Source organism: Hesperophylax consimilis, chromosome 31 (assembly GCF_061612785.1).
Source record: "Hesperophylax consimilis isolate HC1 chromosome 31, BYU_Hcon_1.0, whole genome shotgun sequence".
Taxonomy (NCBI): Eukaryota; Metazoa; Arthropoda; class Insecta; order Trichoptera; family Limnephilidae; genus Hesperophylax; species Hesperophylax consimilis.
In genome coordinates, this window is record NC_142866.1 from 5,829,413 (window position 1) to 5,951,308 (window position 121,896).

At 32.7% G+C, this 121,896-nt stretch overlaps 4 protein-coding genes and 1 non-coding gene across 5 annotated transcripts; 2 read left to right on the forward strand and 3 right to left on the reverse strand.

Moving 5' to 3' along the window:
• Positions 1-225: 225 nt before the first annotated feature.
• LOC149409374 (putative serine protease K12H4.7) lies at positions 226-11,221 on the reverse strand. Its single transcript, XM_089649808.1, has 7 exons — positions 11,006-11,221; positions 6,190-6,374; positions 5,046-5,278; positions 3,578-3,716; positions 1,832-2,106; positions 1,185-1,320; positions 226-827 (listed from the first exon to the last, which is right to left on the reverse strand). The coding sequence occupies exons 1-7, from the start codon at positions 11,219-11,221 to the stop codon at positions 548-550; spliced, it is 1,464 nt and encodes a 487-aa protein (XP_089505934.1). The 3' UTR covers positions 226-547.
• A 48,667-nt stretch (positions 11,222-59,888) lies between these two features.
• On the forward strand, positions 59,889-79,966 carry LOC149409375 (uncharacterized). The gene is made up of 3 exons (XM_089649825.1): positions 59,889-60,025; positions 75,194-75,593; positions 77,566-79,966. The coding sequence occupies exons 2-3, from the start codon at positions 75,218-75,220 to the stop codon at positions 77,850-77,852; spliced, it is 663 nt and encodes a 220-aa protein (XP_089505951.1). The 5' UTR covers positions 59,889-60,025; positions 75,194-75,217; the 3' UTR covers positions 77,853-79,966.
• Positions 79,967-82,256: 2,290 nt separating this feature from the next.
• Positions 82,257-100,759, reverse strand: LOC149409376 (putative peptidoglycan muropeptide transporter SLC46). The gene is made up of 9 exons (XM_089649887.1): positions 100,509-100,759; positions 99,319-99,525; positions 96,570-96,744; positions 95,386-95,574; positions 93,285-93,575; positions 92,062-92,216; positions 90,444-90,612; positions 89,890-90,049; positions 82,257-88,838 (listed from the first exon to the last, which is right to left on the reverse strand). Exons 1-9 carry the CDS (start codon positions 100,533-100,535, stop codon positions 88,739-88,741), a joined length of 1,473 nt encoding a protein of 490 aa, XP_089506013.1. The 5' UTR covers positions 100,536-100,759; the 3' UTR covers positions 82,257-88,738.
• On the reverse strand, positions 94,734-94,806 carry TRNAS-GGA (transfer RNA serine (anticodon GGA)). Its single transcript has one exon. It is a non-coding gene; the product is annotated as a tRNA-Ser (tRNA).
• Positions 100,760-109,461: 8,702 nt separating the features above from the next.
• Positions 109,462-120,848, forward strand: wnd (Mitogen-activated protein kinase kinase kinase 13 wallenda). Its single transcript, XM_089649886.1, has 4 exons — positions 109,462-109,774; positions 111,000-111,378; positions 113,455-114,105; positions 114,285-120,848. The coding sequence occupies exons 1-4, from the start codon at positions 109,549-109,551 to the stop codon at positions 114,874-114,876; spliced, it is 1,848 nt and encodes a 615-aa protein (XP_089506012.1). The 5' UTR covers positions 109,462-109,548; the 3' UTR covers positions 114,877-120,848.
• Positions 120,849-121,896: the final 1,048 nt, after the last annotated feature.

Consider the following 121,896-nt stretch of genomic DNA (forward strand, 5'->3'; position numbering starts at 1 on the left):
GTCCTCCACAGTCAAATCTCCTTCGTATCATGATGTTAGTAAGATTTTTTCAAATATTGTCAGGTTGTTCATGCCGATTGACGACCATAAAAAAATATATGTGTATATAATACTGACACAGAACCAGATTTGCTGCCTTGCATGGTTAATCCAAAGCTGAAAAGATAGAATATAAAATTTACACTAAAACGTTCATAAATAAAATAAAAAACAGGTATTCAGGAGCATTCACAATAGCTTCATCAAGACACAACAAAACTCCACACAACGAATTTGAGCCCTTCCCAACTAGAAAATAAGTAAACAAATACTCAACATTGATGGGAAGTGAAAAATTATTATATTCGCAATTGATTTCTCGAACATGATTTCGTCCTGCTTAATTATTTATTTTCTAGTTGGAAACTTGCTAGTTTTCGGAGTGCCTGGAAGAAGCTATTTGTTAATAAATTTATTCGGCAAATTTTAAAATTGGCGGTAAGATTAACAATTTGTAAAGTAAGAAATGAACAATTTGAAAAGTAAGAAATTAGTTGGTGTCTGTTGTTTATTCTGCGATCCACTTGAGCACAGCGGCCCTAACGGCCGTCCTGGCAGCGGTGAGCCCGGGCCGGTCGAGGAATGAGGTTGACTGCAGGTCCTCGCAATGGGAAGTTCCGTTAATGAGTATGGCGGGGAAGCTGTCAGACAGGTCCTCCACGATGCCCAGCCTGTGCCACGGGTCGATGGTGCCGTGCACGGAGATCACGTTGGTGGTGTTAGGTGTCAGACCTCCGAACACTTGGTTGGTTCTCTTGGCTCCGGCGTTCACCAGATCAGCGTTGAAACTAAAATTAAAATAAAACAAAATATTTATTGAGTACAATTTAGTATTAAGTTATTTTCCAATCTTCCCCTATCCAGTTCCACTTTCACTTCATTCAACGACGTAACCCAAAATAAAAATTTCACAGGTTGACTGTCTTCTTCAGATTTTTGTGCTATATCGCATACGAATATACATACTAATTCTTCTTTACACATTTTAAAGTAATTTTTCACTTCCATTTAAGAGTCCTTCAAAGATAATCGTTTTACCCTTTTTTTAAGAATATGGATGAAGTTTAACCCTAGATAGGATTGTATGGCGTGCCATTCTGCCTAGTGGTGTAACGGGCTATGTTGAATGGTCTAGTTGTATTTACCGTTTTCCGAAAAGGTCGGGGCACATGTGATCCACGTAGTAAGACAGGGGGAAGGTGTCTCCAAAGGGCTGGTTTCGAGAGGTGGTTGTCTGGTAATACCCGTACTCGGTGCAAGTCTGGTATAGCCATGTGCGTGCTGCAAAAATAGGGTCATCAGTAAACACAAAAGCTCAAGCCGTCATTATTTTATCTAGCAATGGTTTTATAAGCAATTTTCTGAAAAATAGTGCAAATCTGAAAGAGGGTATTTTTGAAGATTTCGATAGTAAATACATTACTCGTATGCACTGTGATAATATACAATACTATTTGAAAAAAAAAAACAACTAAAATGTTTTATTGGGAAAGCATTCTTTTGGATTTTGAAACTACGGCTACATTTTGAAGTAGCATTGTGGACACTAAACAAATTACCAAACAGTTTTTATCAAAAATCTTCTGTGTGGTGCTAGAGAATGGAGTTTCTTTTGCAAAAGATGACAAAATTTTTCCTAAGCTTCCCAGCAACTCATTTTTTGGATCTAATTATACATCGATGCCTTTGCTAGGAAGTTGCTTGCAATCTCTACCATTGTCGTTTGTTAGACTTATTAAATTTAACGGAGAGATTAACAACAACAAAATATTATCTGCGTAATTTTACTAACTTGTGGCGATATCTTCATTTTCGAAAGAAGTGTCCTTGTAGTATTCCGTGGTCTCGTTATATGAGGAGGAGAAGCAATACGGCCAGGCCTGACTCTTAATGTACTCGCTGAGGCGCTCCAAGGGAGTGCCAAGGTTGTCGTTCACCAGCGGGGCGCACACGGACGCGATCTGGCCGGGCCGCGCGTACTGCACCAAGCCGGAGAACACGTCGGAGATGATGGAGAAAAAGGTCTGCACGTCGAGGGCGTTGGAGGTGTCGACTGTTTCGCACAATCTAAACAAATCACACTTTGTCATTTCTTCAAACCGTCACATTTGGTCAATTCTTAAAATAGTTTGTTTGAATTCCCGTCACATTTATTTATTTATCATGATCTCAATAAGACGGCTATTCACAATAACGAAAAGAAAGATATGAATCGTACAAAATATACAATAATTAAAAGCACTAATTTGTTGATACATAATTGGAAAAAGTTGATAGGAAACCAAACTTTTGCTTTACAGCTATTTTGTGACATTATGAAAAAAAAATTATGTCAAAATATTTTCGATAAACTGTCTGTGTTTAAGTAACAATATGTCAACGGCCAACTTAGAACCTTTAAACATTCATTGATATTGCCTTAAAATCAGCTTTTTGTCATTTTAAGATTGTTTGTTTGAATTCCCGTTACTTTACATACGGTGAAGTATAATGATCATCAAAGTCATTTAACCCCGATCGTTTATCAAACAGAGATCCATGTCAAAATGACCTACTCGTAGTTTACTATTATATTTTGAGTCGGCGTGCGGCTTAAAGGGGAATCAAAGCTTGTTTGGGTTAGTCCAAACTAAATCACATATGATTGTTTATTTACCTGCTCATTTATATAACATTTGATATATATACGGTTATTCTTATTTTTTAAGAGATTTTCGACCGGAATTAAGTCAACCAGTGATCAAAATCTATCGAACTTGTCTTGTCGAGACAGATTTAAATCGAACTTCTATACAATTTCAATGCCTGATTCAGACACAATGAAGACAGACTGTTAGACACTGTCGTTTTCATCTTCATCTTCAGATGTAGATTTAGGTTTAGATTTCTTGTACAAAACAATCCCGGTATAGTGATGTCATAGGACTAAATATATACTGTTTGTTATTCAGGCTTCAATAAATGTTTTCTTCTAAAAAACAGCATAATAAATATAGCCTACCCCAAAATCTTTACAATTCGTAGCCCAAGATCTCAAAAACATTGTACAATAAACGACATGTTAGCAATAAAACTAATATTTGACAGTTGAATCAAGATCGATAAACCAATAAATATCACGTAATTCCGGGAGTAAGACAAATGCAGCACCGGGACCACGGTGCTGGCAAAGGTCCGGGATTCCCGGGATATCGAATTTCAATATCTCGGGATAGAAACATCTAATATCGGAAAACGTTAGAAAATTATTTCGGTTTGGTTCATCACAGACTTAAAAAATATGGAAGTATTTCAAAATAATAAAAGTTTAATTGATAATGTGGACCGCCTAATATGTACAGATATTTTCGCTACCCCGAAATACCCCAAAAATATTATTGTAAGAAGGAAAACACGATTCCATCAGATACACCAATGCTAAGCGAATAAGGGCTCTAGAGAGCTCATTATTATATATTTGTTTAGAGCTCATTTTGTCATATAATGCGACGAGACAGTAAATCATCGTGTTCGGTGAGGAAATAATGTTCATTATTACCCAAAAAGTTCAGAGACTTCGATTGTTCCGTTTTGGGTGAGCAATAATTCTTGTGCCTTGATAACACCTTCCCTGATGGTATCCACACACTTCTGTCCTCCCTCTGTCAGGATTGCGTCGTTGACATTCTCCAAGTACTCTAAAAATAGGAGGATATTATGAAAAAACATTTCAAATACATTTACTTATATGTACATTGTACAATCAAAATTTTACAATCAAAAACACAAATAAATATAGTAGCAGTATAATAAATTTGACGGCCGGCATAGTCCAGTGGTAACGCATTGGACTGCCATTCCGAAGGTCGCGGGTTCGAACCCGGCGTGCGCAAATAAATTTTATTTGATTGATTTGTGTTATTTCACAATTAATTAATTAAAATAATATATAGTATATTTGCGGCACGTTCCAGAGTGGAAGATACTACCAGTATCGCCCTGGTGTAAGACCACCATTCAGAATTGAAACGTTGCTCCAAATGGCTTTAGCCGTGTTTAGTGACTAGATCTGAATAGCCAGGTACTTCCCCACCTTCCTCTTTCCCTTCGCCACTTACCTTCAGCCTCACAACATCCCCCAATTGGGGATGCCATAGTCTCACTGGCTCCAGACGGGAGCAGTTGGGACTCTTGTGAGGTATTCACTATAAAAAAAAAAGCACATATCCGCAATATTGATTAAAAATTAAATTTTCACTTTACGTATTTTAGTATACGTTTTCAATTTAAATTTTATTTCCGTTGCCTTTAAACTATCTTATCACCCTTCATTTTATTGTATACTAGCGCAGGCCTAAGAAAAATTAAGGGATGTTATAGTTTGTAGAATTTGTGATGCTTTTTTATATGCATATCGTACAAGAGTCCCAACTGCTCCTAACCGTCTGGGGCCAGAATCAGCATCAAATCAGAATCGGCATCCAAAATTGGAGTATGATGTAAGGCTGAAGGTTGTAGGGAGGGGAATGAGATGAAGAAGAGGATGGTGTGGGAGTATCCAGCTATTCAGATCTAGTCTATAAGTACGGCTAAAGCTATGTCAAGCCACGTTTCAATTCTGAATGGTGGTCTTACACCAGGGCGATACTAAAAGTATATTTCACTCTGGAACGTGCCGCAAGTATTCTATATTTTATTTTGAACCCGCGACCTTTGGCTTGCTAGTCGAGAGCTTTACCCCTCTACCACGAAAGAGCTTTATAATATATTTTCCTCAGGTTCAATAAAATAATTAGACATGATTAGGTTCTGTCGAAGATTTAGATTAAATATATTTTTTTCATAAAAAAATATATTTATTTATTATTTCTTTCAAAATTAAAATAAAAATAAGCATTTCAAACGTATTATAAAATCATTTTTATACCCAGGAATATATATTTATATTATTTATACACAGGAATACGGAGGAATACTTCCACATCACGCGTGCTGGAATTAGTTTGTTTAATTCTCATCAAACCTACCGTAGAAATCAACCTTGGCCAGCACGGGTCCGCTGGAGGCTACTGCGGCATCGATGACGTCGGGATGCTGCAGCCTGATCCACGTAGCCATGTTCCCGGCGTATGAACCTCCGAACACGATCACCTTGCTGTTGGCGTACCTGTCCTGCTGCTTCAGATCCTTGACGAGCTCGGCAACATCGGACAACGCCTGGTCGACGATCAGGAACTTCAGGTTGTCTGCGCTGGTATCACTGAAAGAAAAAAATAGTCGATTTTTACCGCTGACATCGCACAAAGATAAATAATAAAGTATATTAGGATTCTTTAAAATACATTTTTTTTCACATTAATTTATTTTTATTTATTATAAAAATAAATTATATTTTTATAATAAATAAATTTCAAGAACAACACGTCTAATCACCTCAAAATGGGAAAATAATTCACCGACTCCAGATATTTTCATATCAGAGGGTTCGGCTCGGTAGAACTTCTAATTGAACCTATAAATCCTACTGATCCCTCAATATAAATATTTAAATAATCTTTCGTAATCCTACATGTAAAATGATTGATTTTTATTTTATTTTTGATACGACAAAATTTTGAATGAGAGAGCTAGGTATAATGCCAGTAGCCGAAATAACAAATGGTAATTTTTTTATACTCTGATAATGCCAAATTCTTTTAATCTCATTTCCTAAATCTGTGTATTTTCTTATTTTTTTAGAAACAGATTTTTTAAATAAATATTAATAACAAGTTCTTAATTATCATTATTACTCGTTACAGCAGTTTCGCATTCCGAAGGCGTCATCAAACGGAAAACTGAGTGATAATGCCTTTTTTTAATATAATAAATTATGACGAAAATTGAATGACCTGACGCTCGCGATTATTTATCGTTTTCTTATATTCTCTTTCAATTGAGTTTTTATTATGTAAAAAAATATGTGAATCCATGAAAACATCGATAGAAAAGCAACCTTCACAATTGTGATTAAAAATGGAAAATAGTATTCCTTTTTTATACCCACACAAAAGTGATCGAATAAAACAGAACGCGATCAAGGAATAATGTAGGTTAAATTGGTTTGGTTAGTTAGCTAAGGTTAGGTTAGGTTATGTTTGGTTAGGATATGTTAGGTTAGGTCAGGCTTACTTGGCGGGCCTTGACTGTCCGTAGAAGCGGTGCTCGGTGTAGATGAGCAGCGCACCAATGTCCCTAGCGATCTCGTACATGTGACCACCGGTCACAAAGCCCGTGTCGATGGTCCACTCGCCGCCAACCATCAGCAAGATCGGGGAGTTGTCGATCCGGAAGAACTGGTCGTTGGTGATGTAGCGCTGAAAGAGAATATCACATATCGATATCATTCACTACCTTTATACTGTGTACCGGTATATATGTTACGCTTCTGGGTTCATAGTCTCCACCCAAATTCCATCAAATTATGTTCTCTTTAACTTGTGATATTGCTAAGCAAAAAATACAGTCCATACATAAAAAAATTCGCTAAAAGCATATGTGTATATATATAAAGACAATGCCACAAATGAGGCATTGAGGAAAATAATTTCCCTCAGAGCCTCGTCATCTTTGGGAATGCCGCTTGGTGGTCTTTTTAAGGAAATAAAGGAGAGGAGAGGGTGGGTAAGTATCTAGAGAGCAGTGTGTCCAAGAGTGACGGATCTATGAATAAATCCCTCCTACAGCGTTCAAGTAAGCTTATTAATATTTTATGATTTTGTAATATTTTATCTTCATTATTATTAATATATATATTCATGTGAATATAAATACAAATATTTTAAGATAGGCAAGTATTTCCGGGTTAATAATAACTCGACCTCATTTGAAAATCTCCTACTAACATTAAGCGGAAAATGTTGCTTGCATAGTTCGTGATAGGGAATTTAAACAGCCGATGAATTGAACCCACGACATCTAAGTGGGACCCAATTCAGCCACTGAAGAGTATATTATTATATCTTTACAAGAGTAAAAGCAATATTTTATATAACAGTAGGTTATTATGGCAGATAAAAATGAAATAAATTTCGTTTTCAAAGATCTGAAAAATGTATTAAACTTCCATTATTAAAATATAGTAGTTTTTACCGTTTAAAAAAAATTATAAATATAAAACAAATATTGTTAAAATATATCAGATAAGCACTTTTATTTAAATTTTAATAGATACCAATGTGAACCTTGTACATAGTAGCAGTTATGATGCTAGATGAAAATTGAAGAAATCAAATTGTATAAAATAATAAAATTTCTAAAAAAATTTTTTAAAATAAATTCGCACACCACTGTATTAATGTTCGTATTATGTGATTATATCGTAAAATGGCCCTGAACTAGGACCCAGAGACGAACTTTTTATCATAATTAAGTTTTATCTAAGCTGGGTTAGACATCTTTGATTAATATTTAAAAAAAAACCCACAATTAAATACGTAATCATTTTCAAATAATTAAATAGGTAATGTTTGGTAATAGCCTGATTTATCAGTCAGATATAACTGATCAATTCTGATAATACAACAATGATCACGAAACTCAAATAATATCTTGTGGTTTATTTTTTCGTGCGGTTTTCATCTTATGCTCTTATCACACTTATTTACTTCTTCCTCTCAACCATAAAACAGGAGACTGCAGACTGAAAAAGAATGATATTTCTTTTCTGAAGATATACTATTAAATTTATTTATTACCAACATCCATAGATGTGCGATTAAATCAGATAAACTTCAAGTGACTAAGTAAAGGAATAATATCTAAGTTGATGAATTTTGTTTATCATCTGAAATCATTATATAAATACGATTATCAAATTCCGCTAATTGATTATGCCAATTAGATAAGATTTCTAAAAGCAAACATGTTATATTTTATGACGCAAGGTACATGTTATATAAATATACTTATTTTTTTCAAATACATAATACTCTTCAACAGAAGGGTAGGAAAATAATATTTAAAAAACTTCACACATAAATGAAAATCACCTAGAAAAAATTAAGCTAAATCACTCAATATTCTATTCCGTAACGCATATTACTTGCATAAGGTCAAATTTAATGTTTTCAATTTTTCTACGAATGGATACATTAGTGATAATGATATAAAATCGCCATAATTATAACGTGTGCACTATATAGGTTCAAATATAATAATAATAAAAAATAAAAATAAACAAAAATAATAATGTTTATTCCAGAAAGTGGGGAGGTAAGTGCAATCCCACACATTCCACATAGAGTATAGTTATAACATAGTTATAAATATGAACAAAATCAAAAACAAGAATAATACAACGAAATAAAGAGAAAAAAAAATGAAAAGAGGATGAGAATAAATATTGTAAATTAAATATGTGTATTTTTGTTTTGAATTAATGACATGATGTGCTATTATTACGATATTTATGATTCAGTTTTTACAAAGACACAAATAGCAAGGACGTAAGGTTGAGGTATTCATTTCGTTTGAAATGAATATTCATAAGTCAATCATAATTTTTTTTAAATCATTATTAATATTAAAAATAACATTTTCGTTAGTGATGGCAAATATAATGAGGGCGACGGTTAAGACAGGTAAATATAATATAAAATGATTATAACTAATTTATTGTTATCCTGAAAAGTTAATTGCAATCCATTTCCAAATTAAATATTAGTCTATTCATGTCGGAACATGTGTTCATGCAGGTATCCTTTTCCTAATAACTATAATAACAAAATTTAACAATGTTAATTTTTTTTAGGAACGTGTGTTCCAACATCCTAATAACATTTACGTGTTTTACCGACAGTTTACAAGGAAACCTGTGAATACATCCTTTAAGGCGATGCCATACGTAGTAATGCAAAATCATGTGTTTTTGGTTTGAACATTTGGTCGCCTAGAAATGTTGCAGATGCTTTAAATAAATTCCGCGAGTATAATACATTTTGGCCTTTAAAATAATCGAGTATTTTTTACATAAGTCTTTTTATAAGCCCAGAAAAAAATAATTTATAAGGCCTATGAAAACTGTTCTAAATATTAAAATTTCCTACTTACAAACCCATTTTCGGTTAAGGTTTTATTGTATAATATGGCAAATTAAGTTATTTATAAAATGATCGGAAAACATTTAAATATTTGTGCCTGAATATCCACAAAATAAAATAAAAGGCACTTTTTGACCATGTTTTTTTCTTGCCTAAATCAAAACAGCTGGATGGTGTTAGCGATAATTTAAGGGGATTCAAAATATTACACGACGTATGGCATCGCCTTAAAGGCGTTCAATCCCGTTTTAAACAAGAATGCATAATATATAATTTTACGAAGTTTTTAATAAATGAGCTATATATCGATAAGATTTAATGCAGTCTCGAAAGCCATTACTTATTCGCTTGATCTTTAAAATATGAATATAACATATTTTGAGACATAAAATGACTTCAACGTATTGATGTTTTATCTACCTACATAAAAAAATATATATTTTTATGTGAGTTATCACATTCCATTTGCTATCGACATAATTACATCTGACTGATGTTGATATTATCTGTTCTTTGTTATAGACACTGTCTGTTTTTTATTAACATGTTTTGAACGGTTCCATGATAACTCAACACACTGAAAATTCAACACACTTTTAAAAAGTGATATAAAGTCATTAGAAACGATGAAAAAAATAAAATTTTAACCTAACCTAACCTAACTTACTTAACCCAGTTAATAAAGTTTTTGTTTCATCACTTTCCATGACTTTATATAAATTTTTAAAGTTGTGATGAATTATCAATGTGATGATTTATCCGGTCACTGTTTTGAACACATATATGGAATAATTGATATTTGATGATAAATTTAAAGCACAGATTGTATTCCAACATAATAAAGTACAAGAGTTTCAACTGCCCATAGCCAGTAAAGGCAAGTAGCAGTGAACTACGGCATCCCCATTTTATACAGGGGAAATAGGGGAGAAGAATAATGGACGTTTTAATTTTTAAGTATCTGGCTATTTAGATCGGATCACAAAACATCGCGATAGTAATTTTAAGTAACATTTTAATTTTCAATGGCATTTACAATACTGTTTGTTCTGTTTGTGCTCGCAAAACTCTAAAAGTAGTCGACTGAGATCGCTGGAAATTTCAAAGTTTGTTGTTATTAGTGCCAGGAGTGTTTAGAAGAAGTCGGGGACACCTGAGGAATACTTAACGCAATATCTCTTCAATAACAACCCTTACGTAGATGGCGATAAGGTTTAAATTCCCGCTTAACACCATCCGCCTGTTTTGATTTATACAAGAAAAAAACATGGCCAAAAAGTGCCTTTTATTTTATTTTGTGGATGTTCAGGCATAAATATTTAATTTTTTTCGATCATTTTATAAATAACTTAATTTTCCACATTATACAATAAAATTATAACCGAAAATGGGTTCGTAAGTAGGAGATTTTGATCTTTAGAACAGTTTTCATAGGCTTTATAAATTATTTTTTTCTGGGCTTATAAAAAGACTTATATAAAAAATACTCGATTATTTCAAAGGACAAGATGTATTCTACTCGCATTATTTAATTAAGGCATCTGAAACATTTCTAGGCGACCAAATTTTCAAACCAAAAACACATGATTTTGCATTACTACGTATGGCATCGCCTTAAGTAGATACAGAATCGAATTAAAGTCGAGGTAATGTAGTTTTTTAACAGTGGTATACAGTAGTGAATGGTGGAAGATTTCGGAGGCTTCCGAAAAAGACATTGTGGGGTATCCACTAGTTTATTATGAAGACGCACATACAAACATTACATAAGCCCTTGCGATGAATTTTACACCAAAAGGACGCTGTACAAAAAATCCAATTATTAATATTATGTTTGAACAAAATATTATACAATAAACAAATAAATCAAAATAAAAAGTAAAAATGAACATGATAGGTTTGTTTACCATCTGATAGGTCGCATTAGTGGAGCCCTGGTGATCCAGCGGCTGCGTGGTCCAGAAGGTGGTCAGGGCTCGCGCGTCGGCCTCAACCGCGCGCTCAGGGGGCGGAGGCCCGCGCCTGTTCCAGAAGCGCGGTAGCCTGTATGGCCCGCTTTTCTCCGCGCCGATCGCGCATGCTACCAGCACCAGGCACAGGGACAGGATCGTAAAGGCGCGCATCCTGCGGGCACAAATATGTATTTTTCTAATATATTAAAAATCTTTTCAAATTAATCGTAAGCCTGTACGAGCGTAATATATGAATAGTTTTAACATAATTTCATAAAATTGCAAAATGGGGGCCTCCCCACCACCCAGTGAGGGTCGACCAAATAATATTAAAAAAAAAAAAAAAATTAACAAAAATGTTAAACTGTTAGTAAAAAAATAATGTATTAACACGACGTCGTAACACGTGTTCATAAAAATAATTATATTTTCCCATTTCGTCATTATATATTAACTGGGGCAAACGCAAGTGCATGGACACGTATTCCGATATATTCGAAATGTTCTAACCTTTTATCAGGAAATGGCGTGCTGTCCCGTTTTTAACAGGATTTCAATAAATTAGAAATTATCCTTTTCCTCCGTGTGCTGTTGGTGCGACATGATATAATCAGGTCGCAGAGTGGTTGTAATAGAATTGTATTATGTATAATGGAAAAATTATATAAGTTGAGAGGAGGGATTCAACTTCACTGAAGGTTTATTAATGTAAAGTATTTCATTTCATGGGAATGGAATGAAACCCTCAGTTTACTTAACCTTTCTCCCGAAGTAAACGGGACTGTTAAACTTCATCAAGGTTCAGAGGTCATATTCAAAGCAATTTAATGTAGATACATTTTACCCATTGGTTAAGAAAATATTAATTACTACTTAAATTATTAATTTAATTACACGACTCTATTTAAGAACATCGAAAAAAGGAACAAATAACGAAGCTAGCCTAACCTGACCAAAAGTGACCTATTAGTATTTATTATTTTTGTTGGGTTCTATATTGGTACTGTTCTATTTTATCCTGTTATCTCGATACATCCACATGCAGCACAAACTCATTAATACTCTAGCAAAAAAATTGTATTACTTGTCATTCGACTGAGTTTTTATGTCATTTTATAATTTTTCTGTTTTATGTATCCAGATGAATGACTAGTTTTTTTTTGAAATTATATGTACTTATTTGTATATAACTGTATTGTTCTCATGTAAGTGAGATCATCTGAAAACAACCAGTGCACTTAAATGAACTCTTAGTTCCAAAACTAATATAGACACGAAGGGCACCAAAAGTCAGTTCCGGAGTAAAATTCAAGAAATGCACATATATTCCCTTATATTTAAAGAAAAAAACGTGGAAAAAAATTAATTCAAAGCCACAGAAGATATAAATAATCTAAAAATATGGTTGGACGATAAACTTTTGTCGTTAAATAGTGAAAAAACATATGTCATCCCCTTTTGAAATAAATTCCAACAGTATACCTCCAAATCTTAAAATAATCCTAAATTATCATTCTCTCACACAAAACGACGCTAAGCTATGTCGACAAACATGCTCATTTCTGAAAACAGCTGATAAAATCACATATCTAGGAATAATCATTGATAAAAACCTAAAATTGAAATATCGCATCCGCCAAACAATAAAGAAAATTAGGAAATTAATTTATATATTCTTACGAATCAGAACTTTCGTATCAATGAAAAATCTATAATCAATATATTATGCATTAGTACAGTCTGTTCTGCAATATGCCATTATCAGTTGGTGAGCAGGTTACAAAACTAGCCTGACCCCCATAGAAATTGTTCAAAAAGTCATAATAAAAATAATTCTATAAAAACTTCCAGACTTCCCCACTAAACGCGTATTCGAAGAATTCAATGTTCCTACATTTAAAAACTTATTTATGAAAAATTCAATTATTCAAATTATAAAAAGATAAATACTCATTCCTAACTGAAAATCGAACCAGATTTAAATATATATTTGCATGCCCTAAATACACACTTCTTGTACCCAGAACCATTATACCCACCAAGGAAAACATTTCTTTAATAAATTACCAGAAGAAAACAGAAGCATTAATGATAAAAACAAATATTTAACCATATAAAAAAAATATTTTAGGAAAATCATTAACAAAAAAACTGATTCCCCTAGTTTCACTTGAAAAACTCACAAATTATTCTACAATGCTCTATTTATCCTCCGTAATATTTTTTTTTCTTCTTTCCAAATACAACAATTTGTATGGTTTTTAATTTCGCAATTATTTTTTACTTTGTAACCAACTTAGTGTACTTTTTCGCAAATGTACACTCCTCTTCCATCCACAAGCAAAGGCTTTTAATGGAAGTATAGTATAAATTAAAACGGTATTATATATGTGATTTGTTAACCTGGCTCAAAGAAGTCCCACAAATTTAACTCCATTAAAATTACATTTCTACTTCTGCATTGAAAAGTTGCTGAAATCTGACACTTGAGAGATTGAGAGAAAAAACCTTTTTTGATGTGACTACCGCACAAGAGTCCCAACTGCTCCCAACCGTTTGAAGCCTGTGGCATCCCCAATTGGGGTATGTAGTGAGGCTGAAGGTAGTGAGTGGGGAAAGAGATGGGGAAGAGTAAGGTGGGGGAGTACCTGACTATTCAGATCTTGACACTAAACAAAGCTAAAGCCATTTCAAGGAACGTTTAAATTTGGAATGGTGGTTTTACAACAGGATGATGCTGAGAGTATCTTCGACTCTGGAAAGTGCCGCAAATATACTATATTTTATTTTTAATGAGTAAATTGTGAAATAACACAAATTAGTAAAATAAAATTTGCTTGCACATGCCGGGACGTGAACCCCCATCTCCTGGATCTGTGTTCACAGATTGTCCAAACCGCACCACCCACTTTTGTGAGTACAAGCCGCCACTGCCTCGGAGATTGGTAGGTTGCCCGGTTTACCCAGTCAAAAAAAATCCGAATCATTGTGAGAGTTTCTTTTCTACTTTATTTTCATTATTTCTACTTTATTTTCATTATTTCTACTTTATTTTCATTATTTTAACAAGTAGAGTAACCTATTTATTTGCCGATTGTGTTCATTTTATCTCATTAATATCAACAGTTTAAAATACGGTTGATGTACACTTGAGCAATCTACTGAACTGGGAACCAGTAAAAGTGTCACCTATTATACACATACATTGCATGTAAGAAAAAAAATACTTAGATTAACAAGTTATCAAATATTACATTTATATAATTATATAAACCTATGTATATAAATTTCGACTACCATAATACGGGCGTGTGTCTAGTGTGGTAGTCGAAAAGCATGTAAAAACTGTACACATTAATATTTCATGAATAAAGAAAAAAAAAAAAAAAAAAAAAAAAAAGTTTTATTTATGAAGAAATAGTTATACTTAGTTACGAGAGTTACACTAAAGAAAAATAGATGAACAAAAAACAAGAGTTCAAAGAGTTAAAAATCATGTCATTTAAACAAATTACACTTCAATACTTTACTTTTAATTTACAAAAAAAATAATGGCCCTACATTAATTGAAAAAAATACTTTCAGTACCAATAAACACATGAGAGGAGAAAAATAAATTAATACTCCTCTTTAAAAAAAACAATTAAAAGTCGTTGATGTACGGAGCAATTAAGATAAGTGGCGAAAATCCGGAAGAAATTAAATTAGAAGAAAACGTAAACCAATTCGATTCAATTCCAATTCCTAATTAAAGGTCGTTATGAGGACATATATAACTATTTATAAATTTAAAATATCACAAATAAAATATATAAATAAATTTAATGTAGCACTTATCGTTAACATTAGGCCATTAGATACATGAAGTTTGGAGGTAGTAATTATATTTTAATAGTAGATATTCATTAAAATGTATTTAAACAAAGATGCACCTATTTTATGTAGCACTATTATTAATAAATGTCACATTTATCTTTGAACGCACATTGGATGGTATAAATCGAACCTAAGTTATATTTAAATGTGATAAAGTTTATGCAACCTATTTCATATTTATGCTTATCAGAGTAATGTGGAAAAACCATGAATTTATGTGGCAATGTTTGAATTACAACATTATTATATTTTACGCATTGTTATAAACTAGATTAGGTATATTATGTAAATCTTCACTAAACTAATAAACTGACAAAAACACAGTAGAAATAAACTAGCTGTTTTTACGTTCTGCCAAAAACGGTGAAGTCATTGCAATCAATGTGATATGATAGTGAAATAAACTATTTACATTAACAGTCTCATTCAAAATGTCTATCTAGATGCCCCGAACTGTTAAACTCGACATTAAATTTCCAAAATAAATTACTGCAATGAAAAGAAAAATGTAAAATTGTAATAGTAATAATAATATTGTTATGTCATAAATGTAATGTTACGTAGGTATTTGTTTTGCCTATCCGTAAAGTGATCAATATAATATTGTAAACTAACGAAACAATAATAACTAAATGTGATTTATTTTGAATCCTAAAAGTATTCATAAAATAATTTCTGCCGTTTGACTTAGCTCCTGATTACTGGCGGATAAAAATTACGTTAAAATAATCTCTAAATATTACAAAACAAAATCGATATTTACAGAAAGTAGAGAAAAGTTGATATTTAAGTCGTAAAAAATATATTTTCAGGCGCTTCCATTGCTAACGTTGGATAAAAATTATGAGATTTCATCAAAATAATGTACTACGGAATTGAATATCTTCAAAAGGTCTATAGAAAAATTCCCCGATGATGTATCTATATTGTCTTACTCCTAAGGATAACCAGCAACAACGCCGGGTCAGCTAGGATTATAATAAAAATAAATTATATAAAAACGATTTAAAATTACAGAAAATAAGATTTTAATGTTAAATGTGACGTTGAGTGTGGTCGTACATATCATATTGTTAGTGGAATTATTAAATAATATCTGTTAATACACAGTGAATTTGCGGTAAATAAATGTTATTAATTATAAATCAGAGACGCGTCTCACCTGAATGGTTGCCAACAAAGTATGTCTAATTGTTTTAATTGTGTTTGTATTTATTGATTTTACCGCGGCTTATCTATTAAATACAGTGTTTTAAAAACAATAAGCATCTAAAGGTAAGTGTACCGTTGATAGCAACTTTGTGACGTCTCCCTCTTTCTCATGAGGGACACATGTAACGGAAAGAGAAGTTTAGTGACATTATATAAATACACTACTTTACATACAGAACATCCGAACAATAAAGCAAATATTTCACAATCGGTGAGCTCTGGAGTCATGATATTAGAATTGCTTTATTTCTGAGAACTTACATAGAAACGCTGTCACGCTGTCAACGCATGTCACAGTGAACTACATGAAAAAAATATGATCCTGTTAAAAAGTGATAGCATGCCAATTTCCTGATAAAATATTAATCATTAAGAATAGATCGAGAACAAGTGATCTTTTCCTAATTAATGTCATGTTTGTCAGTATCTATATCAGTATTTGTATGAACACGTGTTCCGCCATCCTAAAACACTCGCTTTTAGCTGATACATGGTTAGGAACTCTGTAAATTCATTTCATAAAGGCCTGCAGTCCCGTTTTTAACAGGTAAACGAATAATTTCATTAACATTATTTTATATCAGTAAGTTTTCTCCGTGCATGAAATTTTGAAATATGAATTTTGCTTTAATAAAATAATATGATATGTGGCTCCATATTTATAAATTGTAATCCTATATAAAAAACTTTCAATAGTAAAACTATGTAAGGAAACGTAATAATCTAGTATTTAGTATCTCTTTTAATGAACCACATTTTTTTGAATCATAGTTTCTGAAAAGATAATAATGTAGATAATATAATAGAATTACAATGACTCCATCGCAAAAACGGATTAAAAATATCGTCAAATAAATTACAAAGCATGAAGTACCCGAGGAAGTAATGTTCAAGAAGTGAAATAATGTTTTAGAAATTTTATTTATTTATTTATTTATTTAATACATGTTACATTATTTTGAAATTTACATGAAGTAGATATAATGAATCACCATACTAGGCGGCTGCCTGTTTCATGGTGACCAATTGAGTGTAATTACTTTGTATGAAATATGAAATCTAGTGTAAACATATGAAATTAGTAACTATAGATGGAGCTAAAATTTTGGAAAAATTGTAATAAAAAGTAGAAGATAGAAATTAGAAAGGAGAAAGAAGTAAATTAGCATTAGATTGTAAAAATGTAGGTACATAATTATATATATAATTTTTAATATGTGTGCATGCAAGCACACATGTGTATATAGCAGCAGACATACCTATATACATATAACAACACATGTATACATACACCCATATGACGCATCCTCACGCATATAAACAATATATACACCTCTATCTGAGTACTTGGAATAGGCTACTAACACTATAAAAATCACACATCAAAAAATCCCCGAGCGCTTTCCTGAAACTGTCGTATTTGGCTATTGATTTTATTTCTAACGTTAAATTATTGAATATTTTTGGAGCAAGAAAGTTAAATTGTCTTTGTGCCATTGAGGTTTTTATTGGGGGAATAGTATAATTGGATTTGTTGGAATATCTTGTATTATGGGTCGATTCAAACATTTTTTTTTCATATGTTTGAATTTATAGTAGGAGGATATGTTTTTGACGTATAAGGATTTTATGTTGAGTACTTTGAAGTCGTTAAATAAGTCCTTCGTGGGGTGAATATAGTGTACTTTGTAAATAGTCCGCATTATCAATTTTTGAGCTTTAATTAATGGATCTAATATCGTGTTAGAGCATCCTCCCCAGACTATTATACCGTAAGATATAATTGATTGACATAAAGAAAAGTAAACCGTTTTTAGTGTATTTTTATGTAGAATATTTCGTAATGACCTGAAGATATATGCCAGTTTCCGTATACGGTTTGTAACATTTATTACGTGATCTTCCCATCGTAGTTTATTGTCAATTATTACACCCAAATATTTAATGGAATCTACTCGTTCTAGTGGATTGCACAGACAACTAGAGTTATCTCTACAAGAATGTATTTTTAGTGTATGATTGATTGAAGGCTGACTCGGAATATTAAGACTAAACGTTATATATTTCGTTTTAGTTATGTTTAAGGTGAGTAGATTATCATCCAACCACTGTTTAATAATTTGCAATGTTAGATCCGCTCTATGAAATGTTTCTTCCCATGTCTTACTTTTTAGTACTAGGGCAGTGTCATCGGCGAAAGTGACTATATTGCCATCAATAATAGATAGTTTACATAAGTCATTGATATAAATGAGAAAAAGTGTGGGACCGAGTACACTGCCCTGTGGCACACCAAAGTTAATGCTAGTTGAATGGGATGGTTTATGCGATGGTAGTTAACACATTGCTTTCTGTCTGTGAGGTACGATTTGAACCAATCAAATGCCTTATTCTTTATTCCGATTTTTTTGAGCTTGGCTAGAAGGATTGGATGAGATACTGTATCAAATGCCTTAGCTAAATCCAGAAATACTGCCAAACATTTATCACCTTTGTCTAAGGCTTGTGTGTGATGTTAGTTCTAAAATAGCTGAATCTGTATTTAGTTCTTCTCTAAAGCCATACTGGTTTGACGAGAGTATGTTATATTTTGTAAGATGGTCGATAAGTCTTTTTTTTACAATTTTTTCAATAATTTTTGATAGTGATGATAATATAGAAATTGGTCTGTAGTTTGTTAGGTCAGTAGGATTTCCGGACTTAAAAATTGGTTGAACTAGGGCTAGTTTGAGTTTGTTGGGAATTCACCTTTAGTAAGACTGAGGTTAATGATATGTACTAATGGATGGATTATAAAGGGTTCAACTGTTTTTAGTATAGTTGAGGAAATTTTGTCATGATTGCACTAATCGGAGGGCTTTAATTGTCTAATAGTTTGAGAAATTTCATCGTAGTTGGTCGGGTTTAGGGTGAGTATATTATCTGTTTCACTGGCACATTGATTGATAATGTCGGCAAGGGCATTTTCATCAGTTGATGTCTTATTTAAAATCTTTGATGCTAGATTTTTACCGATATTGCAAAAGTATTCATTTATGTGATTGGTCAATTATAACATTATTTCACTTCTTGAACAATATACAAAAACAAAAAACTTTTTCATTTTATAGAAATATAACACGTTCAGTTTCAGTTGACAATGTACTGCAATTCATTTTATCTTTACTGTAGAACATTATTGGCTTATCAAGTACGTTTTCGGCATTATGCATTTCAAGTAGCACAAATAAAACATTCCAATCCAAATAAATGCGATAAGTAAAGTAGGTACCTACATAATATGAAAACCTACTTCGATTTCTTTGTTGTTATACCTACTAACTTTCGATAGCTGCAGCCTGCAGGGTGAATGTTTCTTCGATGCTAGTCAACCTCCTATAGGAGAGGGAACTAAAAGATTGCATAATTTATTTTAAAGTATTCAAAACCCACGTCATAATTGCGCAATCAAAGTAACAAAGGACTACACTAAAACTAATCTAATCTGATTTTGTACAAACGTTATTAGATTACAATATATTTCACAGCCATGAATGATATGTAGATAAATAAATCATAATTATTTATCTTGTTGGTGATAATCTGGCATGTAAATAGCACAGACCATCAGGGAATATTTTAAATCCCTATGAAAAAAAGGATTGATCAATGAATTCACTCTGCAGGAGAACACAACTTATAACCCAGCCACCAAAATACATATGAACAGAAAGACTTACCAGAAAATAGCACTTGCAATTGAGTTTTGCTCCTTGATCTTCAATCAGCACAAAATATATTTCAGTTCGCACTAGGAGATTATAATGTGTCACCAGCTCTCAAGAGAGTAGAATTATTAATGATGAATCAGCACATTGTAAATAATAAGCACTGCACATTATTGTGACAAAAAAAATATTTCAATCATTTTTGTCTTAAACCTCTTTTGACAAATGATACAAACTGGATAAATCCATCTGATCAATGCAAAGGTGTCGGTAATCGGTTATCATTCACCTGCAGAGCAAAATCCATCCAAAAATGACCAGAGATGTCTGTTTTGTCCATTATATATATTAAAAATTAATTAATTCAAATATGTATTTTAAAAATTAATTCACACTAATTGTAATTTAAATTTTAAATCGACTGCTTCTCCACTTGTTTTATGTATTACGTATATAATATTGTGGACAGAATATTCAGAAACACGGGAAGAACGAGCATAAAACATGTAATTTACATTAAAAAAAATTAAGCCCTGGAAAGGTGGTACAAAGTTATCTTTAGAAAAGATTCAATATTACAAATATTCAAAGAAAATACATTTAAAAAATCATCAAAAGGCATACATATAACATCCAATTTTTTTTGTACGCAAAAAATGCACAATAATTATATTTAGGAAAAAACTACTATTAGCAGCAGACACATACCTGGACAGATGACGAACCTCGTGCTGGCACTGTTGGTGGACGCGGTGGACTCTTTTGCTGCAGCAGCTGGTCCAGTTTCCTCACCACCTAGAATTCTCGCTTCAGAGTCTCACCTATTCCTGTTCTTCATTTAACTTAACATCACTTTATTTTTGTAATATTTATATTTTTGTAATACCTGCATCAACTGTAAAGCGCCCCTGAGGTGATATCTCACAAAAACAGCGCTATACAAATTGTCCAATATTATTATTATTGTTAACACGCTATTATTTTTTACATAACTCCTGCATCAAACTCAATAACTGGTTTAGAAACACTCAAAAATGTATATTCACTATTTTGTTACGTTTTGTGTTATTATGTTTTATTGTAACAATGTTAAAGTTTTTTTTTAATATTTTAAAATACACAATTGCAAAAAGAAAATTATCTCTCTACACAACCTGAAGGGTCTATTTAGATCTTAAAAATTGAATTAGAATTAAGAGGTGGTATTTAGTTATTTATTGACGATAACTTGCACAAATTAGTATACAAAATAAGTAACAAAAAAATAGTTTTCGTCATCGTTTTGTCACAAATGTAGACAATACGTAGTACAAGCCACGTAGGTAGTTACTCGAAAGTATAACGTCGACGATGCTCCAACGTATCCACAATTTTATATAGGTTATACTGTCATATTTTCTAATTATGTACCTACTTTAAATGTGTTTGTGTATTCAGTAAAAAAACAAACATAGCACCTAACTGTGTATTTACTTCTTCACTTTGTATTTTTAAAAGAGACTTTACTAAAAAAATTAAAATAAATTGAAATTATAAATTAGCCGTAGCGTGCCATAACTATAATGCACGTTCTCCATCGCTACAAAAAAAGTATTTTTAAAGCGGAATATACCAATATATTTATTTAATATCAACTTTTTTTTTATTTTAAAAAGAAATTTGTAGGTAGGTACCTACTTTAATCGTTTGAAATCCAATATATCTTCTAATAATTGCCATCTACCAATAGTTGACTGAAATAAAATAAACAAAACAAAATATTTTCTATAAGAGATAAATATAAAAATTGTAGAAAATTCCAAATAGCTTTTATACAAAAAAGTGTACATGTACAAGAAAAAACGACTTCAACACAATACTTTTAAGCAGTAGAAACCAATTTCGGGCTGATCGATTTTTTTTTGTGAATATCGCAAAAGAGTCCCAACTGCTCTCCGCTAACCAAAGTTAGTGAGTCTATAGGGTTATATTGAGAGGCTCTGGTCACCAAACACTGGCAAAATCATTTCAATTCTGAATTATAGTCTTTCACCAGGGCGATTCTAATATTGGCTTCTACCACTCTAAAACGTGCTGCAAGTTTATCTACTAGGTATGTAGTATTTCATATATATATATAGGGTTTTCCAATAAGAGGTGTTATTTTATTATGTATATAAATTAAAGCTTTATTTATTTTATATACATAAATACACACTTGCCACAAACTACACATCACTTCTTATCACTTATCACTTTCTTATCACTTCTTTTATTTTATTATGTATATAAATTAAAAATGACAGCTTCAAAAGTAAAATCTACTGAAATAGCGGGCTATTCAAAATAACACCTCTTATTGGAAAACCTATAATGTGAAATATCACAATTTAATTGAATATAATTTACTTGTGCATGCCGGAATTCGAACATGTGACGTCCGGTTTCATAGTCAAAAACTTTACTCCCCAACCACAGAGGCCGTCAAAATGGACTGATTAGTTACAAACAAATAAGTTGAACGCATTCTGAAGAAGCTTAGGAGAAAACATTTAATTTTTCAGTGATAAATAATAAGTAATATAGTCTCTCGTTAATGTACAATAACCCAGCTGAACTTTTTAGGTCACAATGATGTATTTAGATAATTTACAATGTCGTTCAGTGACTTAAGTAATCGATAACACCTACTTATAATAGCTTTACAGTGTTTTCATTAGAACTCCTACATAATAGTATGCTTGCTCGAATGAAAATTTACACGCCTTACAAATATATTGTTCGTGTTCTACGGGGTTTTCCAATAAGAGGTGTTATTTTGAATAGCCCGCTATTTCGGTACCTAGATGCTACTTTTGAAGCTGTCATTTTTTGACATTTGACAAGTAGAAACTACGCCATTAATAAAAATGGAACGATACACGCTTCAACAACGCATTGAAATTATTAAAATTCACTTGAGTGAAACAAATGCAAATCAACTTGAGTGATGAGGCCCATTTCCACCTCGGTGGCTTCGTCAACAAGCAAAATTGTCGCATCTGGGGCTCGGAAAACCCAAGAGTTATTGTTGAAAAGCCTCTCTTTCCTCAACGTGTGACTGTTTGGAGCGGTTAATGGTCCACCGTAGTCATTGGACCGTACTTTTTCGAAAATGAGGCTGGAGAAACAGTTACGGTGAATGGATCGCTATCGAGAGATGATTAATGATTTTTTATGGCCGGAATTGGATGGTATTGATCTGGACAGCGTTTAATTTCAACAAGATGGCGCTACGTGCCACACAAGCAACGAAACCATTGATCTTTTACGATTGAATATCAAAATAACACCTCTTATTGGAAAACCCTGTACCTTTCTTTGCAGCATAAAAGCTGAGTGATTTTTACCAATTTTATTTGTTTCATTTTCATTTTACACAATAATCACAATTATGTAGGTAGGTACCTAAATATATATTTTTTTCTATTTAAATATAGTTATAAAATAATACGCAATGTTTATATTTATGCTTTTCATTTTCTTTTGGTGGAGATATTTAACACAGTATTGACACAGGCCAATAGTACCTACATTAAACATAATTATTTTCATTTTTTTTTGCAAATGACAATATCCTAAAACTCAAACAACCACAATGAAAATGGCAGTTTACATTTGTAAAACTTTTTTTTATTATTTATTACATCAATGACTAGACAGACAAATTCTACATTTTTAAATACACACTTCACCACAATCTACACATCTGCCATGACTATGGACAATGTAACGCTGTCCAAAAAGTGGGCTAAATTAGTAACCCGAATGTAGTTTTTCCTTCCGAATGAAAATAGATACTTCGAATATTCTAAACCCAACGTACCTATAGTATAGCAAAATATAAATAATAAATATATACATACTGTACAAAAAAATAGACGAGCGCCATCTTTGAGATATTTACAAAACAAAAACCATTTAAAATTGATAGTCCACCCGAGATTCAAACCAGTCCTTATTTAGTAGAGTCACACTTCACGACTGTTGGTGTTGGCAAGAATTAAAAGAGGGCTAGATATAAACATTTAAAAAACTAATATTATAGAAAAAAAAATTGTAACATTTGAACATAACATTATCGCCAAAAGCCAACGCTTCCTTAGTTTTGAAACATGTGGAATTTTTTTATTTATTTAAAAAGTCACCACCGAGACCAAAATGTCAAATACATTTTTTAAGCCATCTAATATGCTCCGGAATCGCTTTCAGAGAACGCTATAAGCGCGCTATATTATCCTGTCCTGACTTGACCTATTTCAGTATATCGCTCGCCATACATCCCCACTGGGATTGTGTGGCACGCGATATGCTGAAACAGGCCAAGCCACTATATATATATATATATATATATATCGTAATGGTGAACGAATAACTCATCAAAATGACAATTCAACACATCTATAAAACTTGTTATAAAGTCGTTAAAAGTGATAAAACAAAAATGTAAAATAGTTACATATTATGTAACTTATTTAACCAAGTTTTTGGTTCATCAGTTTTCATAACTTTATAACAATTTTTGTAGGTGTATTGAATTGTCATTTTGATGAGTTATCATGGAACCATCGTAATCTGTCAGCCCAATTAATGTCTTCCGTGTACGACTTGTTACATACTGGGATTAACTTACACATTACAGCAGTTAACATACGCAATAAATGTCAGTCTTATCCAATCGGGATTTGACTTGGTTGGTAGTGTTGTATAGTTCCAGTGTAGGAAGTTTCCATCCTCAGGCAAACCAATTTTATATATTTTACTTTGAAGTTTTATGAGACATTGATAAATAGATGTTTTATAGTAAAAAAAACGTTTTTCGTTGGTTGCTTTTTGTATCCGTAAAAAAACACAGTGATAAAAAATAAATATAAAACAATAAGATATAAAAGCCAGTTTTAAAAAAAATCCAAGAATGAAAATCGAACCAACTATGTAAGAAAACTGCGCTGACTAATTAATGCACTCCAACTATGATAAGAATGACTCCATAAATTCATTGTTTATTTATTTACGGTACAATTACCTTTAAAGATAGAAAAATTATTTTTAACTAAAAAAGGTTTAGAAAACAATAACACAGTGTAAACACAGCGACCGCGGAAGTGGGGGGCAGAGGGGGCCAAAAGTCCCCCTAAAATCAAATGGGGGGGGCCGCGCCCCCTCCAATTTTACTACGTGGGTAAAGAAGGATTATCTGTGCTGGTAAAGATTATATGTATCCTTCACAGTGCTTTTTTTCATAAATGAAAAAGTGTTTGTTGTTTACAAGAAAAATTGTCACATTAGAGCTTTGATTATTTAAATAATCAAAGCATTCGAAGACTTTTTTATATTGAGGCGGAAGAAAAGGCAATAGTGAATCTGTTCTACTTAACCGTTCAAAGGAATTATCAGCAAGCGACATCCAGGCCGAATTAGGCGCTCACGCAACTGATTTTGATATTGACTCACTAGCACTGCAAACGAAGATAGCTAAGAAAGCAATACCTCACGTGAAGACTGTCCGAGAGTACGCAAGAGAAGTGGCTAATCTACCTAATGTTTCAAGAGCAATGATTAATGAAGTAGAAAAGTTAGTAGTCTTGCTCCTCACCGTGCCAGCTACGTCTACGTCGTGTGAAAGGTCTCTGAGTGCCCTCCGACGCATCGGAACATTCCTCCGACTACCAGCAACTGAAGCAGAGAAGACTTACTTATCTAGCAATACTGCACGTGCATAAGGCGGAAACATTTAGTTTAGATTTAAATTAAATTCTTAGGGAATTTGCTACAAAGACGGCTGAGATACGCAACGTTTTTGGTATCGTTCAATGAATGCAATAAAGCAATATTTAAAAAAAAAGTTCTTTATTCACTGAACCTGTTATTTTTTTGACCTAGTTAGGTTTTGTCTTATTTATAACTAGTTGATTGACTGGAGAGGAGACTGAAGGAAGAGGGTGACTAAACAAGTTTGCCCCCCCCGTCATAGAGTACTTCCGCGGTCCCTGTGTAAACATACTGATATGATAACTAAATTGTATAATTATGTGTAGGTAACTAATGAAAGTAATATGAATTACGTATTTTTGAATTTTATAATATTACGAACATGACAACCAAAATTATATTCCCAAAACAAATGTTCTTTCTTATATTCGTGTGAAACATATAATATGGGTTGGGTAGCGACGGATTATACAACCTCCCCAAAACAAAAGAAAATTATATTCCCAAAACAAATGTTCTTTTTTATATTCATGTTAAACATATAATATGGGTTGAAAATTCAAAAGAAAATAATTAATTTAATGGCCGGAACTGAATCATCAGATTTATACCAAAATTCCTCACTCCGACTTTCACTTATGGCATATTTTCGGGCTTTTTATGCCTTCTAATTATTTACCTTTACCCGTACTTCTTTTTTTACTTTTACATTCAAATCACTTATTTATTTTATTTGATTTACGTCCAGCTGGGCTTTCACATAGATTGTAAGAACAGATTATATCTAATGAACTGAAAATTACACAAAATGTTTTTGAAGTAGGTACATAAGAATTAAATATGAAACAATATTATTAGAACGTAGGAGCTATATTAATCAAAAGAACTAACTAACTAACCATCACGCCGCCTACGTAACGTATTTAACCTAGTTTTGGTTTCATCACTTTTCGTGACTTTATATCAGTTTTTAAATATGTGTTGAATTATCTTGTCACCTTTTATCCTTTTTTTACAAATATTTCTCCCCCTAACTCTCTGAAGTGTTAATAAAGCGAAAATAGAATAAATAATAAAAATGTAAGCATGTTAGTTATAATAAATTAGACATTTGTTAACTTGGATGTATGGTTAAAATGAAATTAATAAATAAATTTAAATCAAGGTGCCATAATAACTCAACACAGTGACAATTCAACACACTTTTAAATTGTGATATAAAGTCATTAAAAGCGATGAAAAAACTAACCTATAAACCTAATCTATTTAACCTAGTTTTTGTTTCATCACTTTTCGTGATATCACTTTTTAAATATGTGTTAATTATCTTGTCACCTTTTATCCCTTTTTTTACAATTATTTCTCTCCCTAACTCTCTGAAGTATTAAGAAGTAATATTCACACTTAAGGTAATATTTTAGATTTGTTCACAAATAGAACACTTATTTTCTAGTTGAAAGAAAATAATCGATTAAAATTGTTCACAAAAAAGTTTTTTAATAAATAAAACTACGTACGTCGAAGAACGAAACAATAGATCATCGGGACAATGTTCGAAATCATAGCACGGCGTTCGATATTTGAACGTGTTGAGATTGAAGTCGAATAGTGTGCCGTTTTTTTTCCTAATAGTGTTTCGTACTTTTTATGACTTTTTTAAATTTTGTGTTACCTCCGGTGACCTCGGAGGTCAAGCTGAAGTACATCATGTTGTTTCTATTAAAAAAATAAATTTTATTGACTTTAATTCAACACCGTATCCCATTCCAATGCTGAGATGAAACGTAAAAAAGTGAATACATTCGTAGTTTATGCGTATTATGAAATAATTTAGGTATATAAGTGGTCCACATCAGTAGATACTCTCACTCGTAACCGTGTTTAGTACCAAGATCTGAAGAATCAGGTACTTATCAACTTTATCTTCTCCTTCCCTTCCCTATTTCCCAAAACTTAACGAAGTACCCCAAATTGGATACGCTATATCTTGGGACCGGTAACCGGATAAATCATCACAATGATAATTCATCACATCTTTAAAAAGTTATATAAAGTCATGGAAAGTGATGAATCAAAAACTTTATTAACTGGGTTATGTAGGATATGTTAGGTTAGGTTAGGTTAGGTTTAAAAAAAAATCATTGTTTCTAATGACTTTATATCAGTTTTTAAAAGTGTGTTGAATTGTCACTGTGTTGAGTTATCATGGAACCCTTGGTACCTAGGTACCTACGTACGTGTTTTTTTTGTGTTTTCAGACATTTAACGATCGTTTTAAATTTGTCAGTAATAATTTCTCATTCAAGAATAAAAGTTGCACGTGCGGGCACAGGCACGCGCTCGAGGCAAATCGGACGCACCAAAAACGTCCAAAATAAACATCCCGCCTGGGGAATATTCCCCATGTGTGTAAGCCGGCGGCCATCTTGGCCGGTCTATTTCTGGCGGGAAACACCTGGCGAGTGAGGGTCCGGACGCTGACATGTCGCGCTCACTTGCGCTCACTTGCGACCACCTACCACCTCGATGCGCCGCACAACCACCACGCCCTAACTAACCCATCTTCTTAATTATCTTAACACTAAACTTACCTACCTATTAGTGAAAAGAAACATGACAAGACCTTCCTTAATTTCTGCCCATACGCCAAACGCATACCTTTCATTGTCAGTACAGTTTGGTCTAAACACTTTGGTCTAAACGTCTATTTATCACTCTTCCATGACGTATCTTTGTTTATATTATTTAAGGTAAAAATAATACCATCACCAAATCAAAAATAAATTAAACGTACCTACTTCGGTATATAATATGCCATCTGTTTCGAAGGACCGCATTCCTGTGGCAGGCTGAAGAGAACTGATTGGTGAGATCCGTTCTCCGTGGACGAATGCTCAATAAATTTGGAGAAAATTGAAGGAGACCTATGTTCATAATTGGTTATGAAGAAGAATATTATTTGTTTATTTATTAATTTAAACGCCCTAATGAGCTTTTTCATGATACATATTTTACATAATTTACAGTGCCAATAAAAGGTTTTTATTTTTAAAACGACAACAAAATAAATAACCAAAACATTAAGAAATTAACATAAAACATGGTAACTACATATAATTTTCCATTTAGATGTAAAAAAAATAAAAGAGTTTTAAAAGTGCCGATGGCTCAAAAATAATATAAATTTATGAAACAGGTTGATAATACGTAATTTTCAAATGAATACTAGTAATTTACAATAAAAAATAAAAAAATAAATATCGTTATCGCTCCTACGCGATACTCCTAAATAATAAATAATATAAGCTACATCAAACTATCATTCGGGTATTTCTTATTTAATGATAACTTACGCCCAATTGGGTGTTTTATGGAACATAGTAAAATTTATATAAATATAAAGTGTGAATGTACGAAAAAAGACATTTCGTGAATCAGTTACAATCATTTTAATATATTGTTTTTTAGTTTGATCACTGGGTTGTGGCGGTAAAAGTCAATTGGATTATAATTAGTAGGTATCTAGTCTGCGTAGCCTCTGAATTGCCAACTTTGCAACATTATATTACGCGTGGGTATACGATAGGTAATAAGGTTCATTAAATCAATGGCGTCTAATCTGCCATTCGCTATTTTGAAGACCAACTAAGTCAATCAAGTTTAGTAAGTCAATTAAAAAAATTTAATTAAGATCTTCTGCTGGAATTCCTAATTTATAATTAATAAATATTAGAAATTTATGCTGCACTCTCTCGTTGAGTCTTATACAATGGAGCCCAGATTGTGGAATTATACTCTTAATTGCTTATCACTAACCTAGTGAATAGTAATTTAAATGAATTAATTAATTTAAAATCTTTTACCATCCTTAAAGTAAACCTCAACAATTGCATGACCTTGTTTGTTATTTCATTTATATTAGAAAAAAAGTTAATTTACTTTAAAAAATAATACCAAGGTCCTGAATTTTATCGACTTTTTTTAGAATAATGTTATTGATGGTATATTGATGCATGATAGAAGTGTTGATGGGGGCAAAAGTTAACGTCTGACATTTTTCAATATTTAGGAATGGTTCGTCACGGGTGCACCACTCTTGTAATCTCGCAAGATTTAATTGTTATACACACATATGTAGTTATATCGTTGATAAAAAAGAAAACAATATCGGTCCCAAATGAGATCCTTGTGGAACGCCGGTGAAGACTTCAAGCTGATGTTAAAAGTGTGAATTGACTTTAACTGATATTTTTCTTTTTTGCAGATAACTTTGAAACCATCTAAAAATATTCCCCGTTTTTTTTTTTATTCAATATACAAACACATTACAATAATTTACAAATGTAGATATTTCGAGGCTGATTGCGAAAAAATAAAAAGATATTATAACGTTATTCCAATGGTTCTTAATTATAATTTATATGAATCGTTATAATATATATACGTTTTAAATTATAATGTGTATGAATAATAATCCATCACCGCGTAACCAATATTAAGCCTCTTTACAGAAGAAACAAACACCGTAAAAAATCTTTATGAGAAAGAGCGGATGAAAACGCGTTTCTAATTTTTAGCCATTTCTTCATCTATCAGTCTTTGATTATGTATATCAATAAATAAAAAGTAACTATACCAAGAAAGCACGAGACACTACAGTTGTATATCTACATAGATGATCTGAATAACAAGTTATCTTTCGTGGCGTGTCATCTCCTATCGGAGATTGACTATCATGAAGTGGGTCTCCAGCTTGGTGCTGCTTTAAACAATAATTACATACAACCGGTGAATCTACATCAAAAGGAGAACCTCCAAAAAACGATCAAAGCATTTCGATTTTTTTTTTTTTTTTTCTAAAGAGATAAAAACTTTGCATAACAGTACATTACATTATTTTTTCATACAATACAGAGCTCAAAGAAACCCCGTAGCAATAGATTTTTTAATATTTGATTTTGTCAATTCTATCCTCGGACTCTATTTTCTCGAAAACGAATGTTTAAATCAACCAAAACAACTCCAAATATGACGTCGATTAACAATTTTCACCATTTTACCTGCAGTTTTCGGACACCATGTATAACATGGACTTGTAGTATCCCATAATTATTTAACATTGTACGACTTGCTTGAAAGTTTGAACAGGTAGTTGGCGCTTACGTGGAAGTCTGTACGCATAATCGGTAAATAAGCATTTACTGTCTCGTAAGATGTGGCCTTATTATCGCCGAGAGTAACAATCGTATATTCACAATGTAACGTAATTTATTGAAAGACAAATATAAAACAGTGTTGCGCATTAATGCAGAATACATATTATGCATATCGATACAATGCCGTCACAAGTCTTAACCTTTTACTATCTTATCATCTTTCCAAACCTTGACCAATTATTATAAATATTTATGCAATAAGTAGAGATCGCTCGTGGAGGTACGGGCACGATATACTTTTCAGACATTCACAATTATCCACATTCACAAGTATTAATCATTGAAACACAGTCTTTTTCTGACTTTACGACTCTGTAATGCTTGTTACAGTGTCATATATTGTTTTAATATTCTAATCAATACGCTCTGCAAATTAGGGGTAAGTGGAAATTATTGGCATGGCTGATTAGTTACTTATCTAATAGATTACTTTTTGTCTTTTGACTATATATCTTATTAATTCATTGTTATTCGTGATGTCCCCCGAGGTTCGCACCTGAGCCCTTTATTATTTATCCAATTCATTGATGACGTTATACGCATTTTCTACAGTATCGAAAGTTTACTCCTTGCCGATGGCGTGAAGCTGTTTAAGGTCATCAAGAAAACCTAATAAAATTTTGAAATTTCAAAAATCATTCAAAATTCAGGAAATAACAAAATATTAACACATGCTAAGGTATGAAGTTATGTATAATCATTCGTTGTGTAGTCTTGACTTAATCTCTGTAGTCGAAATACTTGACCTAGGGATCAATTATTACCAGAAACTATGTTTTCTATTTCATATAACTTCCATCGCTGACCGGGCTATGGCATTCATGGGTTTTACGGTAAGAATTTCCAATGATTTTAAATATACACACACCTTAAAATTGTAGGCCTAGAATATAATTCTACAATATGGTCACCTATCTTTAATAATCTAATATCATTGGAGACCAACACCAAATTTAGAGATGTATTAATTATTGACTTGGAATTATTTTATAATCAATTGTTGAAGTTGAGTGAAAGAAGATTTTTTATGATTTTATATTTATGTATAAGTTAGTTTCGCAAGAATTGTTTTCATTTAAAATTCATAAGAAATCTTGAAAACATTAATTTCAATAGGTTTCCGGAAATGTGGAAAACTCGAATTATAATCCATATATAAAATTATTTTTTAGTAACAATAAGAAGATTGCTATGTAGTCGCATTGTTCCAAATCAACGCGGAAATATGCAACAAAGCCTTCAAAATATTGAAACGAGATGAAATGTAGTTATTCCAAATCTCTACACGCTTATCATCTCATCCATTGATGATGATCTCATCGTATTGATTTTGTAATATTTACAAAATCGATACCAGCGGAGACCCGGTGAATATTAAGGGATATAATAGTAGTAGGATTTGTGAAGATGAAAGTATTTATCTATACAATATTTAACTCAAGATCATTCTTGTCCTTCAAAAAGGAGTATTTATAGGAGCAATGTTTTTTTTGTTGACAAATTAAAGAGAGATTAGACATTTACCTATCGAATGAACACAGTTAGTAAACTTGAAAAAACGTATGTCAAAAATTTAAATGAAAGAAATAAGCATTTGAATGTAAAATTAATATTTAATTTGAAATAAAATAATTTTCTGATTTGTTATTTTTATTTTTACCAATATTTTTTACATTTCAGAGTTATCCAGTAATGTTGGCCTCACTTACCCGTGCTGCGGCCTTCATTTTATAATATAAAAAAATAATATACATAATACATTTAAATTAAAATCTTGTGTGTTTGTGAGTGATGTGATGTTGGTTTTGTGTGTTACGTGTAGGTTTTATTATTTTATGTTATGAAATTTTGGTTATATTGTTTTTAATCCAGTTTGTAATTTTGTATCTGAATTTATTTTTGTTTTCCTCAATTTTATTTTCAAGTGTTAGAATGCTTTTATAGCATGGTATTCATAGTGTTTAAGTCTAAAGCTTGTATTTACTGTCGGAGTTTTTTTGTTTTCTTTGTACGCTTTTCTAACTGGTCTGTTAGTAATATTTTGTGTATGTTGGAATTTTATTTTTTTGACCAAAAATGTAGTTTAGTAGTGTTTTAACGTACAATTGGTGTATATCTAGTACGTCACAGCTGTTGACTATTTGGTCTGTATCAGTCTTTGTTTTTTAGTATTATAGGTAGGAACATACTCTATCACTTGGCTGCATTCACACCATCATTCTAATTCGCAAAATTTATATAAGCTTATTTGATTTCATTGTACGTGAATAATTTCATGCAGGAATATTTCATTTCAATTATAAAGGATTCACAGATGAAAAACTTAGGACGGATTGTTTTACAGAATTTGAACAATTCATCAAAGTTCAAAGGTAAAATTCAAGGTCTTCGAATGTCCTATTCAAGTATCGTTATTATCTAAGTATCTACTATGAATCAACCGGCCCATGATGACATAATTAACAGAATTTTAATAGAACTTTCACAGAACTTGATTTTAAACTATTATATTTGATGAATTGAAAAAAAACGTCCTTAGAGATACAACACTGCTCTCGCCATACCACTTAGTACAACTTATTTCCAATTAACAAGAGTCTGGTCCAAAAATTTCCTCTTGGTAGATTAACCACAATATTGAAGGAAATCTGTACGAGAAACAGATGTGAAAAACTGTTGATGTGATTTTTCTACTTCACCAATAGCGCTCAGTCTTATTCAGTTGAATTGTTTGTCCTCTAAAGTCATTCAATTAAATTTACCAACTTTACTTGCTGTACTTATGTACAAGTGACTAATTTTGAGTATTTTATTTACAAACACTAATCTATTGGTTATGTTTTAAAAGGTTCTATCTGTTAAATAAATGAGGACATATATGTATATGTTTCATTTTTACCCATTATCTTGGCACTGGGATTATATACGGCGTTGAAATCAAGTCAATATAATATAGTTTTTTAATAGACACAAAATAAAAATATGCTTCAAATTGACCGGGAGGTGAGGAAGGGATTCAAGGGGAGTTCGTTAATGTATAAAAACGTGCTAGTAATAAAAATGGAACACGTTCCAAACAATTTGTTCGTAGTTTAATATTCTTAAAAAACTATTTTTGTAAACAGTGTATTTAAACAACTAATTAAGGCGATGCACTACTTTGTGTAATATTTTGAATCGAGCCGCTATCAATAACACACCTTACGTAGATGGCGATAAGGCTTAAATTCCAGCTTCACACCATCCACCTGTTTCGATTTATGCAAGAAAAAAACATGGCCAAAAATTGCCTTTTATTTTATTTTGTGGATGTTCAGGCATCAATATTTAAATGTTTTCCGATCATTTTATAAATAACTTAATTTTCCACACTATACAATAAAACTATAACTGAAAATGGGTTCCTAAGTAGGAAATTTTGAACTTTAAAGCAGTTTTCATAGGCCTTATACATTATTTTTTTCTGAGCTTATAAAAAGACTTATCTAAAAAATACTCGATCATTTCAGAGGCCAAGATGTATTCTACTCGCAGTATTTAATTAAAGCATCTCAAACATTTCTAGGCGACCAAATTTTCAAACCAAAAACACATGATTTTAAATTACTACGTAGTGCATCGCCTTAATAGCTATTAAATAAGTTTAGGAAGGTACTATTTTTTCTTAAGAATACTTGGAGTCCCCCTGATGGACCTCTGGAGACGGGAGATGGTCAAATATCCTCCATAAACGGCTGTTGGCATACATTGTTGTGTTTAACATTTTTCACTTCTTTTCCGTATTTATTTTATTTTTTCTTCGGTTTGCTGTTTTTATTTTATGTGCCTATCAATGTATTGTTGTTTTGATTAACTTATTTTTATTTTTATTTGTATGAATTCTTTCATTTTTCATTTCAAAATATGGAATGTATTGTATTGCACTACTCCTGCGTACATTCTGGAATACACTCATATTATTCCATTAAATAAGTTCATAATATTCAACTTAATGGGTGTCAACTAAAGATAAATGATTTTTAATGTAAAACCAACTTGCGTTGCAAGTGTGACAAGATGGGACGATGCTCTTGCATGGAACGACGCTTCATTCGGCCAGCCTTGTGACTCGTCGGCTCTTTCCGGCCGGCTGCCAAAACTCTGTGCGATGTATTTTCTTCTATTCTCACTAAAATTGGCAATGGATAGTTAAAGTGATGATGAATTTTTAAACTGTAATAAATTTTTTTGTGTATATTTTTTATAATAGTATGAATTCCTCAATGATAATAACAAAAGAATTGTTTTATCATCGAAAATAAAAAGACTTGTTCACTTTCATTAGCATTTCCGTAAAAATGAAACTATTTTGATGTTTCACATCTGCCAAGCTTCCCGAGACAGCTAAAGAATCATGCTCAAAAAGGTTGTTTAACATATCGACCATGCCGGACGGGGTCGAAGCTCGCCTGTAAAACAAATAAATTCACACCGCCGCCGCGTAGATGAAGTATATTCGGTGGTCATAAGATATCACTACAATATGGAAAAAACCCAAACAAAGCATAATAGGAATAATCAAGATGGCGCCAATGGTTTGGAAGTCCTGAATCACGACTCCGCTGGTTAGACTGTGTACAACGCTAACCATGAAAAGAATTGGGAAGAAGATTCCAACACAGCAACAACCAAATAAGTTGCTGAGCCAACAGATGCAGAAGGTCATTTCTTGAACCGAAACCGGATCATAATATTGGGGAGATGCTTTATAAATTAGATGGAATGCGCATAAACAATAAAAAAATTACATAAACAACATAAACAAAGTACAGGGTTTTCCTGAATTAAAAAAAATAGGTCGTCTTAGGCATATTATGTGGATACCGGATGGAATACGAATAAAAAAAGTACAGGGTTTTCCAATAAGAGGTGTTATTTTGAATAGCCCGCTATTTCGGTAGATGTTACTTTTCAAGCTGTCATTTTTTGACATTTGACAAGTAAAAACTACGCCATTAATAAAAATGGAACAATACACGCTTCAACAACGCATTGAATTATTAAAATTCACTTGAGTGAATCAAATACAAATCATTTTGAGTGATGAGGCCCATTTCCACCTCGGTGGCTTCGTCAACAAGCAAAATTGTCGCATCTGGGGCTCGGAAAACACAAGAATTATTGTTGAAAAACCTAGCTTTCTTCAACGTGTGACTGTTTGGTGCGGTTTATGGTCCGGCGGAATCATTGCACCTTACTTTTTCGAAAATGAGGCTGTAACAACAGTTACGGTGAATGGATTACGCTATCGAGAGATGATTAATGATTTTTTATGGCCGAAATTGGATGGTGTTAATCTGGACAACGTTTACTTTTAACAAAACGGCGCTACGTGCCACACAAGCAACGAATCCATTGATCTTTTACGATTTAATATCGAAATAACACGTCTTATTGGAAAACCCTGTATAATGCTTGCAAGTGAATTTTTTAAATAAATAACAAATTTCACTTGGATAGTAATACATATTTAGTAATACCTATATTATTGCTTAGGTACCTATTATTTTCTATCCAGAAACTTAGGTACTAAACAATGTGTGTTATCTAAACGCGCTAGTGCTAACTAAATGATGTTGACCCCTCAGTCTCTGATGACCCTATTTGATATTTATAATATTATTACTGGATCCCCCGCAATGCTTCGATATTGCAAATGTTTTTTTCAGGCGTCTCCAACTTCTTCCACCATTCACGGCTGTATACCATAATGTTAAAAAACTAAAATACATCGACCTTAATTCGACTCCGTATCTCATTACGGTGCAGAAATATTGCGTTAAGTATTCCTCGGGTGTCACCGACTTCTTCTGACGTTTAAAAATCTCGAAACACTCCTGGCAATAATAACAACAAACTTTGAAATTTTCAGTGATATCAGTCGACTGCTTTTCGAGGTTTGCGAGTACAAACGTACCCAGGCTGAATTTTTATACATTAATATCGGAAACCAAACCATTTGTAAAGCTTTTTATAATATAAGACGTTATCCTGCCACAGACCGCTTTCTATGTAGGGAAGTGAAAATTTGTTGTAGTTTTGTATTTTTTTAAAAAAATATATATCTCAACTACAGCCCCACTTATCGGGTCCAAAACTATCCTATATTTCAAGCTGGAATCAACCATAAGGATCCAAATAATTTCATTTAAATCTGTGGGGCCGTTTCGGAGATTAGCATGTACGAACACAGTGACACGTGATTTTTATATATTAAGATGATTAATGGTCAAAAATAGAAAGTATTATGGCAACATATGTATAATTGCTGACTGAGATAGGAATCTAAGTTTTATATTAGGCCTACACAAAGAGGAAGAAAATTATAACATACTTGTGTTGGTTTATAAAAACATGAATTAAAAACAGCAGGTATCAAAAAAAATATAGTACGATACAAAAAAAACATGTTGAACAAAATAATACCTTAACTACGAAAGATCGGAAGATGATAATTTTAATTATTTTAATAATTAATTACGTATTATTAAAAACTTTAAGTTAAAATATGACGGTAAAATAACTTAAAATGACACTCAAAATAAAAAGAAAACGGTCGCAAATGTAAATCGAACCCAGATGCTAGATATTTTCTTACAAAAACTAAATTTGGTTTTTGTTTTCAATGTCTTACGGCCGTTGTTTCTATATTTTCGATTGTCCAATCTGAGACACTGGTTTGTTGAGCGACGCTCTATTCGCCCGTTTCCAACAATTTCAATGATATCAATCCTATTTTCACATTTTCATTGAGAGTAATGATTGAATATTACAGTGAGATTTAAACTTTAATAACTTAATCCCAATAATTAAAGATATTGTTTCACGACACCAGCAAAAGTACCACCGAAATATCGTTCAGAAAAGAGGGAATCAGTGTCGTCTCCTACCCACGGGTTAACTTCCACCCGAAGCAATGAGTAAGAGTATCACAGAAATCTCGTACGAATGTCTGTTGAACGTTCTAACCACCGCACCGCACCGGGTTAGCGAACACCTCTGTGTCGTGTGTGTTGTTATTCGGTATCTCATCATTATTATTTTAGGCGAAAGTTTCGGCCGTTTCTTGACAGAGCATTTTCGTCATATAGATAGGTCGTAAAAGTGATTAATTTAAACACGTCTCCTCATGTCGGGACGGTTCTCTCTGGACAGCATATTGAGATTTCACTAAAAAAGAATGTTGTTTAGTGTCATCCGAAGTTCCGGTGATACTTGTGTTATTTTTTGCACACGCGTCACCCTCGCATACTAATTTCTCATGTTTTCTGTCTCCTGTAACAAAACCGATTACATAAAATCCTTCTCGATGAAGCATCTATGATTTTTGTCTTAATTTGCCATTAGTACCATCTCCGGTTGGGTGTGAAACCAATAAGCAACACCAATGAGTGAAAGCAGAACCCGCCTTTACATTTTTTCCAGCGAGTTTCTTTTAGGAGCTGATGAACGTATTTATTCACGCCCCATTTAAGCTTTTACATTTAATTGCATTACAGTCATGATACACTAAAAAAATATGGATTAAAAAATAAGCCTATGTATAATAATATAGAATTCACACAATAGTAATAAAAAAGGATAAATACGGAATGTAGTAACAACATATGAAGGACTCTTTTTAAAACATTTTTTTTTATGTTGACAGACTTTCAATACCCGTGTGTCAGTATAGTATTTATCTTCTGAACTATTTATTTATTTGTTTATTTATACTGAGTTTTTACAGACGATCTCACTTACGTGAGAACAATCCAGTTATAAAAACTTTTAAAAAAGTTAAAATACAAATACAAATACAATGGCACATTAATTCTCATGTACCTAAATAAAGATTAAAATATAAAACAAATAAAAATAAAAATTCAAAAATAAATAAATATGAAATACAAATATTACAGAAAAGGAAGGCGAAAATGAAGGCGATTCATTACTGAATTGAAATTTGCATCTTTCCCTACAATTTTCCAATAGTAAGGTACCTTCTGATGATCTATTCTACTTGGTACATAAAAGTCAATCAACCAAAAAAGTCAGGGGAGCTAAACATGATATGAACAATTTAATGAAGAAAAAGGAAGTCAGGACATATTCGGATTTCTTTTAGTGTAGCAAAGGATAATTATTGTTTTCAGTGGAAATTCCTAACCAAAACATACTCATAGGCACACACACACAACATATAACACATACGTGGCACAATCAACATATTCATAGGCACGCACACACAACATACCTACTTAACACACTCATATTTATAATTAAACAATATTCATATAAAAAATCTTGATCTATGAACCAATTTTTAACCTTTTTTTGGTTCAGAGATGCAATTTGGTCCGCTTTTTATTTTCATTGACATCTTATTAAATATAGAAGGTACAAGATATGTGAATGTTCGTTGCCCGTAATAATTTGTAATTTTTGGAATGAACATATTATCATTTTGACTAAATCTTATAGTATGTATGCTATTTAATTTCTCTTTATATATGAAATTCGACAATAGATTTTGGCATAAAATAAGTTTTGATTATTCATGGAATATGTTAAAAAACAATTAGAAAATTTAATAAAATTTTTGAAAACCGACAAACTTTACATAAACAATGTTTTTTAAATCGTTTTCAAACAAATTTAATTTCGAAGCCATTGTTCGAAAAAGTCTGAAAAACCATTGTTTTAAACTGTTTATAGAAAAGGAAACAAAGAGGCTTCATAAATGTACATAATATGTGTATGTATTTTGTCAGATTACATACCTACTTTAATTTATGAGAGAAGTTTCCTACACTAACTTGTAACAGAAAGATTCTTCGAAAACTAATTGCTTTAGTAATTATCTCATTTAATTGCTGGTCAAGAGAGAAAAATACTAATGTAAAGCCGATAAAACCAACAAAATTCTGCCTGTTTATTTTTATAGGGTGTTATGGAGATTTGGGTATTTAAATTGGAATAAACTGGATGAGGTGTCTACAGAAGTCTAACGAGCAGCTCTCGGACGGACACACGTTTCAACAGGAATTACAACCACCTTTATAGACGCGGTTTGTTCATGTTTCTAGTTAAAAATAGACTCGAATCAACCGTGCTTACTTGATATACACTTGGAGAGGGGACCGAACTGGTAGGAAAATATATTTTTTAAATTTAACATGTATTTTAATGTAGCGTTGATAAATTGTCTTATACGAGGAAATGTAAATACATGAATAAAATATTCTTAAACTAACGTAAGGTCACATTATGAGAGGATAACTTAGTTACATGAATACCATAAGCATACACAAATTAAAATATTGAAAAATTTCCTAAGTATCCTGTGAGTAACTGCCATGTAACCACGTTCAACGTCGTTATTTTTATTATTTTTACTAGCTGACTCTTCTCTACTTTCAATAAATATAATATCCATATATTTTATATATATTTATAAATCTTCCGGAAGAAATTCTCTAAATGATACTGAAACCCCTATAAAACTCTGTTGAATAGTTTAGAAGAACTAAGCGCACTAAGAGAGACGCAGATACTGACTTTGTTTAATACTATTTATAAATTAAAGACACTACTCTATTGTCACGATTATGAATTTACTAAAAGTTTATCACGAAACGGCCTGAAATCCCGTTTTTAGTTCATTATGATCTGGGATCTTCCAGGATGTTCCTAAACATTCCAGAACATTCCAGAATGTTAAGGAATATTCTGGAATGTTGTGAAATGGTGTCTAATGTTCTGGACTGAAATTTCAAGAGGGTGAAACTTCCAGCGCTTTTATCTTCCCGGTTTTACGCCATTCGGGTAAAAACGTGAAGCTTTTCATAGATGGGGGATAGAGGGCTACCACACAATAAACTCCCTTGATAGTACCTGGACTCTTTATAATATATATTTATTTCATTAGTTTAAGAAGTAATGTTTAATGAAGGAAATCTAAATACAGTAAGTCAATAAAACTGTTATTTTTGAACTTGCAAATGAGTTACCCTTATTTCTTAGGAACTTCTGAATATTACACTACATTGTACCTGCTACATATAGTACAATCTTCAGTCGTTGAAGAAATTCTGCCCACCTAATTAATACATTACCAATTAACCATTTCAGGTTCTGAGTCCGTAACGTTCTCCAGAAGGTACAACGAACATCGAGCATGCGTATGACGGATGTATACTCGATTCCCTAAGACTTGTGTATTCTTTTAATAGTATAAGCCCCATGTGCGTTTGGCATATTTATAATTGAGACTCGGTGGTTTGTTATTCACGCGCCTGCCGCCATATTGCGCCAGAACCCAGTGGGCATGTGAGTTTCCCGGAGCCACAGATAATACTCCGACCGGATGCGAGTGCAGTTTCCACTTGCAGAGGTTTCAAGGATAAGTACTTACTTTTCCCGGTAGGGTAGATGGTAGGCCATTACATTATACTAGGGTGATGAAATTTTCATGATATTTAGAAGCGGCTTTCTCAGAAATGTTTTTCGTTAATCACAACAATTTCACTATAGGTACATAGGTAAGTACTGTAGTTTATATTATTTTCTAGTACATAGTTCTTTTGAGTGATTATATTAGACTTTTAGTGACAAAAACTTTTGATCGCTTATCAGTATTATCACTTATGCATAATAATTATGTGTTCGCCTTCCGTTAGCACTAATCTTGTTAGGTATATTTCCATAAATCACATGTTACACTTATTCGTATTTAGTTTCTTCGCCACCCTTTCGTGTTGCGCTATTAAAAATACTAATTTAAGTTGTGTGTTTGTAACTCCGATTCAATGAATTCTAGAACTCGTATTTGCTTTGAATTTAAGTCATCGTTTGGAGAATTGTTTATTTTTTTAAATCAACCCGTGAAAAACAAAGTTTTTTTACTATAATACATCTATTTCTATTAATAATTTTTTTTTAAGTACGAGATTTTTTACAAGGGATTTAATCTTCATACCCAGGATCTGGAGTCGACAACTTTACCAACCTTTATTTCGTATAATAACTTATGTAATGTCTTCTTACGTGATTGCTAAAAATCAGTCTATTTGCAACTTGCAAGATATGCATTAATTCATTCAAGAACACAAAAGTGAAGATGTACTATTTTAAAAATAAAAGGAAGGTAACGCCTTCAATCTCAAACTCCGAACATCAAAACTCGAATGTGCTGATATTCACTTCGGCTGAACTCTTCTTAAGTACTTGTAAAAAGTTTACCTTAGAACGGAAATTGTATCTCTTATGTCGTCAAATTAAGTATACGTCAAGAACAGATTTACGAACATGTCTGCTTCAAAACCATAGTTTTAATTCCGAAATCAATATGTTGGAATAGCACAAATCCTCAAAGGATTAAATCTTGCTAAATCTTACAAAATTTCTATATCAAGGCAACTATTTTCTAAGTTAATTTCCAAACGATCTTTTAAATGTTGATTTTATCCTAGCTTTTCAATTGTTCAACTTAAAATTGGCTTGAAAATTTAAACATGTGCTTTTTCAGTTGATGATTCGGTTTTCTTTCAGCAGAAAATATTGTTTTTTTGCAGTTTTCGGCAATGACAATGACATGTTCACAATTTATTTATTTCTATACATACATTACAGTGTCTACCAAATATTTACATTTGTATATAAAACATAAATTTAGAACTTTTGTTAATATGGTGTTTTTTTATGCTGGGTGTGAGGTAGGTTTGAGTAGGTGACACTGTGGTGGGTAATGTTATATGTCTCGTGAACACCTCACTGGGAGAACCTGTGCTGAAGTGTTTACGTGCGTATGATTAAATGGAACATGTATTTATGTGCATTGGTTAAATTTTCTTATATAAGTGTAAGTTGGGATTTTAAAATTTATATTTTTTAATGGTTACTGTACATTGTGCAATTATGTTACTGATTGCATCTAATGAAGTCTATATACTGAAGGAGTGAACGTATGTAATCTGTTGTATTGGCTCCTACCCACTGATCTGTGTGCTGGGCAATGAGCATACATTTGTCCGGGTATTGTCACACTACGTTGAATCGACAAGTGTTGGTTCTTTGACGTTACCACTTGGCCGGTAGCCAATACGCAGTCAGACTATAAATACGGTCGTACCTCGAACCGTGTTATTCATCTTAGCGTGGCTTCACAGCGCGCGCTTTAAACAAACACGTCTGAAAATCATAACACGCATTTTCTGTAAAATAGGAAAGTACATTTTGACGTGAGTGACTTTAGCGACCGAAATGTGAAGAAAACTGGTTATATTGTTCAGCGTAATTCACGAACGGTGAGTAATTTATTTTCTATATAGGATTTGTAGTCGTTTTCAACACGAGGAATGGAGGTTCTACATTTTCGATATTCGATTTTTTTTTTCAGATGCAATGGCAACACTTTGACGAAATGGAACACTTTTACGAAACTTATTTGTGTATCTGATTTATTTACATCAAAGTTTATATGTAAAATCGTCGAGCGTAACATAAACTGTAAAAATAGCGGAAGATAGGAACACATTGATAGAAAAATATGACGTAAGTTTTTACCAATAAACGCCCAACGCTCCCCTTATTTTTTCCTTCTTGTTTCATTCCCCTAACCGAATTCACACGGAATTTGCTTTACTGGCGATATTCTCTACTATCCGTATTAAAGAGTTCACGGTGAGAACAGGACCGGTCCTGATCCAAACTGAGTAAAAACCTCAAAGGCTCTGTGTCATGAGTATATGCGGAGTTATTATCAGCGCCTTGGCTACTTGGCGCTTTGGCAAGCCGGCGCCCGGAGCTGACTGCTCCAATTGCGCCTGGACAGGACCGACCCTGGGTGTAAAGATAATAAGATAAAGTAGTGATGTATTATTTATCCAGTTGTGATAAAATTATATCAATATAGTTATTAATATTATCATTATTTAGGTGAAATAAATAAATTTACAAAAAATACAGAATAATGTTGTCGAAGTATCTTCCGAAATATAAATGTCACGGGTCAACGCTTGATTGACGCAATACTTGTTGTTATCATTTTTGGCGCTTTATATAGTTTTTCACAAGTTGTGTAAGTAAAATATTTAGTTTGTTTTCTGCCTTGTGCGACTTGAGTCACCGCGATGTCCGAGCACGTGTTTCGCACTACGCGAGGGACCCGAAGACGTGTTGTTAGTGACTAAAGCGGGAGGGGGAGGAGATTTCCTTCACCGGCAGCCACTTGTGCGCGTGATTGCCACGGAGTGGTCTCGGTGGCCACATTTACAAGACGGACTAAATATAAATTAGAAACTACAAAAAATACAATATTTAATTAATATCTTTGCTTTAATATGTACACTTTGATAATGGTGTTAGTGTTCTAAGATGGGCACCATAACCCTTAAAAAAGAAACATACCTACCAATATCTTAATAATCTTCACGATAAGTTACCGGTTGGAGATTTTGTTTGTGACACGCTCTAATAACCTTTTCACATTTCCAGTCGAAAAGCTCTCAATTCGGTCAAATTTTCATTCATAGTTCCGTTTCTACTACTTGTTATCACAGTTATACATATATTTAATTTATACTTCAACATACTTTTTCCATATCCTTTAACTAATTGGGCTTATACACTAATTTAATTTCCTTTCAATTTTTAGCTAACTAACCTTTCAGCGCATAGCACTTTGGTGCTCATGTAAAATAAACATATTTGTTAATGCTTTTCTAGCTAAACACAGTGTTCGGCAGAGACAAATCAATCAAATCACTTAAACCGGTGCAACTTCCTTGAAAAAAAAACATCATTCAGATACCATCCGATATTAGTATTGAATAAATACTTTACCTTTAAACTAAGCAACTGGCAAAGTTGCATTGAAGTTAAGACTCACATTCGTTTGTAGTGGCAATACTGCGGAAAGTGCGAGTAGAAATAAAAAAGGTAGAGATCTGCCAGAATTTTTCAATAACTAGTAAATAGTTTCTTGATGTGTCTATACTGCTTATACATAATATAGGTAGATGTTGCCTATAATCATTCTTAACAGAACAAAGGTTCAACGTAAAAAAGAAACATACTTTTTGTGAACTGAGCTAAAGCAAACTTAACTTTTTTAGAGTCAGGGCTTTGCGGGATTTCCAATATTATAAAGTGTAATTATGTGCAATACGATTCAAAATAATGAGGAGGTAACCCTACAGTACTCGAGTTTTCAAAAATATTTATTATTTACTCTGTTCATGCACGTAAGTCATAACAAGTAACATGGAAGCTTTCTGAACGTTCCTAAAGAGAGCGGTGGGCTTAAAACTATGGCCACATGGGCAACTGCTTCTTTGAAATCCTTTGTGGTTCAATGCCGCGTGTTTCCGCTATTCAGCCGATGGCCGGCGGAGTAAGCTTTATTACCACCTATGGCACTGCCAAGAAATAACTGCTGAATGATTATTTATGGACCTACTTATGTTTAAATGCTGGCCCTGAGTTATACGTGTGTTAATAGAGGAATCGTAGTATGACTATATAATCGCGTTAATGCTGTTAATATGAATCCTTATTGCTAATGACAGTTTTTTTTCATCGCCATCCCCATCCTTTCCTATTTTTCAGTATGTCTCGCGTTTCTTCGTAATCACCAAATGTTGTGTGAAAAATATTTTTACCATCTTCTATCCCAAAATTTTTGGGACATGTTTTTTTATCTCACAATATTTATGTGCTAAACAATAGAGGCATCTACTAAATTTCGTTGCGAGAAGTTTCCTTTTAATTCCCCTCAAGACATTTTTGAACTATTATTACGTTAAAAAAATAATTTTACATATTCTTATTTTTTTCCAACTTTTTTCACCGCACAGCAACATTTTCGTAATGACGTTCCTTTTTTAACGTAACTTCCATTTCTTTTCGGTTCCTCATTATCATTATCCATGTCCATTTCTCGACAAAGAAATAGGGAAGAGGCTGGGTGCTCCTCGGCTTCGCGCAGATTTGCGTGCATCATTCTTGAGAAATGTGCGTCGGGGAATGCGGTTAAATCCGTCCGTCGCTGCATTTTCAGTGGAAATTATGCTCTGCCCTTGATCACCAATATCGCCCAGACAGCGTGTGTCACCGCCTTCTCCAGCGACTGGAGATGGCTGTTGCCTGTAACGTGATGTAGTCAGGGAAATGGGAAATGTAACGAGAGCCCACAGGACTCGGACACGGTCACTTAAAATGTACTGTCTACGATAAATCACCTGATTTATTAAAATCCTGTTAAAAACATGATTGCAATCCATTTCCTAATTAAATATTAATCCCTTCAGGATATATCGGAACACGTGTTCATGGAGCTGTGCTTTTCCTGATAAATATAATGATGAAATGCGACAATATAAGAATTTTTATAAACACGCGTTCCAATATCCTAATAACAAGTGTTTTACCGAAATCTGTTAGGAAACCTATCAAATCATTCGTTAAAAGCCTGCAGTACCGTTTTTAACAGGAAAACGCATAATATGACCAGGTTTTTAATAAATTAGCAATATTTATTATCATATATTATATTATATTATAAAAAGTATTAATGATTTGAAATACATAATATTTTTTTAATTACGTCATTTTTTTCCTTAACTTAACTTTTTTGTCTTTACTTAACGAACTTTTCTTAAAAAGAAAAGTTTGTTCAGTAAAGTTCGATCGTCATCAACCAAAGTATTTCGGAAAAAAGAAAATTCAAAAGCTTTAAAAGCACTGGTAAAGGCAAAACGAAAAGAAACATTTGTGACAGAATTGAAACTTGTGTACCTCATAAAATATGAAAATTATATTCAATGGGTCAATGTAAACATTAGCTTTTTGAAATACGTTTGTTTTAATCTAACCCATCCAGAATCTACTATAATATATTTTGTTGTTATTGTTGATTTACTTTGATCCATTGTATTTATACATATGAGTGGGTGAAATTGCGCTTCCTATCACCATCCCGGAAAAATTCTATTTAATTATTAAGGCCCATCTCTAGTTAAGTCACGTGTTAAGTTAAGTATAAAATTCAACATTTTTAGACCAAGGTTATAATATAAATCGCGTCAATGACATTTTGTTTCTGGCAATTGTGAACTTTGTTATAGACCACTGACTTGGCACCTCTCCAAGATACCTGTTATTCTCCGATAAATAAACAGAGACATGCGCGATGATATCTGGTCATAGACACAGAGTTGCTTTGATCTTATTGCAGGTAATTACTTGAATTATGGCTCATCTTGCTTATGTTTGGAGCAATCACCGGCTGGTAGAGACACCAGTCGCACTCCTATAACCATAAACCACCGCGGCCATCCACGCAACACAGCTAGTAGCCAGTGAGCAGCAAGCTTATTGGGCAACACTTGCTCATTGCTTAGAGATTGACTGTTGAAGATTGATGATGGACACTGCTAGACTGTCCAAAACATTGGCTCAAAATAAAAAGTGACAAGTCGAATCAATTCAAGACTACGCCGTGGGTCAGGACCACAGAACACTTAAAATATTCCGTCACTTGTTTAGCGACTGGCAAAAATCATTCAGACTTATCCCAAAAAAGTTAAGGTTTTGACTTGAGTTGACCAGTCTACACATTCTGGACAATGGTGAATAATATCCATAATTTGTCGAATGATGGTTGAGGAAGAGCAGTTAATTATTTCTGAGTCTGTGCGAGGGGATATTGAAGGGAATGAGTTGCAGTAAAGTAGGTGAATCAATAATACCATTTATAATTTTGAAGAAGCAAATGAGGTCATTTCTTTCCCGACGGACTTCCAAAGGAGAGAGGTTTAGAGTTAGTTCAATTTCATCATATGAGTATTTACCTTTTTCTAATCCTAGCCTCCTAGCAATCCCTCTGAAGAACCGATGTTGAACAGATTCAATGCGTCGAATGTGGACAGCATAAAAAGGAGACCAGATAACACAAGCATATTCAAGATGGGGGCGAACCAAGGAGCAGTAAAGAGTTCTAAGGGTATTTACGTTTATTATTTATTATGACGAAATTCTTAGAATGGATCGAAAAGAAGAGTCTCATATTAATTTCAACTATCATACAGTAATTTTTGTGAACCATTAAACTGTATAATCAACAAGACACCCGAATTTACATCGCCCGTATTATGCACTGAAATTAATCTTAAGATAAATTGTGCTTCTAAAATGGCTGTAAGCACGCCCCTGGTGTGCTTACAGCCATTTTACTGTTGCCTGGTACTGTTTTCCAATAAGACATTTTACTTTATGCTTACATTCCAAATCTTTTCTGTCATCAGCCGGCGGAGACAGGTTTTTGCACAGTGGTTGAAAATTAAAATATTTTTACTTTTATTTTTCATAAAACTGAACGATATTAATTCAATTTCTTGGCGTTTCCTTCTTCCTACGGTTCCCAATTTCCCTCGTCAGAATCAGGAGACAGTTTTTTGGCCTAGCGTGGAGGTAAAATAAAATGTTTTGATTAATACAAAATACTTCTGTACTTTTCAAGTAACGTATGCTAAAAATTAAAGATATAATTCTAAAACGTAAATAAACTTGGCCTATGAATCTTGGGGCATAATATGAGAGCGAACATATGCTAAATTACAGATAAACAACAAATGTTTCGTACGTTCGTAACATTATTTAATATTTTTGGCCTCTAGACCAAATTTCCACCACACTTCACAAACCCAAATAATTATGTACTATAAACACAATAAAAAATCAGTATTATCAATATTAAATCAGTTAAAAAAAAACAAAGATAATTTTTAGAATGCTTACCTAACTTCTCTAAATAGTATAAAATAAAGTCGCCTGTCTGTTTGTACTCTTAGTAATATAATACATATTATATTTAGAGATAAGTCGATGTTTTGTAATGAAGGCGTAAAAAATATTTTCGGGCGCTTACATTGCTAACGCTTATAAGATTCATCAAAATAATGTACTACGGAATTGTCCATCTTAAAAAAGACTTCACGAGTTCAAAACTTTACCCCAAACAGTTTATAAATCCCTGAGCAACGCCGGGTAGAAGTCAGCTAGTATCTCTTATATTGTTAACATGAAAGTAAATTCTCTTATTTGTGTAACAATACCTACTCAATATAAACTAAACCTATCAATGACTGTCCTGAAACGGGAAACCTTCCCAGTTGGACAGTCACAGCTTCATTATTCTGTATTTGAATTTATTGCTATGTATTTGTGTAACAATACCTACTCAATATAAACTAAACCTATCAATGACTGTCCTGAAACGGGAAACCTTCCCAGTTGGACAGTCACAGCTTCATTATTCTGTATTTGAATTTATTGCTATGTATTTGTGTAACAATACCTACTCAATATAAACTAAACCTATCAATGACTGTCCTGAAACGGGAAACCTTCCCAGTTGGACAGTCACAGCTTCATTATTGTGTATTTGAATTTATTGCTATGTATTTGTGTAACAATACCTACTCAATATAAACTAAACCTATCAATGACTGTCCTGAAACGGGAAACCTTCCCAGTTGGACAGTCACAGCTTCATTATTCTGTATTTGAATTTATTGCTATGTATTTGTGTAACAATACTTACTCAATATAAACTAAACCTATCAATGACTGTCCTGAAACGGGAAACCTTCCCAGTTGGACAGTCACAGCTTCATTATTCTGTATTTGAATTTATTGCTATGTATTTGTGTAACAATACCTACTCAATATAAACTAAACCTATCAATGACTGTCCTGAAACGGGAAACCTTCCCAGTTGGACAGTCACAGCTTCATTATGCTGTGTTTGTAATTTTAGTATCTAATAAATAAATAAATAAAATATTATCCAGTATCCAAAAAATCAAAAGAAGTGTAAAAAGAAAACTGATGTCGCCAATTTGCATAACACCTTTCGCCCCCAGACAGGCCAATGAAAACATTTGGAAAATCTTAAGTCATACCAGGCCAATGAAGTTTGAAATGATAATCTCTTCAGAAAAGGATTTCTGTGTTTTATTTGGGAAAATAAACAGCTGCATACACATTTTTTGCATTGATCAACCAGTGAGTTTTCCTCTAATAATTATCTTTAAAATATTTGTTTAATGTTACTAGATGTAAGGAAAAAATGAATTTAGAAGGAAACGCCCATGACACATTTCTATCGGTTCATCTCGTCTGATATCATTGTATTTCGCTCATCGAATGTCCAAGAGGAGGAGTCGGTAGAATGAATGTATTAAGATGCGATGGCGCATGGGTCCCCCCTCCCACCCACATATTTAATTCAGTAGAACGTGTCTACGGACACAGACTACTCACTCACTCACAGTGAGCATGAGTGGCTGGTGACCAGTGGCCACGACAACGGTCAGCGCGTTCGCAGACAACAAAACAGTATGGCCATTGGCCACGCAATCATCGCATTTTAGCGAATGACAAAGAAATACTAAGCTCCCACTATTGTCATTACCAGAAAAATGGTGACGTTACAAAATTTCCTGTAAATTTTTTTTTTAGAATTCAAACGAAAATTAAATCACGAAACATAATCAGAAAATAATTATTTATTATACAGGGTGTTGAAGACGTACCTAAAGTGATAACCAGTAATCTGACCATAATTGTCGTACCTCAAACTGAGGGCAACGGAACATGTAAAATAAATTTTTCCAACATGTAAAATAATCTGAAATTCGTTTTCAACCACGCTACTGCATAATTTTCTTTTTATATTTTTGATGCGTGCGTTAATTTAATTCACAGTCAACTTCATAGATAGCGATGTACGTAAATGTAACTTTAGTTTCCACTTACTGTCAAAATATGTAATTATAATGGGTATTATCATCTACGGTGACAGGATAACTCATCAAAATGACAATTAAACACACATTTAAAAAGTCATGAAAAGTGATGAAAAAAAAACTAGGTTAACTAGAGAAATGAATTACAATATAATCCATATATAAATCTCTTATGTAATGTAATCAAACACATTTTACATTATTTCTCTTAATTTAGATTGATTTGCAGTTTAAGTAGACACAAACATAACATGGAAAAAATCTGCCGCTAATCGAAAATTATGTATTAACATTTGATCTAGATTTTGAAACCGTATCATAAATTGTTAAATTTATCAAATTTACTAACAGTGTTCATTCGAAAGGTAAATTTCGGATCTCCTCTATAGTTGAAAATGTTGGTTTTTGAATGGCAATAATCGCGAGGCATTTATTTATCATGTGAAACGTCTTTTGGTGCGCCTGTGGGGGTAAAACCGATACTTGGTTAGCAAGCGTGGCAGGACGGAACGACGTCCAGCCAGCTTCGTGATTCGTCGGCTCTTTCCGCCCGACCGTATATTTGTTTCTATTCTCACTAAAATTCAATGGATCTATTCCAAAGGATATATATCTTTTTGATTTGTAATATATTTATTTGTGCACATTTTTGATAATAAGAGAATAATTGTTTTATTATCAACATATGAATACTTGTTTACCTTAATTTTAACTTCTTCTGATAAAAATAAATATCGACGTTATATGTCTGTCTCGACACAGGTATATCCTAGTGAGACAGATATCGAAGAAAACCTGTAAAACAACTTTATATTGATAATAAAAAAATAAAATAAAAATTATGCAAAACGTCCCGTAACGCCTTTTTTCTGAGCCTCACAAATCTTACAATTATAATATCCCATGATTTTTGATAGGTTTGCGCTAGTAAATAAATAAATATCTGTAATTGGTTCTAAAATCGGCGTTAGTTTACCAACCGCAAAACGATTGTTTGTGGGTATTTTCGGAATGATTTCGGCCCTGCCTGCAAGTGGAACCGCCTCCATCCCAGGAAATGGTCGGTTGTGTTCGCCGTCGACAGGTAGGAGAGGAAAAGGCTAGTAAGGTAGGAGAGGTAGTCAGGCAGGTGGGAAGAGGCAATAGGCGTGGAGACACTCGCCAAGATCCACCATTGGCCGAGCCCCCTCCGCAATCTACACCGGGTCGTTAATCAAATGAATTGGTAGGTAGTAGGCATATAATGTTATTCAATTAATGACATTATTGGTATGGCCGAATCTTATGGGGTCGGAGTCCATGTCCATAATTGTAAATGTGCTTACGTCATTTACAACGTGCATTGAAGTCTGATTGATGGAACTTCAATCGACCCGGCAATTCTGTCGCACAGTTGTCCTGAAAAGTCTGCAGAAGCATAACCTAAAGTGGGCAGATACTATGATTAAGTTTTATCTTTCCATAACTCTGGACAATCGCGATACGATGTAATTATAAGCAAAACAAATATCATTCCGAGATGAAACTAAATAATTATAAAGAACTAAAAAAGAAGAAAAGTAGATAGAGCAATCCCGGCGCGGGTAAGTAAATTTTATTTGAATAATAATTTGTTTTATTTCACAATTTACTCAACTACTTCATATACAGTTCCAGAGTGGAAGATACTGTCCGTTTCGCCTTGTTGTAAGACCACCATTCAGAATTGAAACATTGCTTGAAATGGCTTTGGTGAACAAATCCGAATAGCCAGGTCCTTCCCCACCTTACTCTTCAATATCTTGGGACTCTTGTGCGTTTGCAATGGATATGCCTATATCGTTTATGCGCAAAATCAAAATACATATCACCCCCCGTCAGTGGAAAGTTTCAAATGACGATCGCTTCAATTACCTTTGTGAACGATAAAGTAAAGCAAACACCAAACTTCAGTCGGGCCACGTCAAGAGTCATAACAACAAGTATGTATGAGATGACGTGTAAATGCAAAGAGTAGTATGTGTAAATGTGAAGGAAGCAATGCGTCTATGGCAAGACGGTCCACACTCCATTCCTACCCTAGTGACGACCCATCGCTGGTTGGTTAGTCAGTTATATTGGTAACACACTTTACTTGTGAATTTTTCAAACTGCATCACATTTTATGAACATTCGACGAATAGCGCCATTAGCCCCTTTTTTGACTTCGAGAGGCATGCGAAGCATGACCCGGACAACTTCTCCGGGAAGAGTGCTAGCAAACGTCAAGCAAGAATCTTTATTTTATTTATTTATTTTATGTCTATTCTTGAATAAACATTTTACAAATGATTACAGTGGTATATTGTAGTATAGAGAAAAAATTACAGAAAAAAGGTATAAAAAATAAAGAACATAGGTTGTAAAACTGTGTGTGGGTGATATTGGATGTTACGTGAACACCTCACTTGGAGAACCTGTGCTGAGGTGTTAACGTGTTTGTGATTAAGGGTGACATGTGTTGTGGCAGAAAGTTATTATTATTATTATTTTTTCACAGACATATTGAAACATGAAAACACACATTTATATGTGAGTGTATGTATTTTTGGATAATTCTTGAAGAACGTGTATAATATTTAAGTTTACTTATTACATTTTGGTTATGTTTGGTTTGGAATTATAATCTTTTGAATAAAGTGAATATCTTGATTTTTTATCCAGGCTACGATATGTTTTTTGAGAAAGTTTTTAGATGTGTTTGTAGTCAATAATTGTTTTAAAGTAATGGGCATACTGTTAAAAAGTTTGGTTGCGTAGTATTGAAAGTGTCTTTGTCCGTGTGTGGTGTGTGTTATCGGAATGTTCAGTGTTTTATTTGTTGAGGACCTGGTTTTTATTATTGCTTTTGCTTGATTTATAATATGAAGATTATTATGGATGAGGTGTAGGAGAGCAGTTTTGGCGTAAAGTTGAAAATAAATCGAACGAATAGTTGAATGCAAAGGTCCGAAATATTATTACGGTCACAATAATAATATTAACAATATTCCTTGACGTAAATTCAATAATAATGTATTGTTTTTCCTCAATCAATACTCTACCAATTATGGATATAATTTTGATGCAAATAAGTCTAAATGGTTTTTGTTGGCCTTTACAGAATAATATCTAAATCATGGACTTCACCAAAACCTTATTCAGGAATTGAATATTCTCAACAAAACAATATTATTAGCACCTAGTTACCTAATTACGTTAGATCTATTTGTTTTAGTGGCCACAAACAAAAATGCCCCCTTGGTTGGCGCGTGGCGGACATTTGAACTATTCGAGAAATCCGTAAAAACAGGCGCTGCAGTGGAGTGCGTAACTTCATTCGCAGTGTGTTTTATAATCATTTTAGAAAAACAATATCACAATTCAAATATTGTATTACTGACGAAAAACAATATCTCAATTCTAATATCATATTACTATAATATTATAATAAGTAGACCCCTTTATTTTTGTTAATTTTTTTTGTTCACTCACATCATGTTGGGATTTAGAAAATAAAAGTATTAATTATTATTAAAAGCATTAATTTATCACTTCGGAATGAAATCAGAAATCATTTTGCTTTATATTACGTAAGTATTCGTTTACCTACTCTATGTTTAATGATTATTTTCACTCGGTATTATTTGTATATCAATTAAACTTATCGTATTTTAAAATCATAAACTATTTATACGTTATAAACGTTTATACCATCAGTAGCCTGGTGGTATAAACGTTTCGCCAATTCTCTCCGTGGAATACGGGAAGTCAGTTCAAACCCCACAGTTTCCAAAAAAAAAAAAAAAACTTTGCTGCTTTTTTTTCAACCGCATTTTTTTTTTTGTTCTTTTAAATTTAATTTTAATCTGCATTGTAACGTGTGATATTTTTGAAACCCTTTAAACAAAAAAATATAGAACATCTAATTAAACAATAAACTTATTTTAAAAAATACACAATGAGCAGCACCAGAGGCAAGACAACCATTCTGGATAGCGAAGATAAAATCATACAGTTCCTAGAAAAAAAAATGGACGTAATGAAAAAAGACATAATGTCTCAAATAGCTATTCAAAACATTGAAAACCAAAAAAACATCGATAGCTTAAAAAAAGATATGTCGGAAATTATAGAAAAAAAATTCTCTGCTGAATTAAAAGATGTAAAAAACCTCAAGAACCAGCTGTGCGAACTCACCAAGACCATTGACTTTCTTTCACTAAAAATCGATGACTATGAAGTAGAGAGAAATAAACTACACAAAAAAATTAAGGAAGTGGAAAAAGAAAACAAAAATTTAAAATCTGTTGTAAATCAATCTCTACAAAACTGCCTTGAAACATCGCTCGAAATCAACGGAATCGAAACTAAAAAAGAAGAAAATCCTAAATTACCTATTGAATGCATCTTTAAAAAAATAGGGTGTGAAGATTTACTAAATAATAATTCCATAATAAACATTTACACCAACTCACTAAAGAAATGTATAACAATAAAGATGGCTACAAAAGAATTGAAAGACAGGATCCTTTCCCAAAAAAAGAAAGCGGGATATTTCTCCGCCAAAGATATAAATCACTCCACCTCGATAAACCCTATCTACATAAATGAAAAGCTGACGCCACAAAACAAGCAATTACTCTGGCTAGCGAGAGCAACAAAGGCGATGGGTTACCAATACGCGTGGACGAAGAACGGGAACGTCCTTCTCCGCAAAAATAAGGATACTCCAATTATATACATCAGAGACGCGAGCGACATACCCCTTCAATAACCTGGACTCCCTCCCGTACCTTCAAAGATGACCTCCGGACTCAACTAAAAATGGCCCCTTCAGAAGAAAACAGCATCCCTGAAACTCTTGAATGTGACAATTTTGAAGATGTAAACACACTTTTCTACGACACATCTTTCAACATACTAAACATGAACATCAGAAGCATTCGAAAAAATTTTGATGATTTCTGTATCCTTTTAAATTCGTTAACCTTCCAAATTGATTTTATTGCACTCACTGAAACACAAATGCGTGAATGTACCCCTTTCAACTTACCAAACTACACTACTTTTTCAATTCCGTCTAGACACACCTCTCACGATGGCATAACCATATTTTACAATATACACACCATATCCAACATTAGCATAGACAACACTCATTTCAAATATGCAAATGCCGTCCATGCAACCTTCTCCTCCAAAGGAAAAAAATACTCAATTTTAACAGCATACCGCTCCCCTTCTTTATCCCCAATTTTGTTTACACAAGAAATCAAAACTTTTATCAACAATAACAGCTCTAATCAATTCGATTTTGCATTTTTTATGGGTGATATTAACATAAATATACAAAACGCTGTATTAAATCCGACCGCAAACGAATATCTAAATGTTCTATACTCCACAGGATACCTATCATATATAAACAACACTACCAGACCTAATCATCCAAACGATACATGTCTTGACCATATATTTCTAAAAACACACAAAAATTTCCAACATAAATCCGCTACATTAAAAATCGACATAACTGACCACTATCCCACCTTTTACGGCCATCATACACCAAATTTATCCATCTCTGTTGAACCGAAAAACAAAGCAATGATTAAAATCAACTATTCAACTTTAAATAACTTACTGAACGAAGAATCGTGGATCGCTGTCCTATCTAATGACAACCCAAATTTGGCTTTAAATACCTTCTATGAAATACTTCAAAATTATATTAAAAAAAGTCAAGAAACAATAGCACCGCCAAAAAGTAAGCACAAACACATAAAACCGTGGATTACGCGCGGACTAATAATCTCAATACAACACAGAAACAAACTTTTTAAGATCTATAAAAATCACGAAAAATATTGCACATCCAAAAACGAAGCACAGAACCACACCAAACGGAACGAATACATTTTATTTAGAAACTACCTAAACTCAATCATAAAAAAACAAAAACAACAATACTACTCTACACAACTACATAATGCTCATAACGACTCCAAAAAAACATGGCACGTCATAAACGAAATCTCAAACAGGAACCAAAAAGTTCATAAAATTCCTCAAAAAATCATTACTGACAATAACACAACCATCGAAGACGCTGAGAGCATTGCAAACAATTTCAATCACTTCTTTACAAACATCGCCTCAACCCTCATAGATGATAATCCCAGTCTTAGCATTCACTCGAATCAAATTCCTCCCGGCCTTTCAGATTCTAATGTCACTACATATGAACTATCTACATTCAACGAAATAACAGAACTTGAAATCTCAAAACAAATTGACAACCTTAAAGAGAAGTCTGCAAATGGCCCAGATAACATTAGCAATACCACAATTAAATCAATTAAAAAGCATATAATCATTCCAATACATCATATTTTCAACAACTGCATCAGGCATAGCATTTACCCCAATGACTTCAAACTCTCTCACATCATTCCAATACATAAATCCGGATCTCAATTCAAAACAGACAACTACAGACCTATAACTTTAACTTCTCAATTATCCAAAATCTTCGAAAAGTGTTTAAAACGACAAATTATGAACTTTCTAGAATCTAATGATATCCTCTCAGCTAATCAATACGGCTTTAGAACCAAACTGTGCACCGATGACGCTATCTTTAGCTTAACCAAAAGCATATACTCTAACCTTGACTCTAACACTAAAACGCTAACCATTTTCTTGGATTTAAAGAAAGCGTTTGACACAGTCAACCACAGAATTTTATTAAAAAAAATCTCTAAAGTCGGTATTAAAAACAAATGTTTCATGTTATTAAAAAGCTATATATTGAATCGCCAACAACGCACAAAAATAGGAACAAGCTTAAGTACCTATGACTTGACAAAACATGGTATTCCTCAAGGAACTGTCTTAGGGCCACTACTCTTTCTAATCTACATCAATGACCTATGCAATATTGCAATACCAGGTAAAATTCTCTCTTTTGCCGATGATACTGCAATAACAGTACAAGGTAAAACGTGGGAAGAAACAACCAGGAAAGCCAACAAATGTATTGCAACAGTCAAAGATTGGCTTGATAGAAATCTCCTCAGTCTAAATTTGAATAAAACTATCTTTATTCCCTTTTACAATTCCCAAAAGTCATCCCCTAAAAATAATCTTAATCTGAAGTTCCACAACCCTAATTGTAACTTTGCGACATGCTTAAACTGCGAAGACGTGAAATTCGGACAATATATCAAGTATTTAGGAGTTACTATAGACTGCCAACTCAAATGGACTTACCATATAGAAAAGACGGTCAATAAACTGAGATACTTAAGTTACATTTTCAAACGAATGAGCAACATTGTCAATATAAGAACCATGAAACTTGTTTATGACGCGTTAGTGCTTTCATCTATTTCCTATGGAATAATTGCCTGGGGAGGAACTTACAATAATCACGTAAAACCCTTAGAAATCGCTCAGAAATCCATCATTAAAATAATGTACCAAAGGACCAAGACATATCCCACCAACCAGTTATTTCAAGAAACAGAAATCATGGAACTAAGACGGATCTATTGTATTCAATGTCTCAAATTTATATTTACGCGTCCTATCAATTTCACCAAAAACACAAATCGCTCGAGCCAGAGACATACCACATGCGTGTTCACAGTCCCTCACTGCAAAACTAGGCTGGGCCAAAGGCACATCAACTATATTGCCCCAAAATTGTTCAATTCTTTACCCAATTCCATCAACATGTCTCAAAACCTGAACTTATATAAGAAAAATGTTAAAAGTTGGATAAGAAATAATTTCGAAGCGAGTAACTTTTTTCTATAATTTAAGCCATCTGTTTCTAAATAACTAAACTACCACATGTCTCTCTGTAAATTAAAGATTAATTTCTTTAAATCAAAGAAATATATACATGCATCTATGTTTTATGTGTGTGTGTGGGTGTGTGTGTGTGTGCGTGAGTGTGTGTGCGTGTGTCTGTGTGTGCGTGTGTCTGTGTGTGCGTGTGTCTGTGTGTGCGTGTATATGTGTGTGTATGTGTGTGTGTGTGTGTGTGTGTGTGTGTATATGTTTGTAAATTTAAAAAAAAAAAAAAATAGAAAAAATAGAAACTTCTCTAAAAAAAAAAACCAATCACATTGATCTCTATAGATACATTTAACAAGTTTAAAAAAAACTATATTTTAAACACCACTGTTTTATCCTTACACTATAATACCCACGCTCAGGCTTCGCCTTTGTGGGATTTTTTTGTTACTCTTTCATTCTATATTACTATGTATGTACCTGAATTGTATATGTATCAAAAATTTTGTTAATAAAAAAAAAAAAAAAAAAAATTTACAATATTGTTTGTAATACCTACATTTCCGTAGGCATACGCAGTTCTAAAACGAAATACCTGGCTTTGTTTTAAATTTATCCCATGCGTGGGAGGCTATAACTACCTTTTTAAATAAATTTGGATTGAATTTGATGTGTTGGGTTTCCAAGAAAAAAGACAATTAAAGTCACGGATTAACGACTTCTACCGAATACCTAAATTAACCACAATTATAAATAGTGCAAATTCTGATATTTAAATATAATAATGCTGTTTAAATGCTTCTGAACTCCACACGGAGAAATATGACTAATATTAAATATTGCTAATTTATTAAGAATCTTTTCAAAATATTCTTAATCGTTAAAAACGGACCTTAACGAAAGAATTAATAGGTTTCCTAATAAACTTTTAGTAAAATACGAATGTATTATCACGATTTTGGAAAACGTGTTAATAAAAATTCTAATATTTTTGCATTTCGTCATTGTATATTATCAATCCAATGCAGGTGCCTGAACAGGTGTTCCGATATACTATGAATTAACTAAGAGTTTATCAAGAAACGGCCTGCAATCCCGTTTTTTAAACAACTTGCGAAAAGCTAATAAGCCTACTACTTTGTGAATTATATATAGAAGGTTAAAATATTTGAACAGTTAGAAAGCGGAGAAAAGGAAATGTCCAGTAATTATTATTAAATCTCACTTGAATACTTTTCTTAGAAAGCTTCAAAGAAATATTCGATTTACTCGAGAGTCTTGCTAGATTCTAATAAAAGAATCAAGTTAGATTCATAAACATGGCTTTTCCTGGAATAAAGAAAGGATAAAGTATTTGGGGGTTAGGAAGAACACCGACCGCCACTGGGACCAACTCGACGCGGTTGTATTCCTCGGTGCTGCGAGCTGAGCCGGCGATGGCAGTGGCAGTCTTGTCAGCACTGCACTGGGAGTCGGTTCATTTCGTCCGATGGTCCGTTGGACAAACACCGCGGTAATCTCTGTTGTGGAATTCCGTGCAATTTATTACAGCCACCTTGTTACTGTGAACTGTTCTGAAGTTATCTCTTTCGAACACCACCGGTAAGTCCAATATATATTATTATATGTTTCTAGAGCGATAAACATAATGTAAATAAACATGGCGGCGCAGCGTGCACATGAGCGATTCGAACATTTTGAAAAAATGTACAATGAAATAATTGTATTCATTATTTTGGTAAAGTTTTACTCACGACTGCCACACATTATAATACTTACTGAAAACAATGTTTCTTTTCTAACTCAAACTTTTTGTGTAAACTTTTATCTAAGTCTACTGTTCGCAATTTTTACGCTTTACTTCAACTTGTGACAATAAAAAACGACATTTTCGGTTGAGTAAGATGGAAAATAGTGCAATTTAATAGCCATTTCCTTGAAATTAATATTTTACGCCATTAGTACAGCGGTTATCTTTTGTCATGAAGAACCTATAATTTAAAACTTATAATTATTAATAATAAAATAGGTTTTTAGTCAATTTCTCTTCTATTTTTTAATTAAAGCCAAACTTGCGAATACATAAAACCCATTTTGGCAAATATTTACCTTACCGCCGCACTTTTAGGAAAAGAATATGAAAATTACACTTTGTATCAACAAATACTAAAAAATTCAACTACTTTCGTCATGGGAGATGGTAAAAGATGAAATTCCACTTTTATTAAAGATTTAAAATTTATATTAATCGATTATGTTAGGTTAGACTTTATATCACTTTATCAATTTTATTCAAACGTGTGTTAAATTGCAACCGTTCTGAGTTGGCGTGGAACCGTTCCGTTGTTCCAGTTTTCCGGTTTGTTCGTGTGTTCTAATCAACCTGCCAAGGTGGTAGCCGTGTTAGATAGTACCTTTTTACCAGAGTTCGCATGAGCGTTACGAGCTGTCAAATCGAAAAAAATCAACATTTCGCGATTCATAGATTGTTCACAGAACTACTCGTATATTTTTGTTAAATAATCCGAAAGAATGTAAAAATAATAGCACACGAAATTCGACAGCGAATTTTACAGCAAAAGAAATCATTTTTCGTTCCATGGTCTACAATTTTTTTTCTCGCTGTTTCATTATTTGTTTAAATATGCAGTAACTGAATACAAGGGTTTTCATTGTTCCGTTTTATTTCAATTTTGTGTCAACACTGTTATATTAAACACCATACGGAAAAAATACATAACGAACACGAATGCATTAATTTGATAATAATAATAAGATGATTATCGACGTTTTGCGAAATTATTGAAGTTACTGCTCGATCCGTTAGCGGTTGTTTCGTTCCTTTTTTTTCTACGTTTTTTCGTTCTTTTTTCCGTTTCCTGTTTATTCGTAGCAATATATCATTTTTACATGTCTTTTTTATAAACTTTACCAAAAGTTTTCTTAATTTCACTTTAGTTTAAAATTCGTTTCATTATAATAAACGATCAAGGTTCTTATAAAATATATTATATATACTGAGAAATTTTATTGATTTTCAATAAATACATATAAGATCCTTGATCCTTGAACTTACTGATAATTTATTCAAAATCTGGTAAAAATTATTCGTTTTCCTGTGAAAAACGGGACTGCAGGCCTTTAACGAATGAGTCCTTAACAAAGTATCAACTAAAAGCGAATGTTTTATGGGGACGGCGGAACACGTGTACATACAAATATTGATATTGACATACTGATATTGTCGCATTCAGTCTTGATATTTATTAGGAAAATAACACGTGTTCTCTAATTATTCTGAATATTATATAATAATATGAATATAATATTATATCAGGAAATTGGCGTGCCATCACTTTTTTAACAGTACCATTTTTCTCCGTATGTACAATGGATTTAGAAAAAATAAACATTTTCGAAAGTTTATATTTTCAAAAATACTTGTGTAAATTTACGCATAACATTTAAGTAATATGAACTTACTTGAATCATGTAAATTATGGTATAATTTGTAATAATAAATTATATCGGCATCTTCAAATTTTAAAACATAATAGAAATGGATACCTATCCTTAGATTCCTCAGTACATAATAATACACTACGTAAATTGATATAATTAATTACGATGTCAACGCTGTTTGCTTATGATAGCTATGGCTTACTATAATTAAAATCAATACGATTTAGTCAAAGATTATGTTTTTGCGTACCTACTTAATATTAACGTATTTAATAACTTTCAATAATTTCACTTAGCGGCAATAAAGGTAATTACAGACATATTTATTTATGTAACAACAAATAATAAAAACAAACCGATTTTGTTCATATAAAATTAATGTGTGATTTTTTTCTTATATACCTTCAACACTGAATGGATAATAAACACACACCTTCAAATAGGAATTACTTCCATGTAGATTTGAATGGAAAGCAATGTCGCCACTGATTTAGTACATGTGGACCATTAGACCGAGACAGCGAAGTTGTATACCTATATATATTCCATTCGATTTTTTTTATTTAGCGAATTTCTGAATTTTAAATTAAAGCAAAGAATGGTCAGACTTTTGGACCAAGAAAGCGCCCTTATCTCATTTCTTGTGTACTTATTTATGCTGTGCTTCTTGGCTTGTTGCTTGCGTAGAGTTTTATTTATACTGAACTATTTATGTCAATGTAATTATTATTAATCTAATGAAATACATGTGAATAGCGAATTCATTGTTTTATTATATCTGATGATTTATATAATGATATTTTGCTCATCAATATTACATTATTTGCGTATGTACCAGCTCGTGGATGTTTCACTCTAGGTGGATTTAATTTATATATTTAATAATGATAAACTTGACATCGATTTAACTCGCTTTAAAACATAACTTTCCATATTTTATGGTAGTATTTTATTTCCAAAATAATTCATTTCAGCTCTTTGCTAAATTGTAAGAAAAAATTCGAATTAAATTATTTGATTTGATGATTTCCATGATTTTGATAAAACTTAATATATTCAGATTTTTTCTTACAAGTGTTTAAATTATGCTTTTGTATGAGCGCTAAATTAGCAACAATAAAATTTATAACCATTCGAATCCACTAATTTATTCCACTTCTGATATTCGGCGTTCCTTTGATTTTTATTATTGCGTTAATAAGCTCTTTTTCCTACATACGATATCATGATATTAGGTACTACAATACTCTATAGTAACTTAACAATGTACAGATGTTGAAAATCACTAAACTATACCAAAATTAAGTTATTGGATGTGTATTCTATGGGTAAATAACAGTTTAAAAAGATTTTTTGCGTTATTCGAATATCTAGAAGAAAAGATTTAGGACGGGTTGTTTCAGATAATTTGAACAAATCTTTAAATTTCTAAGATATTTTTAAGTTTTGTGAAAGTTATTTTCAAGTTCTGTTTTTATTCGAGTTCTGGCAAGTAAGTGACCTACAATTATATAATAACAGAACTTGAATAGGACATTCACAGAACTAGAAAATTAACGTTGAAATTTGATGGATTGTTCAAATTCTATAAAACAACCTTTTTTTTTTTTTTTTTTTTTTTTTTATTTATTGAAACATATAAACAAGGTTACAATTTTTTTAACAATATAAACAAAAATATATCAATCACTCTCCTAATAAAGCAGCTGCTTGTGTTTAGGAGAGGACAACAAAAATATTTTTACATTTGTTTAAATTAAACAAAAAATATTAGTAATAAAACAAAAAATAACACAAAAAATAACAATAAAAGTAATAAAAATATAGGTTAGTTAATAAATGATTCAAAGAATTTAAAAGGCAAAAACATATTTCTAAACAATAAGTAAAGTTATGAGGTGGTACAAGAGTATTTTAATTTAATTTTTTTTTTATATTTTTCGTAGTTTTCTTCCGATCGTATATCAAGGGGTAATTTATTAAATAATTTTACACCCTTGAATATATAGTGATGTTGTGCTGTTGTGGTTCGTGCTAGTGGCACGGTTAGTCCTCCAACAGATATTATTCTTTTGCTAATATTCAATTGTGGTAAATTATTTTTACTAAAGAAATCTTTATGTATTTGTAGAAGTGCAATTTTGTCATAAATTTTTGTAAGTGGGGGAACCGGGAAATCTTGAAAAACATTTATAGTTGGGTAGTAATATGGCTTTTTTAAGATGATTTTTATTAGTATTTTTTGAATAGTTTCCAGTGGGAGTAGGGATGATTTATATGCACCCCCCCAAGCCACGATTCCATATTGTAGGACAGAGTGCGCCAATGCATAATAAATATCTTTTAGTATTTTTAATGATACAATATTTCTTAGTCTAAAAAATATATAGATTAGTTTTCTCATTCTGTCTACTGTGGAATTTATTTGACTTTTCCATTTAATGTTATTATCAATAATTATTCCAAGATATTTTATTTCTTTTTTACTACTAATGTTTATACAGTTTGAATTACAGGGTGCGAATTTAAGGAGGCAATTTCTTTCGTGAATTTTTATGTTTAGATTTACATTTGAGTTATTCCCTGTTAGGCTATAAGGTATAAAATGGGTTTTTTCGACATTCAGTGTCAATAAATTTTCGTCAAACCATAGTTTAACGATATTTATTGCATTATTAGCTGATACTACGACCTCATTCCATGAATTTCCTTCAATAGTTATAACTGTATCATCTGCGTAAGATATGATGTTTCCAATGATTGGGAGTTGAAAAAGTTCATTAACATATATTATAAAAAGTAAAGGTCCCAAAACAGTTCCTTGTGGAATTCCAAAATCTATATTTTCTATTTCACTTAATTCGTTGTTTACTTTAACCTGTTGAGTTCTTTGATAGAGATAACTTTTTAACCATGTTTTAGCTTTGCCAGTAATTCCTATATTATTTACTTTATTAATTAATTTTGAATGTGAGACACTATCAAAAGCTTTACTGAGGTCAATGAATATACTTAAGCATTTTTTGCCTCTATCTAATGTTTTGTAAATAATCTTAGTTAATTCTGCAATTGCGTCTTGTGTGCTAAGTTTATCTCTAAAACCGTATTGACTAGGGTTAATACTTTTTTGGTTATCTGTATAATCAGTAATTTGTTTTTTTATTACTTTTTCGTGTATTTTTGCAATGTTGGATAATAAGGATATTGGGCGGTAATTGTTTACTTCTTTTGGATCTCCGGATTTATATACTGGGATTATAATGGCTTTTTTGTAGTTAGACGGGAATATTCCGTATTTAGTACTTACATTAATTATATGCGTAATCGGTTTGGTTAGAAAATTGCAGTATTTTTTCAAGATTTCTGTAGTTATACCGTCGTATCCTGGCGCACTACCATTTTTAAGTGATTGTATTATGTTTTCAATATTTTTTTCTGAAGTCGGTTTAAAATTTGAAAGATTGCTATTTGTTATTTTATCTTCATGTATGTCATCAGGTTGATAATTTTGGTCAATTTTATATGCAAGTTTTTGACCGACGGTAGCGAAAAATTTGTTGAAAATATTTGCGCACATTTTTGGTTCACGGATAGCATTTATGTTAGTTCCATTATTGTTTATGACATTTATTGTAGACTTATTTTTATTATTTTTATTCATTATTTCATTTATAGTGTTCCATGTTTTTTTAGGGTTTTCTTTTGTGAGGATTATTTTCTCCCTGTAATATTTTTCTTTTGTGTCTTTGATAATTTTAATGAGTTTGTTCCGGAATATTTTGTATTCGTTTTTTACTTGGCTACTGGTAGGGTTTTTTTTTGTGTCTATGAAAAGTTTTTCTTTTTTCCGGATAGATATGAGTAATCCCTGCGTAATCCATGGTTTGATTTGCCTTAATTTAGAACTTGGTTGATTATTTATAAAGGTTGTACAGTCTGCGATATGAGCATTTAAAGTTTCTTCAAAGAAGTTTGCGCACATGTCTGGGTTTTGGCAATTTAGTATTGAGGACCAAGATTCGTTACTTAATTTATTGTTTAATTTTACATTGTTCAATTTGGAAATTATGTTAATATTTTTTCTAGAGTCATATAATCCTAAGTTTTTATTGAAATCATAAATAAAAATATTTGTATGGTGATCTGTTATATCATTTTTCCATATAATAGATTTAATTTTTTCTGTGTGTTTAATATTGCTCCATATGTGGTCCAGGCATGATGGCGATTGGTTTGCAAATTCTCTTGTGAAATTATTTACACATGATATAAAGTTCATTTCATTCATAGCATTTATATAATCTAATTTATTTTTACAGTGGTTATTAGGACCAATATTAATATTTAAATCACCTATTACGATACAATTTAGATGGTTTTTGTTACATAGTATTTTTTTTAATTCTTCTATAAATAAAGGTACATCAGAACTGTGTGTTCGATATATTGCGATTATATTGAATGGCATATTATTTAAAACAAAATTTAATGACAAACAGTTTGCTTTGCATATGTGTATTTCGGTAATATTGATATCAGTAAATTTTTCTTTAGCGTATACTACAATTCCACTATTTTTATTAATCTGATAATTTGTATTGTAATTTTTGTAGTTTGGGATGATTGGTATATTTATGTTTGCATGTATGTGCGCCTCGGATAGTATTATGAAATCTGGCTGTGAACATAATGTATTTAGGGATACCAAAAGTTCATCCATGTTTTTATTTATACTTCTAATGTTTAGGTGCAAGATTGTTAGTCTATTTATTATATTGTCATAGATCTTATTGCATTCACTGGCTGCTTCACATACGTATTCTTCTATATTTAGATTTTTATCAATTTCGCTTAAGTTAAAATTTTCCATTGTATTTATTTAGGTGTGATAAAATATGTATATAAAATTCTACGAGTAAATGAATAAGTAATAATGCTCATAATTAGTGTAACACTATTCTTGCTCGATTTCAGTTCATATCTAAAATTGTAGGTTTTGATTTTTTCTATAAGATTTATTTTATGTTTAGATAATACTCGGAGACATAGTGAGTGTTTGTTTAATTGACAGCAATAATTAATTTGATTCGTTCTTCTTTTTATAATAATTACAATAAAAAAAAGCGTTTGTAAGAATATATCAATAGTACAAGTGAACATATAGTGTAGAGATTTATTGCATATAGAATATTGGCAGCATGATATATGGATTAGTAATGTATATAATAATAATTTTGACAAATTAATATATCTATAATTAGACTTTAGTATTCTGTAATTTACTAGCATTCGATAAATGCAGTTGTGGATTGTTATTGTATTTTCTATTTTCTGGTAGGAATATACAAATGTAGAACGTAGATGTAATGAATTGTAAAAATAAACATAAAAGTGTAGTAAGTAGAGATGTGTTATCATGAAGAAAATATTTAGGTTTTTTATCTTATATATAGAGAATGATTTAAATTTTTTGGTTTTAAATACATATATCCTGACTTTAAAGTATGTAGAATGATGAAAGATTTGTCGGTTTTTTAATGTATAGACTATATTATTATTATTTTTTATAGCTTGTGGATATTCAAAAGTACATGCGTATTTGTAAGACATTGAGAATAGATATGAAATATTTTTATAGACATCTTTAAAATTTATAACAATATTCCAGTTTTTGTTCCGTGAGAGCAAGTATTTTTTTGTAATATTGACAGTTCGTTTGATTATGGACATTTTTTTTTTAATTGTTAGTATCATTTTTGAATATTTCTTAGAATTTTCAGTTTTAATAGTAAGTATACTTGTTTTATATACTGGAGATTGATAGGGAACATCATGTTTTTTTAAAGAATATGTCATAGCATTATTAATTTTTAAAATTTTGAAAGTGCAGGTACATGCATAATATATTGACAATAAACATGAGTTACTATGAAAAATATACCTTGAATCCAAATTAGTATTCAATTTTCTGTTGTGCGAATGCCAGCATTTTTTTATAATATAAACAGTTGGTTTTATCATTCGCATTATGATTGGTAGGAAATGACAGTTGAAATCTCTCATTTTGAAAAGTGCAGTTTACACACCTCGGTTGATTTGTTGAGGCACATTCTTTGAACAAGTGAGCAGCTCCACAGTGCGAGCAGGAAGGCGAATTGTTTTTCTCTTTCTGGTTGCAGTTTCTTGATGTATGTCCGTAACGTAGACAGAAGTAGCATTGTATTACTGGGCAGGCGTCGCCAACCGTAACTCGCTGGTAGCCAATGTTTATTTTTTCTTTATTTAATAGAATCTTCCTGGTTGTGCTGTCTACTTCTACTATGTAGTTAGCGGTGTCATTGTATTTGTTTTTAATTATTGCTTTTATGTTAAAAATAGAATTTTTTTCTGTTTCTTGCGTTACAATTTTGATATCCTCATTTTTGTTCAAGATATCGTCAGTAAAATCTTCTTTGATAAAGTCGTTGAAAATTCCCTTGAATATCATTGTTGGTTTTTTCTTTGTTAATTCTTTGCAGTCAATATCATGTAGATCTTTAGTAATTAAAGTTTGTAGTTTTTTAGCGTCTTCTTTATTAACACAATCGATTACAATTCGATTTTGGGAGATTTTTTTAATGCCTTCAATGCATATTCCTAATTGGCTGGTTTTAAAGTGCCTTTGAATTTTATTTTGTATTTCTGTTGATGTATCTTTATTTTTTGGAGTAATTAAGATACTGTACTTATTTTTTATATTTTTTTGTTTTTTTATATCAGCAGGTTGATTATTCTCCAGAAAGCCCATTTTGGTAGCAACAAGGCTTATATTCCCTAGCAGTTCTGTGAGTTTTGGTGACAATTTCCCCATTTGTTCTTTTGTAAACTTATTGCTTGGGTCCATTATAGTATTTTGTAAGGAATTTATAATTTGGTTTGCCGCAGAGATGAAAGAAAAGGTGTCACTGGTGTCCATGGTACTGCTTCGAAATGTAGAGCGGTAAAAGGTTTAGCGGCCCTGCGTGGACGATGTTGGTCGGCGGTCGAACGTCGTAGCACGTACACACACACACACACAAACTGAGTTCAACACTGGCCTATTACCGAGTAAATCGCTGTTTATCAAATGTTTTGAGAGAAAACTTTTTTTTCAAAAATTCGGATTTAGGTTATTACAGATGTACTAGTACAGCTTGACACTTCTTTACTACACTGCTACTGCAATTCCGTATATATTAGTGCACTATTTTTTGTCAAATACGTTTAGAATATTTACTTGTTTGATTTTAAACAGGAACGAAATTCACAGCGTGTTTCTGTACAGCGGTATTATTGTTGTCTATATAACCTATCCTTATGTAGCAATTACGAACATTCCATTGGAGTTCTTAAAACAAAGGGTTTTTAAAACTATGGTTACTTTACGAAAATCACATTATTTGACTACATACAACATTCCTATAGTTTAAGAAAAACTATTTTTATCTAAAAAATGTGATGAAGAACTTATTTTATCACTGGTTATATTCCTTAAAGTGTCCTTGCGGAGGTATGTGATATATGTGCCTTTTGATAATATTTGTTGCCGAAGTTAGATAGGCACTAAGAACCTTTCTTTACCTTCAAACCATTTTCTAGTGTCCCCGAAACAAACTGAGCTTGAAACTATATCTTATGATTCACAGCATTCGAGCAATTTTCCAAAATACAATCTTTAATTAGGTACTCGAGAACTTTGATTAGTAATGAGAATTATTTATTTAGGTATTGAAACAAATTGCATAATTCATTAACTATATGAAATATCGAAAAATACGGAAGACGAACTTATAACCGATTTATGAAGGTACGAGGAACCATCCTTTGTATTTGCCCATATTTCAATATTCTCCAAAAGCCATTAGCCAAGTAGTGTCTTCAAACACTGGCGCGAGCTGATGGTAATTCACATTTTACGAGGAAAGAAACCGGCGACCACCGCTGAACAATGTCAAATATAGAACGAACCCTCTTGTAATGTATTCTGAATATAGAATAGTAATAATATATATAAAACTTCGTGGGGGAAGCGAGCCTCTATCACGTGGGCTTCAGCGGTCTTTGCTGCTGCACGTTGGTCCGACGCGTTGCCGCCGTATCGCCAAACATTACATATTATTACTTGCGTTACATATTATAATGATTAGTACAATTTAAATGTGAAAATGATATCCTAGATACAACATATGTAGAATTTAGTATGTATTGTGTAGAGTTGCATTATTATGCATGCTTCCTTGTTTGACATACGGTGATCGATAGTAAATTTCCGTTCATTGAATTACACATTTTTTTGTATCTCTAGCACTGTTTGTAACACTTGGCAACCTGCGTGGCATACGCATGCCTACGGCAGTTAGAACGCTGGCTGTGTAAAAATAAAAAAGTAGAAATTTACGTAATAATAATATATCCACACTATAAAAAGTTTGTAGACAACTACAACTAACCCAAAACTGTAGCTAACTACAACTAGGTACCGACTCTGCCTTAAATTTGTAACAACTAAATCATTTAGTCACGTTTGTATGTAACTACGACTGCCTTAAGTATTGCATTTGTCTACGACTACCCAAATAATAATTATTTGTGTATAGAGTTATACAGGATGTCCTGGGGTAAAGTGCACTAATTTCAGGAGGTGATTCTACATGACAAGTAAAATAATAAATAAAAAAATCTAAATTTTAACGTAGTTTTCAATTACAAAGGTTGAATTTTTGTATGGAGAAAATAATATTCTTCTAAGGAAAAATGAACGAAATTTCGAAAAAGTTACTAACTATTTCTTGTACCATTATGTAGAATCACCTCCCGAAGTTTGTGCACTTTACTCCCCGGACATCCTGTATGTCATGGTTTGTGTAGAAATGTGTTTGTTTTACACAACGCTGACGGGCCACGTGTCCGCTGGAGTAGCCTCGTATACCTACTTTGAAATATTAATTCATTGAGAATCCAACATTTTCCGAGACCACAAACACTCACCTGATTTATCCGCGAGGATTTCCCCACTTATCCAAGAAGATATATTCTAGTAGAGTGTCTTCTTCGTTTATTTCCGAGTCATCTCCCCGTACCGAATCATCTTTCTCCTTTAAAAAGATGACTAGTTTTACTCAACTTTATATTAAGACGTCTACCTTACGGGGCGGTAAGGAATACGACAAAAACCGAGTGCTGTAAGATCCTGCGCTGAAAGTGAAGTTATCTAAGGTACGATAATGGCTTGAAGCGCAATCCATTCTGGAACTTTTCTACGCGGTATCTTTCAGCACTCGGTTTATGTCGATTCCCTACCGGCACAAGAGGCTGCCGCCATAGATTCATTCAACGCTGTGGTATAATGTCCAACTGACGAAAGCGAGGATATAACATTAATTAAGTTCAATACATATTTCTATATAACTGCAATAACAATAACTCATAAGAGAAACCATTAGATGATAGGATGTAGGTACATAAAACTAATTCAATTCATAAACCAATTGATACGAATTGCACACATTTCATTATCATAATTTTATCTCCGTATTTTGATCACTGCCATAATATTATATCATCAGTTTTCAGTTCCATACAGGAATTCTCCATTTTTACAGGAACATTCCAATATTTGATATTGAAAGAAAATGGAAACATAAGAGGAAAATGTTTTAGACGTTATAATATAATATTAATATGTTGTACATTCTGTGGGTTCTGACTAATTATTTTTTTCCGAAAATAATCCATTTTTGGGCGTGATGTTTTGTATGAATAAAAATAACCACAGGCGATAAACGTACAATATAAACAATCACTCAAAAAATATTTCCCCTAGTGGGAATGCCTTAGTTCCACTGGCTAGTGGCAGCATGCTAGCAGTCCTAGCCTTAACTCAAGGTGATAGGAGCAGTTAAGTTTTTAAGACGTATTCCCCAAATGGAGATTCACTGGCCAAGGCCAGAATGCTATTAATCCTAGCCCTAACTCAAAATGTGATAGGAGCCGTTGAGTTCTTAAGACGTATTCCTCAAATGGAGAGTCACTGGCCAAGGCATTTAGGGTCGACGCCACGACTTGCTCTATATTCTACACTGAAGAACAGACGTTATGGCCCAGCATAGCATGACAAGAGGTATGGCGCTGCTAAATGATACCTCCAGGTCTCTTGACATTTTCAACATTGGCCTTAAAGATTTAAAAAGTCATTTTAGGCAAGAACTCTAAAATATTGGTTATTGTAAAATGTTTCATTTAAAGCTTTGTATATTTCGCACAAAAAAAATACTAGCCCTAACTCAAAATGTGAGAAGAGCCGGACGTATTCCCCAAATGGTGATGCCATAGTTCCCTGACTCAATGGTGACAGAAGCAGTTCATTTTCTGCGGCCTATTTAAATCTTTTCCTATTTTCTTAAGTAGTTCTGTCCCCAAGATCTGTTTTTTGCGTTGCACAGCAATATTTGTACAAGCAATTAAATTCTCGCAAAATTTGTATACTTACCTACAACAGACGCGTGTCATAACCTTCGTCATTGTGCAGTAGTCTCTGTATTTAACTTCAATTCGCTAAGATGTTAAATTACTACGAAAGAATTGAACATTTTACCAACCGTGTAACCGGGCAGCTGGAACTCCTGTGCGATTTGTTATCGATATTTATCTTCGTGGTCTGAGCAATATTTTTGTATTAACAGAGTGATAAAAAATAATACATATTGATAGAAGCAAGATCATCAGTAAGTGTACAGCAGACAGAGGGTTAACGTTAAGAAAATTACAAAGTATATATACCGAGCGTTAAATAATAATAAATGTTTCATGCTGTTAATTAATACCACCCTTATTGAGAATAACTCGCGTTTAGACAGTGAATGTCGTCTGGAGTTTAAACACTGAATAACACTGGCAGTTCGTCATTATATGTGCACATGCATAATTCGCCGAATACAGTAAAAAATTGTGATATTAAAAGGGTTGACCAAAGACTAATCTGTTTTTGGAATAAGGCCTCTCGAGATTTAGTGCAGTATTTTTTGAATTTTTGACTGGTCTAGCCAAGCTTCTGAGAGACCAGGTGTTCTCTAGAAATGAGGTTGTTTTATTAATACCCGTGACGTCAGGTGGTGACGTCATTGACCACGACAGTCTTGTGGCAGATGATCAAAAATTCGCGCTTATATAATTTGAACAACATTCGAGCGTCATTCACTTACTTGAAGGGCCGAATCACTAAACTGATTTCTGTTTATTTTGTGCCTAAGAAAAAAAACATTGAAACAATCGTTATAGGTTCTCGAAAATGAAACGTAGGCATAATTTAAAATTGTCATGGCTAAAATCATTTCTGAGAATTGCTATCTTTTTACATAAACATCTAATCACGCGCGGCACTACCTAGCACATTACATCAGCGTATCTTAGGGGTATTACACCCATCCTGTTGATAGCTTATCCTTGGTGTAATGTAAGTTAATAAATAAACAATAAATAATCGCAATAGATATGTAGAACAGTCGGCTAACTTATCTGATATATAGCCACTATCCATAAGTTCGAGTATCGAATAGTATGCAGACTTTATAAATAAATAAATCGTAAATCTATTATACTAGATTATACTGTATCTATTATACTGTAGATACTGCTACCCGGCTTAGAACAGAAATTGTCTAGTGAGTCGGGTAGCGCACATAATTTGTAAACAAATATTGATATCAATAAACGCCCGGGTTACCGGCAATAAAAAAAAATAAAAAAAAAAAATTATTTATGTTATCCTTAGGATAAGCTAACAAGAGGGTGGTGACACACCCTCTTAATCTGTTTGCGAATAGAACAACAATACGCCGTGTGAAACGATGCCCAAGCGTCATTTGACTCAGATCCTGGTAGCACTTACAGGTATTTTTAAAAATTATAAAAGCCTCTTTTACCAACGAACCTTACCACAGCTGAGAAGCTGTTTTCGAAATGTCAATTAGTAAAAAAACAATGACGATACCCACACTTGCAGCAGCCGTCTCAAATCCTTCCTACCTACATGTTTTTTTACCCTTTTTATCGGTTACGGTCATTTGTATTTAGTCAATGGTTACGGTAGGTGCTTGTATACGAGGATGTAGATTGGTAGGTATATTTTATAGCGGCTATGCTTGTGTGTTTTTTTATCGAGTGGGAACTTATAGCTTTACACATAAAACCAGCCGGCGATATGATATTTGGACAATTATTATTATTAGTCGGGCCTATATAATTCTTGTTGTGATTATGTTTGGTCCAGCCAGCAGCGAGTTGGTAACTATGGTTACAACTGTTTGGGTGGGCTGGCCTTATCGCCATCGCCGTTGTGATAAAGCCTGTTGAGTTAAATAGCGGAATTTTAACGCTTGTGCATCGTATCATTAGCATTGACGTAAAATAGGCCAAAAAGATGAAAAATGTAGGTATTGTTGTGCAAATAGGCTATCGCCTTCTGCAGCCCACGTAATGGTGCTGAAATCAATTTGATGAATGCCATTTATGCAGTGGTTGTTTTATGCTATCTTAATATGTTTACTTATTTACAAATAATATGGTACGGTCCAATGGCAAGCTTGTCATCAAATACATATGTCATCAGTAGAGTTGTAGCCGTAACCGTTACAGACAGTCACCAAGCTCTAGTGTGTAAGCGAAGGTTGTTTGTTATACAGGTGTCGCCTCGTGGTGAGTCGCGAGTCGCTCGCGTACACCGACGATACTATGATTTTTGGTTACAGTAACTTGTTACGGTTACAGCTCGCTGATGAGTACGCTACTTTAGGGAATAGCAGCATACTAATTTAGTTTATTCATAAAATATGAATATGGTTCTGCTGCTGAGAGATCTGTTACACCCTCAAACACCAAAGATTTTATTAAAACCCATTTATGAGAATGTTTTTCCAATGGATCATTTAAACGATGTTATTTTGAATGTAATATAAGGCTGCGTGTATACAAGAGCCACGAATTATGGGAAAGAAACGAAGCTTCCCATAATTCGTGGCTCGGCTCACGGTCAATTAATCCTATTTATACGCAGCATTAGGATGTTGAAAACGGCGATTTTGTTGTAAATATGATTTACTTTTTATTTTTGTTGTAAACTGCGCTTGCTCTCAACACAGGATTTTCTATGATACAGGCGCTGCACATTACACATGTAATGTATTTTATAAAAATGCGTTGTTTATGAAGAAGATAGAGGCTGCAACCTTTATCAGAAGCGACCCTAAGATTGTGCGTCTACTTAGCCTGTATTTATGTATGTTCTTGTTGCAGGCGTGAAGGCGAAGATAGAAAACAATGCACGAGATGTCGTCCTGCTCCGATGAGCTGTTTAACCTGACGCAGCTTGCCGAGGTAGCCGCCTCGCTGGAAGCGCCGCGCTACGAACACAAGCTGTTCGACAAGCGGCGCGGTGGGCCGGGCACGGGCACGCGGGCCTGTGCCGACTGCGGACGCAGCTACAGCACGGCCAGCAACTTGGCGCGACACCGTCAGACGCACCGCACCGCGTGCGCCCATCAGCGACACTGCGCGCACTGCGGCAAGCCCTACGTGTCGCTGCCGGCCCTGTCCATGCACCTGCGCACGCACACGCGCGCCTGCGAGTGCCACTACTGCGGGAAGCGCTTCTCCCGGCCGTGGCTGCTGCAGGGGCACATTCGCACCCACACCGGTCAGTTTCATTCATTAAATGTGGCTAATGCGGATTGGGTCAGAATAATACTATATAAAGGTAGCATAGCTTTAACCACTGGACCTTATTTGGCCACATTTTGGCCAATTTGCAAACGCTAGCGTGCTCACGCTGGCCAAAATGTGGGAAATTTGAAGAGATATTTTGAAATATTTCATAAGCCCCAGTGCGTTGGAATCTTCGATTAAACATAAAGCTAACTTAATAGTTTCTCTAGACTTATTTGTTATTGACATCCCATGAACCGAAATTAATGAAATATTTTTTCTTACAAATCATTGATCATGTGTTTACATATTAAAAAATTCATGTTAGATTTTAAATTTATAGCAGTGTTTATCAACTAGGCCATAGACAACATACAGAAGTAATAATATTTAATATTGTAGGTACAAATATTAAGTAAATAAGAAGCAGAATTCACGCTTTACAAATTTATCGAATTTTTAATAATTTTTAAATATGCGGTAACGCTCAAATGTAGGTGCATTTAAATAGTATAAATGTCTCCATATTCAAATTCAGAGACATAATTTTTTGAAAGAGGGAGGTAATTTTCCAAACAGAACACTTAAAAATTTGATCTGAGATTGATTATATAGCAGAACGGAATAACATGTATTTTATTTTGGCTTGCTTTATTCGTGTTTGTAACGTGGTCATATAGATCAAATTAAATATGCTCAAGCCGGCCGCCAGAGACATGGAACCCAAAATTCTAATTCTCCAATATTATTCATTTAGTATTTATTTAATATTATATTATATTAACAAGTAGTCAACCTCCACACCCACTGAAGAGCAGTGAAGATATAATACTAATACTTGATATCTGCACCTAGAATTCTTTATTTATGTCATTCATTCTTAAATTTTTCTCTTTTTTTAATTTAAAAGGTACTGATAATTGATTATTCCTTCTCCCGTCAACAAAAGTGTCAAAGGTAGGCGACACATAATGCTATACAAATCATGGCTTGGCCTATTTCAGCGCATCGCTCGCCATACAATACCAATGAGAATGTATGGCGAGCGATTTGCTGAAATAGGCCAAGCCACGCGAGGTCTGTTTTGGCTTTACTTGTGCGATGTTGGAAGACTCAGCGTGTAGAAGACTGAACCTGCCATGCTTGGGTGCCTGGAGGTTTAGCACGGACAATCGATACAGCCCTATGTTAATACGATATTGACGAAATCTGTCATCTATGGTTAGTTAGCGATATTTGCGAGCACTCCCAGAATATGATTCCGACAGTCGGTTGACAAAAGCCGCTACTTTTAGCTCGGCTCCAAGGTGTCGGATAAGCTGTCAATAAACGCCCCTGAGGTGATATCTCACAAAAGCGGTGCTATACAAATTGTCCATATATCGAATTGCCATATTTCATATTTGAAAGGGACACCAAAAGGTTGTATATTCAAAATCGCTAATAAAAAGGATGGAAATGGGCCTCCAACTGACTTAATTGGCTTCTTCATTGGGTGCGAACCCGGCGCTTTGGACCAAGTTTTCATTAGTACAGAGTATTTCAACCTAATATGTATTTACTTATAGGAAATATACATAAAAAAGTTTACAAGATAATATATATTATGTCGATTGAATGTTTTGTCAATAATTCAAACAAAAAAATACTTAGGACGGGTTGTTTCGGAGAATTTGAACAATTCATCAAATTTCAACGTTCATTTGCAAGTTCTGTGAAAGATTTATTCAAGTTCTGTTTTTATATCATTGTAGGCTAGTTGCTTGACAAAACTGAAATAAAAACAGAACTTGAAAAAATCTTTCACAGATCTTGAAAATGAACGTTGATATTTGATGAATTGTTCAGATTCTCCGAAACAACCCGTCCTTAGATTTATCTGAAATGAATACAATGGGAACTAATTAGAAGGTTTGTTATAATATCTATTGTAAAATTAATCATAAAAATAATGTATATTTTAGGTGAGAAGCCCTACCGGTGTGGTATCTGCTCCAAGGCATTTGCGGACAAGTCCAACGTGCGGGCCCACGAGCAGACGCACTCCAACACCAAGCCCTTTGTGTGCCCCCGCTGCGGCAAGGCCTTCGCCCTCAAGTCCTACCTCTCCAAGCACGAGGACTCTTCCTGCATGAGAGTCCAGCGCAGCCCCCAGTCGCCTTCAGAGGCCACACAAGATCTCCCTATCGACTTCTCTAAGGCATCCTGTTCTATCAACTCACCCATACCTGTTGATATGATCATTGTGTAACTTTTTTTAGATGACGCAAAAAATTTCAAAATTTTTTATTTAATTTTTTTTGTTTTTTGTATTTGTTATAAAAGAAACGGATATTTTTTTTGCTATGTTTAGAATATTTTGTCACAGATATCCTGAGTGATATCGTAACCGATTTAGAAAACACCAATTGTTGAAATAATATAGGTACCTACTTACACATAATTATTACTCTTTACAAAATGACAAACTTTATACAATTTGGTGTTCAGTCATTGCTTTGGCAGCAGATAATTGGTGACCTATCTACCAATTCAAATTGTGTTTCCAATTAACAATTGACCGACAACTTGTCAATTTGTACACACTTTGTTGATATTGATGTTGGGTGAAGATTGCTTGCAGGCAATAAAGCACAAACTAGGGAAGTGTTATGGTACCTAGAAGATACCTAGTTCTTCGTGTAAGAATTGACAATTCCACATTACAGATTGGACCATCTCAAGATTGAAACAGAACTGCAAATATAGTTTTAATGATTTAATTTATTGTTTTTATACGTTCATACAAACTTTTTTATTTTGCAGTATACATTTTTCTCATTTTTGTGCATTAGTGAGTATGTAGTAACTATGTAGTTATAATATGTAATATGCTTTCGTCCAAAGTCTGAAACATTTCCCTTAGAAATTTAATTAATTATTTTAATTTTAGACTTATGTAATTACAACAAATTGTTAGTTGGTAACAATTAAACATTAAAAAATAAATTTGAGAAAGTGTACAAAAAGGTCCAACCGTTTTAACAGTTTATATTGTAATAATTTGTAGGTATGCACATGTTTTTCAAAACTAATGTAAGGGTTTTTATCCTAAATCTATAACTTTGAGTTGTAGACAAACATTTTGCAACCATTCTCACTCTCTTAACATTATTACTTGAAATGGATATATTTTCACTTTTGGTCAAATATACATTTGTATTTAGTTTTATATTACAGAAATAGTAATTTGTACATTTAACAGGTCTGGTGTTGAAGTTACCCAAGTTAGCGGTACTCCATTTTGGAGATTTAGGATTATAGAATAATATAGGTAATGCGATGTGATTTAGGATATAATTAAGTTATATTTGGGCAAAATGAACAATGACGGTGCTATAGGTATATAATATTTTCGTACTTTCAAAAAACGTATTCCATCATAACTATGTTTGATGTAAATTTAGTATTATAGAAGTATTTTTGTAATGTGATAGAGATTTAGGTGTAATTTGAGTTTTTATTATAATGTCCTTCTTAGGCAGCCTTTTTTAATAAGTAATTAGTGATGTACTAACGTAATACTCAATTCATGAGATTCTCGAATAATTATCCTAGATCCTGGTGACAATTTCAGAAGTCATAAAATTATTTTTACTTAGCATATTCCTACTAAATAATATGCTATCCTGTAACGGTAGAAAATCAATACTTCACTGGAAAGTATTCACAATTTTTAAGTCAAATTTACTGTCAGAAGAAATGTTTATTTAATGGTAATCATACTTTGCCATTTTTTTCTTTGTATTTGATTTTTTATTATATTTTATTTGACATATTAAAACTTTTAATTTTTGGACTTTGTCTATTGCCAAAAAAGTAACTATTGTGCCAATTGAAATGCCATTTCTTTCCTTTCCATAAAGTTCAAATATAAATAGTGACAGAAAGGGTTGTCTCTATCAACTCGTCAAGGGTTGAAAAAGCTCGCCATTATATCTATGATACATATATTATATAAAGCAGTAAAGTGAAATTAGTAAGAGGTAGTAAAGCTAGAAGTTTCATGAAAATAATGTTCGACCAATGAAATTTGATTATTTGACAGATTGACGGCATGGCGTACAAAAGGTTTGGGTACATTTATTTTGTATCAAAAGTAAAAGTATAGATTATTTTTCTTCTGTGACAAATAAGACTCATAGTGCAATAATTCTCACACTTGACCTATTTGTGCACCATGCCATTGAGTTTTTTTTTTTTTCATTAATTTTATATGTAATTATGCAATATAATTGTATCCAATTAATTGCAAGTAAAATAAATTCTTGTCATTGATAAGTAAAAATAAATATCCTTCGACAATTATTTTTATAACTAATTTTGTAATAAAAATAGTTTAATTCTTATTCTGTGTTGTATTTATTTATAAAAGAAACATTTAACACTTTTAATATTTTAAACAATTCAAATGTTACTAAAGTAAAGAATCTTCTGAATTAAGTACCTACCAACTAGCACTAGCTTGGACCATTATGCTATAATATGGCAAACTCCGTGACTGAGCGGTTACGATCCTCGGCTACGAATATGGAGGTTTGTTTAACATGTGTTATTTCACAATCATTTATTTTAAAAAAATAATAATTACATATTTCCATGTCTATTGGGTTCCCGAAGAAGTCGTCATGATTGAAACTTTAGGTTGATGTACGGATTCACTGTTGACTCACAAATCTTAATAGAAAGTTTAATTTTAATGACTTCTTGAGCTTATATTTTTCCTTCTAATCTTTAACATTGTCAAATTTCTTAAAAATGGCATACTATTCTTCAGGTACTAAAATCTCTTCAGTCTAGCTGTGCCCCTTTGATTGGATAAAAATGTGTCTCTGTTTAAAACAATGAACTCATTTCTATGAATTTGCAATGCCACCATTATGATATTTTTTTGTTCCGACCAGAACAAGCAATGCAAGTAGGTTTATTTTCTTCAGAAATTACCAAAGGCTCAAGGAACTCTTCATTTTAGCCACTTGTAGACTGCGTTTCTAGCCAAGTGTAAAATGATATATCTTTTTTATTTATTATCTTTATCTTTCTTACCAAGTTGTACATCTGAACTTGCCTGCTGTAAGAAAACTTATCTGACTGACAGTTTAGAAATCGGTTGATTTCATTGAATATCAAAAAAAAAATAGTGGTGTTTGGATTCTCTTCATGCATTATTTAAAAAAATGCTTGTCTTTTTGCTAATGTAGGCTGTAAGTCGTTCGGAGCTCGTTTTTGTCCTCCAAATCAGTGGAGATCTTTATTTTGTCTAGTAAAATTTCACAAATTAAACATGTGTTACTACTCATATCCCCAAAAGATAATTTAAAACTATTTTAAATTTCGATAACGTAGAAATCCGTTTGTGGAGTTTATTCCTTTCATCGCAAAATCTTGCAAAGAAGTAGCCGTAGCGTCTTGTAGTTTTCACTCTTGAATAAAGACTTTCTTTTCAGTTATATTTTAAAAATGGAAGTGATAGGTATTTGTTCACATCTTTGCCTACAAAACTGGTGAATTGGATAAAAATAACTGACCACAGCTCTTCCTCTGAAGACGAGTAACGCGTATAATGTCAAGTTTTTCTTAAAATAGCAGTGATTATGTTTAGTTTTGATAAAAATTTCAATAATTGAACTGTTTTTACAATTGCAAGTGGGAAGTTTTGATTTTTTGTGATTTCAGAAAGCTGCATAACCGCTCGATCGATGGGTGTGTATATATTTACAATATTATTAAATTAATATGGAAACATATGCACACTGATTACGCAGTTTAAAGCCAATTAATCCACCTAAAATGTCACCGTTTATCCTATATTTTTAGGTTCTATAAATTTGGCACATTATGGCAAGCGATCGATCAAAACGTTTTTACAAACTTGCCATAATATGCCAAAAATCGTTTGAGTGGTTAGGAGCATTTTTTTCTCAGGAAAGCATATAATATTATTGACTTTTGAAAAGATGCCAATAATCCCAATGGCTTCAGATGAATGGGAGCATTTTGAACTCCTGCGGTGTATTCACATAAAACATTTTCAAACCACTACCATTTCTCTTTGTGGATAAGTTTGTTCTTAAAAACTCAAGAGGAGCCACAATCGGCCAACCTGCCCCAAACAGAACCCGTGAATATAGTTTCTGATTCATTCTACTGGATTATTCCATTGATTTCTCTATCATGGGCAAATGCTAAAATTCGCATGTAGATAGTTTTCACATTCAGAATTATTTGTTTCTTGAAAGCATAAATTTAAAGAATGGCCTATTTTGGAACTCTCATATCGAGGGGTAATTACTACAAATAGCTAATTCTGAAGTCTGTCAGCGTAAATAAACATTATTTATATGCCACAACTCAATATGGGCAAGGAAATAAAGCTACAGTTTTTGTGTATAACTCAAAAAAGCTGATTCGGAATTGCCTAGTTGCAGAAAGATATTTTTTTCCTTGAAAAACCTAGAAAGAGAGTTTCATCATACATAATATTTGGCTGGTGGGAAAAATAATGCAATTTTCTACATGTATTTTTATTTACATAATACATAATATTATGGCTTAATGACACTGGGTCATTACATACATAATATTTTAATTTACTCTACAAAAGAGAATAGGTACGTACAATTAGAATAATACAAGTTTCTAAGACGAATTCTGCAGAAATGAAGTTGACGTAAATATAATAATAACAATTCAGGTCAGTTTTTCATATACTTTATTCTATTTTCAGTAACTAATTTTTTTTTATTAATTATTTTTTTAGTTAGTTTATACAACATTTGAATATAAACTAATATAAACAAGATAATATTTCATTTAGTAACTTTAAATATTTTTACAATAAACATAGCATTTCTTTTTCTGTACATTAATTCTTCCGTCATTCTTCAGACTTTCAGGCATTTCATCATACATCTTTAGTCCTTTATACATTAGGCAGTTCTGTGATTTTGATTTCTTCATATGTGGCAATCTAATTCTATTTACTTTTCTGGTTTCGTAATTATGAACATCTCTATTAAAAACAATTTCATCCTTAAAATATTTTGGCATTTGGTTGTTCATGACTTTATGCACAAACTAACGTCCTGGATTTATCTGTTATTTGTGTCTCACTTTTAACAAATTGTTTCATTCCCGATACTTGGATAATTTTTTTCAGTCTTATTGTTCGTATCCTTCAAATTTTTGAAATTTATATTAAAGTCACCAGTTAGGATTAGTAGTAACAGTAATGAAAAACTGATCTGAATTGTAATCTTGCGCAAGTCGCGTGGTTGTCTACAAAATGGGAACAAAAGATGAAAAAGTATACAGTTTTGATTAGCAATGGGTAAATTCCCTGGAAACTGTTACCTGGAAATATTCCTAAAACCGGAAATATTGCAGGGACTTTCATCTAAATGGATAAATAAGTTTAAATGTCATGTTATTTACAAATGAAAATTTGGAAAATACCCAATGTTATTGTTAAAACACATTACAAATGTCATTTAAAAATTAAATCTGGCATATCCGATGGAACACATTTTCATGAAAATAAAACATTGGGGAATTTATATAAATTCGTCAATGTTTTATGGGGTGGTATCATATGAGAATATTTATTCTCGTATGTACTACCCTCTTTTATTTATTATTATTTCGTTGTTTTATTCTTATTTTTGATTTTGTTTTATTTTTATTTTTATTTATAAATATGTTATAACTATGTACTTATATTCTCTATGGAATGTGTGGGATTGCAATTACCTCCTTACTTTCTGGAATAAAGAAATTATAATTATGACATTAGGTCGGGGAATAGCTGTTGAATTTTAAATAGGTTAACAGGAGATATATATAATATTTACATTCAATGGTGATATTTTTTGACGATTCTGTGGAAGCTATTATTATATATTAGCAAGCATTCATCTATTTATTTTCGATACATTTGTATATATGAGTTGGTTCCATGATAACTCAACACGGTGACAATTCAACACACTTTTATAAAGTGATATGAAGTAATTAGAAACGATGAAAAATTTTTTTTAACCTAACCTACTTAACCCAGTTAATAAAGTTTTTGTTTCATCACTTTCCATGACTTTATATAACTTTTTGAAGATGTGATGAATTATCATTGTGATGATTTATCCGGTCACCATAATAGTTGTAGAGTTTAAAACCCTCTGTGGAGTTTTTCGGAAATCTGGAGATAGTCACTAAAAACTGTTTGTAACACCTTGAATATAACAAACTTTAATAAAAACAATTATCCATTATTCTTTTGATAATTAGTCAAAAATAATAAATAGTAAGGTTTTTTTGTTATTTGTTTTTGGGGTGTTATGCCGTGTTGCGCTCTCCCAAAAACAAATAACTAAAATGCTTTTGGCCGTGAAAATCTTAAATCAAATTAGTAAGGTTTTAATTTTCAATTTACTTCAAGTACCTTTTTGGGAATGCATTAAAACCAGCAGAAATTACCAGAGCAGGTTTTACATCTTCGCTGCTCCTATTATTTATGAATACTCATATTGAGCACTAAGTAAATATAGGTTCTTAAAATTATAAGTTCTTATTTAAATAATCTGCGTTAAAAACTGTCTCAGGTACAACCTCACTCATGGTGGATTAAGTTTGGCAAAAACCACAAAGTTACTTTTCAAATTGAGTGCTTTACTTAATTTTCAATGAATTACCTATTAACATTATATCTGCTATAAAAATAATATTCCACTCGAACTGTCAAACAAAAGCAAAAAAAACTTACTTACAATAAATGTTTTGTGACTTTTACAGAAGTCGTACACACACGAAACAGCCAATAACAATTAAGTTGAGTTAAAGTTTTTACCAGAAATGATAAGGGCAGATACAATTGCAGAGCCATAGACTTAATACATATAAGGCAAATCGATTTAACGTTTTATTCCAGTACAAAAGTATTCATTTTCGACTTAATATTAAAAATTTTGTGTTAAGTTGTTTTGACAGTTTATAGAGCGTAAATAACTTAATTACATTATGTCAAAACGTAAAATGTTCAACTTAACGTTTTTTACCAGTATGCCCATAATATTATGTACATATACATACATTGTGCTTGCAAGACCGGCTATGTGAGTTTTAACAAATTTTACATGGAACAAAAAACATCCAAATTTTATATTCAAGTGCGTCAGCAAACAATATTTCAGGAAGGATTGTGCGATAACGGTTAAACTTATGCACATGGCCGAGATTGGGCTCGATACCTTGATTTAAAAAAAATTTCTTTATGTAAAAAAACATATTCTGAAATTTGGCACATAGCCATTTTTTGCAAGCGCAACAATGATATAAATATGTATATAGTTGCAGTACAATATGCAATACATATATCGATCCCTCCTACGTAAACTATTGTATTTATAAAATACCGATTGTTGAGGAGACCAGTTTAAAGTTTATTTTTTATCACCGTAATTCCAAATGTTAACAGAAATCCAAATATTTTCAATTTATGTATTAGGTAGGAATGAACATGAAATGAAAAAATTTGGAAAAGTAATCAAAATAAACTTTATAAAGCTCTCTCAAAAACAGAGATTTTGAAGATACAATAGTTTATGTAGGTCATAAATTATAATAACGAGCAATGACATCATTTAATGCCAGTTTAGAATGACAAATAAAAAAACCAATGCATCCTCTACTACAAATTGATCTACTGGCGAGGATCTACCTCCAAGTAAGTCATTTTTGGCCACTTACCAATAGAGACAAAACTGCTTTCCATTGTACATTTGGGTAGGTACTGCAAAATTGTGACTACACAATAGGTTTGTATAATAATGTATGATTGAGCAAAGAGTGTGCCGGGATAGATATATGTGGCATTCCATCTGGCTTGGGGCAAAAGCAAACTCCACATATGTTTAGTCTGGTGAATAATTGTTGACTAATAATATATGTACGTGTCAGTGGTGATTTATGGTTTTTTTGCATTTTATTTCTACCAATATTATAATATTTGCAGTCAGATGGCAAATATTATAATATGTAACAGGATGACCTACGAGGAAATATATTTGCATCCTATCTATATGAGAGTTTATGAAAAATACATTACAAAAATATACATTTCCCAATTTCATTTTTAAACATTTAATAACTTTTTTTTGTATGTTGTAATTTAGTTATTAAAAATTACATTTTTATATCTAGTATAAACCTTTAACAACTTATTTCTATGACATTAAAGACGCTTTACAATACACCTAAAACCTATTCTTTATAGTATTAAGGCATAATCCACGAAAATCAGAAATGCTTTTAGCTTCTCACTTTTAGCCACTCAGAACATTAGAACGTCAAAAGACGTAAATATGATAATAGCGGTCAAGACATTAGAACGTCTTTTCGAACGAGATTTTACAAAAATCGATTTATTTCCATCACTAGTATACGGATTGCCATGATTTAAAAAACAGAGTATCGATAATGAATAACGCTACGCGTCTGTATTCAAGAATATCTATGGAACGTAGAATTGCATTATCTAAGCCGATTGAATCTGTCATCTTGTTCGTTCATAATTTATTGCGTTTCTAAATAATTTATTAAAAATATTTTAGTTTGGACGGTTAATATTTTGAGGTGACTAATAGTTTTTAATTATATTTCTTCAATATATAAAGTGTTATTTCTTTATGATACTCAGAAAAAAGTACATTTTTCAAAGCTTTGAAATAATTGTAAGCGATTTTTATATATTTTTGAGGTTTTCATAAAATGTATATTTAGAAACGCAAATATTTACGTATTATAACACAATGCGATAGTGGATTTCATAATCTTTCCAAAACATTTTTTAGAATGAGGCTACGTTTCCCAAAACGTGAGTTATGAAGCTTTTAGCAAAACTCGTAAATAACACAAAAATTATCACGTTTTGACAGTTCTCAAAGGAACACATAGTAGATAAAAGTCTTTGTCTGAGAGGTTAACATCTGTCGGTAGTTAATTAACAATTTTAAATCCTTTAGAATAGAGATTAATTTGGGTTCCCGACAAATTTGTTTTTGGAAGTCTAAAATCTCCATAGTTTCTCGTGGGTTAGCCATGTATTGCGATATTAAATTTTACATTCTTAATCTTTTGAATGCGTTAATATGCTCCGTTTTATCTATACCCCCGTACATATTTTCAAATACCTATGTACGCAATTAAATGTCAAATTATAGCATTATGGCATGATTTATTGGACTATATAGACTGAACAGATTATTCTCCACAATATCAAAACAAATCCTTGTGTGTCACCACTCTTAGATGTTTATAAAAACAAAAACATAAAATTTCATACAAAACCGTACCGTATCTTTTGAATGTGGTCGCGCCATTTACTCGGAATGTGTGTGTTTATAGGCCACTGCATTGATAGACACAAGTGGGACACCATAATCACTTATCATTTTTAGTTATGAAAACTTTTTCTATAACTCAACACTTAAAAATAACACATAAATTTTATGTCACGTAATAAATATTGTTTTAATTATTAAAGCACTTTAGAGGAATCTATGTCGGTCACATTTTAACTGCATTCTTAGATACATACGTATCTTGTTAACTGCATTCTTCTATTTTTCAATCGGTTTGGTTCGGTTCGGTCTGGGCGGTTTTTTTAATTTTGTCAGTTGATGGAATCAATTCGGCCATATGCTCAGTGGCATATTTAGGCAAAACCTGAAACGGGTTGAGGTGGGCTGATGTATTAGGCTCTGGTATTTGAGAAATCCCTGGTTTATGTATATCAACTAGTAGTATAATAACCGCCAATTGAAAATCTGCTAGAGATTTTTTATACCTGTCACTTGGGAATACAAAATAAATTAATTCAATAAATATAGGTCAAGTATGTGAAAAAACACTTTTTTACATTTGCCTTCCGCGTAGAAAAGTATGGTAGTCGTTTGTTTCTCGAACAATTTCATTCACAATCGAGCGATTCAAAACATGTTAAAAAAAATCACTTTCTGTTGAATTTTCGTTAAATTGTACAGAAATGCCGGATTGAAAATCATCAAATTCATGTACTATAGAATATGAGGTCCAGACACCCATGAGTGTAACACTTCTTCACTTACAGACTCATTCGCTTGAGTTTCTGCATCTGAATGTTCCGAAGGTTCAAATTCATCCTCGGACATTTCATAATCAGAATCCAAAATGTTTAATATATTTTCAATTTCATCATCTTCCAAACTATGGGCCATTTTTTATCCGAAAAATCAAATGAATTAAAAAACTAAAAACTTTTTGTTTCTTAACAATTTTTGAAATAGTATGTAAAACACGAAAATAACACGCACTTTAGTAATACATAACAAAATATATTGAAATTAATAAAGTATATAGTGAAATCAACAACTCAGTTTTGTAACACAATAAAACGTTAAAAAACACGCGCAATCGGCACAATAAAGTCACTCGCGGATACAGTAAAATTAAATTCGTTCGACGAAACACGAGAAATTAAAAAAATTTATAGATATCTCTAGTAAACCAATAAAGTTGAATTTTTCGTAATAATTTAATCAAACAAGAACTCGGAATGTTATCGACGTAGATTCCATAGATTAACTCGGCGCTCGCAAGCGCATAACAAAATTGGACTAACGCCATCCGTTGACAAAATTGTAAACTATGGCACTCGAAGGCGCGAAGAGGCGCACTTGATTATCGATGTTTTTTTTATAAAATATAATTTTATTTTCGAGAAAGTCTTGTAGATGTCAGCATTGTGATAGTTCTACGAATGTTCAAGCGAGCGGGAAATAAATTTATGACGAAAGACCGCTAGAATATCGGCATTCAAAGTTTCCGTATCAACTGTTGATACAGCCGGGTGTGAGTATGGACTTTTTACTGTAACAACAGTTGATACAGCCGCGTGCAAAGAGTTAAACATGTATTTCGGGCATCTTATTTTTTAGCTTAAATATAAACATTACGGTATTGTAAATTATACAACAATATTATTATAATGGTGTACATGTATCGATCACATTATTTCATTACTTGGATTCTTGTTTGTATCATATCTTGTCATAACATAAGGTTATCTTAAATTTTCTCCTCGGGATTTTCGATCTCCTTGACTTCATTATCCGTTTCATTGGAATATTTCTCCATGGGCTCACCACCTAGAGACATGTGAATGCCACTGAAATAAAATAAAGATTATAATAATGAGGAATTTTATTAAATTTTTTAAACATTTCTTATGAAAGTTCTAACTTAAATACCAGTATTTTTTTATATGTCGATTTCATAGTCGTTTTTGCATTTTTCAATGACTGAAAAAATTATAAAAAACGTGACAATATAGGTTCGTTTTGTTGGTTAAAAGAAAGGTCAATCCTTCTCGGGTCCGAATGAAATCAACAAAACCCAATTTAAATATTTAACAAGATTTCCAAAAAATGAATCCTTTTGAAATAATTTTTATACCACAGTGGTGACCCATGTGTGAATCTACGTAGCGCAACTTTGCACGAAATTGTGCGCATTCTAATGCATGTGGCTGACCTACCCGTGAGGTAGCGGTGAAAGTTCTGTCAGAATCTGCCGACCAATCACAGGGCATTTAAGTCTCTTACAATTTTCATCATTTTTAAATCACAATTTATTAATTCCATTTTATAATAAAACTTATGTATTCAGAATCAGCGTTTGTTGATCTATATGAATGTATGTTTTTTAAGCCATAATATTTTTTACTCAAGTTCCTTATTGAAAAACTATAAAACGAAACATATGGAAAATAATTGTGGGTATGTGAACAGAAAGATATATTAATTAAATAATGCAAGTAGAGCACATCTTGGACTATTTCTATATACAGTGACTATGTATGTTTTTACATTTTCTGAGTATTGAATGACAAAAATGTAAAGAGTTGATAAACAAAAAATCCTATGAATCAAAAGTAATAAACAAACAAGTTATGATTGATATTGTCATTATCAATCATTTTGAAGTATTGAACAATTGTTTTAATTCTTTAATTTACATTGAAATCTGATAGGATCGATTTATTTAACATTTTCATGAAAATAATTTATTTCAATCAATTTATATGCGTTAAAACTAAATAATCTAATAAATAATCTTTATGATTCATGGTACTCTATAGTGCAATATGATTACCTAGTTATCCCAAGCAATCAAGAGAGAATCGTGATAATAGTAATTCAAATATTTGATGCACTTACAGAGATAAAAAGAACACAACTATTTGTGTTGCCATGGTGAGGTAGAAAATAGCATTGGGATGATCGGTGTTTACAGTAGCATTGTACAACTGTGAGTACAGGGATGCCGAGAATAGAGTCACAGCATTATCACATACGGACAGGAGGGCAAAAGCTTTACCTGGAAAAATAAAATGGAATGTATTCTAATATTCTTTTCACAATAAAGACAAATTTGCGTGCTTTTAAAAGTCCATGTAAGTTCCCAATAATTTCAAAATATATTTATTTGACACTTTCAGTAGAACACAGCACAATCCGCAATGATTAGTGCTGCCAAATATTACAATTAACAACTGCTTGGACGCAGTTAAGGTCAATACCTCGAATGATCCATTCCCAGTACATAAGCAAGTAAAAGCATGCATATCCTTAAACAGTTGATAGATGTCCCTCCTGAACATTTTTACAAATGGTTCTATTATTTGGTACGATATATTATAAGTTATTGGAAGAACCTTGGTGTGCCTGGCCAACCAATGTTTAGACCAATTTAAAGAAATTATTATTATTACCTCTCTCATGCACTTGGACGGTTTTGGAAGTGATAGAGCGCAGAACGGGTGCCACACACGGCCCCAGCGAGGCCGCCCCCGCCCCAACATAGAACAGCCAGGACACCTTGGCCTGCGTGAAGAATACTCGGCCCAGGGTGTGGGAGGCTGCGCCCACCATTAGAATCACCTGCAATAAATTAATACACAATGTTTCAAAATCACTTACAATAATTATTATTAATAAAAAAATAAATGCAATATCCATCAGAGGTGGTCGATAGCCCAGTGGGTAGAACAAATTCAATTAAATTACTCTATCCTCTTCAGCTCTTATCTATTATGAGGCCGAAGGAAGTGAAGAGGACCAAGAGATGCGGAAGAGATAGATTGGGAAAAACCTGGCAATTCAAATCCCACCCCTCGGCACGATTAAAGCCGTTTTTAATTTTTATATAAATACCGCACAAGCATCCCAACTGAAACTCTTCGAACTCTCTCGATCTCGGGAAAGGGTATAAGTGATGGGTACGAATCCGGGTTTCAGTATGTCTAGAATGTTTGAATCAATCCCTCTGGAGTCCGCTGGAGACGTCAAAAAGTCTCCCTCAACCATTAATTCCAGATCTGGCTTGCGACGCAGTAGGTGGACAGAAGCATCCATCGCCGAGACCTGGACAAACCTCACCCCGTGAGCCCGAAGACACCTCGCATCCTTCGCCAGGACCTGAACACACCTCACCATATGAACCCAGCATGCCTGCTAAATCATCAAACTTAACGACACCTACGGTAGAGGTGTCGGTTATCCAGTGAATGGTTCTCGGGGCGGTGGTACCGTCTTGCAAATTATAAGAAATAATGTAACCACATTTTAATATGATTAATTAGGTGTTTGAATAAAATATAAATGCTTTTATATCAAGGATGTTCGTACAGCGTTAAGCAGGTATGCTGATCCCGGGAAGTCCTTCAAAGACGGTTAATTTAGAAGCAAATATTAGCATAAATGTATAATAAATTGCATTAATATCTTATCTTATCACTCTGGTCAAACTAAAACATATTAACAAGATCAAGGTTAAACTAAGATATAAATAATTATGTACTCGTGTAGAATTTAATCTTTTAAACGAGGCTTAATTAAGTTTAGGTGTGTTAGTAATATTTTCCAAGATGAATCTAAATTAGCACTGAGCAAAACTATAAACAAGTTGCCAAATAAAGTATATACTATTTAATTAAAGCAATTGAAGTGACCATTGAAAATAAAATTGGCATTCGTTTCATGAAACGTTTTTAAACCGCAACTAAATTAAGAACAACGGAATATAATGTATTATGTGATAATTATTTTGATGCTGGATAGGATAAATAGCTAAAGCGTCATACTGCAATATGGCACTTTAGCCATTTATCTTTTCCGGTGTCAATAAACAAGCCGTTAATATAATGTATTATCGTAATTATTTCGATACTGGAAAGGACAAATAGCTAAAGCGTCATACTGCAGTACAGCACTTTGGCCATTTACCTTTTCCAGTGTCGATATACAAGTTGTTATTACTACTCTTATCTAAAGGATGAAAGGTTATTAAAAATGCTACGTAGCAAATATGAAGAACAAAACATTATTTACCGTATCTTTCCATTTGAATAGCCTTGACATTAATGGAATGCCAATAATCATCATAATTACATAACCGCAGCTTTGGAATGTTTTGAAGTTGGAAAATGTTACAGTGTCCCAGCCAAATACTTTAACCATGTATAGGTATAGCATTGGTTTTTCATCTAAAAAGTAAAGTTTGAAAAGTACAATTTTATTTTTCAGTACATAATTCTGCAAAAGAAATCTAAAACAGATGTTAACCCTTTGCACTCCTAATTTTTTTTTAATTACCTACTACCAACTCCTTAATTAATTTACAAAAAAGGGATAAAAAGTGGCCTCAATAAAAAGTTAAACAAAAATTTTTAAAATATGTAATTTTTATTACTCTTTCTTTACATAGAGTACAAAAAACATAGAAATATATAAAATTAACAACTTAATATGCCCTTATTCACTACTAACGAAATATTTGCTACTAAAAACAGTAAAAACAAATGTAAATACACAAACAGAACAAAATATTATGTGATAACAAGTGAATAGGTATAAGAATCCTTTGTTATGTGTTGGGAGAAATCCCTCAGCGCTTCCTATTGTTACGCAGGTAGACAGGCAAGTACCTACCTACTTACATGCGTCGCAACCAAATAACTGCGCAGTGCATTTACAAGGTTAAAAATAATACGATTTTAAAAATTATCTAAAAGGCGAAACTTGACGAGATATATGTATTTTGCGTATTCGGAATATTCAGAATGAGATATAAAGTGTTTAAAAGAAAAAAAAATACATTTGATAATTTAAATTATTTTTCGAAATTGCGTTACTATAATGTCGAGTATGACTCGACATAGGAGTTGGTGTAAGAAATATAATGTCGAGCCCCACTCGACAAAGGAGTGGTATGAGTTAAAATATAATATCTAATGTATGTAAAGGATTTCTAGTATATAATCAGAAGGAGACCGGGTTGTACCGTGGAGATAAGTTACTATGAAGAGAATCAACAAATATGTAGTTGAGAGGTTTAATGTAATAAATCAGAACAACAAATATGCATGATAATCAAATGAAGCATTGAGTGTATGCAATAATAGAGGAGTTTGAGTAGGTATTACATACATAGTCAGCTTTCACACATTTTGTTATTGTTGGATACTTAAAGAAAATGTATTTGTGTAAGCATGTCCCAATTAAATAATGACCTAAATAAAGTGTTTATGACTACATATTTATGTTATTCTCACCTCTTTGGAATGTGTATAAAGCCATACTAATCATCAAAATACTCAAGTAAACCCTTCTGTGGCTCGGTCTATACTTAACAAGGACTTTGAGGGAGTCGATTGCGTGGTCTTTATCAAAAAAGTCACAGAAGAAGTTCTTTACTCCAGCTTGAGCCATTGATTGCTGCTTATCCGACGTCTGCCACCGCAAGTTAAATATTGCTATCACAATAGCTAAGAACAGCATTGAAGCATTGATACAAAACAGTATTGTATATGACTTGTTAAAAACACCAGTAAATAAAAATGATCCTGAAATTGAAAACAATATTTTATGATGTTTTTTAAATAAGAACAGATAATTTCGCACGCGGTTTATATTTTGGGACAAATATGACTATTCTTTAGCTACGCAATGTGCATAAACAATAATAATAGTGTGCTAATAAAAACAGACCAGATTAAGATATCTCATTTTAAGGGTGCTTCATATAAAAAGACATTTTTTTATTGAAAATTGTTGATGAAATCCATTCCCAGCAAATCACATTTTTAACTGTTTATTTTCAGAGTATGTAATATTAATAGCAAGGGTTCACAATAATAATAACATTTCAATATTTTATCACATTTGAGGGGTTTTTATTTATCATTATACACGGTGTCCGGAAACTCGTAGTACAAGCGGGAAACTGGAGAATCTACACCACATGGGGAACCCAAAAAAACAAAGTTTTTTGATTTGAGCATTTTCAAAAAAAAAAAAAAAAACCAAAAAAATATATTTTTCGGCTATTTTAGGGTTAAAGTTTTTTCTGGTGTTTAGGGTTGAATAACAGATGTTTTAACCCTGCAGAGCAGAAATATTTTATGATTACACTGGGTTAAATGAAGGGTGATTTCAAAATAATGCTTCAAATCCGAGTTTCTTCATTTGTTTTACTTTCAAATAGTTTTAATTAGTTGGGTAATTTGATCTTCAGTAATAATTTATAAGAATTTGATAAAAAAAAAAAAAAAAAAAAAAAAAAATCAACTTCAAACTCGATTTACTCGATAACGAAAGCTCAAATAAAAAAAAAAATACTACAAAATCGACTCCAAATGTGATGTAGATTCACCAGTTTCCCGCTTGTACTACGAGTTTCCGGACACCCTGTATAAATATCATCACATTATATGGAAACAAAATAACACTTCTGGTAAAATTGTCACATTCCAGGTATTGCATGCTGAAAGCATGTTATTAAGTGTATTATTGAAACTACAAATTTAAATATCTTTTCACAATATTGAGTTATATGAGAGCTGATTTGTATTATTTATTATTATTAATTTTTTTAATGATTAACTAATATTCTTAAGACAAGGTTTTTATGCATAGCACAAAGGATAATAAATTATTTTAAGCAATAATTAGTCGCCTGCGATATCAACACAAATTGAAAATATCTCCCAAGTAAAAATAAATGCCGGCGACGGGAATTGAACCCGCGACTTCTGATGTCCGGTCAGATGCTCTGGACCACTGAGCCACGTCGGCTTATTTCCAACACGCCAAATTTCAATTTTTACTAGTACTTCAATCAACAATTACTGCTTATTATTTTATTTTTTTACTCGGGAGATATTATCAATTTGTATTGATATTGCAGGCGACTAATTATTGCTTATAATTATTTAATATAATATGAAAATTACAACAATTTTTATAAACGCTGTTATACAAGGATATCAGAAAATGCTACATATTTATTGAACTGAAATTAATGTCTTTTGTTTTAATCACCATAATGAAGTTATAAATTGTGTGCAAAAAAGAATGGTTTAATTATTTAACCTGCTTTATAATTCTTTTTTTAAAAAACCCACTCCGTACAGTGACCATCCTTACATTACTTTACATAACAATCGCTAAACAAATCGCTTGCATTAAAATTACAGAATTATGCAATCACCAACCCAAACCATTCTCCACAGCTGGCTTTTGTTTATAAAATTACCGCAGAGGGTGAGAATGTGTATTTTTGTTTTGAAAATTATCCAACTGGCAGAATTTGTTCTGGTAGTTATTTTTGGAAAGCATTTCATAATTTATCTAAATGAGCAGACAATGATTTACCGAGAGCTATGCCGGTGGGCATTGTGCTCAGATAGCAGATGTCTAATATGCCAACTCGTAGCGTCCTGTCGAATGTTGTGGTGACATCCGATATATAGGAAAAGGCAGCAGCAAAGACTGCCACATCAGCCCCAGTCAGAGCACTGGGAATAGTGGCGAAATATATCACATATTCAAGAGGCCAAGACTCTGAAATATTAACATCAATAAATATCATTATTAAACTGGGTTGGGTCGCATTCTTCCACAAAGCCTCGCTTCTTGCCTTGGGCTGTTTAAACATGGTACATTCAAGACACAGTTGTTCCATACATGTCAGTCTGGGAGAGGAGACAAGCGTTCATATATCAATCAGTTTGATTTTAATATAGGTATATGCTTATAATAATAATATGAGTGAGAACATCTGAATTAAACTCTTGAACTAATTTATTTTTGTTTGTAAATTAAATATAAGTGATAGAAATATTTAACTACATAAATTCCATGGTTGGCACAAGAAACTGTACATGTTATTTTTAAGCAATTAATTTCTTCATCGGATGTGGAAAAAAAATCACACATGGGGTCTCCAAAAAAATGCAGCTGGTTACAATATGCAAATTTCTCATTTTACATATTTTATCAGATTTAAAAAAAACATTTTTTTGTTGTTGTTAAATAAGCAACTTAGGTAAGAACCGTTTGTCAAAATCGAAGTGCATCACATCACACTGGTGTGGATGTATGGAAAACTGATGACAAATATTGTGTCATACTCTATAAATATATAGGTACTCTATAAATAATTAGCCCATGGTTGTCTGCTCTGATTTTTTTAATGTGATCAATGTGAACATAGTTGTTATCTAAAAATCTAAATTGTGCCAGTCTACTAATTCTATTGTTGGACTTATCTAGTAATATGTTTGAATAATACAATGATTGTCCTCCTCATTTTATAGACTAGTAAAAAGATTAGATAAGCTATTGATGGCCTTGGTAGCAATTTGGACTAAATTTAGCTGTAGAAATTTAGGAAGTTCCGGGTTCGATTTCTACTGTAGAGCAAAAATATACTGAATTTTTTATTCAATATTATGGGCCTTGTTCGGCCGTCGTGGAGTTGGTTGTAAATTTTTATGAGCCTTACATAGGTAGGTTTATCCTGTATGGAAAATGGATTTTTTTTTCATTATAATTACCTTGTAGAGTTATCATGATCACCATGAATGAATATATAAATTTTCCTATTAGCCCAGAGAGCAAAACAGCTTTTCGTCCACGTTTATCGCTCCAGGCGCCCAGGAAAAGGGCTAAAATTATTGGAACAACATGTCCGGATATTCCGTTCCACTGGTGAAAAGTAGAAACAGTTTTCTAAAGAAGGAAGAAATAGCAAACAGTTATTTCCAAAGCGTACCCAAATCTCCGCACCAAATCAATACGGGGTTGCCACAAGGATCTGTGCTGTTGTCAATGTTGTTTTTGTTGAATGTGCACCAATTACTCTAAACATATAAAGCGAACCACTTGGGGTGACCTATGGCAGAGGTTTTGGATAAACGAAGAAAGTAACGAAGAGTCTAAGGAGAATATTAATGGTCAGGGAAGTCGGAAACACCCAAGTGAATCAAATACTTGGGTCAGGTAAGAAACCTACCAGAAACATCACGTAAGCTCTTCTTCATGTTAATGGAACCTTAATTATAATCACTGCAGAGCCTGTAAATTCCACAATAGTTTGTTCAATGCCATAGTATCAAGATCCTACAGTAATATTAAGCATAAATATGTGCTTAATAAATGGTATATCAAAAATAGTGTTATTATTGTGCTAATTCCTTGTGGGAGAAGCCGAACCTAAACCCTGAGAAAAGAGATTTTGAGATGCTCTTCCGACTTGTACAAAGAGAGTCTACAATATGGCAGCCAGTTTGCGAAGTAATTGAGAGAAGTCATCCCCCCGCGTGTAAAATTTCATATCTAAGTCTATCTCTATCTTGGTAAACTTTACAATACTCAGTCTAGTAGAGGATTCCATATTTTTTAATAGTTTTAATAGTATATTTTTGGCATATATTTGTTGTAAATTTGGTACGTTAAAACTATTGAAAATTTAAATCGAACATATTCTTGAGGGTACTATCAGTATGGTCTTTACCTTGATACCTTTTTGAGTTGTATTCAGGTTATGTATGTAATTGGATGTATCAGATCCCCGTCTTATAATTCTAGATTCGAGAATGAAATAATGCATAGTAGACTTTTTATATCCTTATACCAAATTACCAAATTTCTTAGATTTTTAAAGAAATATATAAAACTATTTTTCTATAACTAGGCAGTTACATTGAACATTATTTGTGAGGCATTCGTTCAAGTGATTTTACCGGTTGGTCTCTTGAGTTCATTGAAAATGTTTTATATTTAGTTTGGCTTATAGGGTAAACGAGTTAATTTTCAGCCAATTTTGAAGTGTATTAAGTCCTTGTTCAGCCACATAAAATGTTTCCATCCAGTTTTCTTCTTTAAATAATATAACAGTATCTTCATCAAATATGATAATGTTTTCTTTGATGGTATGTAAGGTTAGTGATATCATTTATATGGATAATAAATAGAATTGGTCCCAGTACGCTTCCTTGGGGGATACCATAGTCTAATGGCAATGGCTTATTCTTTTGTTCGCCAATCTGTAGTTGTTGTTCCCGCCATGTAATGTATGTCGCTAATAGGTTCATTGTAATTTTGGCTATTAATATATTTTTTAGCTTGATTATTTTATATAGTTAACACACTGGTAGGCATCTCTAATGCACAAACGCAATATGGGCATGCTGATTCTCTTCTACAGGTATTTCAATGGAGCCTGCTCTAAGTTTACTTAAGCTACAACTACACTAAAATCTATGTTCTAATGTAATTTCTATGTTTCTAATATTAAAACATGTAACTTGAAACTGCACAACTGACATTAAGCCAACATTCCTCTCCACTCATTTCAATTATGTATCTCATATCAAAACACCAATTCAGAACTTATAATTGCATTTAAGATAAGAATAATTATTTTACCACCTACAGTGAAATCATACCAATTAAAACAACTTCTAACTAATGCTTGAAGAATTTTCTTTACAAAACGTTCCCCTAGTCAAAAGAGTAAGCTGGTAATTATTATGCACTTCAATGTGCTCCTATGTGATCAGCATAACCTTTGCAAATGGATACAATATTTACTCACACTAAACTGGACAAGAAAGCTTATTTGCGGATCACAAACTAATGTAGGGACCGGTAATTCTTCCCAAGCCTTATATAAATATACTTATCATTGGGACAACAATTTTTTATAACAAGCTTCTTATGAGGAATATTTTTTCTATTAGGGTTGACCATTTTTGTGAGAATGTATTGTATTTATATAAACATTAAAATGTGTGATATTTACACTTTTAGATGATGGTATGACAATTTTTTACATATCCAACGGTCACATCTGGAATAATGGCTTTCGAGATTACAACTAGGTAATTAAATGTTGGCTGTGTTTGCTGAATACGGTCGAGCATGCATGTCCAAATAATAAAATTTATTTATTGCATCGTGGTGATAAACAACAACAAAAAAATGTTTGTGAACCAGGCTAAAGCAGTGTTGTGAAAAAGAAGTAGACATTTGATTCCTTCTAACTATCCAGACACACCAATCCTTAGGTAAAATGTTAAAAAGATGAAAATGTTGCTTAATACTGTTGCAGCAGAAAATATATGACCGCTACTTTCATACAATGAATGGAGCAATGTAATTTGATTCGAAATCTACTTGCAACCAACACTGAATATTTTGCAGAAGCTTGTGTTGAAATCTGGAAAGAGGTTTGTGGTTCTCTGTTGGAAAGATGGGTTTACGGAACACTACTTTAAATTATTTAACAAATACAATACATACCTGGACTTCGTTATTGTATTGCGTGTTGTTAGTTTCATTCAAATGGTTGCATATTTCCGGAGGAAGGCCGTGGTTAGCTGTGCAAGCCTTGTGAACAAAGAAACTTTGTTCAACCACTGACGTTATCATAAAAGCAAACATGTAGAAAAACATCACGGGCTCCACAGTAATGTAACTATACAATTTCTTCTTCTCCTCTTGAACCAACTGAAAAAATACATTTGAATTAACAACATGTAATGTAAATGTGTAAAAGCTGTAAAATTCATTAATGAATATTATAATAAAGAAAGTATTATAATGTTGTCTGATTTGCCCAGTGCTTTACTAATGATGCAAGCCCTCTTTTTCCGGTAGCCAAAGGACGATACATGTTCCAAAATTATTGACTTGCTATTCAATAAGCTTTAAGGGGAGATTCTCCAGAACAGAGGAAGCACATTTCTTATATAAAGCATATAATCTGAGGAATCACGATATGAGAGGTAATATGTTTTATTGTTATCCTTTAAAAGTTTATTTTATTTATTTATTTATTTAAGGAGAAAACACAGATACAGACAGTAATTAAAAGATAATTTTGTAAAACAATAACTTGAGAATTCGCCTGCATCCTAACTATTTCTCACAGATTGACTGGTAGATAAAAATTTTAAATATTTTTTTCATGTAAATAAGTAAAAAGTATAAAAGAAAAATATTTGTTATATTTGTATAGATAATGCTCAGTATCAAATAAAAGTGTACAAATATTTTTTTATACAAGTTTAGAGATAAATCATAAAAAGTACTTAAAGAGTATGGTGAATGAAGTAAGTACACATTTTCTTTTTTTTATAGGAAAACTGACTTCAATTTCCTACCAAAAGTACCATATGTATCAAAAAATATGTCGGAATCCTTCAGGTTTTGGTTTTTAGTATACAATTCGCACATGACAATCATACAGGACTATCTCACCCAACAAAATACGGACCTTTTAGACTTTCATTATAATAAACATGAATTTAACACGATTTTAGTAATTTTCATAATTTAAAAAAAAATCATATAAATAAATAAATACTTTAAATATAAATTCATAATAAAAAAAATAGTGAAAAAATGAGAAAAAAATTACATAGAAAGCTTTTTAAATGTTAATTACCCATCGCTTCGTTATTTGTTGATAAAATATAAAACAAACTTACTATGACATCTTCGTGGATTTCTTCCATCTTAATTAAAGTTTAAAAATGATACGAAACTTAACTTTTATTATTAGTTAATTGACTGTAATGAGAAAAGCAGTGTTGTGTAACTTTTTTCAAACATTGTATCTATTACTTTTCAAAGCTGATTAAAATCGTTTCGCAAAGATAGAAACATGTGTGTGTACTGCCGTAACTACGAAGCTACCATAAATGCATAAATAAGAGGTTATGCCGCGACCTGCCGCGACCGTTACAACTATCCAAAAAAAACATCACATTAGGAGTGAGCGTTATTTAACGTAACTAGATACAATAACTAGTTTCGTCGATGTAACGGAAATAACTAGTCTCGATAAAATTACAAGTAGTTATTTTTGTAAATGCGTTATTTGGTGTTGGGTGTGATGTAAAGTAGTTTCGGCCGTTTCGCATGCGACCGCGTTTCAGTAACGCCGCGTTTCGTAACGTAACGCGGTAGTCGGCGCCGTCGGCGGGACGGATTGTTATTTGTTATGCATATGTGAGACTAGTTTCGGTCGTTTCGCATGCGACCGCGTATTTCCAATCTCTGCCGCGTTTCAGTAACGCCGCGTTTCGTAATGTAACGCGGTAGTCGGCGGTATTGTTATGTTATGCATATAAATCACCATTAGTCCTCGTTTCAGTCGCCTACGCGTTTCGTTGCTCTATCTATAACACTTGTACACATTTTAATATTGACAGTTATTTTGAAATATTATTATGTTATTTTTGCTTATAAATGTATCTTATGTAATAAATAAATAAAAAATAAATCTGTTTGTATGAGGGTGACGACCGTAATTATAGAAGGGTAAGCAGAGAGGATAGACCGCTTTTATTACCTCCAATGTTTTGTTTTACATTGAAAATAATTAAATAATTTTAGCGCGACTGAAACGTGAAAGGGATTGGAAATACACCTCCCGGGCAGCCGAGCGAATACCGCACAAGAGTCCCAACTGCTCCCGTCTGGAGCCAGTGCGAAACAATTTATTTTTGGGGTATACCATGTAGCGCTACCCCCTTCTTTAGCCAACGTTTCGGACAGCGTTACAGTGTCCATCATCATACCGCACAAGAGTCCCAAAAGCTCCCGTCTGGAGCCAGTGCGACTATGGCACCCCCAATTGAGGTATGTTGTGAGTTGTGAGGCTGAAGGTAGTAGGGAGGGGAAGGAGATGGGGTAGATGATAGATATCAGTGAAAACGATGAAAAGGTGTAAATAAACAGTAAATATAACGTGCAAATAAACTGTAAATATCAATAACCATTGTATATTATTCGTGATTAGTCGGAACTAATTAATTAATTAGTCCGACTCGGGAGACACGCCAAACGCGGGGCCAACACATGTACATGGTTGACATTTGTCACGCGAGGACGGGTAAGTGAATGAAAATAACTAGTTACAAAAATAACCGTTTTGAAACAGGTTACGCCGACCAAGAAACTTGTTTCGTTACGTTTCTTGAAAATGACGTTACGACCCACGTCTACATCACATAAATCAACTATCTACGTTACCATTTACCATAAATAAACCACTCTCTAGATCGATGCTTTTTGCGGCTTTTTGTATCCAAAAATTGTATACAGTACTTAAGCACAGATAACAAGAAGTACTTATCGTACGGAGCAGAGCAGTAGACAAGGTAGAAAAACTCAAGGCCATTTAAAAAAGGTGTAACCATAGACAATTTAATTGCACTGAGCAATTCATTATGATATGTTCCTCGGGAAATGCTCGGGAATTTACGTGACTTGAATTGAAGACGTGCGCTCGCATATGTTCTCCGTAATTTTACACGCAGATGGAGGCGGCAGTTCGTATTATTAGACTTAAATATTTAGTTGTATAGATTGGCCGGCAACCGTCATAAAAATTAGAAAGCTAACTTAGGAATACACCTATTGGTCCGCAGATTTAGCTCTAGACGCTCATAAAGTTATAAATCTGAAATGGGAAAATGTTAAGCCAGCGACCCAAGGGCAATAAAAACCTTCGCCCAAGGCTGGGCTATATTGCAATTATTTGAAGGTTGTATTGTAAAAATGTAATTTTAAAATATTTAACAATAATTATAAATCTAGATATAAGAGTATAATTTTCAACTTAGATTAAGAATTTAATTGCAACCAGAAATTAATTAAGTGTATGTATGCATAATATTAAGATACCTAATATTTATTAAGATTTTGAACATTAAGTGAATCGGAAGATCAGAATCAGCCAGCCAGCGACATCTAGCGGTGAGAGTGGCGACGCCAGCGCCATGGACGTTTCGAAGTGGTGTAAAGAAATAATCACAAAATCTACAGGAAACTGTTAATCTGTTTGCTAAGTTTTTTGGTGGTGTATATGTTAGTAAAAGTATAGACAGAAAGTACTCTTGTTCTAATTTGGTTGAGAACCTTGATATATCTGACTCTACAGTAACTCTATAGAGGACGTTATATCTAAGCTGAAGAGTGTCGATTCCCGCAAACCCGCAGGACCTGATAAAGTTCCACCTAGTTTCCTAGTTAATTGTATGCATTCTTTGTCACATCCTATACATGTGAACTTATTGATATATTTGGTGTTAATAACTTTGTGAGTTTCAAAAGGCAACTAATTTCAGTCCTATTTGCTAGTTATTAACTTGTATTATTTATTAGCTTAAAAAAGAGTCTTGTCTCTATACCTTCCAACGTTTAACTCACATACTGCTTAGTTTATTCGTTATTTATTTTTTTGGACGCATATTAATTACTGTATGGTCATACTTGATATGTATATTATACTGTGATTTACTTTACCATTTCAAGTACTATTATTTAAATTCAATATTAATTACATTGGGGAGTTTATGGGCGTTGGTATTTTGCCATCACTTGTTAGTTTTTTTCTCTATAGATACAACAAACATTATTTTTCTTCTTTTTGTAAGCATTTGTTTTATAATACATAAATATCAGTATATTACATAAATTTATTTTCTAATTACCTTTTGAGTAAAATATATTTAGCCATTTTATCCATGTACATGTTACACTTACATACATAGACTATCAATTTACTATGTAAAAGCCCAATAGGGTGTTGATAAATAAATAAAAAAAACGGAAACACGATAGTTTTAGCACCTCACGACAGGGGTGCGAGGGTCACCGGATCGCGCGGCTGAAGACAGATTCAGAAACCAGCAGTTACCATCTCGCCTCCGCCGAGGAACCTCCTGCCCTCCCCCTTGGAGCGGTCGCCAAGGCTCTTACCGTAACCCCGCGAACTTCCGCCCAGGAAGCCAGATTGGTCTCCAGACTTCCGCTCAGGAAGCTGACCTCTCAGCAGTCGCTGCCTGCCGACTCCGCCCTTCGGAGCCTTGGCTTGGGCTGAACTGATTCCGCCCTTCGGAACCAGCCCAAGTTGCCGCGTGTGTTATCAGTGATAAGTGCGAACGTGGTGATCCGCGGTTCCAGATTAATCGTAAAGGGAAGTGCGTGAACAATTTTTGTATGTTTATTTCGTAACGCGACCCAACTTTTTAAAGACAAACTTTGAATAAACAATAAATTAGAATTAAGAAAAAGGACAGTTAATTTTAAGAATTACAATTTAAGACTAGTATTAAGCCTAGATTAAAACTAACCCTCAACCTTATGCACTTTTTTTTTAATAAATGTTTAAAAATTTTGTAACTACGTAACTTCTTTTTTTTACTCGTTCCTCCTTTCCTTTTACATGCATAATGTTAATATTGTTAATACTCCCCCAAGTAAAATTGTAACAATTATTTAGCCCAAAAAACTATTTAAAAATAAAAATGTAATTTTTCGAAGAAAACTTCTTCTAACTGCTTTTCACTTTGTGATGGCATTATTTATTTTTTATTAAAACACAAATAACATTGTTTACATCACATGATGTAAACAATGTTATTTGTGTTTTAATAAAAAATAAAAATGTCATTGAAGCAGAAAAATGTCGAAATGTTTTCCGTCAGAAATCATCTGTTAGAAAGTGAACTTTTACAGTTTATTTCCTTTAGATGAAACTTTGCCAGTGAAACTTGTTAATTTGATAAAAACCCAAAATGACAAGAAAATGCAAAAAAAACACCGAAAAAACATACAAAACATGATTATCCGACAGTACGACGATGAATTCCGACATTTTTCTGCCTATTTTGAACTCCTGGTTACAGATTTACAGATTTCGGGGTGCCCCGAGTAGAGGATGTATTCAAGAAAAATGCAATTATAAAAAAATATAAAGATAATATAAACAAAAAAAAAATTGAAACCAACCTATCTAAAAGATATCAATACAATATCAAAATTCCAAAATGTAATACCAAACAAATGCAAAATAAATAAACCTATTAAGGAATAAAGTATTTCAACAACCTTCCGATTTAAATAAAGAAATTAAAGGATATTAACATATTTAAACTAAAACTGAAGTTACACTTTCAGAAATAATTAACTAAATAATTGCCTGTTTTTCCCTTTATTGATATTTATTATCAGTCTATACTCATCTCCACTGTATTTAGATGTTGTCTATTTATATATTGTTCCTATTGTATTATACTTACCTATATCATAATGGTATTCTATTTTTCTTATAATTAGTGTAACTCTCTCACCAAGCACAAGAACCAGTTACTTCATTGGTGAGATTGCGAACATAAATATATTTTGTAACCATATGTACTCATATAACATCCTGTACCCAATATAACTTATATATAACTAACTAACTAACCATCACGCCGTTTCCCCGCAGGGGTAGGCAGAGAGGATGGACCGCCAAACAACTCGGTCTTGGCACACACTTCTTGCCTCATTCATATTCATACATGACTCTCGACATGGCCCGACTCGAGTTTCTGATTCACTTGATCGTGCCATGTCTTCCTCGGACGTCCCCGACTTCTGCTACCATTCGAATTTGCATCATATATCCTCCTTACAATCCTATTTTCGCTCATTCTCTCTACATGCCCAAACCATCTAAGCGTCCCTTTCTTAATCTTACTCATTACGCTTACATCAGCCTTGCACTCTTTGCGGATCTCATGTTCCTTTGCAAATCATTTTTAAATAAACTTAAATTACAAATTTTTAACAACCATTTTTATAAAATCGTTATGAAAGAGAAAGGGGCCTTTCTGGCCCGGATCTGTATGCCAATATAGCAAAAGTTCGAAACGTTGGGTGAAGAATGGGATAGCGCAACACGGCATAATAAACCAAAAATAAACCACTATAATACTTTTGGTCGTGAAAATCTCAAATCATATCACCCACATCAGATGTTCAAATTCCCTTTAAGGTTAGGTCTCCACAAAATACTGAATTTTAGGCTGATGAATGGCACAATATGATCTTCAATAGGTGCCTACCTAGGGAAGATAATATTGTCTATGGCCGCGCCTTTTTTTTATTGTTTCCTCTACTTTGCTGAGTGGTTTGTTTATGACTCAAATCTTGTAATGACGTCGTCAGGGACAAATTTTTTCCCGAAAAGGCCGAACTTATCAATCTAGTGTGTGGTTTATTTATGCCCGCTGCTCAGGGCTGGTGATCAAAAAATGCCACTGCTTCCAATACAAATCACAGATTCTAGCTCCCTTAGGTTTGGCAACACTCCAAGTCAAAATTCCAGGGCTGTCAATTTGACCAATGACAATGTGTAGGTACTTAAAGGTCCCACACACCAAGACCATAGGTGGGATGTAAGTAAAGTGATGCACACACCTTGTTATAAATCTTATATGTAACAAGCTTTTATTAAGAATTTAAGTAAAGGAAACTACGCTACCTAAGTAAATTATCTATAATGCTTTATAAACAGATTAGCGATGGGCGGAATCGATGAATCATCGATGGTTTACTCGATCTTTTTTACCATTCGAAATATCTCGATTCATTGTCAGAATTAATTCGAATGCAACTCCGAGAAAATCGTTTTGAAACGTCATCGAAAGTCGTCGCTGTGATTGGTCAGAAATAATCGATGCCAACCAAGCGTTGTGATTGGTCAGAATTAATTCGAATGCAACTCCGAGACAATCGTTTTGAAACGTCATCGAAAGTCGTCGCTGTGATTGATCAGAAATAATCGATGCCAGCCAAGCGTTGTGATTGGTCAGAATTAATTCGAATGCACGGTCCGAAATAATCGTTTTCAAATGTCATCGAAAGTGGAATCGAGACAATCGCTCTGAAATGTCAGAAATCATTCGAATGTTCAGTCCGAGATAATCGTTTTCAAACTGTCAGAATTCGTTCGAAAACGCAAATCGATTCTCACATTCGAGAGGTTATATTTCGAGATGTCAAAATATCTGAAGCATGTTGATGTTATAATCAACCTCGTGTGTGAATTGTAAATTATGAATTAATACTTTTAGGTGACGATTTACGTTTCCAGTAGGTATAGTTTATGTGTAAAAGATTTTCATGGTGATAGTTTTTCACAATTGAAGGTTTAATACCTACCTATGTTATTTTTAGGTTATGTATCATCTATTCGGGACATTCGGGTAGTGTTTTTTTTTTATTTTTTTTATAGTTAATACCTCACAAGAGTCCCAACTGCTCCCGTCTGGAGCCAGTGAGACTATGGCATCCCCAATTGGGGGATGTTGTGAGGGTGAAGGTAAGTGGGGAAGGGGAAGAGGAAGGTGGGGAAGTACCTGGCTATTCAGATCTAGTCACTAAACACGGCTAAAGCCATTTGGAGCAACGTTTCAATTCTGAATGGTGGTCTTACACCAGGGCGATACTGGTAGTATCTTCCACTCTGGAACGTGCCGCAAATATACTATATATTATTTTAATTAATTAATTGTGAAATAACACAAATTAATCAAATAAAATTTATTTGCGCACGCCGGGTTCGAACCCGCGACCTTCGGAATGGCAGTCCAATGCGTTACCACTGGACTATGCCGGCCGTCACGTATATATATTGTATATTTAAAATAAAATAAACCAATAACTTAGCAAACACCATTTTTATATTTAATGCTGATCGGGTTTCACTACAACCGTAGCTTCTTCGGGCAGAATACAATATTCATTATAATATATTAAACTCATCAAGTGACATGTGTTCGTTTATATAAACATAATATATCTGCTACCTATGCTACGAACAAACATATTAAATTTATTTGAAATTAACATGAATGAAATTAACATCGGTGTCTCTTAGTTAGTAATTAAAATGAAACGCTTTCTGTAGTAAAATAACTTTATTTACTTAATAATAATTTGTGAATTGAATACAAATTACAAATGAATTAATGGTTTGTTTTGGGTTCTAGTAGGCGCCTACAATGTACATGAGATTTAGAGGTTATTTTTAACAAAACGGCATATAATTATTATCTTATTAGAGGTACATTATAAATATTATTAATGGGAATTTGTACCTACTGGCTACACTAAGTAGCTATTCAGCAGGAGCTTACAATATTATATAAAACAGATATCAAAGTACAGCAAATGAAAATTACAGCACAATAATAATGTACATAAAAATATTTTTCTTTGTACTTAAAAATTTTTTATGATAATTTATTTTAATTGTACGTATGTAGCTATTCGAATCTTATTAATTATTTATAAAAATGTTAATTGCATATGCATACATATTTGAAATTCGTGGCTAACAGGAATAATACTAATGTTGCTAGCAGACAACAAGGGAATCATTGCCAGGAATGAAAATTAGTGATTGAAATTTCGCTAGTACCTGCTTACCAAAAATATTGCCATACTAATGAAAATAAATTACAACCGGAATATGCAAACAATTTTTTTTACGATAGGAATAGTCTTGATATTCGAGTTTCAATTTTCGAATCCTACCCCCCCCCCCCGACGGCAAAAATTTTGCTCCTGTCCGTAGCTATTGCTCCCGCACTCCGAGCGATTCATTCGAATGGATCATTCGATTCTTTTGATGTTTCGGTTAAAAAAAATCGATTATATAAATATTTCGATCATTTCCATCACTAAAACAGATCATTGAGGAGAGGGGGGGGGGTGCAACTGCGTTCAACTCAACCAGATTGTTACAACTTGTGACGCCATTCCTACCGAAATTCCTTCCGAAATTTTACAAGTTCATTCCCACCATACTGAACAATTAACTAACTGTAAATACACCTCCAATAATTATTCACAAAAACTGACACAGCCTGGATCAAAATACAGGATATTCAGTTTCTTCAAAATATTATAACACACAACCAAAAAAAACCCAAGTCATAAAAAACTAATTGAATTGACAGTACACATTTTTTTATTTTCCTTTTCAAAACGCATTTCTAAATACTGTAACCATAAATTGTTTTTTTTCACAACCAAGTGAAAATCTAGGCAAAGGTTTTCCTAGCGAGGCGTTCACGAAATATTATAATTTTCATTTTGCAAATTACCCTTATAATATATATTTTTATGTATCTTTGTAAAATTATTACTTTTAATGTATATAAATAAACAACACAAAGAAATATATTTTCGGTATTTATGGCTAATAACCAATTAAAATTAATCTGTTAAATAAATTCTTCAGATTTATGACAACTTTCATTTCAGGCGAAAGTTGCCGAAAGTTAAGTATTATGATTTTTATATTCCATAGTCTACTTTGAATTATTGGCAATAATATTTTGAATCTACTTGTGCTCTTGTCTGAAATAAGCTTTATTTTAAACTATATATATTACGATTAATCATGGAATGTATTTTTTCACCACCCTGCATATCTTCTGCAATAAAACAAAATAAAAATAATAATTTGTTTCAACTAACCCCTAATGAAAATCGATTACCTGTTCTAGTCTATGGCACACAATCACAACACTGCCGTATAGGGTTAACCTTCTTCTATATATATCTATGTTTTTGGCTTGACTTCTCCATTTTGGATTTTGGTGAACGTTGATAATATTTTGTGTTCTTTTGTCCTTGTTGTTACGGGTAATCCTGTTTGAATTTATGAATACATAGTGCAAAATGGATTCAGGCAATTCAGAGAAACATTTGTTCCATTCCATCAATGATTATAAGCAAACGGATAACAGTGAACTTCAAACAAACATTGACGAAAATATGGAGGTGACAGAAATTTTGGAGATGAAAAATGCTGGCAAGCCATCCAGCTGGGTTGATGGCATCTGGTCTTGCATGTGGCCCGTTCTATCATTTGTCAACAAAACTACAGATCCCAAACAACACAAAGGTAAGCTGGCATTGCATTTGACCAAGTTTGTTACCCCTACGATTACCGAAAAGGCCAAGTAGTATGGCGCCAAATCGGAATTGCGTCTTGTTTTCTTGAGTTTGCGCAATATCGATCAGATGATATCCGTTGGCTTGAAAAATGCCAAAGTGCAAATTACCATTAAATTTCGATAGTTAAGATTAAAATAATAATTGTCGAATTTCTAAGTGGAAACCACCTGGTCATTTCTGCTTATATGTTTTATTGTTTACTTTGGAAAACTAAAAATGTTGCTTTGCTTTGCTAACCTATTGAAATATTATTTCTAAATACTTGAGTTTCATATTACAATGCAAAGTCGTCTTATGAACAGCTGCTGTTGACAGAGAAGACCGAAAATTCAAATATTCGAAAATTGTAAATATTTAACTAGCCGCTGCATTTTCAATAGGCACAGATTATGGAAATTACATTTCGTTTCAACTTAACTACTCCAAGAAACAACTACTTACGTCGGGAGAGATAAAAAATAGAGTAAAAGATGCATTAAAATTGCATTTTTATTCAAAGTTCAAAATTTCCTTTATAAAACGGTTTTAATTTTTATTTATATTATGGATTGACGTCTGTGATTATTTGTTGTAATCTAAATACGCCTAAATTACTTATTTAACCTGAACTACGAACCTAAGAACCCATTTGTGCATGTAAATAGATCTTTTAGAAATTTCCATAATCTGTTGAAATTGGAAACAATGTACACTAAAACTTATTTTAAACAATGTCTACTAAATCTTTCGTATAAATTTTGGTAACGTTTAGTAACTTCACCCCAAAGATTTTCTAAATCATATCAAATAATGCATCAAGCTAAAATACTGATCTATCATTGTGTGAATCCTAAAATGAGTAAGAGGGTTAAGGTCCTCCACCACAAATCTGTAGGTCGCGGGTTTGAATCCTGGTGGTATATACTCTCAGTATTGCCCTGGTGAAAGACCACCATTCAGAATTGAAATGTTGCTTGAATTGGTTTTAGCCATGTTTGGTGACCAGATCTGAATAGTCAGGTACTTCCCCACTTATCTCTGCCCCTTCTTCTTTCCCTCCCCATACCCTTCAGTCTCACAAAATTGTCAAAAACCCCCGATTGGGGATGCCTTAGTCTCACTAACTCCAGTTGCAGCGAACATTTAAGACTCTTGTGCGGTAAACTCATATAATAATGTTGTGTTGTCTGCAGTGGATGCGTGGGAAGTTCCCTTCGAGGCCATCAGCGACCTGCAGTGGCTGGGGGCCGGCGCGCAGGGGGCCGTGTTCAGCGGCAAGCTCAAGGGTAAGATCGTAGCGGTGAAGAAGGTCCGGGACCAGAAGGAGACTGACATTAAGCACCTGCGGAAACTGGACCACGAGAACATCGTCAAGTTCCAGGGGGTGTGCACCCAGGCGCCGTGCTACTGCATCATCATGGAGTACTGTCCGTACGGGCCGCTTTACAACCTGCTGCGGGAGGGCGAGTCGCCCAGTCCCCAGCAGTTCATGATCTGGGCCAAGGGTGTGGCCCACGGCATGGCCTACTTGCACTCGCACAAGATTATCCACCGTGACCTCAAGAGTCCTAAGTATGTTTAACAATTTCTTTATTCATCTTTCAAACATATTTGACCGGCGTGTAGCGAGTAGTCCAAAGCGTTGGATTCACACCTCTGCAAACTTAATCCTCCATCATTCCACAATCAACTATTTCAGCTTTTAATGATAGGAGTAAAGAGAATTCTCATTTATTCTTCTTGACCTGACAATGCTTGCACTCCTTTTTAACAAAAAATAAATATGCAGCGTAGTTAACCAATCTAAAATAGGATGTTGGTTAACTTTTATAAGGGAGTAAGGTAAAACATAAGAGATAGCGCAATGAGGTTACAGCTGAGATTCTTTATAATAAAGGCGTACTACTGATAGCTCTGTTGTAATCCTACTTCGGTTATATGCGTCATTAATAGCGAAGTGTGAGAGGTTACATCTGACTTCCCAGTAGCATGACTCAAAGATGGCAATCCGTTTGAGGAGCTTGAACAATATAGGTTATCGCGTGAACCTACTATAAAATGTCAGTTTTCATGTATTCAGATACTTTAAGTGTATGTGATAAATTTTAGTTTCGCAAAGTAAATTGGTAGGTAACTTTATTTTGCAAAATTATAAGAAATCAATTTAACCTTGGGTCAATGAGAAATTCGGAAGGTTTTTGAAAGCCAATATAGCGGCATTTTATCAACACTAAACTTGTTTAAAAATCATGAAGGCAATTATGTTTATGATAAATGCGATACTCTCTCAAAAGTAGGAAGTGGGTGGAAAGAAGAATTGTTGTGTAGCTACATTTTATGTAAGTAAGCCTTAACTCCCTAACCCTTTTACTCAAGTTAATTGTTTTTATTGTTAACCCATATGGAGTCTTCTACCCGGCTTAGTTGCTTGAACCCCTGTCACATTTGGCATAGTCATTAGATCGGCCATTAATGTCTTTTAGATTTGCTTTGACATCAACCTCTTCAAATATATGTCTACGTTAATTGCCGATCCTTTGCCCACCGGTGGTCTTGACAGCTGTTTGGTGGCAAACAGCAATAAATGCCATTGATGGTTGATCTGATGACAATATCGAATATAACTGGGGTAACAACTAGCTCTAAGTAATATATATTTATATATTACTACACAGTGTGTCAAGGTGCTTACCTGACTTACTCCAAATAATGTAAGGAATCATTGGTCAAAAAAATAAGTTATGTACGTTCCTGAAAACCATTATTTAATTTAATGATTTGATTTGTAAAAGAAATTGTTCAGTATTTAATTCAATGTATATGCTTGTCATTCTTGGTTGTGGGTCTAAATTTTTTTGTATATGCGTAATAATTGTGTTTGTTGTATTTCGCCATCACCACCTTTTTATACATTCATGACTTTTATCAAATAGAAATGTTAACAAATGTAGCAAATTTGAAGTTTATTTGATTTGCGTAAATAATTGCTTACGATTTGATTTATTATATAATATGTATCATTTATCATATTTTGTTATGTGGTCTTAGTAATTCACACACAACATCTGCGACATTAATTTTATCCACTACTAAAGATGATCTGTTTGAATTAACTAGGTTAGCAAGATACTGTGTTACATGCATTCAGCAAAAGCGAGGCAGATTCTTGAAAACTTTTTCAGCAATTCTGAACTTAAAATGCGTAAAGCGATCAAAATTAAATGAAAACGTTTAGTAAATTTACTAAAAAATGACATTATTTGTGTAAATTTTGGACATTGTAACTGTACGATAATTAAATGCGTTGTGTTTGTATTGTGTGGTTTACTATGAGTTAGTCTAGCGTTAATGCATTGTGTGGAAAGTGTAGTGTAACATTTTGTTTGCGTGCATTTTTTCGCCAGTTTAAGCCTAGCAGCGGGTGATTTTTTAATAAAGTTTTCAATTTCTTACTTTATAATGAATCCTTTATGAAACTGAGATACACTTGCGAAAATGTGAAAAAAAACGTGTTTCCTCGTTCCCCGCAAAGCATGTGTGTTAAAAGATTTCTGTTCATCTTTTGTAAATTATTTGCTCATTGTGTTATTCATAATCAAAAAAAATAATGTTTTTCTAACGTCATAATTAATAAAAACTTTTTTTCAGCATTCTTGTAGGACAGAATCAAATGGTAAAAGTCAGCGATTTTGGAACCAGCAAAGAATGGAATGAAATGAGCACCATAATGAGCTTTGCCGGAACTGTGGCCTGGATGGCCCCTGAGGTAATTCGCACTGAGCCATGCTCAGAAAAGGTAGACATTTGGTCTTATGGAGTTGTCCTCTGGGAGTTGCTGACTTGTGAAGTCCCATACAAGAATGTGGATTCTTCCGCCATAATTTGGGGCGTTGGCAATGACTCTCTCTCCCTACCGATTCCATCGAGTTGCCCCGACAGCCTCAAGCTCTTGATCAAACAATGCTGGAACCCTCAGCCGAGGAATAGACCTTCCTTCAAAATCATTCAGGCCCACCTCGATATTGCCAGCGACAAGATTCTCAACCAGCCCAGGGAGAAGTTCAAGGAAGACCAAGAGTCTTGGAGAAATGAGATCCAGCAGCACATGGAAACTCTCCAGACTGGTTCTGTTCAGAACAAGGCAGAAGGGGAATTAGTTCAGAGAAGAAAGGAGGAGCTGAAGCATGCTCAAGATGTAAGGCGAATATATGAACAGAAGCTCACCAGGACCAATGACCTGTACATGGAACTGAGTGCCGTACTGCTACAGCTGGAACAGAGAGAAAAGGATGTCACTGAGTAAGTATTGTGTTGGTTGAAATGATTATAGTTTTATGATGTATTGTCTTTTCAATATTATATGTGGCATCTAAGTACATCTATTGTATTTTTTAAAAGATAATTTATTAATAACTGATAAGAACTACTGTCATAAGAGATAAAAAGATTTTTCATTGATTTATATGGAATTGTTTCAGACGAGAGAACGCTATAGCACTGAAGCAGTGCAAATGTGATGCAGTCATGAAAAAGAACCAAATGCAGTATCAAAGGCAGACTTCCTCATCCCCCGATGGACCATTCTCTACGTGCAGTCGAATCGATAACTTGAATAGTGTCCTGCATTCATTCGGTCGAAAAATGGATCTAAATGTGACTAAATCAAGGAAACCGCAGAAGAAATCTTATGGACAAAATCGTCCGGTCACCTCAAAAAATGTTCAGAAAAAGAAAAGAGTTTGTACCGACATCTGTACCCAAACAGAGAAACATCAGGAAACAGTTATCAAGCAGATTATCAATTTCAATAACAAAGCTGTGGCATTTTTGTCTCCGAATCCGGTACAGGCCCTTCATGCTGAAAATGGAAATGAAACTACCAAACCTGAAGCTGACACAACTACAATTACGACTCAAGTAGGCAACAGGGCTGAGGATTTTCTGCCCGAGAAGAATGGTAATTTCCAACTTCCATACAATGTGTACTCTCCCGCAGTAGTTAATTCTATACAAGTCGCACTCGACAATGCTCAACACCCAACAATACTTACTGAAACAGCAGTAAACTAATTCGTTGTTTAAAGTGTGCATTTACCTGAGACTTTACCGATTTGCCAAAACAAGTATAACGTTGCTATTTGGTATTTGCTATTTGGTTATCCCTAAAGAGATCAAAAATCATTGTTGTTCTTGTCTAAAAGTGAACCAACCCAATTTTACTTATCATCTAGCTTATACATACCACCTCCTCTATATGCTATCTGGGTATCAAATTTACATTTTTACAAAAGCCACATTACTTCCGTACATTGACGTACACAGTGCACCAACACTTACTTAAAAATGACAACTTATTCCTAAGTGCATAAATGCAACTCTAAACAGCTATTTGTTTCAAGAAATAACTTTCAAATCTATATAATAAAATTTTCTTCCCAGTGAACTGAACCAATACACATTTTTTAATCATAAGCATGAGAGTAGGTACTAATAATTGAGTCGTGATAATTATGTACGCTAGAGATGTGACAGTTTTTTGCGGTTTTCTCCAAATCAATGAAAGTTGATATAGCGGGTATAGAAATTATAGGATTCAATTTGTCTTTTCAATTTGACCAAGACAAATACATTTGTTTGACAACTAGTAAATACATGTATTCATATAAATATGTACATTGTTTTGGCAGACCGGCAACAATATGCAAATTTATCTTTTTTTAAATGGTAATAATTGGCAATAATTCTATAAAAATAATTTCATTGTTACAAAATGCAGACATTCAGGCAAACCAGTTGTGTGAAATAAATATAATCTTATATTGGTAATAATTTATTTTTATAATGTATTTAAGTTGTTTTGTTTTACTAAAAAACGTACTTTGTGATAAATGAAAACATTCCTTTACTATCAATGTAAACAGGCTTAAATAGTTATATTAAGTCTTAAGATCTCATATAGATATAGGCGACCTAGTGAACTATAGATATCTCTTGCGGAGTTATAATCTTTATTAAAATATTCTTTCCTGCTTTAATATTATTTTCCTAACTCCGCAAAAACAATCATAAAATTATTATGTATTTGTTTTTCATATCTATATTTTCTCAATTTAAACAAATAAATCTTTTTTGACACAAGTTTCTATCAAATTTGAGAAATTTTGATCCTGTAATGGCAATACATGAATATGTCTTTAAAAAAGATACACCGTACACCACAATGGCTCATTTTCAATTTTTTTTTAAATATACAATTTTTTCTCTTGTTTGTTTTAAAATAACTTAATCTTTTATTGAAAATTAATTAATTCCATCATTTATAATAAATTATGAAAAGACATTTTCCAACTGAAGTCTGTAGATTAAGTATGTTATTTAAAAATATTGAGTTTTTATTTGTTTGCAAAAAATGCATGTGACATTTTATTATATGTAAAAATTTTAAAAAATAAGTAACATTGGCAATTATGAATATCTGTTATAAGGCAGACATTATTTTGGGTTTTTCATTATCTTTCTAAATCATATGGCTGCTCTCTTTTATTTACCTAAAAACGATAATGCTAGTGATAAATAAAGTATTTTATGTTTCTTACCCAGCAACACTAAAATCAAGTAATATATACATTTTTAACTTTGTTAAAAAGATAATGTAATTAAATTTATTTTATGAAAATCAATAGTTGACTGCTAGCTCCTTTCAACTTGTTTGCCTTTCCTTTATTCTGCTACAAAGAGATTATTTTAATTCCAGAGGTGTGCCATGACTATTTTCACACTTTTTCAGAACAGAAAGTCTTTAGTTACTAATATTTTAACTGTACTTTTTGGATGGTAAAAAGAGTCAACATTTTTTTTTTTTTTGGAAAATTTTGTAAACCTGAAAAAAGTCACTTCACGCCTCTTGTAAAAATCATTGTTTATTTTGTGTACATGCGTTTATGTAATTAAATGTTTTAAAATATCTCATTTTACTTGTTAAGTTCTCTTGTGTGAAATTATTTTTTAGTAATTCCTAAACTGCCCAACTGCCTTATGGACTTATTTATTATTTTTGTTTATAAGATTAAATTACACGGTAGCTTTTCTCTACTGAGAAATTAAGAGTCCTAGATATTTATATAACAATGTCGTTTGGCAGTAATATAAATATTTTGTAATGTGGCAAATAATTTTGACACTAAATTACTATTAACAGTAAAAATAGTAAATTCCATTAGCAAAACGAGCCTTACATTTTATTAATTCAGTGGCAATTTAATTTGTAGAATCCCATATTTAAGAATTGGCAGTATTGAACTATAAGTTAGTTTTAATATTTTTAAAAAAATTACACCTTACAAATGTGTATGTGGTCGTAGGGGGCTTTATTTAAGAAAAAATATTGTAATTAGTTAATATTTGAGATTATCTTTTTAGTTGTATAACAATTTGTCGATTAGTTCTTATGTACTAAGGACCGGTTGTTTCGGAGAATTTGAACAATTCATCAAATTTCAACATTCGTTTTCGGGTTCTGTGAAAGTCCTATTCAAGTTCTGTTATTTTATCATTATAGGCTAGTTGCTTGACAAAACTGAAATAAAAACAGAACTTAAAAAACTCTTTCACAGAACTTGAAAATGAACTTTGAAATTTGATGAATTGTTCAAATTCTCCGAAACAACCCATCCTAAGTCTTTGGGAGGTGCGATAGTAAATTAGTTGTTAACGGGAGTGTGCAGTCCAGTGGCTGTAAAGCTTTACAGGCTGCTTGAAAAGTATTTGTGATACAAATTGCAAATTTTACAAAACATTTTTTTTTTGTTTTTGTTTAAGGATAAGATAAATTTTCTTGGGGCATGCATGCTCTGCTTTACAGTTTCTATGGACTGCACGCCCCTGGTGCTACTTACTTTGTTTTGAGTATTTATGGTAATTATTCAAAGAAATGTTTAAACTACCTCTTATAATTATTGCTGTTAAAGGCTCATATTATTTGGCTTTGTATGGATAGTCACAATATCTGATATCCAAACAGAAATATATCTTTATAAGTAGGAAGGTTAAAGTCGCTAGCAGACTACAACCGGTTTTCCAATATATGCAGAGTAGCACACCTTCAACGGCATCCGCCTGGGAACATCCCGGTGAAAAGCAAATCGGGTACAAAGCTAGCGATGTGTCTCTTTTTTGTAAAAATAAAATTTAATAATGTTATTATTAAGTTCTGCAAGTATTATGGTTTTTTATTATTATTGAGACTGCTGTTTCATAGTTGAAAACCATTTTCAAAGTGTGGTTGGGCCACGTTGAGACAACCTATTTATGTGATTCTATTTCAATTTTTATGATATCTAAAATAATTTATTACTGGTTAAACAGATTTACTGAGAAATTAATTGTGACAATAGATTATCTGTTCTGTGGGGTACTTGTCTGTTAAATTTGTTATTCCCACATTAAATGGTAATGTTTTCTTAATTGTTTAATAGTGACATGACTGCTATCAGCTTATTTAAACATTGGATTATTAAACAATTTAAATACATTATTACCATTTAATGTGGGGATTTAGTAATGACATGACTGCTCTTAGCTTATTTAAATTTGTTGAACACATTGGATTATTAAATAATTAAAAAATGTTACCATTTAATGTGGGGTATTAATATTAGCTTGTTTAAATGCTATTAGCTTATTTAAATTTGTTAAACACATTGAATTATTTAGTAATTAAAAACTTAACAATTTAATGTGGGGATTTAATAATGATATTACCTTTTTTAAATGTGTTAAACACATTGGATTATTAAACAATGAAGAAAACGTACCACTTAATGTAGGGAAAACTGATTTCAAAGTTCCCTGCAGAATAGAGAATCTATTGTCACAATTAATTTCTCAGTAAATAGGTTTAACTGGTAATAAATCATTTTAGTCATCATTATAATTTAAATTGAAATAGAATCACATAAATAGGTTGTATGGCCTTGAATGCAGAAACAGCTGACACAATAATAAAAAACTAAAATACTTGCAGAACTTAATAATAACATTATTAAATTTGATTTTCATTAAATTTTTAGACCACTTTTAGTCTTCACACCTTTCCACAAGGTGTGAAGACGAAAAAGCTATCAAAACTTTCTTGCAACTGTCATAATGCAGGATAAGCAAAGGTATATCTTTCTGAAGCTAGAACTTCTGATCTTTCTGAACCGCTCTTTAAGTTATTCGTTAGTGCTTATTCTTATCATTTCTTTTTGTCATAATTTGTAATTCGATTCTTCAATGTCACCATCCTGATTGATAATCCAGTGGTATTTCCATATTCAAAACATCCTTCAATCTAGTTTTGAAGTCTGTGTGAACATACCCCAAAAAGTTGAAATTTTTCCCGTTTCCCAGTTGGGGATATTCAATATATTAATTAATGGGAATTCATTCTGGCAAGAAGAGGAACGTAAACTATTTATATACCTCGATACACACATAATCTGTGTAGGTGAGTTATGTCTTTGACAGAATGCCTGAATGTTGACGATGACTTTAAGTAAATGGGGGGTTCACTAATGTGAACCCTATTTAAATCTCATGGACGCCCAAATGTTTTTCTCTGATAGCGCCCTCGAGGTGATTTTTCACTAAAATGATGCTATACAAATTATCCAATTATTATGGGGGTCCATCCACACGGCGAAATCGACCCCTGGAGGTCCATATGGACCAGATTGGGAACCTCTGAAAAAGAAAAATTGCAATGGTGTTAGTAGCACATAAGTTGCTCAATGGGTACATTTGCAATCCTGATGTTCTGGAAGACCCTTTATGTCCCCGATAACTTCGCCAGAGCTAGGCAGCACAAACTTTTTTATTTTTCCAATAGGCAGGACCAACTACCAATCATAATGCCTTTGGGGAGAATTACTATACTCTTAAAGAACCTTTCTTGCGAGGTAGACATTTTTTAGATAAATTTTTTTTAGATAAAGTTCAGTGTCTTCAAGATTACAATAAATATATTTTTTAACACAAGGCTGGGTCTCAACTGATGTAATAAATTTAATGTTATTCATTGTAAATTTTGTGAAATATAATTGGATTCACCGTTTTTTTTTTTTAAATTCTGTTAGAAGAAACATTCAATATTGAATCGTATGTGCCAGAATTTGGGCGTGAATGCACAACTGACTCATACAGTAGCCAGGGAAACTAGGAAATGGGCAAAAACTCATTGAAATAACCGGCACCCGACACCAGTCTGCTAGCGCACTTACCAATTTTACGGTTCTCGTATATATTAAAAATAATACAAAAAGAAATATTATAGTGAGTTGGTTCATATTACTGAACTTAAGGTACAAAAAAAATAATTCAAGTTTCTTGCTCACCTAAGTTCTAATGAGATTTGACTATAAAATGGTGAATATGATAAATATGCAGCTTTCAGACTCTGTTTCATGTTTTAGTGAAAATAGATGTAAGTGTATATTGTGTTTAAGTTATAAGTCAATGCTGATTAAATAATGGTATCAGACATTTATCCAAAGCAATAAAAATAGTTTGTATTTCAATGTGATTTATTGATCGGCATCTTGGTAGAATGTGACATCATCAAATACCACTGTTGATTTTAAAGTATGCCATTTGCAAAAGATAGCACCCAATAATTTTCTCTAGACAAATACAAATTTCAAAATGTGACCTGTAGTCAATGTTCCGTTGAATCCGTAAACACAAAATTTAATAAATTTTTTTTTCAAATTATTATTCTGCAAACAAATAATGAATTTCTTATTAAAAGCCGTTGTTAACTGGCACTGGCCATTTTAGTGTTCAATTGTGGAACATGCTTTATGAATCATTTCTTTCACTATTCTTTTCAGAGAAACTTTGTCGTTTTAAAGTCTGGTAAGACAAAGAAAGCAACTTAGAAAAAAATTTGACAGAATTACTTGCACCCTTAAGAACTTTTATAATATGCACTTGGTAAAATGTTTATTTTGTACTTTTTTATTGTTGTACCTACTATTTTTGCAAATAAATGATGTGCCTGACAATTGACAAGTTTTATTTTATGGATTTATGTCATAATATGATAATAACATTGTTTATGACATAATATTATTATCTACAACGTATTGTTATAATTAGTTTGCACTATCACACATTGACATGGAATGTTAGATTTTACCACTTAGAGCTTATCAGTTCATTAACGAGAGTATGCACTCAACCTTACAAGTGATTTGACTCTTTGCTATTCCTCAATGTGTTAACTCTTCACTCCGTGTGTACATATGTGTTCTTAGAACACACTTTATTTCTTGTCACTATTCTGAGGTTTCAACCATTCTGTGAAGCGTAAAAGAAGATTTTATTTTCCTTTGGCGTATTAACTGAACTATATGATTGAACCATCCCCGTGACAGCTGAGTAATAAGTTTTATTATAATAATAACCTGATGGATTTTTAAAATATATGGGTTTCCCTTCGTTATGGTAGTTAAGTTTTATGAAAAATAGCTTTACAATATTTCATCTATGAAGAATGTTGATATGTGAATGAGTTGTGAAATTATGTTGAAAACTGATAGACAAATACATCACAATTTTCCTGGAACACCATTCGCCTACTAAGTACTTCAAGATGTCTTCTTCTTCGTATGGTGGAGGAGTTTAGGGAGAGAAGTGGAAGGTGAGATTATTGAGCCAGTCGACGGCATCAGGAGCCACGGCATTGGTTCAGCACAAAAGAAGTGAAGGGGACTTTCTCCTAAGTTTTCAGTTGTCTGTAATTGCCCATATTAATACAATTCAGAATCTTTTTGTGCATCACTTGTATACCTATGTACTGCGACTGTGACTGCAGATGCTGTCCAGTGAGGCCCAGATCTTCTGAGACGAGGGAGAGAGAACCCTGGCAGTTTAATAGTTGGGTCTATATTATTTGCTTAAATATTGTATTTTATTATCTCCTTTCAGGTCTGCAGGTTCGAACCCCAAAAGATTTAAAAAAAAATTTAAAAAAAATTTAAATAGAAAAAACTTGTATTGTTTTTATCTTCCTTTCATTTCCAGAGTAAATGGTAGGTAGGTACCATCGAC

Excerpts from the sequence above, each read along its gene's own strand:
- LOC149409374 (XM_089649808.1), bottom strand. The coding sequence starts at position 11,221 with ATGCGCGCCTTTACGATCCTGTCCCTGTGCCTGGTGCTGGTAGCATGC. Across the intron at positions 6,375-11,005 it reads CTAATGCGACCTATCAGATG|CGCTACATCACCAACGACCA; the intron begins GTAAACAAACCT and ends ATTCTCTTTCAG. Across the intron at positions 3,717-5,045 it reads GGCCAAGGTTGATTTCTACG|AGTACTTGGAGAATGTCAAC; the intron begins GTAGGTTTGATG and ends TCCTATTTTTAG.
- LOC149409375 (XM_089649825.1), top strand. The coding sequence starts at position 75,218 with ATGCACGAGATGTCGTCCTGCTCCGATGAGCTGTTTAACCTGACGCAG. Across the intron at positions 75,594-77,565 it reads GCACATTCGCACCCACACCG|GTGAGAAGCCCTACCGGTGT; the intron begins GTCAGTTTCATT and ends TGTATATTTTAG.
- LOC149409376 (XM_089649887.1), bottom strand. The coding sequence starts at position 100,535 with ATGGAAGAAATCCACGAAGATGTCATA. Across the intron at positions 96,745-99,318 it reads AATACAATAACGAAGTCCAG|AAAACTGTTTCTACTTTTCA; the intron begins GTATGTATTGTA and ends TTCCTTCTTTAG. Across the intron at positions 90,613-92,061 it reads TATTCAAATGGAAAGATACG|GTGATTCTAATGGTGGGCGC; the intron begins GTAAATAATGTT and ends AATTTATTGCAG.
- wnd (XM_089649886.1), top strand. The coding sequence starts at position 109,549 with ATGGATTCAGGCAATTCAGAGAAACATTTGTTCCATTCCATCAATGAT. Across the intron at positions 109,775-110,999 it reads AGATCCCAAACAACACAAAG|TGGATGCGTGGGAAGTTCCC; the intron begins GTAAGCTGGCAT and ends TGTTGTCTGCAG. Across the intron at positions 114,106-114,284 it reads AGAGAAAAGGATGTCACTGA|ACGAGAGAACGCTATAGCAC; the intron begins GTAAGTATTGTG and ends GAATTGTTTCAG.